Source organism: Pelobates fuscus, chromosome 7, assembly GCF_036172605.1.
Source record: "Pelobates fuscus isolate aPelFus1 chromosome 7, aPelFus1.pri, whole genome shotgun sequence".
Lineage (NCBI taxonomy): Eukaryota > Metazoa > Chordata > Amphibia > Anura > Pelobatidae > Pelobates > Pelobates fuscus.
In genome coordinates, this window is record NC_086323.1 from 198,805,052 (window position 1) to 198,949,230 (window position 144,179).

General features: G+C 45.0%; 1 protein-coding gene across 1 annotated transcript; it reads left to right on the forward strand.

Moving 5' to 3' along the window:
* Positions 1-3,284: 3,284 nt before the first annotated feature.
* Positions 3,285-79,396, forward strand: LOC134568461 (gastrula zinc finger protein XlCGF17.1-like). Its single transcript, XM_063427066.1, has 2 exons — positions 3,285-3,462; positions 78,110-79,396. Exons 1-2 carry the CDS (start codon positions 3,399-3,401, stop codon positions 79,201-79,203), a joined length of 1,158 nt encoding a protein of 385 aa, XP_063283136.1. The 5' UTR covers positions 3,285-3,398; the 3' UTR covers positions 79,204-79,396.
* The last annotated feature ends 64,783 nt before the right edge of the window (positions 79,397-144,179 follow it).

Sequence of the window (144,179 nt, forward strand, 5' to 3'; positions counted from 1 at the left end):
CGCTCAGCCGATCCCCTCTGAGTGCCTAGTACAGTCCCTGGGAACTTTTATCAGTGAGCTTTACTTGAAGGGCCCTCCCGGCCCGCTGTCTCGGTATTACGAGCCCGGAGTGTGTCTTTGCCAGGTTCAGGAGCCTTCCAGCGGAGGGACCCACAGGTTTAGTGTGGATGTGGAGCGGGCATTGTGAGGCTTGTCGGGGCTGTCTGGGTGGTCGTGAGACCCGCGCTGGGTGCTTTGCGCCATCCAAGTCTTGGCTTGCCCTTGATTCAGGGGCAGGAGTAGCTGCACTTCTCTGGATTTGCTGCGGTTCTCTGGATTTATGTGGGTTCGGATTTTCCTTGTGTTGGAACTTAGCCAGCATTGGGTTTCGGCCTGTGAGCTTGTATGCCCGCGTGGGGTCTTCTGCGCCATGGCTGGGCCCTCTGTGTTCGAGGGTGTGCGGCTGCGCCTTTGGTAAGTGTTCCTCCTGTTTGTGTCTTTTAGCCTGCTGCTCCCTAAGTGCTAATTTTCCCCAGAAGGCGTTAAATAGGTCGTTTATCCTGGTCAGCAAGTCAGGCTGTTCTCCGTGGTGCTTGAGATCGCACGTGACGTCCGCCATTTTGCTTGGCTCTGCCCGCATGTTCTGCTCGCCCAGCACTATTTTTCAATTTTTTTTTTTTTACAGGTGGGTCGCCTCTTAGAAGCGGACCGGGTTAACACCCGCCGGTCCGGGGCTGGAACGGGTAGAGTTTCAGTGGTTTCACACCCCCGCAGTAAGGGCGAGGAGAGCGGCCGTCTCTCCTCAGCTCCGTCACAAGCAGGCCGTGCTGTGCCACTTCGGGTCTCTGATCACCGAAGTCACTCGGATAAAGTATCAGGATGGTCTCCAGGGTGTCCTGGACCCAGGTTTTGCGCCCTTGTTCGTGTAGAGTCTCGATTATTTTGAGTATTCACCGGTAATCGGCTTTTAGAGCAGGAGCCCATCTATCTTGCGACTGTTCAGCTTGTTCGTTAGGCCCCGCCCCTCCCCCTCACTATTTTAAGGTTGACTGGGGTAGGTAGGGGATAGTTTTTTATTTGGGTGGGAAGAACCATAGTCACCTTGTGGGGGGGAATTTTCATTTAGGGCTCCCATCTGCCGCTCAGTGGTGGGGGCCAGGGTGGAGGACAATAGGTCCCCCCTTTATTGTTATTTAGGGCACCAACCCATGGCTCAGGGATAGGGGCTGGGAGGGAAGACAATAGGTCCCCCCCCTTATTGTTATTTAGGGCCCCCACCCGCCATGTAGGGGTGGGGGCCAGGGGGTGGACAGTAGGTCCCACCCCCACATTCTAATTTAGGACTCCCACCCACTGCTGTAGGGTGGGGAGTGGGAGGGACCATAACCCACCCCCTTATTGTTATTTAGGGCCCCACCTGCCTGACAATAGCCCCCCCACCACTGGCTGCTCACTGTTTACTAGGCATGCCCCTACTCGCAATATAGCGAGTAGGGGCAGAATTTACTTAATACTAAGTCATCTTTACTTAGTGTTCGTAAATTTGTCTGAAAGACCAATTTAGGTCTGTAACGGCTACCCAGGTTGTAGAGGGGTATCAGCCGTTGGAGACGTCCTTCTTCCCGTCAAGACGCTGTGTTGTAGTAGAGTTGCGATATCCCATCCGCTGCATCAGAATAGAGAGAAAAGCAGAGCTCTTAAAAGAGCTAGTGATTATGCTGAGCAGGTTCCCTTTCAATAACGAGACGAGGCTACGTTTTGAAGGGTGATGTAAAACTGATTTAATAACCACACAGCATCTGCTTTTATGCAGGTTTTTACAGTAATGTTACCATCCACTGGACCTGGTGGGGCACCAACAATGAAAGTACAGCAGCCAATCAGTTACAATATCACAGTAAAAGCACACCCATTAATTACAAGACATTCCTCCCCTCTGCTTAGGAGATAATTAAGTTAATCGTTGTATCAGTTCAATTATCTCCAAGCTGAAATTCTTTTCCAAATTTTTCATAACTTTAAAAATATGCCTGGGGTTTTAACAAAAGGTACATATCATAACCAATACATTCAGGGGAACAATATATCCAAAAATGGCACGAATTGGACAAGGGTTTCGGGAGTTAGTCAAAATGTGGATGTGAACGACTGTTCACATGTTTCTCTGCCCAAAATAGTTCCACAATTTCAATCTCTGCAGTCGGTCTATTTTCCCTTTGTAATATGTGTAAAATGCACAAACGGAACCGTTCGTACTTCCCATCATTGAACGCAGATAGTTCGGATGTATACGTTCACGAATTAGCGCCTTGTTCGTAGGGTTCTAGTTGAAAGCACAGAAGGTAGAAGTTCAGCGGTGTTAGTGGAAAAAGGTAGCCAAAATCAGTTCCACGCGGTCGCCGACCAAACACCGCTGAGTGCGTTCGACTAGACAAAATGCATAAACAAATGCCGACCACCCTGTTGATCCATTAGAATGTTAAGGTGCGGTTTTCCACAGGTCAACGGGGTAAATTGGTGCCACACTCCTACTCTGGGTGGTCGGTCGTTCAACATAAAATTGCACGATCAGTCCTTTCGAGGGAATGCTAAATAAAACAAATAGTCTTTGTTCACAGTTCCATGCAGCAATTATAAGGATAAAACAGTTTTTTTTGTTACAAGGTCTTTCAGCCTTTTGGTAGATAGCTCCCTAATTCCCACGGTATTAGGGAGCTATCTACTAAGCTACTGCAAGATGCAGCCGCGGCAATTAATAGGATCGGAGTTTCATTAATTCGAATGAAATTCCGATATGAACAAAGTCGCGAATTGCGTTCTAACACAAATGGAGAAACTGTTCTCATTCTGTTAGGACGCAATTTGGCAGTTTTGCCGGCGTTCTGTCTTGGTGACAGAACGTTCGGCAATACTGACAGGAAGCATGGTAGGAACAGGGAGGAAAGCTAAGAATTATGGGAAAATTTATCTGACCACCGGAAATAAAGCTCACTTTGTTCCTCCGCTGGTCATGGTGTAGGAAACTTCCACAAGGCAAGTGGAATTTGTCTTATGTTTTAAAGAAAACTAGAGCAGACTGGAAGACATGAATAACAGATCCTGACAGAGGGAGAGAAGAGGAATTGATTGGAGAAAGGTAAGTTCAGCATGACAGTGCCGCTTTAATTTCTTCTCAGTCACTGACACCTTATGGTTGTATTTCTTATCTATTAAAATCATTTTTTAATTTTTTCTAAGTATGGCAAAAAATAATTTATAGTGACTGATTTCCTTTAATTCCCAGTATATTTCTTTCAGCAGTATTTGTCAGGAGAGGTTTTACTGAAAGAAATACACGAAGCAATGCTATGAAGAAATCTTTTAATAACAGAACCAAGGACTTTAACTCTGAAAAATCAAGCATTTTCTCAGATTCCTAAATGTTCTCAAAGGCGATAGTAAACATAAACCCCAAACCTTTCTCATGTTCTGAATGTGGAAAATGTTTTGTCACTAAAGCAGGTCTTGTCCGTCATCAGAGAACTCACACAGGAGATAAACCATTCTCATGTTCTGAATGTGGAAAATGTTTTGTCACTAAAGCAGTTCTTGTCTGTCATCAGAGAACTCACACAGGAGAGAAACCGTTTTCATGTTCTGAATGTGGTAAATGTTTTGTTACAAAATCAGGGGTTGTATATCATCAAAGAACTCACACAGGAGAGAAACCGTTCTCATGTTCTGAATGTGGAAAATGTTCTGTCACTAAAGCAGATCTTGTCAGCCATCAGAGAACTCACACAGGAGAGAAACTATTCTCATGTTCTGAATGTGGAAAATGTTTTCTTAGAAAATCAGTGTTTGTAGATCATCAGAGAACTCACACAGGAGAGAAACCGTTCTCATGTTCTGAATGTGGAAAATGTTTTGGGCAACATTCACATCTTGTCAGTCATCAGAGAACACACACAGGAGAGAAACCGTTCACATGTTCTGAATGTGGAAAATGTTTTCGGCATGATTCAAATCTTGTCAGTCATCAGAGAACTCACACCGGAGAGAAACCGTTCACATGTTCTGAATGTGGAAAATGTTTTCGGCATGATTCAAATCTTGTCAGTCATCAGAGAACTCACACCGGAGAGAAACCGTTCTCATGTTCTGAATGTGGAAAATGTTTTGTCACTAAAGCAGAGCTTGTTTGTCATCAGCGAACTCACACAGGAGAGAAACCGTTCTCATGTTCTGAATGTGGAAAATGTTTTCGGCAACATTCAAATCTTGCCAGTCATCGGAGAACTCACACAGGAGAGAAACCGTTCTCATGTTCTGAATGTGGAAAATGTTTTCGGCATGATTCAAGTCTTGCCAGACATCGGAGGACTCACACAGGAGAGAAACCGTTCTCATGTTCTAAACCTAATCTTGAAAGACATCAGAGATCTCACACAGGTGATGAGTCTCTAAAATTGTATAAGGCCATGCCTTAACATAGAAATAAAATATCTTGTATTGTGAATTTTGATCATGCTGACACTGTATGTAGTAACTGTGATAGTAGCTGTCAACGTACGTATGATGAAACAAAAAAAGTGGAAACCACATCCAATAAGCATACAACCTGGAGAGTAAAAACCAGAGCTGGAATATTCTATATAAGAATAATATTGAATCTAAAATAATGAAAAAATACAAATCATAGCATAATCCAGTATTATAATGGTGAGAAATGTGGTGCTAGTAGCAAACTCACAAACAAAAGTAGAAATCAGGCCTCTCACCCCCTTGGGGTATAGTGATCTTGATAGTAGATTCAAGCAATATGAATATCTTCGAAGGAATGGATAAAAAGAACCATACATGGTGAAGTATGTAAGAAAAATACAAAATATATTTATTAGATTGCACTTACAGACATAAAGATGTTAGGAAACATATCTCCACTCCAAGTGGAACTGAACAGCAGTGTGATGGGAATTGTCAACTGGAGAGAATTCCAACTTGGGCAGCAGAAAAAAGGAGAAAATGCATAAAATATTATGCATATATATATTCAAATATATGCATAAAAAGCAAATAAAACAAATAGTCAGATATCCAACGCGTTTCGTCCAAACTTTGTATCAGGGACTTCTTCAGGGATATTATTCAAAGTTTGGACGAAACGCGTTGCCCAAGTTGGAATTCTCTCCAGTTGACAATTCCCATCACACTGCTGTTCAGTTCCACTTGGAGTGGAGATATGTTTCATAACATCTTTATGTCTGTAAGTGCAATCTAATAAATATATTTTGTATTTTTCTTACATACTTCACCATGTATGGTTCTTCTTATCCATTCCTTTGAAGATATTCATATTGCTTGAATCTACTATCAAGATCACTATACCCCAAGGGGGTGAGAGGCCTGATTTCTACTTTTGTTTGTGAGTTTGCTACTAGCACCACATTTCTCACCATTATAATACTGGATTATGCTATGATTTGTATTTTTTCATTATTTTAGATTCAATATTATTCTTATATAGAATATTCCAGCTCTGGTTTTTACTCTCCAGGTTGTATCTTAATAGTGTATGCTTATTGGATGTGGTTTCCACTTTTTTTGTTTCACTGTTTACTATTTTGGGTGTTAGTGAGGTACACCTGGGACCCTTTCAATTTAGCAGATTTATTATTCTGTTGTTAGTGTGTATACTATTGTCTTATCACTTTGATTATTAACATACATATGATGACTTTCCAGCAACCATACATTGTGATTGTATGTTCTGTCTGTTACAGAGTGAAAGGCTACTTCCCCCAACCCCATGTTAATACAGACTTCAAGCAAAGGTTATGTTTACTTCAAATTTTCTAGGGTTTTTCTTAGGGCATACAATGCAGCTGAGACCATAACTAATAAATATACTAATTTTGTGTCATATGCCAATCAGTCACTCATAATTTGGAGTCAAATGTCAACCTTCTTAAAAATATTTAATGAGCTTTAAAATATCTAATGTGTTTTAGGATTTTATATTTGTAATATTATTATTAGCATTCTTGTATTAGTTGCAAATTACATGATTTCCGACTTCTTTCATACACAGGAACTTAGAGGCCCTACCTAGACATCTAATATCAGTTGTAGAACATATGTCCATTGTATATCAATGATGAAGGCCCACTGTTATTATAACCTTCGACCCAGCATTCCAGGCAAGACTCCCATGTGTATTAAGAAATGCCTTTCTCTGAATGTATTCATTTAAATATATGTGTAAATTCTATTTAACCTCCCAAGTGTAACCATTATTATAACATATGATTTTAATAATAGATTGGACAGAATGGTGATTAAGCCACATCCCTTTTTAAACTTATTTTAAATAATCAAATAACCTTATCCTAATTAACGTAATTCTTATATGACATGTAATACCTTTTGCAGAAAGCTATTCATCACGAATACTTAACATCAAAAATGGAAATTAACTTAAGTGCATACATATTGCTGTATTGGTACAGATGTGTGCAAATATTTTATGTTATTTTGAGATGCTGTGTATTGTTTGAATAAATATACATTTTTTTTTAATACTTGAAGTTTATTTACTTTTTCAAATATTAGTCAAGATATGAGGGATACAGAAAGAAAAAAGGGGGAAGGGGGTACACGGGTTACAGTGACATGTTCATACATCAAGAGTACAACACCCAGCTGACAATACAGCATAACCATAAAACAATATGACCATATCACACTACAACAATATATCAGCATTTGGACAAGCATGAGGCATTGCGAAAGTACAGGGGTTAGTTTAGCATTGAGTACCGTCAATGGCCTAGCTTCTCACCCACTTCGAGTCAACCTTTGTATGTTCCCCCGTCTTGTCAGATAATTAGTTTTGGGGTTTCTGATATCACTCTCCCCCCTCTTAACTCTGTGAATAACTGAGTAGCTCCTCTGTACGTGTGCTATGGGTGAATCATTCTTCCTCTTTGACAATATGTCGTCTGCTGTGTTGCACATTAACGTACTCTGTCTCCAACAGTATGAGGTTGCCCGTATTTAGAGAGAAAAGAAAAAAAAAAGGAGCAAAAAGATCAGGATAACTAAGCTCAGGGAGAAGGGTGAAAAGGAAAAAGAAAGTATGATACAAAAACCTGGAAATAAGGTACAGTTTCACATCAGTGAATGGAGTCTTGTTTTGGCATCGTAGTGTCACATATAGACTACATTACGTCGTTAGGTCATTAGGTTTTTTAGGTCAGGGTCTTCACTTTAACTGGGAGAACCATTGCGGGGTTACCTCCGATGGAGTATCCGAGTTAGCATCCCCTCTTCCTCATCCCCCCCCTCTCCTCTTCCCCTATAGTCCGCTCAAGGTGGGTATCTGATCTGCCAGCTGTCCCAGATATTTGCATTTTTTTGTTGTTGGGATGGGGTAGTCACTGACATACGCTCATAGGAGTAATTGAGTTGTATCTTATCTAGTAGCATTTGCTTGGACGGACATGTCTCCGATTTCCAGTTTAGAGCTATCAGTGCTCTAGCAGCCAGCGCAATCTGGGCCAACAGCGCACGCTTAGAAAAGCTATATTGTTGGGGGAAGTCTAGCCACAGGAAGGTCTCATGTGATAGGGGCGTCTCAAGTCCCAGTTCACGGACCAGCATTTGCACAGTTTCCCACAGCGGCCTAATTTTGTGGCACCGCCACCAAATATGGAGCATAGTGCCCCTATTCCCTCCACACCTCCAGCAGACCCCTGACGCATTTGTATACATATGACTAAGCCTATCGGGGGTCAAATACCAGTGATATATTAGTTTTCTATGTGCTTCCCAGTGGGAAAAACAAGTGGTCATGCCCTTGAGGGCATTCATTCTGTCCACCCATTGGTCCGTCATCGTCTTTTGCCCTGTTTCTTTTTCCCACGCAGCCGCAAATGGGAATTGAGTCTTGTCAGAGTTGGTAAAATGTGATCTATAACAAAGTGAAAGAAGTTTGGGCTTTAGAGGTCTGTCCCATCCCGTAGCAATTAAGTTAGCAACTCCTGTTCGCTCCTCAGTCATGTCTGTTACACTGTAATCTACATAGTCCATAAGGACACTTTTCATTTGTAGATATAAGAACGTGAAGTTGGAGGGCAGATTATATTTCTGTTGTAGGTCAGCAAATGGTATTATTGAGCCACCCGAGAGAAGTTGGGATACTTTAGTTATTCCATGTGCCCTCCAACGTGTCAGGGAGAGCCACGGAGAAACTGCGGATAATGCCCCCAGGGGGCTCAGCCTGTGATACCTCCTGGTACATCTACGAGCTTTCAATAAGGCATCCCAGGTTGAGATGGATGCTAATGTGGTGGGGGATAGTGGTGGTTGCGTACCACGCAGAAATTCGGGGGTCCACATGTACTCTAGTAGGCTGTCACCCTGCATTTGTTGTTGTTCTAAGTCTATCCAGTTAAGTAAACCCCTAGGGGCATGTAAGTTGATCGCTTGTGCTAGCAATGTCGCCCTGTGGTATGTCCAGACATGTGGAATTCCCATGCCTCCCCTATCTAGCGGTCTCTGTAGGCAGCCGCCTCCTATCCTGGCTTTCTTATTTGCCCATACAAAAGCAGAGAAGAGTCTTTGTACTTTATAACAATATGATTTGGGTACATGAGTCGGAATCATTCTGAACACATATAGTAGCTTAGCCAATGACATCATCTTAATAACATTTATATGTCCTGCCCAAGACAATTTTATCCCATTCCATGACTCCAGTTCTTGTTTTATCACATTAAAGATTCTAGTGTGGTTGTGTTGGAATAGGGATTTTACCGTTTTAGTGACTCTAATTCCCAGGTATGTTACAAATTCCTCCCTCCAGTCAAACTGGAAACTCCGTTGAAGATGCCCTTTTTGCTCCTGGGGGATATTAATCGGGAGCGCTTGAGATTTGCTAGTGTTGAGTTTATAAAACGTTATCTCACAGAATTGCACTAAGAGATTAAGGAGCGCAGATAGGGAGTTCGCCGGATTCGCTAGAGTCAATATTATATCGTCAGCGAACAGAGAAAGTTTATGTTGTTGGTCACCTATCTGTACCCCCTTGATGTTAGGTTCGTCTCGTATGAGCTGAGCCAATGACTCCAAGCAAAGAACGAAAAGCAGGGGGGAAAGGGGGCAACCCTGCCTGGAGCCATTATTAATATCAAACGGAGCAGATATAAATCCTGCATTTGAGACGCAGGCCGTGGGGTGGGAGTATAATGCCATAATGGCACCTATGTACGCATCTGGGAACCCAAATCTCATTAAGACCTCCTTCATATACATCCAATTAAGCCTGTCAAAGGCCTTCTCCGCGTCCAGCGCTAGGAGAAGGCCTTCCATCCCTGTGGTGTCTAGATGATGAAGTATGTTAAGAAGATGCCTGGAGTTATCCGACCCTTGACGACCTCTAATGAAGCCAGATTGATTATAGTGGATTAGTGTAGTGAGAAATGGGGCTACCCTGTCTGCTAAAATTTTTGCATATAATTTTGTATCAATATCCAGTAGAGAAATGGGCCTAAAATTGGCACAGATGGTTGTTTTTTTCCCAGGTTTGGGTAGGGTAACTATATGTGCCCGAAGCATGTCTGTGGGGAGATTACCCTTTACTAGACCTCCATTGAAGAGTATAGTCAGGTACGGTGTCAATTGGTCACAGTAAGTCTTATAGTAGACGGCTGACAGCCCGTCTGGCCCTGGGCTTTTTGCAGCTGGTAGGGCTTGTATCTGTTCTAGTATCTCTGAATCAGTGATAGGTGCTAGGAGGTCCGACTCCACGTTCTCTGGTAAACAGGGGAGTGAAACCCTGTCCAAAAAAGCCGTAATCTAATGTTCAAGGGGACAATTGTGTGGCCATCCTTTTCTAGATTATACAATGAGCCATAGTAGTTGGCGAATTCCTGCACTATGCTATCAGGGTTCATAATTTTTTTCCCTTGCGGCGAGAGTATGTATGCTATCTTGGCTGCTGCTGCTTTTTTCCTTAGTTGAGAGGCCAACAATGCCCATGCCTTATTACCCTGTGCAAAATATCTCTGCTTCATTCTACGTAACAGGAAATTGGTTTTGGCCAGCTCCAACTCCATTAGCTCTGACTTAATAACTTTAATGGCTTGGTTTTGGTGATCAGTGGGGGAGGATTTGTTTGTAGCCGAGACTTCCATCAATTTTTTAGTAAGGTCTAGATATTTTTTCAGCCTCTGAGCTTTGGCTCTGCTGGCATGCTTAATAAGGACCCCTCTTATGTAAGCCTTATGGGCCAACCACACCGAGGCGATGCCTGATTCTTGCACTAGATTTATTTGAAAATAATTTTCTAGCTCTTGTGCAACGTCTCGACGGATCTGCGGGTCAGTCAGGTGTTCATTTAGGCGCCATGCCCCTTTCCCTTTGCAATGGTACTGGTCACTCATTGTCAGAGTAATCGGGGCATGGTCCGACCACGTAATCAACCCCATTGTGCTGTCCACTACGTTAGTGATACGGGATCTATGAATCAAAAACCGGTCGATCCGGGAATATGAGTTATGTGCCCCTTAGTGGAAGGAATAGTCACGCTCTAGGGGGTGGGTTACCCTCCAGGGATCTATGTACCCATGTTCTAAAAGAATTTGATTTATTCGTGAAGAGATCTGTTGCCGGTGGTGTCGAGTGGAGCTTGCCACCTCATGGTTTGTGGAAGTGTCTGAGTGGTGGTCGAGAATAAAGTTGGTATCACCTCCTATGATGACTTCACCAAGTCTCCAGGACTCTATTTTTTGTAGGAGTCTGTCTAGGAATCCCGGTTGGTCAGAGTGTGGGCCGTACCAATTCACCAGGGTATATGGGGCGTTATTAATATGGCATAGGATAACAAGATATCTGCCGTTGGGGTCTACATGTTTGGATACAAATTCAAAGGCCACATCTTTACTTATTATTATAGAAACTCCCCTTTTTTTCTTGGAACAGCAGGAGTGAAAGCTCGTCGGGAATGCTGGGGACTGAAAGGTTGGCCTGCTAGATTTTGCAAAATGTGTTTCCTGGAAGAAAATAACTTGAGCATGGGCTTGCTTGGCATCTCGCAGTGCGAGTCTGTGCTTGTGTGGGGAGTTGAGACCCTTAGCATTCAGAGAAAGTATTTTTAAAACCATTGTGTGATGGGATGGAAAGCTTTGTGGTAAGGTTTGTACTTTGTTATGTCTCCACACGCCTCGACCATGCCCTGGTAACCGGGGGAGAGGATTTTAAAGACCCGACCATTGTTATATGTACACTGCCCTGTCTTATATACATTACATCTGTCATTCCATTTCCGCTGTTGGTACCAATATTTCCAAAGACAAGTTACACAAGAAATAAATAATAACACATAAAAAACTAGAACTATATACATTAGCCAAGAGAACCCAGACAGCCTAGGCCGTCTAATTTTGGCTTTCTATTAACTATATGGTGATCCCATACACCATATCGGCCCGTTAAGCAGCCTGTGGGGTGTGACCAGTGTCAAGGATAACCAAAAGCACTCGTATTAAACTCCTGGCGAGCTCGCCGGCGACGGCGAATTAACCCATTATGGGGCAACTTGCCCTACATATAGATGGCCCAGTGTGCCAGAACGCAAACACCATAGGTTTATCGGATGGTGTAATTATTATTATTTATTTTTTTGTGGTATTGTAGTATTATCATTGTTACAAATCGCTATTTGTAACTGGCCCTTTAAATGAGAAAGTGCCCTGCTTCCCTGGATTGTGGAGAAGCATGTTTGCCAGCCTCCTGCCTCATGACTATGGCCCCTGGAAGATTGTGCCCCTGAAAATGTATTAACTTTAATTGGGTGTGTATGGCCCTTTAAGAACCGTCTGGGGACATATTGTGACTTTGCTGAACAATGCCCCTTTAAGACTATGTCCCCAGACCGGTAAAATAACTTGTTCCTGGCTTTCCCCCACTTGGTTCAGTAAATAGGGCTTACTGAACCAAGTACCACACAGGCAGACCACCCAGAAGCTAAAGTGTGCAGGCAATTTACCTCCCAGGCTGTAGGGTTACTGCCGGTTAATTGCACGTGGCGGCGGCCATCTTGGTTTCCTCGAATGCGGTCAGCGGTGTATGCTAAAGATTCTGTGGAACTAAAATCGGCTACACATTCTGCCGAACACCGCTGACCCTTACCTTCTCCCATACGGAACTTGCAGCTCCAGAGACTAAGTCCCGTTCGAAATGGGACTTAGTCGTTTTTTCGGCATGAAATTGACCGACCGCACAGCCCAAATCTATGGAACTGTTTTGGGCAGGAAATTGTGCTTGCGGTCGGTCATAAAGGACTTCCAGCTAACTTTTGATCCACTGGAGGGATTTGGCTGATTTTTGGAAGGATTTATGTTTGATGTATGCTGAGTCTGAATATGTAACTTTTATTGAAATTGAATGTATGGTTTTAAAGTTACAGTGTGTATGTGAAAACTGTATTTTTATTGTATGTAATAATTGGTTTAACTGTTTATCTGAGGGGAGGGAACATGTGGGCTGTACTATGCTGTTATTGGTTAATTTCATCCTCCCCCTGGGAGTGTCCTGTGTGTACCTTATCCTAATAAAAAGCAGGCTGGGTGTTCCAGTCCTCAGACCTCTTCTGACCCTCAATACGTAGCCGTGTCTCGTTATTGGAGGGAACTGCTATATCACATTGGGGATTGCTATGCTCTGCATATTCCCCTGAGCTCTTAATCACTTAGCTCTTTTAAGAGCTTGTTCCGGATACGCTCTCCTGGAGGAGAGGTCTTCCCCACACGGTCCTGGAGGACAGAAGCCGATCCAGGGTGGAAGGAAGACGGCGCGGCTCCAGTTAAGCTACGGCGGTTGTGGAGCCTGCGGTGGTTGTGGTGTCGTCTGCAGTGCTTGGAGTCCTCTGAGAGCGCTAGGAGCATCCATCAACGGAGGGTACTCGGTCGGGGTACACGGAGCTCCGTTACATTGGTGGCAGCGGTGGGATGGCGTCCTAGTGCGAGGAGAAGCAGCTCAGAGACACTGGTAACGTTTGGAGTTACAATTGAGGGCAACGCTAGCCATTGGGCAGCGCCCCTGGCTACAACAGGATGGCTTCCCTAGTGCGAGGAACAGCATCCTGGGAACACCCAGCAAAACTGGACTATTGGTATAGTCACGTACAGTTTGACGCTATGCTGAAGCGGCGGTTGGCTGTCTACGGGCCCCTCCTAACAGAGGAAATTGTACCAAGAGTGAGGAGAGAACTGGCGGAGTATCTGCAGATGGAAGCAGAATATCGGGCAGTGAGGGCAAAGTATTCCGTCCCTGCGCCCCAACAACAGCGTGAGTTACAGGGGGCCGAAGGTGCCGTCCTTCCCCCCCAGCAGCAGTGTGTCCTACAGAGAGCAGAGACAGTTGGTCCCTCTCTACAGCAACAGGACCATGGTAAGGGAGTGGAGACAGGCGGTCTCCCTCTCCAGCGGCAGTGTGTACCCCAGGGGGCCGAAGGTGCCGTCCTTCCCCCCCAGCAGCAGTGTGTCCTACAGAGAGCAGAGACAGTTGGTCCCTCTCTACAGCAACAGGACCATAGTAAGGGAGTGGAGACAGGCGGTCTCCCTCTCCAGCGGCAGTGTGTACCCCAGGGGGCCGAAGGTGCCGTCCTTCCCCCCCAGCAGCAGTGTGTCCTACAGAGAGCAGAGACAGTTGGCCCCTCTCTACAGCAACAGGACAATGGTAAGGGAGTGGAGACAGGCGGTCTCCCTCTCCAGCGGCAGCCCGTGTTTCCGGGAAAGGAGCACAGCACCCCCTCTCCCCAGCGGCAGCTTCCCCTAACAAGGGGAGACACCAATCCTCCAGACGGCGCAGATGGGACCGTGGTCTCTGTGCCTGACCTACAGGGATGCTGGACAGCCTTTCCAGATCCCCAACTACCCTCACCGGGACACCCAGAGGAGGGGGTAAGTACAAATTCCCCTCCCCCGCTAACTCCTAGCGTGGCACCAGGGTTAACAGAGGCGATGTTAACCCCTACTGACGTCCATGTTCCCTTGGCTACTGAGCCGGACTATGGTCTCAGTACCCCAGCAGACGAGCTGGCAGCTGGGCAGAGTGCAGTCGGCCTCTGCCCTACCTTTGTCCCTGATCCAGAGCCTGATGTCCTGCAGGCTACCCCAGTGGAAGAGCTGGCATCTGGGCAGAGTGCAGTCGGCCTCTGCCCTACCTTTGTCCCTGGTCCAGAGCCTGATGTCCTGCAGGCTACCCCAGCAGAAGAGCTGGCATCTGGGCAGAGTGCAGTCGGCCTCTGCCCTACCTTTGTCCCTGGTCCAGAGCCTGATGTCCTGCAGGCTACCCCAGCAGAAGAGCTGGCATCAGGGCAGAGCGCCGCTGGCCTCTGCCCTCCCACAAGTCCCCACAGCATGTTACCAGGCAATTTACCTCCCAGGCTGTAGGGTTACTGCCGGTTAATTGCACGTGGCGGCGGCCATCTTGGTTTCCTCGAATGCGGTCAGCGGTGTATGCTAAAGATTCTGTGGAACTAAAATCGGCTACACATTCTGCCGAACACCGCTGACCCTTACCTTCTCCCATACGGAACTTGCAGCTCCAGAGACTAAGTCCCGTTCGAAATGGGACTTAGTCGTTTTTTCGGCATGAAATTGACCGACCGCACAGCCCAAATCTATGGAACTGTTTTGGGCAGGAAATTGTGCTTGCGGTCGGTCATAAAGGACTTCCAGCTAACTTTTGATCCACTGGAGGGATTTGGCTGATTTTTGGAAGGATTTATGTTTGATGTATGCTGAGTCTGAATATGTAACTTTTATTGAAATTGAATGTATGGTTTTAAAGTTACAGTGTGTATGTGAAAACTGTATTTTTATTGTATGTAATAATTGGTTTAACTGTTTATTTGAGGGGAGGGAACATGTGGGCTGTACTATGCTGTTATTGGTTAATTTCATCCTCCCCCTGGGAGTGTCCTGTGTGTACCTTATCCTAATAAAAAGCAGGCTGGGTGTTCCAGTCCTCAGACCTCTTCTGACCCTCAATACGTAGCCGTGTCTCGTTATTGGAGGGAACTGCTATATCACACTGGGGATTGCTATGCTCTGCATATTCCCCTGAGCTCTTAATCACTTAGCTCTTTTAAGAGCTTGTTCCGGATACGCTCTCCTGGAGGAGAGGTCTTCCCCACACGGTCCTGGAGGACAGAAGCCGATCCAGGGTGGAAGGAAGACGGCGCGGCTCCAGTTAAGCTACGGCGGTTGTGGAGCCTGCGGTGGTTGTGGTGTCGTCTGCAGTGCTTGGAGTCCTCTGAGAGCGCTAGGAGCATCCATCAACGGAGGGTACTCGGTCGGGGTACACGGAGCTCCGTTACAATCATATTATACCGCCCTCCACAATTGACCCCTGTTCTCCCACCTTGCTCTTAACCAATTTAGGCCGGAGGGATCTTTAGGGTAGGGAGCATTTTTATGCTAAAGTAAATTAAATAATTTAATACCACATAATATAATATAATCCGCCCTGCGATACCTCTCCTGAGGCCCAATGGGATCAGGTCCAGCGTCTCATACAGCTATGGACCTTCCAGATTCATCCCTTCGCGCATGTAGGACAGTAAATTTTTATTCATCATCATTTTTTTTGGAAGTCTTTAGGGTGCCACAGCAACCTTCTGCCAGTCTCCCACGAGATGTAGGGGCGACGTCTCCTGTTCTCTGGTTGCGATCTCCTCCGGTGCCAGCTGAATATTCCATTGAGAGAGTAGTTTAAGTCCATCTTCTGGGGTGATTGCCGTTTTGTCCATGCCATTCCTATGTATAATGAGGCGGGTCGGAAACCCCCATTTGTAAAGGATTTTAGCCGCCCTTAGAGCACGTGTAATCGGACCAACGGCTCTGCGTTTTGCAAGTGTGGCTGGGGACAAGTCAGCAAACAGTTGTACGCCTTCAAATTGGCCTGTCATCCGGTTCGGGTCACGGGCTGCCTGCATGATACGTTCTTTGATTCCATGAAAGTGCACCCGCACTATGGCATCCCTCGGGACCGCCACCGGTAAGCTCTTGGGTTTAGTCATTCTGTGAGCTCTATCCAACTGCAGCTCGTGGTCTGATGCCTCTGGGAGCAAGTCATGGAAGAGCTGTGTTATGTATGCTCTCAGATCTTGGTTTCTGACTTCTTCCGAGACGCCTCGCAGTCTGATGTTATTCCTGCGGGCTCTGTCCTCTAGGTCAGTCACCTTGGTGTCCAGTTGGTGCAATTTGGTCTTGAGTTCCGAGTATGCATCAGCCAGTGTATTGTGGGCCACAATTATCTCCTCAGTTTTATCCTCGAGGTGTGCGGTGCGTTCGCCAATGGCCTGAATATCTTTTTTTTATTTCACTTGCCAGTTTCTGGAAGTCGGCCCGCATTGTAGTTTTGAGGTCGTCTAATAGACCTTTAATGCCCGGTTCCGGCGCCCTTTCAGCATTGCGGGGGGAGATGGAGGTCATATCGCTGTACTCAGAGCTAGAAGCTGGGGAAAGTGCTGCCCCGTCGCCATCTTGCGGCCTCTTGTCCGGCGTGGTCAGGGCCCCGACCTTGTTAGCTGCCGGTTTATGCCTCATTTTACGAGGCGTCTTGCTTGCCATCGTATCGCTGGGTATTCTCAGATGTTGGGTGAGTATGCCCTTCATGAATTTTGTGTGGATTCACGCTTATAGTGTTGCCGCCGTCGAAGCTCTCCTAGATTGCGACCGGCACCATTCGCATCGTAGCCATGCCCCCAATAAATATACATTTTAAGGCTGCAAGACAATTTGATTTGATTATTGGAACTCTGATGTGACAAACATCTCAGGATCAGCTAATTTCCTACATTTACTGGTGGAGAAAGCATGGGCAAGATTTAAGTCTTACTGAATAACTAAAAAGATTCTGCTGCAAGAAGATTACAAGAAGATAACTGAAGAAAAAGTCAAACTGTTCCCTGCAACGAGTGTTAGTAAACATCCATGGCGATTGAACTGTATGTAAGTGATCTGAGCGCCATTCAGTCATAATGTGCGCTCAGATCTAAGCTATCTGGGGATATGTTGAATGTACCTGTTTTATGCAATGGCTGCACAGTTAAATATTTTTATGTATTTTTTTTTTTTTGATACCATGTGGCTAATGGAATTTTGCCTCTGTCCTTGGAGATAATTGGATTACTTCACAATTATCTCCAGGATGGAAGACTCTGTGGAACTGGTTTTGGGCAGAATAGCCATGCTTCATTTGGTCAAATAGGACTTTCCCTTAACTTTTTAACCCCTGAATCGATTGCCCTGATTTTGAGTGTGTATATTTCAAGCATGCTGATTCTGAAAATGTATGTTTTATGTGAATGGCATGTATATTTTGGAAGTTATTAAGATTTTGTAAAAACAGTTTTTTCTCTGCCTGTGATAATTATATTACCCACTGTGTTCAGTAGTCATAACACAGGCAGAGGGGAGGATTTTGTGTGGGAGTGTCTGTGTGTATTGTACGGATTGATTGGTTGTATTTCAAAACCCTGTGGGCAGTACTATGTATGTGGATTCTGAATAAAAGAGGCTGTATGTGCCAGTACAGTCAGTTTTGCTTAACCTCAAAATGAAGTGTCGTCTCGTTATTGGGGGAATTGGATTGTATGCTGATTGCCAGGAGTGTAAGCGGATTGTATGCTTTTCCTATTCAGCTGTTTACAGCATTCATATGCTTCTCCGGTTCAGTGGTTGTGGTGTCTACTGCAGTGCTTGGAGTCCTCAGGAAGCGCTAGGAGCATCCTTCAACAAAGGTACCCAGTCGGGGTGCCCGTCGATCCGTTACACCTCTAAACTACTTTCAATTACTTCCTCCCTTAGACTATTGCAGTGGGCTAATTCTCCCACTCATGTAGCTGGCAATACCCTCGACCTTATTTTCTCTTAGTCATGCACAGGATCTAATATCTGCAACACTCCATTTCCTCTCTCTGATCACCAGCTCCTATTGGTTGCTCTCAATTACCCCCTCAGCCAACAACCTCGGCCTAACCCCCCTCAGCTCAGAAGGAACCTTAATGCTATTGACCTCCAGCAGCTGTCAGCTGACATTGATTCACAACTGCTATCCATCCCTTCCCTCTCCTGTCCCTCACTGGCCATATCCACATACTGTAACGGATCGCCTGGCACCCCGACTGGGTACCTCCGTTGAAGGATGCTCCTAGCGTTTCCTGAGGACTCCAAGCACTGCAACAGACACCACAACCACCGAATCAGAGAAGCAGATGAGTACTCTCAAGCATATAAATGCTGTAGACAATTGAATAGGAAACCATACGTATAGGTTTTCACTCCTAGCAGTCAAACTGGAACAGCATACAATAAATCCTCCCCCAATAATGAGACGACACTTCACTTTGAGGGTTAAGCAGGAACTCCTTGTGCTGGCACATACAGCCTCTTTTATTTACCATCCACAAAACATAATACTGCCCACAGGGTTTTGCAGAACAACCAATAAACACATTACCACACATACAATGCAAGTACAACAGCCAATCAGACACAATGGGACAGTAGAAACACACCCAGCATATTCCTTCCCTCTGCTTAGGAGATAATTGAGTCAATTACTGTATCTACTCAATTATCTCCAAGCTGAAAAGTTACACTTTTATTACATTTTTATAAGTCCCTGATTTTACATCACATACAAATAAAATTATATTTCTGTGATCAGCATAACTTGGGGAGCAACATATGTAAAAATCACATGGATCCGTCCAGGGGTTAAAAAGTTAGGTGAGGACCCTTTATTATAACTTGCCAGCATGGCATTACCTGCCAAAACCAGTTCCCACTGGTCTGGCAGTGTCCCTGGGACAATGCCCTGCTGGAGAACAATGGAGCTGGGGGAGGGGAAGAGCCTCACCTTCCCAGGGATTCAAAGAGGAAGAAAAGGTGTAAAAAAAGTTTCCATGTGTCCGTACACTGTTTTTAAAAGGACCAGCACTGTACAATAAAGGTCCATAAGCCCAAATATGGTGCCTTAAAGGGCAATCCATCCCAGGGCCATAGTCGCAGGGCAGGAGGCTAGCAAGCAGTCCCCTCCAGGAAACTGGGGCAGACTCTGGTGCAGAGTCCAGTCCGCTACAAACACTACCCTCACATCTGCCTTGAACGCTGCAGCCCCACTCCAAACATGCACCTCGAGGAGGACACGACCCCAACCTTGGCATAATAAATCAACACACTATCTTCAGAATTGCTCCCGTTGTGCTGAACGCTCCTGGAGGAAGTCCCGCACCCAGGCAGACTTTCTCCATTACAGATTCATGTTGCTTTCATACAGCGCTGCCCTTGCCGTCGCAAAACAGTCATACTTTTGCTCTCTCATTAGTTCATGCTCCCGCAATCCCAGACGTTTCTTTGACACCTTTAATTCCCTTCTCCGCCCTGCTGTGGCCACCCCCCAAACTAACCTTACAGCTGATAGCTTTGCAAGCTACTTAGAAACATAGAATGTGACGGCAGATAAGAACCATTCGGCCCATCTAGTCTGCCCAATTTTTTAAATACTTTCATTAGTCTCTGGCCTTATCTTATAGTTAGGATAGCCTTATGCCTATCCCACGCATGCTTAAACTCCTTTACTGTGTTAACCTCTACCACTTCAGCTGGAAGGCTATTCCATGCATCCACTACCCTCTCAGTAAAGTAATACTTCCTGATATTATTTTTAAACCTTTGTCCCTCTAATTTAAGACCATGTCCTCTTGTTGTGGTAGTTTTTCTTCTTTTAAATATAGTCTCCTCCTTTACTGTGTTGATTCCCTTTATGTATTTAAATGTTTCTATCATATCCCCCCTGTCTCGTCTTTCCTCCAAGCTATACATGTTAAGTTCCTTTAACCTTTCCTGGTAAGTTTTATTCTGCAATCCATGAACCAGTTTAGTAGCCCTTCTGTGAACTCTCTCTAAGGTATCAATATCCTTCTGAAGATACGGTCTCCAGTACTGCGTACAATACTCCAAGTGAGGTCTCACCAGTGTTCTGTACAATGGCATGAGCACTTCCCTCTTTCTACTGCTAATACCTCTCCCTATACAACCAAGCATTCTGCTAGCATTTCCTGCTGCTCTATTACATTGTCTGCCTACCTTTAAGTCATCAGATATAATCACCCCTAAATCCCTTTCCTCAGTTGTTAAAGTTAGGACTCTATCAAATATTCTGTACTCTGCCCTTGAGTTTTTACGTCCAAGATGCATTATCTTGCACTTATCCACATTAAATGTCAGTTGCCACAACTCTGACCATTTTTCTAGTTTACCTAGTGTGACAGACCCCTTTTGGGAGTAACAGATACCATCTCGGAGAATTGCCTGTTTTTACCTTGATTATTGTGGACTTCTCTGGATCTGTTCGGTATACGCAGCCACGTGGGGAGAACAATGGGTCGCGGCCATTTTGACCGCACGAACTAATGACCGAACACTCACGAACTTTCCACACGATGAATTTCCACCTTACCGGTAACTTACGCTCATGCTGTTCGACAGATCCAGAGTACCGAACTAGAGACACTATATCCACAAGAAAGTTTTCGTTTATATTATGTGGTTCCAGAGTAAATGGTGCAAACGTGTATCTAGTGAACGGCCCAACCGATTTAGGGGATTTTCACGTATATTGTTCCCCTAGATCTCCGTTCTCTAATACACGTAGTACATTGTATTTCCGTTGCATTTTGTGTGTGTTATTAAACTTATAAATAACTGTTAAATATTCTGCCCGGTACAGTGGGAGGGATTCCCACTGTAAATGTATTATCTCCTCTGGATACGGGGAGGAGTTGTTGTACGGCATAAAAGCCTGAGCTACAGATTAAAGATTATTCCTACTTTTGACCCTCAACACAGAGTCTCATCTCGTGCTTGGAGGGGATATTTACTATGCTGATTCGTATTCTCTGGGAACGTGTTTTGTTAAAGCTGACTTCATCTTGGGGAAAAGGACATCTTCCTAGCGGCGTAAACCCCTACTACTCCGGGGTGCCGCTACAATTGGTGGCAAAAGTGGGATACGTTGTTTCACCCCAGAAGGACAACTACCGAGAGCGATCAGGATGGAAGCCTACTACGGAAGGCTGAAACGATCTACACTGAAAGACTTTTTGGAGAGCCGTGGTCGTTCGGCTAGCAACAAAAATAAGAGAGATTTTGGCAGAATTGGTCGCATTGGACTTAGCCGAACAAAATGGCGAACTGGGTGTCGAACTAAACCCAGAACCGGAGATCGCATTGGTCCGAACCCCGGAAGACGAACGATTCGACCACGAGGTGAGGGTAAGACTGGCTCACTACGGACCAAACCCCTCACCTAGGATCGTGACACAAGTAATCGCAGCGGTCGATGCCAACCGGCGCCAGACTCCAGCCAGCGACAGTCCAATTGCTGGGACTTTCCAAACCCCCGAGGAAAAGAGGAAAGTACACTTTGCCGCTTTTAAAAGTTTTGTGGAAGCTGAGGGGGAAATTGACCAGTACTTAGCTGATTTTGAGCGTCAATGTGCCCTACATAAAGTACCCCCCGAGGAGTGGGTTAAGATTTTGTCTGGCAAATTATCCAGGCGAGCCAGTGATGCTTTCCGGGCGATTCCTGACCATGAAGTGGGAAGTTATCGCTTGGTCAAAGAAGCCCTATTGTCCCGGTATGCTGTAACTCCTGAAGCATATCGGAGACGCTTCCGGGAATCTCGAAAGCAAACCGGTGACTCCTACACCGAATGGGCCTGCCGATTACAATGCACGGCTGCCCATTGGATGGATGGGTGTCAAGCTACCACCGCAGAGGAGGTATTACAACTGTTTTTGTTGGAGCATTTTTTTGAAAAGGTGGACAAAGAGATCCGAGAGTGGATTCGGGATAGGAGACCTCTTACCCTACCCGAAGCCGCCCGTTTGGCCGACGAGTATGCGGACGCCCGCAAACCCGATCCCTCGGTCCAAAAAACAGCTCCCCTAGTAGAAAGCCGCCCCGTCAGCACTACTCCAACCACCCCTGCTAACCAACCCACCTACAACAGTTCCTCCCGCTTCACCCAGTCAAGTACCACGGACCGCCGACGGTGCCATAGGTGCCAGCAGGTGGGCCACTTGAGAGACAAATGCCCACTAGACCCAGCTCGACAAAGTTCTTGGAGGAAGCCCGCCGAGGGGAACACCCGGCCCTTTACCTCAGGGGCCCATTGCATTGAAGCCCGGCCCATGGGGGAAGAGCAATGGGAAATTTTACACGAAGCCAACCCCCTATATGCAGCTGCCGTAGACAATCGCCAGCATCACCGGCAAACAGTCCGAGTAAATGGACAAGTTGTCAGTGGATTAAGAGACACTGGGGCCACACTAACATTGATCCAACATGACCTGGTCCCAGAAAAAGAACATACGGGACAAACTGTGGCCGTTAGAGTGGCCGGGGGTGCTGTACATCGTCTCCCCACGGCCCGAGTGCATTTGGATTGGGGGGTAGGGGCCGGCCAAGTAAATGTGGGCCTGATGAAGGGGTTGCCAGCTGAAGTCCTCTTGGGAAAATGATTTGGCCCCTCTGTTATCCGCTTTTGCCCCTCAAGGCCCGGCTGGAGCTTGTCCTGTCACCACCCGTGCTCAGACCCGTGCCATTGGAATCGGTCAGCCGGTCGCGGAGACCCAGGTAAGAACTAACCCTCTGACTGTGACGTTAGGACAGACCTCCTTAGACTGGGATACCCCTGAGACTTTTGGGAGGGAGACCCGGGAAGACGTCACCCTACGAAAGTATAGGGATAAGGCTGAGAAAGGGGAACCGGGGACAGATGGGGAAAGCTACGAGTGGGTGGGGGATAGACTATACAGGATCCCTCAGGAACCCGCAGCAGGTAGAAACCCCGTCCCTCAGAAGCAACTAGTGCTACCCAAAAAGTATAGGCAAGAAATCATGAGGATCGCCCATGATGTACCACTAGCTGGCCATTTAGGAGTACGTCGCACGGCCCATAGGATTACCCAGAATTTCTTCGGGCCCGGGTTTAACCGGGACGTGCGGCAGTACTGCAGAACCTGTGACACCTGCCAACGGGTGGGTAAGAGGGGGGATCACCCTAAGGCTAAATTAATGTCGATGCCGATCATTGGGGAACCCTTCTATAGGGTCGCCGTCGACATTGTAGGCCCCATAGCTCGACCTAGTCCATCCGGTAAGAAATACATTCTTACCGTGGTGGACTATGGGACCAGGTACCCAGAGGCAGTAGCTCTGTCGAATATTGAAGCTGAAACGTTAGACGATGCGTTGGTTAAAATATTCACCAGGGTGGGGTTCCCTAAGGAAATCCTATCCGATCAGGGAACCCAGTTTACTGCCTTACTCACGCAACAGTTATGGAAAGTATGCCACATTAAACCCCTGCTCAGCTCCCCGTACCACCCCCAGACTAACGGTCTCTGTGAGCGCTTTAATGGGACCCTCAAACAAATGTTGAGGAGTCGGACCTTTACGGACGGTTGCAGAGACTGGGAGAGATTCTTACCCCACTTGTTATTTGCTTATCGGTAGGTGCCCCAAGAATCTACGGGTTTTTCCCCCTTTGAGTTGTTGTATGGGAGAAGGGTGCGAGGCCCCCTTGATCTCATTCGGGACCACTGGGAGGGGGAAACCGAACAGGAGGGGACACCTATTGTGCCATATGTCCTGGAACTTCGGGACCGCATGGAGCAACTCTCTCTATTGGTAAGAGAGAACCTCCAGGTGGCCCAGGGGCGACAGAAACGATGGTACGATAGGGGTGCCCGGCAACGACTTTTCCAAGTAGGGCAGAAGGTATTGGTGCTAAAACCGGTAAAGGACAACAAACTGCAGGCTGTGTGGCAGGGTCCTTACAAGGTTCTAGCCCAACTCTGCGACACCATCTACCTTATTGCCAGCTGTGCGGATGAAAGGATCCAACGATCCTTTCATGTGAACATGCTAAAGGAATACCAGGAAAGGCAGGAAGATATTCACGCTGTTTGTGCCCCAGCTACGGATGACCCCGAAAGTTTACCCTTGCCCGATCTGCTAGAGGGAGAGACCCACACCGACCCTATTAGTTTAGTGAAGTTGGGAGACCGATTGAACCCCACTGAGCTAGAACAAGCTAGACGGCTCTTATGGGAAAAACAGAATACCTTCTCCCAGGAACCAGGATACACCACCCTGGCCATGCATAAGGTAGAGACCCCAGGGCATGCCCCCCTCCGACAGCCCCCTTACCATATTCCTGAAGCCGTCCGGGAAGGGATGCTGAAGGAGATACGAGAAATGACCCAGCTGGGGGTCATTGAGCCATCGGACAGTCCCTGGGCCTCCCCTGTAGTCCTGGTACCCAAGAAGGACGGAACCACCAGGTTTTGCGTGGACTACAGGCGACTGAATGAAAAGACGACCACTGACGCTTACCCGATGCCCCGGGTAGACGAACTATTAGATCGCATAGCCAGGGGAAACTATCTCTCTACCATAGACCTCTGCAAAGCTTATTGGCAGATTCCCCTGGCCGAGGATGCCATCCCCAAGTCGGCATTTGTCACCCCGTTTGGCTTATACCAATTCAAGGTCATGCCATTCGGGATGAAAAATGCCCCGGCTACGTTCCAGCGGATGGTGGATAGGCTCCTCGATGGATTCCAGGAATTTGCGTGTGCATCTACAGTGAGTCTTGGGAAGAACATCTAGTGCACGTAGGGGTAGTCCTAGATAAGATTCGGGCTGCGGGCCTGACACTAAAACCGGAGAAGTGCCATTTAGGAATGGCCGAGGTACAATACTTGGGTCACCGGGTAGGGTATGGAAACCAGAGGCCGGAGCCTGCCAAGGTTGAAGCAGTGGCCAACTGGCCCACACCCAATACTAAGACCCAGGTATTGGCCTTCCTAGGGACGGCAGGGTATTATAGACGTTTTGTCCCTGATTATAGTACGATAGCCAAGCCCCTGACTGAACTGACCAAGAAGAATTTACCTAGGCAGGTCCTGTGGTCTCCCGCTTGCGAAGCCGCATTTCAATCCCTCAAACATGCACTTGTTAATGCCCATGTCTTGGCTGCCCCAGTACTTAACAAACGTTTCCTTGTCCATACAGACGCTTCCATGTATGGACTGGGGGCTGTGCTGAGCCAAGTCGGGGAAGATGGAAGAGAGCATCCGGTCGCATACCTCAGCAGAAAGTTGTTACCACGGGAAGTGAGTTATGCGGCCGTAGAGAAGGAGTGCCTGGCCCTGGTATGGGCATTGAAAAAACTAACCCCTTACCTCTATGGACAAGAATTCTCTCTGGTGACCGATCACAATCCATTGGTATGGCTTAACCGGGTCGCAGGAGACAATGGCCGGTTGCTAAGATGGAGCTTAGCCCTGCAAACGTACAATTTCACCATCAGCTACCGACCCGGTAAACTAAATGGCAACGCCGATGGGCTGTCTCGGCAGCTTGACAATTCTCCGGACAAGTGAAGTCCGGTCATCCCTAGGTTAATCCGAAAGGATCAAGCCAGGTCTGCCGGAGTGTACCACTAGGAGGGAGCCGTGTGACAGACCCCTTTTGGGAGTAACAGATACCATCTCGGAGAATTGCCTGTTTTTACCTGGATTATTGTGGACTTCTCTGGATCTGTTCGGTATACGCAGCCACGTGGGGAGAACAATGGGTCGCGGCCATTTTGACCGCACGAACTAATGACCGAACACTCACAAACTTTCCACACGATGAATTTCCACCTTACCGGTAACTTACGCTCATGCTGTTCGACAGATCCAGAGTACCGAACTAGAGACACTTTCATTTATATTATGTGGTTCCAGAGTAAATGGTGCAAACGTGTATCTAGTGAACGGCCCAACCAATTTAGGGGATTTTCACGTATATTGTTCCCCTAGATCTCCGTTCTCTAATACACGTAGTACATTGTATTTCCGTTGCATTTTGTGTGTGTTATTAAACTTATAAATAACTGTTAAATATTCTGCCCAGTACAGTGGGAGGGATTCCCACTGTAAATGTATTATCTCCTCCGGATACGGGGAGGAGTTGTTGTACGGCATAAAAGCCCGAGCTACAGATTAAAGATTATTCCTACTTTTGACCCTCAACACAGAGTCTCGTCTCGTGCTTGGAGGGGATATTTACTATGCTGATTCGTATTCTCTGGGAACGTGTTTTGTTATAGCTGACTTCATCTTGGGGGAAAGGACATCTTCCTAGCGGCGTAAACCCCTACTACTCCGGGGTGCCGCTACACCTAGATCATTAGCCATTTGGCTTATCCCTCCTGGAACATCAACCCTGTTACATATCTTAGTATCATCAGCAAAAATACATACCTTACCATTAAGACCTTCTGCAATATCACTAATAAAAATATTAAAGAGAATGGGTCCAAGTACAGATCCCTGAGGTACCCCACTGGTGACAAGCCCAAGCTTCGAATATACTTTACTACAACCCTCTGTAGCCTGTCACTCAGCCACTGCCTCACCCATTCAACAATATTGGAATCCAAACTTAAATATTGCAGTTTATTGATAAGCCTTCTATGTGCAATAGTGTCAAAAGCCTTAGTGAAATCTAGGTAAGCAATGTCTACTGCACCACCCTGATCTATAATTTTAGTTACCCAATCAAAAAAATCAATAAGATTAGTTTGGCATGATCTCCCTGAAGTAAACCCATGTTGTCTCTGATCTTGAAATCCATGTGTTTTTAGATGTTCGACAATCCTATCCTTTAACATGGTTTCCATCACTTTCCCCACTACTGAAGTAAGGCTTACTGGCCTATAGTTGCCCGACTCCTCCCTATTACCTTTCTTGTGAATGGGCACAACATTCGCCAACTTCCAATCTTCTGTCACTACTCCTGTTATCAATGATTGGTTAACCCCTCAAGGACCAAATGTCTGGAATAAAAGGGAATCATGACATGTCACACATGTCATGTGTCCTTAAGGGGTTAAATACATCTGTTAATGGTTTTGCTAGTACACCACTAAGCTATTTTAATAGCTTTGGGTGTATTCCATCAAGTCCCATTGACTTATTTGTCTTTACTTTTGACAGTTGAAATAGAACCTATTTCTCTGTAAACTCATGTGTAATAAATAACTCATTTATCCTTTTTCTTAACTGAGGTCCCTCTCCTTCATTTTCATCTGTAAATACCGAACAAAAATATTCACTTTACCGATTGAACCTCTAAGGAAACAATTCTTCCCTCCTTGCCATTCTTTTTTTCAACCACACGTAAATCATGCATTCCCTACTCTCCAGACTTTCTCCCTGGCTACTGAACAAGAGGTGGCTGCACTTCTCCATTCCTCTCGCCCCACCACTTGCCCGCTCGATCCTATCCCATCTCACCTCATCAGATCTCTCTCCCCTTGTCTTGTGCCTACCCTAACACACATCTTTAACCTTTCTGGCACTGTTCCTGCTGACCTTAAACATGCCACTGTAGTACCTATTCTGAAAAAAAACATCTCTTGACAAGCCCCCCCCCCTCTAAATATCGTCCCATATCCCTGCTCCCTTTCTCATCAAAGATTTTGGAAAGACATTTCTTCTTCCCCTCCCATAAATACTTCCGCATTCGTCATCGGAGCTCGACAGTCATATTCGGCGCACACATTCTGCATCCTTGCGCCGTGACGTTGGGATGTAATAGTAATCCCGGGAGTTACCGGCGGCCATCTTTAAAAGTCCGTCTGTAATGATGTTTGCCAGGACCTTTCGTTTGAAAGTTCTTTTAGCAGTATGCTTAACAATAGAGCATAATTTGCGCATATATTGGCATAAATTAACACATTGATATTGAAATCTTTCTCTCTATGCTAATAAATAAATAAAGATAATTTAGATACACAGATTAAAATTACATACAATACATATTAATACCATTATAACTTATATAAACTATACCTCATGAACCCCTAACTAGGAGGAAAAGGAGAGGAAAAAAGAAGAGAGGTACATTAGATCAGATTATAAAATATAATTAGTTTAAGTCAGCTTTTAAGTGACTCAAATATATGTGAGTTTGACCAATAACAAGGTGTTTTAATATTAGTTTTTTACTGTATTACCCTATGGTCTTTTATCTCATTCTTTTAGGAATATATCCTATGAAGTATTTATAATTTTCAATGTTTTAGAGTGCTCTCACCATTTTATATTTCAATAAGTAGTCAATGGCTGCTCTATTCTCAAGGATTGCCTTCTTATTTGCCTGGTTGTCCATAAGTAGCTCTTCTAGGGCCTGTGAAATGGCATTCAAACCTTTTGCAAGGGAACAGGCTATAGCATTCACTACTCGGGTATTATACAGTGCTAAGCCTGGGACTCCTACCAAGGTGTATGCTAGGGCAGAGTATTCGGCTTTAGATAAGAGAGTGATTTCAGGGTTACAATCTGAAGTAAGGGTGTTTTTAACATCTCTCCTGTCTCTCAGCAGTTTGTATAGCTGGGTGGTTTTAGTGATCAGGTCAGATTTGGAAAACATGGTCATGGTTAGGCGAGAAATTGCACAGGGACCTCCTGTAATGTTACCTGGGACATAAGCATAAGTAATATTTCCACAGGAGAAAGTCCATCCTTTAGGAAGGTAGACATTGTAGTGGTAACTCATAACTTGGTGAGTTTTGGTACAATTCATAGTGGTGCTCAGGGCTCTACAATTCGTGGTATTTTTCCACCATGTGGGGCAAAACAGGGATTCAGTATTAGGGTCTCTTGAACAATTACATGAAAAAGACCAACATAGTTCAGCTCCTGTCACATTAATTGTCTTCAGGGCTAGGGGAGGCTTGCCTACAAGTGGGTTGAAGGCATAAGAATATAGTTGTAGAGATTTATGGGGTCTATGGGTATGTAGGTACTTCCTTAACAGTGAGATGGGGGTAGGGATAACTATAAGACAAGATTCTATGGCGTTTTCAGTACTGAGGAGAGGGTTGAGGCAAAAGGAAGTTAAATTAAAAGCCTTTGCTATCTGAAACCATATATTTTCCTGCCATGCATTATTATTTTCTGGTCTCAAGTCAGAGTAGCATATCCGAACAAAGCATAAAATGGTAAAGGATAAGAACAGCTTCATGTCGGTGGATCAGTCGGAGTGACTTGTTTACAGTGACTGGCGTGTATCCACGTGGCTTTTCCTTCTAGTTTCACCGAGGTAGCCGTAGTTAAGAGCACTTGGAATGGACCGTCAACGCGTGGTTCAAGTCCTTTCCTCACATGCCTCTTTATCACCACACAATCACCAGGCTGCAGTTTGTGAGTTGCAGAATCAGAGTCTGGATCTGGAATAGAATCAAAGACTTGTTTATGCACCCTGCCTAATCTTTGGTGTAGGGCCTGAACATAGGCAGTCATACTACCATGCTGCATCTGGAGGGTTTGGGGAAAATAGAGGCCTGTCTTTGGGGCACATCCAAACAGGATCTCAAAAGGGGATAGGCCATGTCTGGAATTGGGGGTGAATCTCATAGAAAAGAGTGCTAGGGGAAGGCATTCAGTCCAGGGCTTCCCTGTGTCTTGCATTGCTTTTGCAATCTTGTTCTTTAAGGTTCCATTTGCTCTTTCTACTTTCCCACTATTCTGGGGGTGATAGGGGGTGTGGAAGGCCTGACTGATGCCTAAGGCTTTCATAATTTCTTGCATTATTTCCCCAGTGAAATGGCTACCTCTGTCACTTTCAATCACTTCAGGTACTCCATATCTACATACCAGTTCCTTCAGAAGCTTACTTGCTGTGACCTTCGTTGTGGCTTTCGACACTGGGTAGGCCTCAGGCCAACCTGAAAAGAGATCAATGCACACCAACACATATTCATACACTCCTACCTTAGGTAGTTGAATATAGTCTATCTGCAGTCTTTGAAACGGGTAAAGTGGCCTTGGTGTGTGCTTACTCTGTGTTTTAACAGCCTGTCCTGGATTGTTTCAAAGCACAAATCATGCAAGCTTGGGTGTGTTTAGCTGCTACAACAGTAAATCCAGGTGCTACCCAATGGGTGTTTACTATGCTGTTCATGTGCATCTTGGATAGATGTGTAGGCCCATGGGCAATCTGGGCCATCATGGGGTACAATACTCGTGGCAAACACAGTCTTTTACCTTTCCTCCACATTCTGTCATCAGGTTCTGCATCTTGTTTCCTCCAGAGGTCATGTTCTTCCTTGCTTGCCTGTCTTTGTAAGCTCAACAGTATATTGTAATCAACGGCGTCATCTGTAAGAACAACTTGTAGGAAGGTATTACCTGTAGAGGGATGAACTTGAATTGCTGCTTGCTTGGCAGCTTCGTCTGCTCTGTGGTTTCCTCTTGAAATTTAATCTGTGATCTTCACGTGAGCTGCCACCTTGATGATGCCTACTTGAGTGGGTAACAGGATAGCATCCATAAGTGCACTCACGGCTTCAGAATTCTTGATTGGAGTTCCTGCTGAGGTGAGAAAGTCACAAGCCCGCCATATAGGGCCAAAATCATGGGCTATACCAAAAGCATAGCGAGAGTCTGTATAAATATTAGCAGTCTTACCAGAAGCTATTTTACACGCTTCAGCGAGTGCCTTCAGCGTGCAGAGCAGTGAGGAGCAAGTGGTTCAGCTTTTATTACCTCATGTGCAGAGACTACAGCATATCCAGTGTGGAAATTACCCTTCTCATCATCATATCTGGAACCATCTACAAAAAACTCAAAATCTGCATTAGATAATGGAGAATCAATTACATGCAAAAAAACCTGCTGTTTCTTGTGCCATTAGTGCTGCACAATCATGGGGTACCTGGGCGTCAGCTAACTCATCTGGTGAAAGTGAATTTACAAAAAGATCAGAAGTACAAGTACTATCCCCACTCCCCTCTTTTAAATCCAGGGGAAGTAATGTAGAAGGATTTAACACCATACACCTGTTAAGAGTCATATTAGGTGGCATAAGCAAGGCACATTGCATTCTGAGATGCCTTGCAGTATGTATGTGTTTTTGGTTGAACTTGTGACAGTATGCTGTTGATATCATGCGGTGTGTATATGGTCACCGGATTATCTAAAACAATATCAGTGGCTTTGTCCAGGAGGGTAGTAACAGCCGCCACTGCCCTAACACATGAGGGGGCACCCCTGGCAACAGGGTCCAATCTGGTGGAGTAGTAAGCTATCAGTCTTTGTTTACCACCATGGTCCTGTGTAAGGACAAATGTAGCATAACCCGATTGCTCAGTACAGAACAGGTTAAAACTCTTTCTGTAATCTTTGAGACCCAGTGCTGGAGCTGACGTTACCAGTATCTTAAGTGTATAGAAGGCATTATCTGCCGCATGGGTTAATTTAAATGGCTTGTTTTCGTTGGCAAGCCAATCATACAGTGGTTGCATGTAGATTGCCACTGAACGTAGCCAAGGACGGCTGTAAGATACCAAACCGAGATACGTGCAAAGCTGGGCTAGGCTGCGGGGGTTTAATATTTTGAACAGCAGTCTTTCTACGTTCCGTGAGATGTTTTATGCCCTGGGAAATGCAATGTCCTAGGAAAATAACTTTTTCTACACATGCTTGCATTTTAGTTTTTGTCGCTTTACAGCCTGCTTTTGCCAGGAATTTCAGCAAGGAGAGAGTGTTTACAATACAAGATTCCATATTATCGCAACACAGGAGTAGGTCATCGATATACTGCAATAAAATGACATTATTTGGCCTCAGTGGCGTCGCTAGGGGGGGGCCATGGCCCCCCCTACATCATGCTGTGCCCTCCCTTGGGCCCCCCCAAATGCCAGCAACCTGCTGGCCATGGGTTTAAATTCTATTCCCTCGGGCTGTAACAGTCTGTGACAGCCCAAGGGAATGCAGGAGAGAGGAGCTGGAATGGTGCTGGGGGCTGTCTGTGGCCGGAGGGAGCACTGACAGGCTCCCAGGCACAGGCCCTGCCCCCAAACGAAGCCCCGCCTCCCGCACACAAGCCCCGCCCCCGCCGTTAAGCAGCAGCCCATGCTGCTGCTGGAAAGGATAGAAGATGGCTGACCCCCAGCAACAGGCTCCAGGGACAGGTAGGCTTAATGTGCGTGTGCGTGTGCGTGTGTGTGTTATTCAGGAAGTTTGTGTGTCTGTATGTATGGACTCAGCCTCCCTACCACCACCCCCACCAGCCTCAGCACCCCCACCACCCTCCCCACCACCCTCAGCCTCAGCACCCCCCACCACCCTCAGCCTCCCCACCCTCCCCAATACCCTCAGCCCCACCACCCTCAGCCTCAGCACCCCCCACCACCCTCTGCCTCCCCACCCTCCCCAATAACCTGAGCCTCCCCACCCTCCCCAATACCCTCCCTCAGCCCCACCACCCTCCCCACCAGCCTCAGCCTCAGCACCCCACACCACCCTCAGCCTCAGCACCACCCTCAGCCTCCCCACCCTCCCCACCACCCTCAGCCTCACCCCCTCACCACCCTCAGCCTCACCACCCCACCAGCCTCAGCACCCCCCACCACCCTCAGCCTCAGCACCCCCACCACCCTCAGCCTCAGCACCCCCCACCACCCTCAGCCTCAGCACCCCCCACCACCCTCAGCCTTTTAGCACCCTCAGCCTCACCACCCCCACCACCCTCAACCTCACCACCCCCACCACCTTCAACCTCACCACCCTCAGCATCACCACCTCACCACCCTCAGCATCACCACCTCACCATCCTCAGCATCACCCCCCACCCCAACCACCCGCATCACCCCCTCACCATCCTCAGCCTCCCCACCCTCCCCAATACCCTCAGCCCCACCACCCTCAGCCTCAGCACCCCCCACCACCCTCTGCCTCCCCACCCTCCCCAATAACCTGAGCCTCCCCACCCTCCCCAATACCCTCCCTCAGCCCCACCACCCTCCCCACCAGCCTCAGCACCCCACACCACCCTCAGCCTCAGCACCACCCTCAGCCTCCCCACCCTCCCCAATACCCTCAGCCCCTCCACCCTCCCCACCACCCTCAGCCTCACCCCCTCACCACCCTCAGCCTCACCACCCCACCAGCCTCAGCACCCCCCACCACCCTCAGCCTCAGCACCCCCCACCACCCTCAGCCTCAGCACCCCCACCACCCTCAGCCTCAGCACCCCCCACCACCCTCAGCCTCAGCACCCCCCACCACCCTCAGCCTTTTAGCACCCTCAGCCTCACCACCCCCACCACCCTCAACCTCACCACCCCCACCACCTTCAACCTCACCACCCTCAGCATCACCACCTCACCACCCTCAGCATCACCACCTCACCATCCTCAGCATCACCCCCACCCCAACCACCCGCATCACCCCCTCACCATCCTCAGCCTCACCCCCACCCCCTCAGCCTCACCCCCACCCCCTCAGCCTCACCCCCTCCTTCTCACATCGCCCCCTCCTTCTCACATCGCCCCCTCCTTCTCACATCACCCCCCTCCTTCTCACATCACATCACCCCCCTCACTCTCACATCAACCCCCCCTCACTCTCACATCAACCCCCTCCACTCTCGCATCAACCCCCCTCCACTCTCACATCACCCCCCCTCCACTCTCACATCACCCCCCCTCCACTCTCACATCACCCCCACTCCACTCTCACATCACCCCCACTCCACTCTCACATCACCCCCCTCCACTCTCACATCACCCCCCTCCACTCTCACATCACCCCCCTCCACTCTCACATCACCCCTCCTCCACTCTCACATCACCCCTCCTCCACTCTCACATCACCCCACCTCCACTCTCACATCGCCTATCCTCCACTCTCACATAACCCCTCCTCCACTCTCACATCACCCCCCTCCTTCTCACATCACCCCCCCTCCTTCTCACATCACCCCCCCTCCTTCTCACATCACCCCCCTTCCTTCTCACATCACCCCCGCTCACTCACACCATCACCCCGCTCTCCCTCTCACCATCACCCCCCTCACACCATCACCCGCCATACACACAACACACTTAAGTCTCAGACAAAAACGCAAACATGCTCACAGAGACATACATTCTCACACACAAGGATACTCTCTGTCAGACACACTCTCAGGCACATACACAGGTACTGTGCATCAATGTGTATATGTGACACTTTTTTGTTAGTGGGGCCTCATGTTTGAGTTACGCCTAAGGCCTCATAAAGTCTAGAGCCGCCTCTGCTCAGCAGTCTGTGTGTGTATGGACTCAGCAGTCTGTGTCTGTGTGTGTGTATGGACTCAGCAGTCTGTGTGTGTATGGACTCAGCAGTCTGTGTGTGTATGGACTCAGCAGTCTGTGTGTGTATGGACTCAGCAGTCTGTGTGTGTATGGACTCAGCAGTCTGTGTGTGTGTGTATGGACTCAGCAGTGTGTGTGTGTGTATGGACTCAGCAGTGTGTGTGTGTGTATGGACTCAGCAGTCTGTGTGTGTGTATGGACTCAGCAGTCTGTGTGTGTATGGACTCAGCAGTCTGTGTGTGTGTGTGTATGGACTCAGCAGTCTGTGTGTGTGTATGGACTCAGCAGTATGTGTGTATGGACTCAGCAGTCTGTGTGTCTGTGTGTGTATGGACTCAGCAGTCTGTGTGTGTGTGTGTGTGTGTGTGTGTGTGTACTCAGCAGTCTGTGTGTGTGTGTGTGGACTCAGCAGTCTGTGTGTGTGTGTGTGGACTCAGCAGTCTGTGTGTCTGTGTGTGTATGGACTCAGCAGTCTGTGTGTCTGTGTGTGTATGGACTCAGCAGTCTGTGTCTGTGTCTGTGTGTGTTTATGGACTCAGCAGTCTGTGTGTTTGTGTGTATGGACTCAGCAGTCTGTGTGTCTGTGTGTGTATGGACTCAGCAGTCTGTTTGTGTGTGTGTATGGACTCAGCAGTCTGTGTCTGTGTCTGTGTGTGTGTGTATGGACTCAGCAGTCTGTGTGTGTATGGACTCAGCAGTCTGTGTGTGTATGGACTCAGCAGTCTGTGTGTTTGTGTATGGACTCAGCAGTCTGTGTGTTTGTGTATGGACTCAGCAGTCTGTGTGTTTGTGTATGGACTCAGCAGTCTGTGTGTCTGTGTGTGTATGGACTCAGTAGTCTGTGTGTGTATGGACTCAGCAGTCTATGTGTGTGTGTATGGACTCAGCAGTCGGTGTGTGTATGTATGGACTCAGCAGTCTGTGTGTGTATGGACTCAGCAGTCTGTGTGTGTGTGTGTGTGTGTGTGTGTGGACTCAGCAGTCTGTGTGTGTGTGTGTGTGTGTATGGACTCAGCAGTCTGTGTGTCTGTGTGTGTATGGACTCAGCAGTCTGTGTCTGTGTGTGTTTATGGACTCAGCAGTCTGTGTGTTTGTGTGTATGGACTCAGCAGTCTGTGTGTCTGTGTGTGTATGGACTCAGCAGTCTGTGTGTCTGTGTGTGTATGGACTCAGCAGTCTGTGTGTCTGTGTGTGTATGGACTCAGCAGTCTGTTTGTGTGTGTGTATGGACTCAGCAGTCTGTGTCTGTGTGTGTGTGTATGGACTCAGCAGTCTGTGTGTGTATGGACTCAGCAGTCTGTGTGTGTATGGACTCAGCAGTCTGTGTGTTTGTGTATGGACTCAGCAGTCTGTGTGTCTGTGTGTGTATGGACTCAGTAGTCTGTGTGTGTATGGACTCAGCAGTCTATGTGTGTGTGTATGGACTCAGCAGCAGGACCGCCATCAGGGAATAACAACCATAACGGTTGTCATGGGCCCGGCGTTCCTGGGGGGCCCGAACTACTCTGGCAGTCCGAGCCCCACATTCCTTATGTGCACTTATATATAATTTTTGCTATATATATGTGCACAGATGGCCCCCTGCTACCTGTACATTGAAGAGGGGGCCCAGCAGCACACTCTTTCCTCCTTTCCAGCTGCTCTCTGTCTAACTTCCCTACACCCTGCAGCCGCCAGCGCGTTGCCATGGGTTACAGCACGCAGACCTGTCTCGCGAGATTTAGTCAGAGAGGAGCTGGAAAGGAAGACAGTGTGTGCTGCTGGGCCCCCTCTTCAATGTAACGTGGCTGGCTCGCTCCACCATGCCACCGGACCACCAGGGAATGCGATCTCCCCCCTCCCTGGCACAGTAAGAACCAGGGCGGGGGGGGGGAATTTAAATATTCACAAATAAATAAAAAAAATACTCCCCTCCCCCCTATTTTACACACACTGCATCCTTACAAGTACACACTCTGCTCTACACACACTACATTCACTAAACACACTCTGCACTACACACACACACACTACATTCACTAAACACACTCTGCCTACACACACACACTACATTCACTAAACACACTCTGCACTACACACACACTACATTCACTAAACACACTCTGCACTACACCTACTCACACTACATTCACTAAACACACTCTGCACTACACATACTCACACTACATTCACTAAACACACTCTGCACTACACCTACTCACACTACATTCACTAAACACACTCTGCACTACACATACTCACACTACATTCACTAAACACACTCTGCACTACACATACTCACACTACATTCACTAAACACACTCTGCACTCACTACAAACACTACATTCACTAAACACACTTTGCTCTACACACACACACACACACACTACATTCACTATACACACTTTGCACTACACATACACAAACACACACACACTACATTCACTAAACACACTCTACACTACACATACTCACACTACATTCACTATACACTCTCTGCACTCACTACAAACACTACATTCACTAAACACACTCTGCACTACACACACTACATTCACTAAACTCACACTACATTCACTAAACACAATCTGCACTACACACACACTACATTCACTAAACACACTTTGCACCACACACACACACACTGCATTCACTTTACACACGTTGCACTCACTACAAACACACTACATGTTCTATACACACTACATTTACTATGCACACTACATCCACTACAAAAACACACACTCTGCATTCACTATACACACCTACATTCACTACACACACACTCTGCATCTAATGCATGCATACAAACATTACACAAAACGTACAATCTGCATCCACTATACACACTGCATCCATGACACACATACCGCATCCACTACACACATTCTACATCCACTATACACACTGCATCCATGACACACATTCTACATCCACTATACACACACACACACATTCTACATCCTTGTGGGCAGCTCGGGGCTGGCCCTGGAGGCCCAGATCTTGAGCTGTGTCAGGGGCCCTAAAATTTCTGATGGCAGCCCTGCTCAGCAGTCTGTGTGTGTGTATGGACTCAGCAGTCTGTGTGTCTGCGTGTATGTCTTTGTGTCTGTGTGTGTATGGACTCAGCAGTATGTGTGTGTGTATGGACTCAGCAGTCTGTGTGTATGGACTCAGCCGTCTGTGTGTATATGGACTCGGCAGTCTGTGTGTATATGGACTCGGCAGTCTGTGTGTATATGGACTCGGCAGTCTGTGTGTATATGGACTCAGCAGTCTGTGTGTGTGTGTGTGTATGGACTCAGCAGTCTGTGTGTGTATGACCTCAGCAGTCTGTGTGTGTGTGTGTGGGTGGACTCAGCAGTCTGTGTGTGTATCTGTGTGTGTGTGTATGGACTCAGCAGTGTGTGTGTCTGTGTGTATGGACTCAGCAATCTGTATGTGTGTATGGACTCAGCAGTCTGTGTGTGTGTGTATGGACTCAGCAGTCTGTGTGTGTGTGTATGGACTCAGCAGTCTGTGTGTGTGTGTATGGACTCAGCAGTCTGTGTGTGTCTGTATCTAGGACTCAGCAGTCTGTGCGTGTATGGACTCAGCAGTCTGTGTGTCTGTCTGTGTGTATATGGACTCAGCAGTCTGTGTGTGTATGGACTCAGCAGTGTGTATGTCTGTGTGTGTGTGTGTTGGACTCAGCAGTCTGTGTGTAAGTGTAAAAATCAGCCTGTGTGCATTCAGCATCGTCTGTGTGTGTGTATTCAGAAGTTTCTCGGTGTTCGTATTTGTGTACTGTGTGTATGTACTCAGCAGTCTATCAATAATTAAAATTTTTATTCCTGTGAGTTGTTGTGTAGGAAGGGCCCCAGTGCACTGCTTTGCCTGGGGGCCCTTAACACTGTTAAGATGGTACTGCTTGTGTGTGTCAGTGAGCTTCTATTTATTGAGCATGTGTGTGTCCCTGAACATCTTTGTAGTGAGCCTTGTGTTTATACAAGTGAGTTTGTCTGTAGTAAGCCTGTGTGCGAGTCAGTTTTTTGTCTGTCAGTGAGCCTATTTGCGCATGTCAGTGAGCTTGTGTGCTCACTGTACTTTATATATATATATATATATATTGACCTGTAGGAATGGCATACATTTTTTTCCAGGGCTACTTTCCAGTTTGGCTCTGCCAGCGAGTGCGCTTTACCGCTGAATCATCTGTGTGAGCTGCCGCACACTTTAGCCCTGTTACACGCATCTGGGAGCTGCTGTTGACAGGTACTTGTAGTCTAGGCCCTGGGGAGATAGCGCAGCTAAGCGGACAAGGGCACATGTAGGAGTGTGGGGATAGATGCATGGGATTGGTTAGGAAGAGTCTGTGGGTGTGATTATGTTCTGTGTAAGACAGTGTGGGGGAGGTCTTACCTCAGTGCCACTTGGGATTCGGGCCAGCAAACAGCTTCCTGTCCTCCTGCTCCTGTTTGCCTGGGCCTGCAGATTTACACAGCCTGATGGTTGAGGCTTCTGGCTTCCCTCAGGGCTGCTGCAGCGTGGATGGTGGCCGGCACCTGTGGGAACAATTGGCAAGCATTAATAGAGGTATGGCTGCCGGTGTGGGCCCCCCCGTGGCCTACCTCCCCCTGGAGCACCCCCTGCGGTCTCCCCTGCTGCCTCCCATGCGGTCCCTGCCCCTGGGGGCCGCAGCAGCACTGTCCCCTGATCCCACTCCTCGGGCCCGGTTGCTGAGGTGGAACCCGGGCCCGAGGCATCCACAGGACCCCCCAGACACGCGGCCTGACAACTGGGGCCTTGATTTGCGGCCTTTCTGCGGCCGCGCGCGTGGCACGGCCTTCTGCCACGAGGCCTGCCACTGCCGCGCGGCCTGCCGCATCCATTGCCGCCCGGCCTGGTACTCCCAGGCCGGGGATGCGGCCTCCTACCGCCGCGCGGCCTGTTGTGTCCACAGCCGCGCGGGCCCTCACTGCAAGGCCGGGGATGCGGCCTGCTAATGCCGCGCAGCCACCTGGGGCGTCTGCCGCGCGGCACACACATGGGCCCCCTACCACACCATCCGTTGACAGGTACTTGTAGTCTAGAGATTGGGACATGGGATATATGCTCAGCTATCTGTATAATACTATAGTGCTGTTCTCTGTATAATACAGGTCGGTGTCTGTATAATATCCTGGGACAATCAGTGTTCCTTGTATAGTGCTGCTCTCTGTCTTGGGATATTATACACAAACAGCCATGTATTATACAGAGAGCAGCACTGTACAGGGAGCACTGACTGTCCCAGGATATTATACACACAGCCATGTATTATACAGAGAGCAGCACTGTACAGGGAGCGCTGAATGTCCCAATTTCTCAAATGTTGGCAACTATGGCACTATATCAAGGGAAATGTTTTTTTTTTTTAATAATCCCTGGTGGAAAATAATGAATCCTCCACCGGGAATTATAAAAAAAACACATTGTGTCGGGGGCGGGGGCTTAACATGCGGCAGGGGCGGGGTCAAACTGCGGCGAGGGCGGGGTTAAATGTGCCCCCCTACTTTTGTCCCTGGCCCACCATGTGCCCCCCTAAAAATGAATCCTAGAGACGCCACTGTTTGGCCTTTTCCACTCTTCAAGAATCTGGGCCATAGCCATGCTGTACATAGTGGGTGAGTTTTGTGCGCCCTGTGGCAATACTGTCCAAGTGTACTGCTTGTGTTTATGTGTAAATGCAAATAAAAACTGACTGTCGGGATCCAGGGGGACACTGAAAAATGCATTTGCCAAGTCAATAGCAGTAAATACCTTAGAGAAAGGTGGTATATGTGCCAACAAGGTGTGTGGGTTGGGAACATTGGGGTCAATGAGCTCAGTTACAGCATTAATTGCCCTCAAATTATGTACCATACGGTATACCACAGGTTTCCCTTTCTCTTGCTTTTTCTTAATTGGGTACAATGGTGTGCTAAAAGGGGAAGTGGTCTGGACAATTACCCCTGCTTGCAGAAATGCTTGCACAGATTGCGAAATAGCACATATATTATCAGCGTATAGATACTCGATATTATTATACAGAGCAACATGTTTATTATCAGCGTATAGATACTCTGTATTATTATACAGAGCGACATGTTTATTATCAGTGTATAGATACTCGATATTATTATACAGAGCAACATGTTTATTATCAGCGTATAGATACTCAGTATTATTATACAGAGCGACATGTTTATTATCAGCATATAGATACTCAGTATTATTATACAGAGCGACAGGTTTATTATCAGTGTATAGATACTCAGTATTATTATACAGAGCAACATGTTTATTATCAGCGTATAGATACTCAGTATTATTATACAGAGCGACATGTTTATTATCAGTGTATAGATACTCGGTATTATTATACAGAGCCACATGTTTATTATCAGCGTATAGATACTCAGTATTATTATACAGAGCGACATGTTTATTATCAGCGTATAGACACTCAATATTATTATACAGAGCGACATGTTTATTATCAGCGTATAGATACTCAGTATTATTATACAGAGCGACATGTTTATTATCAGTGTATAGATACTCAGTATTATTATACAGAGCGACATGTTTATTATCAGCGTATAGATACTCAGTATTATTATACAGAGCGACATGTTTATTATCAGCGTATAGATACTCAGTATTATTATACAGAGAGACATGTTTATTATCAGCGTATAGATACTCGGTATTATTATACGGAGCGACATGTTTATTATCAGCATATAGATACTCAGTATTATTATACAGAGCGACATGGTTATTATCAGTGTATAGATACTCAGTATTATTATACAGAGCGACATGTTTATTATCAGTGTATAGATACTCAGTATTATTATACAGAGTGACATGTTTATTATCAGCGTATAGATACTCAGTATTATTATACGGAGTGACATGTTTATTATCAGTGTATAGATACTCAGTATTATTATACAGAGCGACATGTTTATTATCAGCGTATAGATACTCAGTATTATTATACAGAGAGACATGTTTATTATCAGCGTATAGATACTCAGTATTATTATACGGAGCGACATGTTTATTATCAGCATATAGATACTCAGTATTATTATACTTAGCAACATGTTTATTATCAGCGTATAGATACTCAGTATTATTATACAGAGAGACATGTTTATTATCAGCGTATAGATACTCAGAATTATTATACAGAGAGACATGTTTATTATCAGCGTATAGATACTCAGTATTATTATACAGAGAGACATGTTTATTATCAGTGTATAGATACTCGGAAACATTATACAGAGCGACATGTTTATTATCAGCGTATAAATACTCAGTATTATTATACAGAGCGACATGTTTATTATCAGTGTATAGATACTCAGTATTATTATACAGAGCAACATGTTTATTATCAGTGTATAGATACTCGGTATTATTATACAGAGCGACATGTTTATTATCAGCGTATAAATACTCAGTATTATTATACAGAGCAACATGTTTATTATCAGCATATAGATACTCATGATTATTATACAGAGCGACATGTTTATTATCAGCATATAGATACTCAGTATTATTATACAGAGGGACATGGTTATTATCATCGTATAGATACTCGGTATCATTATACAGAGCGACATGTTTATTATCAGCGTATAGATACTCTGTATTATTATACAGAGCCACATGTTTATTATCAGCGTATAGATACTCAGCATTTTTATACATAGCTACAGTTTTATTATCAGCGTATAGATACTCGATCATTATACAGTGACATGTTTATTATCAGTGTATAGATACTCAGTATCATTATACAGTGACATGTTTATTATCAGTGTATAGATACTCAGTATTATTATACAGAGCGACATGTTTATTATCAGCGTATAGATACTCAGTATCATTATACAGAGCGTCATGTTTATTATCAGTGTAAAGATACTCAGTATCATTATACAGAGCGACATGTTTATTATCAGTGTATAGATACTCGGTTTTATTATACAGGGCGACATATTTATTATTAGTTTATAAATACTCAGAATTATTATGTGGATACTGTGGTGTATACCAGCAGTCCCCTCTAGGGGAACTTTGCACAATGCATAGTTTGTCCCTAGCCAGCTCCTGTAGTAAGTGTGCAAGGCATGCTGGGATTGGCACACCCCCTAGATTTGCTCTCTCTTCCCAGTGTGTGTATGGAGTTCGGCCATGTTGGGTGTATGTTACAGCAGGAATGTGTATATCAACAAAGGGATCGAACATAATATGTGACTTGTGATCAATAAATCCTGGCTGATTAATAGACTGTATGTTATTGTAAGTCAGCTATCATCAAACATAACAGGTACTCGGTATCATTATACAGAGTGACATGTTTATTATCAGCATATAGATACTCAGTATTATTATACAGAGCGACATGTTTATTATCAGTGTATAGATACTCGGTATTATTATACAGAGCGACATGTTTATTATCAGCGTATAGATACTCGGTATTATACAGAGCAACATGTTTATTATCAGTGTATAGATACTCAGTATTATTATACAGAGCGACATGTTTATTGTCAGTGTATAGATACTCAGTATTATTATACAGAGCGACATATGTATTATCAGCGTATAGATACTCAGTATTATTATGATACCGGAGAAACTGACGGAAGCCAAGCACAGAGAGATGGACACAGGTTTCTTCAGGAAGGAAGAGATTCTTTATTCGGTTAACCGATCGGGACTCAGAGGGACTAATGTCACCAAAATACAACAAGTTCTGAGCCCCGGACAATAGTGTAGGTTCCTTAAATAAGCATGTAACTCCTCCCATAAGTAGCTCCACCCACACATTCTCTTACCCAATCAATCGAATAAGAACTAACTTCCTGTTTGACCGCATGGCTTGCACAGCACAATGGAGGAGGGGAATACTACATCCGGTATTCTCGCACATGCTCCGTACACTACTGATCGTATCTTTGCCAAGTGCAACCAACCGACCGATACACCAGTATATGCACGTACACATGCCACGTGGTAATCTCGGCCTACTAAATTTATTTTTACCGAGATTCCACCACATTCCCCCCTTTGATGCCTCTGATATTTTCACAATTACGGATGCATCACTTAAAGGACCACTCTAGGCACCCAGACCACTTCAGCTTAATGAAGTGGTCTGGGTGCCAGGTCCTTCTAGGGTTAACCCATTTTTTCAGAAACATAGCAGTTTCAGAGAAACTGCTATGTTTGTGAATGGGTTAAGCCTTCCCCCTATGTCCTCTAGTGGCTGTCTCATTGACAGCCGCTAGAGGCGCTTGCGTGCTTCTCACTGTGATTTTCACAGTGAGAGCACGCCAGCGTCCATAGGAAAGCATTATGAATGCTTTCCTATGTGACCGGCTGAATGCGCGCGCATTCAGCCGACGGGGAGGAGAAGAGGAGGATCGGAGGAGGAGAGCAGGAGGAGATCTCTCCGCCCAGCGCTGGAAAAAGGTAAGATTTAACCCCTTTCCCCTTTCCAGAGCCGGGCGGGAGGGGGTCCCTGAGGGTGGGGGCATCCTCAGGGCACTCTAGTGCCAGGAAAACGAGTATGCTTTCCTGGCACTAGAGTGGTCCTTTAACCTTAGTTTGCATATACCTCAGGTTGCCATGAACCAGACCAGACTTTGCGACTAATGATGTGAATCCCTCAACATTCTTCTTCCTGCACTAGTTCTCCCTGATTTAGAGCCTCATATCCATATATGGCCATTATCTGTGCAGCAGCCTTTCTTTCTGCTATATTTTCTATAATGCCCTGCACAGACCTAACTACCAAAGGAACAAGACATGGTAGGAGAAGGCACAGCGTTAAGATTAGCATGACTCCACCTACCAATGCCTTAAGTCCTCCAAACTGCTCATACCAATTACCAAACCAACTACTTGGATTATACCCTTTCCATACCTGAGTAGGCACATGCGCTAGTTTAACCATATGGCTAGTAAGCTCAGCTATTGCTTGCCCTTCATCATCTATTTGAAGACAGCAATTGCTTAGGTTAAACTTCCCACATACACCTTCCTCTACTGCCAATAGATAATCCAAAGCTAATCTATTTTGGTAAACGGCTGTCCTCATCCTAGTATTATGCTTCGCTAGGAGATTGAGCGCTTGCGATGTCTCATTGGTAATTAACTCAACCACTGCCTGTAACCTTATAATGCGGTTGAGCATATATATTGGGGTTCTATATCCGAAAGTACCGTCTTCTGCCCAAGTGGCTGGCCCATAATAATCTATGATACGCTGGGGAGGCCATTCATTATCTTCCCAGGTACCTATCTCTAGGGGTCCCCTTTTCTTCCTATGATTCACATCATATACTTTAACTCCCAAAGTCTCTCCTGTTTCAATAGGCAACAAGAAGGATGGTTTGAGCATACCTAACACACATGCCCCTTCCCAGTCCTGTGGTAACTCCGAATAGGCCTTCTTACCACAGATCCAGTACAAATTTGCTGGGCTTTCCAACTAGATGTATCAGAGTATAGATACTCAGTATTATTATGCAGAGCGACATATTTATTATCAGCGTATAGATACTTAGTATTATTATACAGAGCGATACGTTTATTAGCAGTGTATAGATACTCAGTATTATTATACAGAGCGACATGTTTATTATCAGTGTATAGATACTCCGTATTATTATACAGAGCGACATGTTTGTCAGCGTATAGATACTCAGTATCATTATACAGGGAGTGCAGAATTATTAGGCAAGTTGTATTTTTGAGGATTAATTTTATTATTGAACAACAACCATGTTCTCAATGAACCCAAAAAACTCATTAATATCAAAGCTGAATATTTTTGGAAGTAGTTTTTAGTTTGTTTTTAGTTATAGCTACTTTAGGGGGATATCTGTGTGTGCAGGTGACTATTACTGTGCATAATTATTAGGCAACTTAACAAAAAACAAATATATACCCATTTCAATTATTTATTTTTACCAGTGAAACCAATATAACATCTCAACATTCACAAATATACATTTCTGACATTCAAAAACATAACAAAAACAAATCAGTGACCAATATAGCCACCTTTCTTTGCAAGGACACTCAAAAGCCTGCCATCCATGGATTCTGTCAGTGTTTTGATCTGTTCACCATCAACATTGCGTGCAGCAGCAACCACAGCCTCCCAGACACTGTTCAGAGAGGTGTACTGTTTTCCCTCCTTGTAAATCTCACATTTGATGATGGACCACAGGTTCTCAATGGGGTTCAGATCAGGTGAACAAGGAGGCCATGTCATTAGATTTTCTTCTTTTATACCCTTTCTTGCCAGCCACGCTGTGGAGTACTTGGACGCGTGTGATGGAGCATTGTCCTGCATGAAAATCATGTTTTTCTTGAAGGATGCAGACTTCTTCCTGTACCACTGCTTGAAGAAGGTGTCTTCCAGAAACTGGCAGTAGGACTGGGAGTTGAGCTTGACTCCATCCTCAACCCGAAAAGGCCCCACAAGCTCATCTTTGATGATACCAGCCCAAACCAGTACTCCACCTTGCTGGCGTCTGAGTCGGACTGGAGCTCTCTGCCCTTTACCAATCCATCCATCTGGCCCATCAAGACTCACTCTCATTTCATCAGTCCATAAAACCTTAGAAAAATCAGTCTTGAGATATTTCTTGGCCAGTCTTGACGTTTCAGCTTGTGTGTCTTGTTCAGTGGTGGTCGTCTTTCAGCCTTTCTTACCTTGGCCATGTCTCTGAGTATTGCACACCTTGTGCTTTTGGGCACTCCAGTGATGTTGCAGCTCTGAAATATGGCCAAACTGGTGGCAAGTGGCATCTTGGCAGCTGCACGCTTGACTTTTCTCAGTTCATGGGCAGTTATTTTGCGCCTTGGTTTCTCCACACGCTTCTTGCGACCCTGTTGACTATTTTGAATGAAACGCTTGATTGTTCGATGATCACGCTTCAGAAGCTTTGCAATTTTAAGAGTGCTGCATCCCTCTGCAAGATATCTCACTATTTTTGACTTTTCTGAGCCTGTCAAGTCCTTCTTTTGACCCATTTTGCCAAAGGAAAGGAAGTTGCCTAATAATTATGCACACCTGATATAGGGTGTTGATGTCATTAGACCACACCCCTTCTCATTACAGAGATGCACATCACCTAATATGCTTAATTGGTAGTAGGCTTTCGAGCCTATACAGCTTGGAGTAAGACAACATGCATAAAGAGGATGATGTGGTCAAAATACTAATTTGCCTAATAATTCTGCACTCCCTGTACAGAGCAACATGTTTTTTATCAGCGTATAGATACTCAGTATTATTATACAGAGCGATATGTTTATTATCAGCGTATAGATACTCAGTATTATTATACAGAGCGACATGTTTATTATCAGTGTATGGATACTCAGTATTATTATACAGAGCAACATGTTTATTATCAGCATATAGATACTCAGTATTATTATACAGAGCGACATGTTTATTATAAGCGTATAGATACTCAGTATTATTATACAGAGCGACATGTTTATTATCAGCGTATAGATACTTGGCATCATTATACAGAGCGACATGTCTATTATCAGCGTATAGATACTTAGTATTATTATACAGAGCGACATGTTTATTATCAGCGTATAGATACTCAGTATTATTATACAGAGCGACATGTTTATTATCAGCGTATAGATACTTGGCATCATTATACAGAGCGACATGTCTATTATCAGCGTATAGATATTCAGTATTATTATACGGAGCGACATGTTTATTGTCAGCGTATAGATACTCAGGATCTTTATACAGAGCAACATGTTTATTATCAGCGTATTGTGGTGGAATCTCTGTAAAAATACATTTAGTAGGCCGACATTACCACGTGGTATGTGTACGTGCATATACTGATCAGGGCCGGCGCATCCATAAGGCGGCACAGGCGGCCGCCTTAGGGCGCACGGGCTCTGGGGGCGCAAGATTTCAGTGACCGGCAGGAGGGAAGCTCTCCCTCCTGCCGGGCCACCATCTCGGCCCCCGGTGCTGTGTGCGGCTGTGCTGAGATCAGACGCGGCGAGGGAGCTCTAACCTCTCTGCTCTGCTCCCTCGCGCGCTGCCTGTCTGCTGATACCGCGGGAGCCGGAATATGACGTGCGGTATCAGCAGACAGGCAGCGCGCGAGGGAGCAGAGCAGAGAGGTTAGAGCTCCCTCGCCGCGTCTGATCTCAGCACAGCCGCACGCCGCCCAGCAGCCCCACTGGACCCCAGGGAAGGATTCATCATCCACACCAGCTCTCCAGGTAGGGAGGCTGGGTGGAAAATATTTATTTATAAAATAATTAGTGAGTGTATGTGTGTGAGTGTATGTGTGTGAGTGTATGTGTGTGAGTGTATGTGTGTGAGTGTATGTGTGTGAGTGTATGTGTGTGAGTGTATGTGTGTGAGTGTATGTGTGTGAGTGTATGTGTGTGAGTGTGTGTGTATGTGTCTGTGTGTGTGTGAGTGTATGTGTCTGTGTGTGAGTGTGTGTCTGTGTGTGAGTGTATGTGTCTGTGTGTGAGTGTATGTGTATGTGTCTGTGTGTGAGTGTATGTGTCTGTGTGTGAGTGTATGTGTCTGTGTGTGAGTGTATGTGTCTGTGTGGGAGTGTATGTGTCTGTGAGTGACAGAGTGTGTGTCTGTGAGTGACAGAGTGTGTGTCTGTGAGTGACAGTGTGCGTCTGTGAGTGACAGTGTGTGCGTCTGTGAGTGACAGTGTGTGCGTCTGTGAGTGACAGTGTGTGCGTCTGTGAGTGACAGCGTGTGCGTCTGTGAGTGACAGCGTGTGCGTCTGTGAGTGACAGAGTGTGTGCGTCTGTGAGTGACAGAGTGTGTGCGTCTGTGAGTGAAAGCGTGTGAGTGCGTATGTGTGTGTCTGTCAGTGTACGATGAGTGTGTTTGTCAGTGTATGAGTGTGTCTGTCAAATCAGTGAGAGTATGTTTGTCATTGAGTCTGTGTGTTACTATTAGTGTGTCTGTCAATGAGTGTCAATCAGTGTGGGTCTGTTTGTGTCAATGAATGAGTGTGTGTCAGATCAATGAGTCTGTGTCTGTCAGTGACGTCTGTGTGTTTGTCATTGAGTGTGTGACTGTCAGTGTGTACAGAGTGTAGCGGAGCGCGGTACAGGAGCTTCTGTTTCCTGTACCTGGCCAGACTGACAGGAGGTGCTCACAGAGAGAGCACTCCCTGTCAGTTCGGCCGGGTACAGAAAACTGAAGCTCCTGTACCGCGCTCCGCTCCGCTACACTCTGTACACACTGACACACCAGGAAGGGGAGTGTGACCACTAAAGGGGTGTGGGGTGCACCAAGGGACAGGGAGGGAATGGGAGAGAAACACCAAGAGACAGGGAAAAGAGGGGGTAGGGGAGAAGAACACTAAGGGACAGGGAAGGGTCCATTAATGGTCAGGGAGGGGAGAGGGGCTGGTTAAGAGGCACATAGGTGAAGATGTTTTTTTTGGGGGCGGAAAAATGCATCTTCGCCTATGTACCTAAAAATCCAAGCACCGGCCCTGATACTGATGTATCGGTCGGTTGGTTGCACGTGGCTAAGATACAATCAGTAGTGTACGGAGCATGTGCAAGGATACAGGAGGTAGTATTCCCCTCCTCCATTGTGCTGGGCAAGCCATGTGGTCAAACAGGAAGTTAGTTCTTGTTCGGTTGATTGGGTAAGAGTATGTGTGGGTGGAGCTTATTATGGGAGGAGTTACATGCCTATATAAGAGACCTACACTATTGTTCGTGGCCAAAGTGGAGGGGTCCTTATGTTGTTCTTTTGTCTACCCCTACAATTATAAAGGTGGCTGAAGTGACTCCATGGATTCATCACTCCAGGGTTATACCAGCAGCAGTAGATTCTTGGCAATCTACACCAGATCCAGAGAATCCCTGCAAGATCCGGTTAAAGCGCACAACTCAGTCGGAGTGACGAGGAGATATCGGGATTTCAAGTGTAATTAAAGAAATCAGCAAGTAAGTGTTTTGACGGCCATAATAAAGCCTGACCACTTACCCACGTGACATAGCCAGAGTGTCTTGAAGGGACCTCTGTGAAGGGAAGAGAGGGCTTGAAGGACTCCATTCCTTGCAGCCCTTACATCCTGGAAGCTGAGGTGCCATCGCACGGTCGAAGAATGAGGACAAAGATGTCAGGAGTGATGTGTTTTATAATGTATATATGTGTGTTTTTAATTATTCAGGAAGGTAGAGGTACCGACACACCTGGCTGTGAGGTTTGCATTAAGACTACAAAAACAGGTAATCATATTTCCCAGACCCTTATTTGGCATTCTCAATATGAGTGTAAAGGATATGTATCTAAGTGTAGATACTTAGGTATAGATTATAGTGTATGCCATTTAGGAGTAGGAGAACCTAAGTGTTTTAGTCCAGAGTATCAACCCCGTACAATTTGGTTGACCCTTCGGAATGGAGACTCACAGGGGACCCTAATAAATAAGACAATACTAGAAACCGTACATTCTTCGGGTGTTCTGCTATTTGATACATGTAAGGCGATATCAAGTGGTAGAAAACCGTGGAATGTATGTGGGGATCTTAAATGGGAAAGAACGTATGGGTCTAATGATAAGTATATTTGCCCCAGTAGTAAGAACAAGCATATAGATCCAAAATGCCCAAATAAGAATTATTATTATTGTCCATATTGGTCTTGTGTAGGGTGGGCAACTTGGGGACAGACAGTAGATAAGGATATGATCGTCACTAAGTTGCCTACCAAGCCATATTGTAAGTCTATGGAGTGTAACCCAGTCCATATACTTATCAATGACCCAGAACTATTCATAGATAGGGTTGGGAACTTATTTGGGTTCCAGATATATGGAACAGGTTTGGATCCTGGGACAATATTATTTATATGAATAGAGACCGATACTGTGGCAACCCAGACTCATCAGGTCTTTCATTCCTTCTATGAGGAGATGAGTGTGGAAAATAAGATCCCCCATAATGCTAAGAACCTGTTTATTGATCTAGCTGAGAGTATTGCTGGTAGTCTTAATGTGACCAACTGCTATGTGTGTGGAGGTACTAATATGGGAGACCAATGGCCCTGGGAATGTCACGCCACTCCTTAGCTGATTTGCCCTCGTGCAGTACTCATACTCACCACTGTTTCTGTTTGGCACTGTTCCTCATTTCTTTTCATTTAGCACTTCACCTGGTCCTTGTTTAGCACCTATTTAGTTTGGGTTCTCCCCTCACTCCTGGCCAGATCATTGTTTCTTGTCTCCTGTTTCCCTGGTTCCTGGTTTCCCGTGATTCTGGCTCCTGCCTCCTGGCTCCTTGATCCTGCATACTGTTCTTTGTTCCTGTGTTCTCCTGGTCTTCGTCCTGTGTCCTCCTGGTCCTTCGTTGCTGTGCCCTCCGATCCTGTGTTCTGGTTCCGTGATCTCTGCTTTATTTCCAGTGATCCTGACCCTGCAGCCTGGTTCATTTATTTTGCCTTTGGTCTTGCTTCCTGGTATATCTGCCTTGTGATCTTTGGATCTGTGTCCTACCTATTACTAGTGGTGCCTGCACAATCCTGCCTTCATACCAAAGGACTATTTAAGTATTCACTGCCAGCACTATTCATGCTTATCCTATATTGTTATATACATTTTGTTCTGTGACTTTGTATATATTTATTATGTTGTTTTGTTATCTTTTTGTACTTTGATTCTCTATAATATATTTCTTTATTTGCACTATTCATTGTGTCTTTTGCATTTATTCTTTGCTAAATTGGTTCCTACATTTAAAGGGATAGTGCTGTCTCTGGGCAGCACCCCTTCATGTCCATGACAGGGAAGCAAAGGAGGTAATGTATTCTGGTTCTGAGGCAATTGAACAGATAATATCTTCTCAAGCCGATTATCAAATGAGTGTTAGAGGTAAATCTGAGTGGCGATTAAAGACCTCCATTATAGGTTATGTTTGCATAGCAAGGAAAGGAATAATGTTTAATACATCTGTAGGAGACTTGACTTGTCTAGGGCAAAAAGCTTATGATGATAATACAAAGAATACAACTTGGTGGTCGGCTTCAAATGTCTCAGAACCACCTAACCCGTTTGCAAGTTATACCAATTTAAAGGACGTGTGGTTTGATCTATCTACTACATCAAGTTGGAAAGCCCCAGCAAATTTGTACTGGATCTGTGGTAAGAAAGCCTATTCGGAGTTACCACAGGACTGGGAAGGGGCATGTGTGTTAGGTATGCTCAAACCATCCTTCTTCTTGTTGCCTATTGAAACAGGAGAGACTTTGGGAGTTAAGGTATATGAAGAAAAGGGAACCCCTAGAGATAGGTACCTGGGAAGATAATGAATGGCCTCCCCAGCGTATTATAGATTATTATGGGCCAGCTACATGGGCAGAGGATGGTACTTTTGGATATAGAACTCCAATATATATGCTCAACCGTATTATAAGGTTACAGGCAGTGGTTGAGATAATTACCAACGAGACAACGCAAGCGCTCAATCTCCTAGCGAAACATAATACTAGGATGAGGACAGCCGTTTACCAAAATAGATTAGCTTTGGATTACCTATTGGCAGTAGAGGGAGGTGTATGTGGGAAGTTTAACCTAAGCAATTGCTGTCTTCAAATAGATGATGAAGGGCAAGCAATAGCTGAGCTTACTAGCCATATGGTTAAACTAGCGCATGTGCCTACTCAGGTATGGAAAGGGTATAATCCAAGTAGTTGGTTTGGTAACTGGTATGAGCAGTTTGGAGGACCTAAGGCATTGGTAGGTGGAGTCATGCTAATTTTGATGCTGTGTCTTCTCCTACCATGTCTTATTCCTTTGGTGGTTAGGTCTGTGCAGAGCATTATAGAAAATATAGCAGAGAGAAAGGCTGCTGCACAGATAATGGCTATATATAGGTATGAGGCTCTAAATCAGGGAGAACAAGTACAGGAAGAGGAATGTTGAGGGATTCATGTCTTTAGGGAGTCGCAAAGTCTGGTCTGGTTCATGGCAACCTGAGGTATATGCAAACTATGGTTAAATGATGCATCTGGAATTGTGAAAATATCAGAAGCATCAAAGGGGGGAATGTGGTGGAATCTCTGTAAAAATAAATTTAGTAGGCCGAGATTACCACGTGGTATGTGTACGTGCATATACTGGTGTATCGGTCGGTTGGTTGCACGTGGCAAAGATACAATCAGTAGTGTACGGAGCATGTGCAAGGATACAGGATATAGTATTCCCCTCCTCCATTGTGCTGGGCAGGCCATGTGGTCAAACAGGAAGTTAGTTCTTGTTCGATTGATTGGGTAAGAGTATGTGTGGGTGGAGCTGATTATGGGTAGAGTTACATGCCTATATAAGGAGCCTACACTATTGTTCGGGGCTCAGATCTTGTTGTATTTTGGTGACATTAGTCCCTCTGAGTCCCGGTCGGTGAATCGAATAAAGAATCTCTTCCTTCCTGAAGAAACCTGTGTCCATCTCTCTGTGCTTGGCTTCCGTCAGTTTCTCCGGTATCAATAAGATCTAACAATTTTCCATGAACCTTCAAACAAACATAATGCATCGGTTTCATTAGCTATGGACACATTCCATATGGGTAACTGGTACTTATAAGGGTTACTATTTGTCCAATTCATCCAAATGCTTTCAGTCAATGATTGATTGCATATTACATGCTGATAGAAAGGTGGAGGAGAAAGGTTCTTGAGGGAGCGTGTGTGACAAATGCTAGATGAGGGGCTAAGGCCTAATTGGGGTATTGAAGAATTGTTCATCGTGTCAGAATCCTTTTTCCAAAAACAAACAGGTTTCAAACTTGTCATTGACTTGTACTCATAATGGCATTCAAGGAACAATATCAGAGGGAGTATAACAACTCCAGAAAGCATAGCGCACAACATAATCTTGGTCTCAGGTACGTATGATCCTCTCAATCTACGATATGGTGTGAAAGCCATGATGCTTCGCTAAGGGGAACTTCTTCTGTTTCCGAGCGAGGAGTGGTGTTGTCTTCCTTGGCTCCCCTCTTTGGACACAGCTTCACTCGGGATGCGTGAATCCATATGTCATCGGAATCTGTGAGGACAGCGGTTCTGGATACAGCAATCACAGTAGCAGGTGGTCCAAAAGGGTATCCTCCTTTCTTGGTCCTGTTCAGCTGACGGATATACACCTTGTCACCGGGCTGGTATGGATGAGTAGGTTCCTGTGAAGGTAAGGGAAAACTGCGAAGAAACATTGTCATACATACCATTCGGTTTTATCAACAATTCCTGTACATATTGTTCTTGTATTAGATGTAAATCCCCAGACATTATAACAAGCGGTTTTCTGGCCCAGGGTGTGGGAAAAGGTCATCCCATTAAAATCTCAAATGGAGATAATTTAGTCACCTTGTGGGGATTCATTCTTATGTCAGCTAAAATAGCTGGTAGATATCTAGTCCAATTTACCCATGTTCCTGGGTAAATTCTGGGCTTTTCCTTAATAGTCCTATTCATCCTTTCAACTACCCCTGTACTCTATGGATGATAAGGTATATGAAACTTCCAGGTAACTTGCAAAAATGTAGCAAGTTCCTGGGCAACCCCACTTGCAAAAAACGGGCCATTATCAGAGCCAATCTGCAGAGGGCAGCCATACCTGGGAATTATTTGAGTACTTCACTACAGTCCTAGCATTTTCCCTTGATGTCACAAAGGCCTCATGCCATCTACTAAACTGATCAACTATGACCAGTAAGTATTGCTGTTTCTTACCAATTTTGGATACATGAATAAAATAAATCTGTAAGTGTGTAAAAGGAGCAGCGTTCACACGATCTTACAAAAGACTGTACATGCTGCCTGAGATTCCTAATATAAAATGAATTCATGAGGAATTTGATGGTGCTTGCTATGTGCCTGAATGATGAAAATAAAGCAACTTAAGTATGCCTATTCTCCCCTCTTTAGAGAACAGATCATTCTGATCTTTCTCTAAACCTTGTTTAAAAGTATGGCTGCAACTTCCTGTTGCCACTTTGTCAGCCAAGGCATTTCCTCTGGAAATGTCATCACTAATTATGAGGCTTAGATGGTATAGACACAGAGTCAGATGCAGAAGTAAGAATAGCATGCAAAACAGACATAAGACCAGAATTAACAGGACTATAAACAATAGACAGATTCTGGGTATTAAGAAAAATAATCTCATAACCACTTAAGCGCTGGGCTGTCGTGTTGTGTGGTGAGATTTGTCATCAGCTGAGTGACCTGGTGACTGGCATGAAGTATTGTAGGATGCCCTAGTGTGATAGTAGTAGCAGTTTCAACAGCCATTGCACATGCTATCAATGTTCTGAGACACGCCGGCATACCCTGTACTGGAGCTCAAGCTATTTTGGAAAATAATTCTATGGGACGCCTCTGCCGTCGGGCGGAAGAAAGGACACCCCTGGATGTTGCTGGTGCCCAGGGCAAGGAGGCTGAGCAGAGGATCGGAGGAGGAGCAGTGCTGGTGTCCCAGCGTCCCGGTGAGTCGCCCCCTGGGGGCAACACTGAGGGGCAGGGGGGTGTCAGGGGATCGGGGAGGACCATGACAGCGGGCTCACATGGAGGTGGTGGGGTCCAGGCGGGCAGCTCGACAAGCAAGTCAGCCCTGTCAGGGGTTAGGTCCTCAGCAGTGGATTCCGGGGAGGAAGGGAGCCAGAGGAGTGGGAGTGTGCCCCAGCCCAGCGGCAGGTCAGAGGTGCAGAGGGACTACAGCCAGGAGCGGAGTGTTGGAAGGGGAGTAAGGGAGATGGTGACCGGGAAGGACAGCGCGAGGCGGGATAGTCGGAGCCAGAGGAGGGGCCATGCAGACGGGGACCCCCGGGGGTGTGATGCGCGGGAGGCCTTCTCAGGTCGCTCCCAGGTTCAACGGCGCAGGGCAAGACCCACGAAGAGGGCAGATAGAGCCACACCAAGCAGCGGGAGGGATGGATATGGCAGTTCAGGACGATCTTCGGAGCCAGGCAGGTCCAAGGACAGGAGTAATTCGAGGAGTAGGGATAGGAGGAGGAGGTCCACCACTAGGGACGGATGGAGGAGGTACCGGCGCAGCGAGTCAGGGTCGAAAGACAGTGTTGTGTCCAGGCGCTGTGAGACTAGGAGCGACCGTGGGTCCCAGGCCAAGCGGGGGACGGGGTCTGGTCGTGACAGGACAGGAGACAGATGTGACGGACGGGTGAGGCTCAATATGAACAGACTACCCAGGTCACCTTCTCATTACAGGTCACGAAGTGTGTCGCCTACAAGATTGGATCGCAGCAGGGCGGGCAGGAAACGGCGTCCCCTGGACGCTTCGGAGCCAGTCGAGGCGGCCGAAAGGACTGTACCCCCGCGGCCATCCGAGGTCCGGGGAGTGGGTGGTGAGTTGACATCTACACCTCATTCTGGGAGTTTGTTAGGATGCTTACAATCACTTTTGGGGTCATGGTCGGGGGAGGCTGGGTCCCCTGGGCACTTCGGGAAGGTGTGGGCAGCGGATAGCGACTTGGGTGTGGGAAGGGGTCCCGTGGCGAAAACGGCGGGGGGCGCGAGAGGGGGCGCCGCGGATGCGGATACTGGGAAGGTCGACTGTGCGGGTGCTCTGGAAGACCGCGGTGATATTTCGGAGGCAGCTAGACAGAATGTACACGTGTCCTTCGCAGGACCGTTAGGCTGTCATTTGAAGGCTGAAGTTAAGGAGAGGATAGGAAAAGGGGAATTTGTCGAAATATTTTCTCTTCTTCCCTTAGAGGAGTTTTTAGATTTAAAGGAGGAAGACAAGAAGGACGCAAAAAAGGAGGAAGAGGAGAAACGGCGTAAGTATCGAAAAATACCTAAGACCTTCGGTAACTGGCTGCGTGCCTTCTCTATACTGGCGAGCGTGATCGGGGAAAAGAACCCGGAACGGTGCTCACAGCTTTTTTGCTATCTGGACGGCATTGGGGATGCATACAGGACCTACGGGGGACTCGCTTGGTGGAGGTATGATGAGCAGTTTAGGCAGCGCCTAGCGGCTAATCCGGCCATGCGGTGGGACCAGATGGACCTGCCTTTGTGGATGAGGTTGATGATGGCCCAAAAGAGTGCCCCCTTTCTCGGGACAGCCGGCGCGGGCCCTAGTGGTGGCGCGTCGGCGGGACAGAAGAAGGGGTTGTGCTGGCTCTTCAACGAGGGGCAGTGCAAGTGGGGAGCGTCCTGTAGATTCAAACATGAGTGCTCCGGCTGTGGCGGCAATCATGGCCTCTCCAGATGCTTCAAGAAAGGGAAAGCTGGCACTGGAGGGGGGGCCCTGGCGCGGCAGCCCCTGTTTCTGCGGCGGGGGGCATCTCCGGTGAAGGTAGACGCGATGTTGCCGTGGCTAAGGCAATACGCTAACCGGGAAGTAGCCAGATTTTTGTGGGACGGGTTCACGAACGGTTTCGTGATTCCGTTCCAGGACAGGGGTCCGGGTGTGCTTTGCGGGAACCTCAAATCGGTGCTGGCTCATCCGGGGGTGGTTAGGGAAAAGTTGCAGAAGGAGGTGAGTTTAGGGCGGATGGCAGGCCCGTTTGCGGCTTCGCCCATGCCGGGTTTGAGGGTGTCCCCGCTAGCGGTGGTCCCTAAGAAGGAAGTGGGCAAGTTCCGTTTGATACATCACTTATCGTACCCGGCTGGGGCGTCGGTGAATGATGATATCGACGCGACCTTGTGCTCTGTCTCCTATACATCATTTGACAATGCTGTCGAGTTGGTGCGGAGGGCGGGGCGCGGGGCATTGATGGCTAAGGTGGATGTGGAGGCGGCGTTTAGATTGCTTCCCATTCACCCGGATTGTCATCATTTACTTGGTTGCTACTTCGACGGGGAGTTTTTTGTGGATCTCTGTTTGCCTATGGGTTGCGCTATATCTTGCGCATACTTTGAAAAGTTCAGCACGTTCCTGGAGTGGGTGGTCCGGAAGGAGTCGGCCGGGGGTGCGGTGGTACACTACCTGGACGACTTCTTATGTGTCGGCCCGGCAGGGTCGGGGCGTTGTGGGCAGATACTGAAAGTGTTCCAGTGGGTAGCACATAAGTTTGGGGTGCCGTTGGCGGCAGATAAAACGGTGGGACCGGTAACGTGCCTCAGTTTCCTAGGGCTGGAAATTGACTCGGTGCGTGGGGAGTGCAGGTTGCCGCTTGACAAACTGCACGCCCTGCGGGAATCGGTGGATGCGGTGGCTAAGGCGAGGAAGGTGACGTTGAGGGGTTTGCAGTCGTTGATAGGGAGCCTTAACTTCGCTTGTCGGGTGATTCCCATGGGGAGAGTTTTTTGCCGGCTGCTGGCTCACGCAACGAGCGGGGTGCAGCGGCCGTCGCACTACGTGAGAGTTTCAGCTGAGATGAGGGCTGACTTAAAGGTGTGGGCGCGCTTTCTGCTGGATTTCAATGGTCGGGTGTTTTTCCGGGTTCCGGTGGGGTCCTCGGAGGATGTGAGACTGTTCACGGACGCTTCGGGTAGCGTAGGGTTTGGGGCCTTTTTCGCGGGGCGGTGGTGCGCGGAGGAGTGGCCGGTGGCTTGGAGGTCGAGCCCGCTGATTAGGAACCTGGCATTCCTGGAGTTCTTTCCAGTAGTGGTGGCGGTGACGCTGTGGGGTGGGGACCTTGCTAACAAGAAAGTAGTATTTTATTCGGATAATATGGCAGTGGTGCAGGCCATTAATGGCTTGTCTGCGTCCTCGTTGCCGGTTGTTCGATTGCTAAGACAGTTGGTGTTGTTATGCATGTCATTTAACATTGTGTTCAGGGCTAAGCATATTCCGGGCTTGGAAAACGTTGTGGCTGACGCGTTGTCTCGTTTTCAGTGGGATCGTTTTCGGGAGGCGGCACCGGAGGCGCAGGACTCGGGACACGCTTGCCCGGAGGAGATGTGGCAGCTCGCGACATCCTGCTTGGGGAGTACATAAAACATTCGCTGGCCCCGGGCACATGGTCTTCTTACGCTAAGGTTTGGCGGGTTTGGGATGAGACGGTGCTTCTGTTAGGCTCGGATGTCTCCGCATCTAGCCGGTTGGATGTATTGTTATGGATTCTGTGCCGTTTGTTTGCTGAGCATTCCTCCCCCTCCATGGTGGATAGGCACCTCGCGGCCCTGGCGTTTCTCTTTAAATTCAATGGTTGGGTGGATGTGACCAAACATTTCCTGGTAAGACAAGCGGTGCGGGGCTTTCGGAAAGGTAAGAAGGTTCGGGATGAGAGGAGGCCGGTTTCATTTCAGGTTTTACAAGGTTTGGTGGAGCGGTTACCGGACATATGTTTTTCGGGGCACGAGGTGGCTCTGTTTTCAACGGCGTTTGTATGGGCCTTTTTCGGGGCCTTTAGGATTGGGGAATTGGTCAGTGCAAGCAAGGCGGGTAAGGGGGGACTGAGATTGGAGGACGTAGCGGTGTGTTCGGACAGGGTGCGGATACGGTTGGCCCGTTCCAAGACGGATGTCTTTGGGAAAGGTTGTGCGGTTACACTGGGGGCGTTGCCGGGATCGGGTGTGTGCCCAGTGGCCTGCGGGGCCAGGTTCCTGGAGTTAAGGCCGGAAGTCAAGGGTTGCTTTTTAGTGCATGCGGACGGTTCAGCGCTGTCGCGCTTCCAATTTACTAAGATTTTTCGGTTGGGGCTAAAGGGGATGGGGTTAGACCCCTTACAATTCGGAACGCACTCCTTCCGCATTGGGGCGGCCACGGAAGCCGCACGGCTGGGTTTGGGGAACGAGCGGATCAAGCGTATCGGTCGTTGGGAATCGATGCGGTTTCGATCGTATGTACGCCCAGACAGGTTGGTGTGAACATAACAATATGGGGGTGCAGCTGGGCTGCTGGGGTGATACTTACTGTTGTTTTTGTCTCTCCTAGGTTGGACGGCATGGATAATTGGTCATTCTTACGTCTATTGGGCTCAGAAGAGAGCTGCAGTTCGAAAGAATGGGATACAGCTGGGCTTTCCTTTGGAGCAAGTGGAGATATACTGGTTTGGGTATCGGGGCTTCGACTGGCGGAGCGTCAGTGGGGAACTTTTTTCGCAAGGTGACGGGTCGGGCATTGCCAGACGTGGTGGTGATCCACGGCGGGGGTAATGACCTGGGTCTGGTGCCGCTGCGCGGCTTGGTAAGGCAAATGAAGCGGGATGTGGATCGGCTGCGGGACCTGGTCCCTGGCGTGACAGTGGTGTGGTCGGAGATGGTGCCTCGGTGCAGGTGGAGACACGCCAGGGACACGGCCGCGGTAGCACGATCCAGGGGAAAGATCAATAAGATCATGGCTAGTTTTGTTCGGAGAGTGGGGGGCGTAGTGGTAAGGCACAGGGAACTGGAGGAGATGTTACCTGGTTACTTTAGGTCGGACGGTGTGCACCTTTCTGATGTAGGTTGCGACTTATTCAACTTAGGCTTGCAAGAGGGGATTGCACAGGCCCTATTTATGTGTGGTGGGGGTCGCACATGAGCTTAAGGGGTCAAGTCATGTGCTGTGGCGGAAATAGGGCTTGGGTAAACTGGCTATTTGGGGGTTATGAATGTGTTATGCCAAGTTCTAGGCTGGAGTAGGACGGAAGTTAAAGTGTTTGGTAGGTTCTAGCCCGGAGGTGGCGACGAACCTAGGGGTGTAGGGGTGTCTGGGTACACCCCTGCAGGTAAACAAATGTTGGGGGCCTCTTTGGTAGGCCAGGTATTATTCGTTATGTATCAATTGTTATGTTTGTATTGTTTTGGTAGGGTCATTGTCGGGGGTATTTGGGATCGAGAGGAACGGAGTTATTACTGTTGACAATGACCCTAAATTGTTAATTTAAATAATTTTATAATTAATAAAGCTGTGGACGTTGTACTCCAACAGAATAAGCGGTGTCTGTGTTTTATTTATAATTTTGCACATGCCGAATAACGTCTGTGCACATGTCATGTAGCCCACGGAGCAACGCAGGGGGGGAGTGGGCCTTGACAGGGCCAGAAAGTTGGCAGGTGAACTGGAGTTCAGGGGGTGGGCCTAGCTAGTGTGGGGAGGAGAGGGTTAGTTTAAATAGCGGCCATTTTAGGTTGAGGCCATCTTAATCTGAGCTGCCCTTACCTGTGAATTGTCCCTCCCACCCTCCCTTTGTGTTATGTTTTGGGGTAGTTCCCGTTTGGTCACAGCGGCGGGAAATAGGGCTTGGGTAAACTGGCTATTTGGGGGTTATGAATGTGTTATGCCAAGTTCTAGGCTGGAGTAGGACGGAAGTTAAAGTGTTTGGTAGGTTCTAGCCCGGAGGTGGCGACGAACCTAGGGGTGTAGGGGTGTCTGGGTACACCCCTGCAGGTAAACAAATGTTGGGGGCCTCTTTGGTAGGCCAGGTATTATTCGTTATGTATCAATTGTTATGTTTGTATTGTTTTGGTAGGGTCATTGTCGGGGGTATTTGGGATCGAGAGGAACGGAGTTATTACTGTTGACAATGACCCTAAATTGTTAATTTAAATAATTTTATAATTAATAAAGCTGTGGACGTTGTACTCCAACAGAATAAGCGGTGTCTGTGTTTTATTTATAATTTTGCACATGCCGAATAACGTCTGTGCACATGTCATGCCAGTGGATATAGACTGCTTATTCTTCCATAATCTCAACATTTCAACTTCCACCTCATTCCACATTTTAGCACATCTTACTGAAGTACTAAGCTCATAAACAACAATTCATTTCAAACATATAACTCATACTCCGCATACAATGTCTCACAAAACAGTATATTTGTAGAAACACATAATGGGTACCCAGCAGATTTGCCAATACAGAAATCACATTTATGGGCACGCAACTACACACTCTGTCTCCCTCCTAGGAAACACGGATAGACACAATATGAAAGCAATCTTAAACTAACACCTCCAAATCTCCATTCCCATATAGCTATAACAGACCACAACTCTAACTATACTCAGCCAAAACGCTAGTATTCAACAGCTAATAAAACTGTTATTTGCTAGGTTATTTAGCTGGCATTCTTATCAGTATCACTAGACTGAGACAAACGGATTCACATATAATTTAAAACAATACAGCAACATATAAATTAAACCACTTTCCAGTTAATCTGCACACTTATCACACATTATCACAGTCACCATTTACACAGAATAAACAGTTAACAGCTGTACTCAGAACATATTTTTTATGGTATACCAATATTAGATTTATTTTAATGATTCTTATGTATACATTTTCTTAATTAACTTCATTACTTTAATCTACTATAGTATTGTATATAAAGAAAGGATCCATTTATATAGCGCGCTTATAACTCAACTATTTGTATAAAACTTCCATTAACTAATCTGAGATGATGCTGCATCAACTTAAATCTTATAGAAATTGAACAAACATCTGGACCAGATTACACAGTCTCCAAGAGCTTTAGTACAACAGGTTTGAAACCTTTGTCCATGATCTCTGATTCAGGCTATATACCACAATTTAAAAATATCGCATAATGGGAGACATAGAAGACACAAGCAGCAGTTATTGTACTGGATCATCTAAGGCATCTGTAGCAATAAAAAGGTTAGCTTACAGCACAAAATAAAGCATGTGTTGGACCGCTGAAAATGTAAATGTTGCTCTGTTATTTTCAAACAAAAATCCTATTTAGTATGGATCCTTTGCAACAAACACACAGGGCAGGGAAGATGTGCTGATTGGTGTTTCTATACAATTAATCCCATATGGGGAATTAACTTTCAAATACTAATGAAGTGTCTCTTTTTCTTGTCTCAGTATAAAATATACTGAGCTCATTATTTAAACAATTTACCACATTTACACTTATCCCACTCTCATAGAAAGTGTAGTGGGCTTATGGTATTTTTAAAGCAACAATCGTACCAGGCACACAGATCCCATGTGAAATAACATACAATAAAACTTATACTTCTATGCGACAGAAAGAATAAAGCAAAAAGATTTAAGTAGGTCTATCAGGTGAGTCATTTCTTTTTTAATATGCAGTACTGCTATCTTGCAGAAAGATAAGTCCTGCGCTCACTCCCATCACTACTGGGCAGCAGCAAGGACTACAATACACATCAGCCCCAATATATCATAAAAACCAAAGAAAAACAAGTTACCTGTGTTCTCTCCTTAGTAGGTCTATGTATTTTTAAAACCTCCATTTGTTTAAAAGTACTGCTATCTTATATATACACATATACATATACGCACACATATATACATACATACATACATATATACTTACACACACATATTGGTCACTCAGGACCTGAACTCACATTTCCCATACTGTTGACTCAGAGTGGGGACACTACTAACTTACCAAAGTGTGTCCCCAATATAGACAAACAATCACCCACAAAGAACACTTAAGACAAACAAAGGTGACCGGGAGACAGAGAAGTTTGGGTTATACTTATAGATCCATAAACCGTGCTCCTCAGAACACCTATAGTCTTAATAAACCGGAGACCTCTTATGGTCTCAAAAACCTGTATCTACCTGAGATACCCTGTATCTATCTTAGATACTAACCTGGGTTACCAAAACCCTATATATTTAGACCAAATGTCTAATAAACCGGAGACCTCTTATAGTCTCAATATAAACCGGAGTCCTTACACCTTTCCTATCTACTGAATACAGTCTTACTAAACCAAAAGGGGTCATAGACAATCAGCGTCAAAATAAGACACAAAAAGGCTACTTACCCAATGGTTTTGCTGATCCCACTTCTAGACACCAAGCTGAAAGGGTTAATGCTGTAATGGACTCAATTCCCCTCGGTTCTGGATCTCTCGGTCACCATTTAATCAACGTTGATGGAGAATCATTGTCAGCAATAAGACACGGACAACAGGATGCTTGACAAGACTCTCAATATACTTTACTGTGTAGTGAGTATTTATACAATTTTAGTTACTTGAGTCATGAGATATGCCATACAGAATATAAGATTGATTACTTCCTTAAATATTACATGTTATTCTGACAATGGAAAGATAAGATTTTTTTTTTGTGAATATTATTTTTATTATTTTCATCGTTCAGTCATAGAAAGCTTTGAGACTCGCAGGTCTCCTTAATGGATTACATTTAAAGGTAGGTTATTAGCTTCTGTTCGGGCTCGCAGGCCCACACTGTTGCCGGACTCGCAGGTCCCTTTTATCGGTTCTAATGCATTTCTGACAATACAAGCATTTGAGTGTGGTATAGTTGAGAATGACCTCCAATACCGATGTCCTTCGATGTGTATGGGCAGAAAGTAGTATGTATGTCTCTGAGGTAATTGGAGTGTAGTCCGTGCGTTGCAGTCATTAGAAAAGAGTAAAATGTGGCACCTTCTACCCCTCTCCCCTTCATCCCCCTTATATTTCAGATCTTTCCCCTTAAGCACCCGTCCCACTAGGGGACAGAATGAAGTGATGATGCAGAGGTTTGGTTGACTGGCTTGTTACCAGGGTTGTGTGTCCTGTTAGCTGGGGGTCTATGGTGCCTGTTTGAGCTTCCGTTCGGAGCCCATAGATCCCCTATAGGGGCTGGTGCGGTCAAGGGGGTTGGGGTAGATGTGCAGCTTAGGTCGTTGGGGAGGGGAGGGGGAGGTGAGTTGGGGAGGGAAGGGGGTTCGGCTGTGTCTGCTGTCTGTCGTCTCCTGTCGTCTGTAGTGTGAGTTCTGGGTTTTATCTGTCCGTGTCATGGTGCCCGTCAGTTCTGAGTCTCTGTTGGAATCCTTCTTTTGCTGTCTCAAGGATCCAATGCGTCCATATGTCCATGTAGATCGTAAGGGTCGAGTTGGCCGTCATTGTCAGTTCCTCTGTTTTCCTGAGGTCTTCCATTTGGTTAAACCAGGTTATTAGCGGGGGTGTTACGCTTTGTTTCCAGAATTGGGGAAGTGCTTGTTTGGCTACATTGAGTATTCTAATGGTTATGGATTTTTTGTACTTAGAGTGGGGAACAGTTGTGTGATGCAGGAGCATTGCTGCCGGTTCCGGGGGGGAGGTGCGTCAGAGAACTTCTTTAGGATCGTGTGTATCCATGCCCAATATGTTTTGATCTTCTCACAGTCCCACCAGATGTGTTTTATGGTCCCTTCCTCCCTTTCACATCTCCAGCATAGGTCGGAGTGTGCTGGGTCTATTTGGTGTAGGAGGTGCGGTGTCTTATACCATTGCGTTAATATTTTGTAGGCTGTCTCTTGTGTTTTACTATGCGTTGAGCAGTGGTGTGTGAGGTAGCAAATGGAGTCCCATTCCGTATCCGTGAGTGTGATGTGAAGGGCCGTCTCCCATTTTCACATGGATAGGGGTGTTTCGGGTGGGGTTTCTGTTTGCAGCATGGAGTATAGGAAGGATATTCCATGTGGGAGTGGGTCCGGGTGTGCGCTGACCACTTCTATTGTGGTCTGGCCTCTAGTGAGTGCTGAACCCTGTGGTAGTGTTCAAATGAAGTTGCTCAGTTGAGTGTATCTAAATTGGTGCATGAAATTCGGGGGTGTCTCTCCCAGTAGGTCTGCTAGTTGTTTACATATTCCTGCCTGGAGGATGTGGTGTAGGCGTGGTGTCTTGCCCGGAAGAATGCTTTTAAGGGCTCTCGGGTCTAGTCCCTGGGGGAAGTCAGTGTGACGAAACCAACCTCACCACTGGGCATTGGAGAAGTCTGCTTGCCCGCCTCCTACCTGCTGACTATGGCCCCTTGAAAATTGGTACGTTTAGAGAACTATATTTGGGCATATGGTATTTTATTGTGCGACTGCTGGCCCTTTAAGCACAGTGAATGGTATTTTATTGTACTGCTGCTGGCCCTTTAAGAACTGTCTGGGGACATATTGAGACTTTGGGTAACAATACCCTTTAAGACTATGGCCCCTGAAAAGTATGAACTTTTATTGTGTGTGTATGGCCCTTTAAGAACCGTCTGGGGACATCTTGTAACTTTGGTGAACAATGTCCCTTTAAGACTATGTCCCCAGACCTGTAAAATAACTTGTTCCTGGCTTTCTCCCACTTGGTTCAGTAAATAGGGCTTACTGAACCAAGTACCACACAGGCGGACCACCCAGAAGTTAAAGTGTGCAGGCAATTTACCTCCCAGGCTGTGAGGTTACTGCAGGTTAATTGCACGTGGCGGCGGCCATCTTTGTTCAGTCGAATGCGGTCAGCGGTGTATGCTAAAGATTCTGTGGAACTAAAATCGGCTACACATTTTACCGAACACCGCTGACCCTTACCTTCTTCCATACTGAACTTGCAGCTCCAGAGACTAAGTCCCGTTCGAAATGGGACTTAGTCGTTTTTTCGCATGAAATTGACCGGCCGCACAGCCCAAATCTATGGAACTGTTTTGGGCAGGAAAATGTGCTTGCGGTCGGTCATAAAGGGACCTCCAGCTAACTTTTGATCCACTGGGGGGATTTGGCTGATTTTTGGAAGGGTGTATGTTTAAAGTGTGCTGATTCCAAATATGTGGTTTTTGGGAAGATTGGATGTACGGTTTTAAAGTTATAGCACATGTATAAAAACTGTATTTTCCCTGGCTGTAATAATTATGTTAACTGGTTATCTGAGGGGAGGGAACTTGTGGGTTGTAACCGTTATGCTATTGGCTGTTTTACCCCGCCCCTGTGGGCGGTCTTTTATGTGTAAGATGGAAATAAAAGCAGACTGGGTGTGCTAGCACCTCAGATCATCTTGTACCTTCATGAAGTTTCGGCTCATGTTTGGGGGGATTGGAGAACTACACTCTGGGGATTGCTATAATCACTATACTCCCCAGGGTATAATCGCTGAGCTCTGCTAAGAGCTGGTTCCTGTTCCTGCGCTCTGGAATTCGGAGAGGTCCATCTACTGGAAGCTAGACCCTGGTCGTGGGTCCAGAGTGGGTAGCGTGGCGAGACCCCAACCAAGCTGCGGCGGTTCGTGGGAGTCTACAGTGATTATGGTGTCTGGTGGAGTGCTTGGAGACCTCGGAAAGCACTAGGAGCATCCGTCAGCGGAGGGTACCCGGTCGGGGTGCCAGCGGTTCCGTTACAGTGGTGGCAGCGGTGGGATGGCGTCCTAGTGCGAGGTAAAGCAGCTCAGAGACACAGTTCGTTTGGAGTTACAATTGAGGGCAACGTTCGTATTTGTACAGCGGCCCTGTTCACAACAGAATGGAGAGAGTTAGCACCTGGGCAGCGCTCACCTACGAGCAGGCGTTCCTTCGGGAAATGCGATGGCGACTGGCGTATTTTAGCAAGGATGTCCCGGACAGCGTTGTCCGGATACTTGAGGCTCACGTGGCCGAGGATCTGCAATACCAAGCAGAACGAGCGGGGTGGGGGACACCCAAGCCACAGCGGCAGTGTGAGTCCCAGAGAGCAGAAGGTGTCGTCCTTCCTCTCCAGCGGCAGTGTGTACCCAAGGGAGCAAAAGGTGCCGTCCTTCCTCCCCAGCGGCAGTGTGAGTCCCAGAGAGCAGAAGGTGTCGTCCTTCCTCTCCAGCGGCAGTGTGTACCCCAGGGAGCAGAAGGTGCCGTCCTTCCTTCTCAGGGAGCAGAAGGTGCCGTCCTTCCTCCCCAGCGGCAGTGTGTAACCCAGGGAGCAGAAGGTGCCGTCCTTCCTCCCCAGCGGCAGTGTGTGTCCCAGGGAGCAGAAGGTGTCGTCCTTCCTCCCCAGCGGCAGTGTGTACCCCAGGGAGCAGAAGGTGCCGTCCTTCCTCCCCAGCGGCAGTGTGTAACCCAGGGAGCAGAAGGTGCCGTCCTTCCTCCCCAGCGGCAGTGTGTGTCCCAGGGAGCTGAAGGTGCCCTCCTTCCTCCCCAGCGGCAGTGTGTACCCCAGGGAGCAGAAGGTGCCGTCCTTCCTCCCCAGCGACAGTGTGTACCCCAGGGAGATGAAGGGGTCGTCCTTCCTCCCCAGCGGCAGTGTTTAACCAAGGGAGCAGAAGGTGCCGTCCTTCCTCCACAGCAGCAGTGTGTACCCCAGGGAGCAGAAGGTGCCGTCCTTCCTCCCCAGCGGCAGATCATTAATGTGCAGGGAATTGGGAGCCCAGTCTCCATTCCCCAGCGGCAGAGTGTTCTATCGGGAGAGGAGCCTGTTACCCCCTCTCCCCAGCGACAGCTTAGTGTACCAGGGGGAGACTGTAAGCCCCACAACTGTGCAGATGGGACCGTGGTCTCTGCACCTACAGCACAGGGTGTAAGGACAGTCCGTCCTGTCCCCCAGCAACAAGGCTGCTTAGCCAAAGGGGAGACAGTCGGTCTCCCCCTCCAACAGCGGAACTATGTATCTAAAGGGGAGACAATCGGTCTCCAACAGCAGAGCTGCGCAGCTAAAGGGGAGACAGTCGGTCTCCAGCAACCAGGCTCCAACCAGACTACTCCCGTGGTAGTGCTGGCACCAGGGCAGAGTACCGCTGGCCTCTGCCCACTCAGCAACCCACCAAAACAGCCTACCAGTCCCCCACACAGCCGTGGTGAGGCACCTGGACCTGGACAAGTTTTTCCCTTACTCAGGTGTAAAAACCATTTATTGTGGGTGGGCTGTACTGCTGTTTCTGTTTTGTGGGTGGGCGGCTGGACTAACAAGGGAACTGACCGGCAGGAGGATTGAATGCAGAGAGTGTGTTAGTGTGTAGCGGATGCAGAGTGTGTGTTAGTGTAGTGAATGCAGAGTGTTAATGTGTAGTGGATGCAGAGAGTGTGTTAGTGTGTAGCGGATGCAGAGTGTGTGTTAGTGTAGTGAATGCAGAGTGTGTGTCAGTATAGTGTATGCAGTGAGTGTGTTAGTGTGTAGTGTATGCAGAGTGCATGTTGTATTAGTGAATGCAGTGTGTATTGTATTAGTGTATGCAGTGTGTGTGTTAGTGTATGCAGTGTGTGTGTTAGTGTATGCAGTGTGTGTGTGTGTTGTATTGGTGTATGCAGTGTGTGTTGTGTTCGTGTATGCAGTGTGTGTGTTGTGTTCGTGTATGCAGTGTGTGTGTTGTGTTAGTGTATGCAGTATGTATGTTGTGTTAGTGTATGCAGTGTGTGTGTTAGTGTATGCAGTGTGTGTTGTATTAGTGTATGCAGTGTGTGTTGTGTCAGTGTATGCAGTGTGTGTTGTGTCAGTGTATGCAGTGTATGTTGTGTTAGTGTATGCAGTGTGTGTTAGTGTATGCAGTGTGTGTTGTGTTAGTGTATGCAGTGTGTGTTGTGTTAGTGTATGCAGTGTGTGTTGTGTTAGTGTATGCAGAGTGTGTTGGTGTATGCAGAGTGTGTTGTGTTGGTGTATGCAGAGTGTGTTGTGTTGGTGTATGCAGAGTGTGTGTTGTGTCAGTGTATGCAGAGTGTGTGTTGTGTCAGTGTATGCAGAGTGTGTGTTGTGTCAGTGTATGCAGAGTGTGTGTTGTGTCAGTGTATGCAGAGTGTGTGTTGTGTTGGTGTATGCAGAGTGTGTTGTGTTGGTGTATGCAGAGTGTGTTGTGTCAGTGTATGCAGAGTGTGTGTTGTGTCAGTGTATGCAGTGTGTGTGTTAGTGTATGCAGTTTGTGTTGTATTAGTGTATGCAGTTTGTGTTGTATTAGTGTATGCAGTGTGTGTTGTGTCAGTGTATGCAGTGTGTTGTGTTAGTGTATGCATTGTGTGTTAGTGTATACATTGTGTGTTAGTGTATGCAGTGTGTGTTGTATTAGTGTATGCAGTGTGTGTTGTGTCAGTGAATGCAGAGTGTGTGTTGTGTTAGTGTATGCAGTGTGTGTTGTGTTAGTGTATGCAGTGTGTGTTGTGTTAGTGTATGCAGTGTTTGTTGTGTTAGTGTATGCAGTGTGTGTTGTGTTGGTGTATGCAGAGTGTGTTGGTGTATGCAGAGTGTGTTGGTGTATGCAGAGTGTGTGTTGTGTCAGTGTATGCAGAGTGTGTGTTGTGTTAGTGTATGCAGTATGTATGTTGTGTTAGTGTATGCAGTGTGTGTGTGTTAGTGTATGCAGTGTGTGTGTTAGTGTATGCAGTGTGTGTTGTGTCAGTGTATGCAGTGTGTGTTGTGTCAGTGTATGCAGTGTATGTTGTGTTAGTGTATGCAGTGTGTGTTGTGTCAGTGAATGCAGAGTGTGTGTTGTGTCAGTGTATGCAGAGTGTGTGTTGTGTCAGTGTATGCAGAGTGTGTGTTGTGTCAGTGTATGCAGAGTGTGTGTTGTGTCAGTGTATGCAGAGTGTGTGTTGTGTCAGTGTATGCAGAGTGTGTGTTGTGTCAGTGTGGGGGGGATGATGTTGCTTAAGTCGTGTCATAGGCTGTCCGCTTACGGAGCCAGAATGAGATTGTATCTCCTAATCAAAAGCAATATAACAGTAACGTAGAAGGAACATAAAAGGAAAATAAACATTGTAACATGTGAGTAACATAGCAGAGAGTCCCATAGGTGTGTTTAGGATCCGGTATATGCTACGGGCCTGCCCGGCCTTCAACTGGGTATTGTAGTGCATATTGCAAAGTCCTGTATGACGTGTCTTAGAAGTGGGTATCTGCTCGGTTCATGTCGGTAGGTCTGCAGCCCTCGGCAGCGTTCCTCTGGGCACAAAGGGTGTGATGTCTGCCACGTTCCACTGTGGACGGGAGTCCGTGTTGTTAACCGGCGCTGAAAGGCCCAGTGTTTGGAAGAAGTTTGGTGCTTCTGAGACCCTTGTCAGGAGGTGCATCTTACCAGCACGGTCTACCATCAGCTTGTGGGGACCCCATTTATATGGGATGGAGTTCTCTCAGAGGTGCTGCATGATGTGGTGGAATGATCTGCGCCACATGATAGTATGTCTTGATAAGTCTCTGTATAGCGTTAAGCTTGCGCCTTCGAAGGAAATCGTGGGGGTGTCTCTTGTGGCAGTCATAAGGGCCCCTCGGTCTGAGTCCCGAACTAGTTTAAGCAGCACATCCCGTGGGGCATCCTGTGGTGATTTTGCGGCCTTAGGGAGACGGAAGCAAGAGTCTATTCTGACCTGTTTCGCCTGTTTTGGGAGCAGCAGCGTGGCTATGAGCCGTCTGCAGTAATGTGATAATACTCCTGCGTTGATTGTTTCAAGTACCCCCCTTATACGCACATTCCGTGCCTTAGCTTTATCTTCCATGCCTGCTAATTGTGCTGTTAATGTATTGCACTGTTTCTGTAGGGATCCTAAGGTTGCTTTTGTAGCAGTTTGTTGCTTCTGTAGCAGATTTATTATCAGTGTATAGATACTCAGTATTATTATACAGCAACATGTTTATTATCAGCGTATAGATACTCGGTATTATTATACAGAGCGACATGATTATTATCAGCCTACGCTCAGCCGATTCCCTCTGAGTGCCTAGTACAGTCCCTGGGAACTTTTATCAGTGAGCTTTACTTGAAGGGCCCTCCCGGCCCACTGTCTCGGTATTACCAGCCCGGAGTGTGTCTTTGCCAGGTTCAGTAGCCTTCCAGTGGAGGGACCCACAGGTTTAATGTTGATGTGGAGCGGGCATTGTGAGGCTCGTCGGGGCTGTCCGGGTGGTCCTGAGACCCGCGCTGGGTGCTTTGCGCCATCCAAGTCTTGGCTTGCCCTGTATTCAGGGGGCAGGAGTAGCTGCACTTCTCTGGATTTGCTGCGGTTCTCTGGATTTAGGTGGGTTCGGATTTTCCTTGTGTTGGAACTTAGCCAGCATTGGGTTTCGGCCTGTGAGCTTGTATGCCCGCGTGGGGTCTTCTGCGCCATGGCTGGGCCCTCTGTGTTCGAGGGTGTGCGCACCCGTGAAGGGATTGTGTCGGCTGCGCCTTTGGTAAGTGTTCCTCCTGTTTGTGTCTTTTAGCCTGCTGCTCCCTAAGTGCTAATTTTCCCCAGAAGGCGTTAAATAGGTCGTTTATCCTGGTCAGCAAGTCAGGCTGTTCTCCGTGGTGCTTGAGATCGCACGTGGCGTCCGCCATTTTGCTTGGCTCTGCCCGCATGTTCTGCTCGCCCAGCACTATTTTTCGATTTTTTTACAGGTGGGTCGCCTCTTAGAAGCGGACCGTGTTAACCCCCGCCAGTCCGGGGGTGGAACGGGTAAAGTTTCAGTGGTTTCACACCCCCCCAGTAAGGGCGAGGAGAGCGGCCGTCTCTCCCCAGCTCCGTCAGAAGCAGGCCGTGCTGTGCCACTTCGGGTCTCTGATCACCGAAGACACTCGGATAATGTATCAGGATGGTCTCCAGGGTGTCTTGGACCCAGGTTTTGCGCCCTGGTTCGTGTAGAGTCTCGATTATTTTGAGTATTCACCGGTAATCGGCTTTTAGAGCACGAGCCCATCTAACTTGCGACTGTTCAGCTTGTTCGTTAGGCCCCGCCCCTCCCCCTCAATATTTTAAGGTTGGCTGGGGTAGGTAGGGGATAGTTTTTTATTTGGGTGGGAAGACTACAGGCTTGGAGAACCATAGTCACCTTGTGGGGGGGAATTTTCATTTAGGGCTCCCATCTGCCGCTCAGTGGTGGGGGCCAGGGTGGAGGACAATAGGTCCCCCCTTTATTGTTATTTAGGGCACCAACCCATGGCTCAGCGATGGGGGCGGGGAGGGAGGACAATAGGTCCCCCCCTTATTGTTATTTAGGGCCCCCACCCGCCACGTAGGGGTGGGGGCCAGGGGGTGGACAGTAGGTCCCACCCCCACATTCTAATTTAGGACCCACACCCACTGCTGTAGGGTGGGGAGTGGGGGAGGACAATAACCCACCCCCCTTATTGTTATTTAGGGCCCCACCTGCCGCTCGGGGGGAGGACAATAGCCCCCCCCACCACTGGCTGCTCACTGTTTACTAGGCATGCCCCTACTCGCAATATAGCGAGTAGGGGCAGAATTTACTTAGTATTCGTAAATTTGGCTGAAAGACCAATTTAGGTCTGTAACGGCTACCCAGATTGTAGAGGGGTATCAGCCGTTGGAGACGTCCTTCTTAACGTCAAGACGCTGTGTTGTAGTAGAGTTGCGATATCCCATCCGCTGGATCAGAATAGAGAAAAAAGCAGAGCTTTTAAAAGAGTTAGTGATTATGCTGAGCAGGTTCAATAACGAGACGAGGCTACGTTTTGAAGGCTGAAGTAAAACTGATTTAATGACCCCACAGCATCTGCTTTTATGCAGGTTTTTACAGTAATGTTACCATCCACTGGACCTGGTGGGGCACCAACAATGAAAGTACAGCAGCCAATCAGTTACAATATCACAGTAAAAGCACACCCATTAATTACAAGACATTCCTCCCCTCTGCTTAGGAGATAATTAAGTTAATCGTTGTATGAGTTCAATTATCTCCAAGCTGAAAATCTTTTCCAAATTTTTCATAACTTTAAAAATATGCCTGGGGTTTTAACAAAAGTTACATATCATAACCAATACATTCAGGGGAACAATATATCCAAAAATGGCACGAATTGGACAAGGGGTTCGGGAGTTAGTAAAAATGTGGATGTGAACGACTGTTCTCTACCCAAAATAGTTCCACAATTTCAATCTCTGCAGTCGGTCTATTTTCCCTTTGTGATATGTGTAAAATGCACAAACGGAACCGTTCGTACTTCACATCATTGAACGCAGATTGCTCGGATGTATACGTTCACGAATTAGCGCCTTGTTTGTAGGGTTCTAGTTGAAAGCACAGAAGGTAGAAGTTCAGTGGTGTTCGTGGAAAAAGGTAGCCAAAATCAGTTCCACGCGGTCGCTGATCAAACACCGCTGAGTGCGTTCAACTAGACTAAATGCATAAACAAATGCCGACCACCCTGTTGATCCATTAGAATGTTAAGGTGTTTGCAGTTTTCCACAGGTCAACGGGGTAAATTGGTGCCACACTCCTAATCTGGGTGGTCGGTCGTTCAACAGTAAATTCTGTATGCGAACAGTATAGCCAAATGCACTATCAGTCCTTTCGAGGGAATGCTAAATAAAACAAATAGTCTTTGTTCACAGTTCCATGCAGCAATTATAAGGATAAAACAGGGTTTTTTGTTACAAGGTCTTTAAGCCTTTTGGTAGATAGCTCCCTAATTCCCACGGTATTAGAGAGCTATCTACTAAGCTACTGCAAGATGCAGCCGCGGCAATTAATAGGATCGGAGTTTCATTAATTCGAATGAAATTCCGAAATGAACAAAGTCGCGAATTGCGTTCTAACACAAATGGAGAAACTGTTCTCATTCTGTTAGGATGCAATTTGGCAGTTTTGCCGGCGTTCTGTCTTGGTGACAGAACGTTCGGCAATACTGACAGGAAGCATGGTAGGAACAGGGAGGAAAGCTAAGAATTATTGGAAAATTTATCTGACCACCGGAAATAAAGCACACTTTGTTCCTCCGCTGGTCGTGGTGTTTGAAACTTCCACAAGGCAAGTGGAATTTGTCTTATGTTTTAAAGAAAACTAGAGCAGACCGGAAGACATGAATAACAGATCCTGACAGAGGGAGAGAAGAGGAATTGATTGGGGAAAGGCAAGTTCGGCATGACAGTGCCGCTTTAATTTCTTCTCAGTCACTGACACCTTATGGTTGTATTTCTTATCTATTAAAAAAAATATATTGTAATTTTTTTCTAAGTATGGCAAACAATAATTTCTAGTGACCGATTTCCTTTAATTCCCAGTATATTTCTTTCAGGAGTATTTGTCAGGAGAGATTTTACTGAAAGAAATACACAAAGCAATGCTATGAAGAAATCTTTTAATAACAGAACCAAGGACTTTAACTCTGAAAAATCAAGCATTTTCTCAGATTCCTATATGTTCTCAAAGGAGATAGTAAACAAAACCCCAAACCATTCTCATGTTCTGAAAGTGGAAGATGTTTTAGTCATAAAGAAACTCTTGCTAGACAGCAGAGAACTCACACAGGAGAGAAACCGTTCTCATGTTCTGAATGTGGAAAATGTTTTGTAACTAAAGCAGTTCTTGTCTGTCATCAGAGAACTCACACAGGAGAGAAACCGTTCTCATGTTCTGAATGTGGAAAATGTTTTGTAACTAAAGCAGTTCTTGTCTGTCATCAGAGAACTCACACAGGAGAGAAACCGTTCTCATGTTCTGAATGTGGAAAATGTTTTCAACGACATTCAAGTCTTGTCAGTCATCAGAGAACTCACACAGGAGAGAAACCATTTTCATGTTCTGAATGTGTAAAATGTTTTCGAAAACATTCAACTCTGGTCCGTCATCAGCGAACTCACACAGGAGAGAAACCGTTCTCATTTTTTTGTAAATCTCTTTTTATTGAAGATGGGAGTGAAAAAGAGAAATAATGGAAGGCGCGCAGGCCTCCATGCATAGCTTTTGCAATAGTATATTACATTTAACATGTCAAACATTTTAAGGATAGTTTAGCGCAGTATGTAACAGTATGAAGCATAGCATGGCTCAGATACTCAGACATAATGAAAAATGTATAAAGTGAGAAATTACCCAGCAGGTGAGTATGCCTTAGAATCGATGACATTGCTTTTAAACTAGAAACTTCATAGGGATATATATCTTAGTTCCCAACTAACACCTGGTGTAAGGGACATCTTCCAGTCCTCTGTGTGGTTTTTGATCAAGTTAACAAGTTAAGGAAGTCAGGAGTAGTACACATAGAACACTGTGAGTGAGCGAAGAATAACCAGGTCAAATTATACAAGTCCTCTACCAATGTGTTCGAGGAGCAGTGTCATATCTTGAGTGTGAGCCTCTAGGCTTGCGGGCCCAGAGTAGTGGTGTGTGAAGTGTCCGTATGTGTCGTCTGTGCTACTGGAGTGATCCAAGAAGGGTGCAAGCTTGGTAAGTCAGAGGATACGTGTTCAATTGAACTTGTCGGACCCGAGAGTCACAGTAAGGTATTGTGTCCTGGGTTCGGCTCGTCTTCTTTCGCGTATCTGTGGGCTGTTGTGTATATGAGATTGTAGTGACTGATGGTGTCTTTCTAAAGACTAATTTACATGTTAACTATTTCCTGGTTCTGAGGGTCAGGGATAAGTTGGGCTCGCATCTCCCCTATGTCTAACTGCGGGCGTCGTAGAATCCATATGGAGGGTGATTCGTGTGGAAGAGCAGTGTGTCGGGGATCATGAAGCTTTATGTGTATCGCGTGTCAGTTCTATTTGTGTATTCCCAGTAATCCTGGTGATCTACGGTTGATATTACTGCTCACAGGAGGTAGAGTGCGGGCATCAGGCTATGGCGTTGGTGTTTGCGTTAAATTCAGTATGATCACGATGCACTATGTGTGTTGAATGTGGTCTCCTCGGACTCTCCCCGTATCTCCCCGCTCCTGCACTCCGGAGCCCAACCAACAATGTGCAACAAGAATGGGCAGGAAAGTATGGGAGGGAAGGGTTGAAATTTGTGTAGCGATCTGTGCTATGTGGATCCTGTCCCCACCGGCACTCCCCCAGCACTCCCAGCGGCATCCCCATTTCGCCGATATTGGGATATGTATAAAAACCATGGTAGCCACATCTCCGCATGTTTGTTACTCCGGTCTGTCAGGGAAGCGTATGTCGCTTCGGCCTCTTGTATTTCCTCTACCCTACGGATCCATTCCGTCTTTGTTGGAGTTGTCGTTGTCTTCCAGTGTACCGGTATAGTAGCTTTGGCTGCATTTAAGAGATGACGAAGTATCGATTTCTTGTACAGTGAGATTGGTTGCGGTGAAACGTGGAGAAGGGCCAATTCAGCGCTCCAGTCCGGGATGTCCCCTAGGATGATCGTCAACACGTCCCTGATCATGTTCCAAAATGTGGTTATGGCGTTGCACGACCACCATATATGTACCAGGGTACCTCTGTCTGCTTGGCATCTCCAGCATGTGGGTGGTACTGATGGGAATATCCTGTGTAACAGAGTTGGCGTTCTGTACCAAAAAGAGAGCATTTTATAATTCATCTCTTGATAGTACGAGCTCATAGAGCTCTTTTGTTGCCAGATCAGGGCTTTATCCCATTGCGAGGTGGTGAAAGTTGTCCCCAGTTGCTCCTCCCATCGTCGTTTAAACGTATTGGCAGTGTTTGCGCCAGCTGTTATGAGGTGTTGATAGAGTATTGAGATTGCATGTTCAAGGGTGCTGTTTCGGTCGCAGAGGTCCTCGAACCACGTAAGGTTTCTGTGCATGCGGTCTTTGTGGGGTATTGAGTCATAGTAGTGTTTCAATTGCAGGTAACGCAAGATGGTGAGGGGAGTTCTGGGCTCACCTTCCAGGAGCGAATCCAGAGTACGTAACCCACCATCTCTCAGTACCTTATGTATGGGGACAAAGGTCCCGGGACCAGTGGTGGGCCATGTGTTAGCGGGAATTCCGCCACCCATAGCTTTGTTATGTGAAAGGGGGATCATTGGACTCGGCGTGGGTGATATGTGGTTCTGATCCCTCATTGAAATCCAGCTGTGTATCGTCTGTAGGATCGTCCCCTCCTTCTGGTGTTGTGAGACGCAAGTTCCATCACCGCCCCATATCTTCGCTTCTAGTGTAGGGCCAATAAGGCCTCTATCGAGCTCCACCCATTGCTTCCGTGGAGGCTCCGAGTGCCAGTCCAGGATGCGCTGTAGTACCGTAGCTTGGTAGTATTTTTTGAAATCTGGCAACGCCAAGCCCCCATGGCCCCTCGGCCGGCATAAGATGTCAAAGCGAAGTCTCGAACGTTCGCCACGCCAGACATATTTGGTAACAGCTGACTTTAAAGGTGAGAAGAAGCTTGCTGGTAGAGTGATGGGTATGGTCTGCATGAGGTATAAGAGTCTCGGGAGAATATTCATTTTTAGAACTGCTATCCTCCCGTGCCAGGTGACGTGTGGGTAGGACCATTTAGTCAGGTCGTCCAGAACCTTCTTAAGTAACGGCTGGTGGTTATATTTATATATATCGGCCGGGTCTGTGGGCATCCAGATGCCAAGGTACTTCATCTTGTCCTTACACCAATGAAATGCGAATTGCGAGCTCAGGGATGAGTATTCTGATGCGGTTAGTGTGATGTTCAAGGCTTCGCATTTCGAAAGGTTCAGTTTAAATCCGGAGATCTTCCCATATTGATCAAATTCAGATAGGAGACAAGGTATAGTGATCCTGGGGTTGCGTATAAAGAAGAGTAAATCATCCGCGTATGCGGCTACTTTGTGGTCCGTACCTCGCCAGTTGTATCCCTGAATATCCGGGTTCAGTCGGATCGCCTGCAGGAGTGGTTCGAGGGATATTGCGAACAGCAGGGGCGAGAGCGGGCATCCCTGTCGAGTGCCGTTATTGATCATGAAGTCAGTGGTCGTGGCTCCGTTGACCCTAAGTGTGGCGCGTGGTTTATCGTATAGTGCGGAGATCCACGTGAGGAGTTTCTGTCCGCAGCCCATTTGTCTCAGTGTTGCCATCATAAATGTCCAGTTGACACGGTCGAACGCCTTTTCTGCGTCCGTGGAGAGTAACATCAGGCGTGTGTTCGTCCGTCTTGCATGGTGCTGGATTGAGAAGAGTCGGAGGGTACTGTCTCTAGCTTCTCTTCCGGGTATGAAGCCCGTTTGGTCTGCGTGGATCAGGTCCGGGAGAAGATGTTTCAGCTTGGTCGCCAACACTTTGGTAAACAGTTTAGTGTCCACATTAAGTAAGGATATTGGTCGGTAGCTGCCGCATGACAGCGGGTCTTTTCCCGGTTTCAGTAAAACCGTTATAGTCGCCGTCATGGATTCCGTACCCAGGGTTCCCCCGTCTCCTACCGCAGCAATTGCCTTAGTCAGCCATGGCAGTAATGTACTCGAGAATTTTTTATAGTACCCGACCGAGAAGCCATCCGGGCCAGGCGCCCTACCCGTCTTAGACGATTTAAGTGCTGCCGCTAGTTCTTCCACAGTGATCGGCACGCACACAGGAGAGAAACTGTTCTCATGTTCTGAATGTGGAAAAGGTTTTGGGCAACATTCAAATCTTCTTGGACATCAGAGAACTCACACAGGAGAGAAACCGTTCTCATGTTCTGAATGTGTAAAATGTTTTCTTAGTAAAGCAGAGCTTGTCAGTCATCAGAGAACTCACACAGGAGAGAAACCATTCTCATGTTCTGAATGTGGAAAATGTTTTATCAATAAATCAAAACTTGTCCGTCATCAGCGAACTCACACAGGAGAGAAACCATTCTCATGTTCTGAATGTGGAAAATGTTTTCGGCATGATTCAAATCTTGTCAGTCATCAGAGAATTCACACAGGAGAGAAACCATTCTCATGTTCTGAATGTGGAAAATGTTTTCAACGACATTCAAGTCTTGTCAGTCATCAGAGAACTCACACAGGAGAGAAACCGTTCTCATGTTCTGAATGTGGAAAATGTTTTCAACGACATTCAAATCTTGTCAGTCATCAGAGAACTCACACAGGAGAGAAACCATTCTCATGTTCTGAATGTGGAAAATGTTTTCGGCATGATTCGAATCTTGTCAGTCATCAGAGAACTCACACAGGAGAGAAACCATTCTCATGTTCTGAATGTGGAAAATGTTTTCGGCATGATTCAAATCTTGTCAGTCATCAGAGAACTCACACAGGAAAGAAACCGTTCTCGTGTTCTGAATGTGGAAAATGTTTTGTCACAAATTCAAAGCTTGTTTGTCATCAGAGAACTCACACAGGAGAGAAACCGTTCTCATGTTCTGAATGTGGAAAATGTTTTGGGCAACATTCAAATCTTGTCCGTCATCAGAGAACACACACAGGAGAGAAACCGTTCTCATGTTCTGAATGTGGAAAATGTTTTCCAAAACATTCAACTCTTGCCAGTCATCGGAAAACTCACACAGGAGAGAAACAGTTCTCATGTTCTGAATGTGGAAAATGTTTTGTCACTAAAGCAGAGCTTGTTTGTCATCAGCGAACTCACACAGGAGAGAAACCGTTCTCATGTTCTGAATGTGGAAAATGTTTTGGGCAACATTCACATCTTGTCTGTCATCAGAGAACTCACACAGGAAAGAAACCGTTCTCATGTTCTGAATGGGGAAAATGATTTTTCGTTAAACATAATCTTGATAGACATCAGAGATCTCACACAGGTGATGTGTCTCTAAAATTGTATAAGGCATCCATGCCTTAACATAGAAATAAGATATCTTGTATTGTGAATTTTGATCATGCTGACACTGTACGTAGTAACTGTGATAGTAGCAGTCAACGTACGTATGATGAAATAAAAAAGTGGAAACGACATCCAATAAGCATACACTATTAAGATACAACCTGGAGAGTAAAAAACAGAGCTGGAATATTCTATATAAGAATAATATTGAATCTAAAATAATGAAAAATACAAATCATAGCATAATCCAGTATTATAATGGTGAGAAATGTGGTGCTAGAAATCAGGCCTCTCACCCCCTTGGGGTTTGGGTATCTTGATAGTAGATTCAAGCAATATGAATATCTTCAAAGGAATGGATAAGAAGAACCATACATGGTGAAGTATGTAAGAAAAATACAAAATATATTTATTAGATTGCACTTACAGACATAAAGATGTTAGGAAACATATCTCCACTCCAAGTGGAACTGAACAGCAGTGTGATGGGAATTGTCAACTGGAAATAATTCCAACTTGGGTGGCAGAAAAAAGGAGAAAAAATGCATAAAGTATTAAAAAGCATATAAAACAAATAGTCCGATATCCAACGTGTTTCGTCCAAACTTTGTATCAGGGACTTCTTCAGGGATATGATACAAAGTTTGGACGAAACGCGTTGCCCAAGTTGGAATTCTCTCCAGTTGACAATTCCCATCACACTGCTGTTCAGTTCCACTTGGAGTGGAGATATGTTTCCTAACATCTTTATGTCTGTAAGTTCAATATTATTCTTATATAGAATATTCCAGCTCTGGTTTTTACTCTCCAGGTTGTATCTTAATAGTGTATGCTTATTGGATGTGGTTTCTTTTTTTGTTTCACTGTTTACTATTTTGGTTGTTAGTGAGGTACACCTGGGACCCTTTCAATTTAGCAGATGTATTATTCTGTTGTTAGTGTGTATACTATTGTCTTATCACTTTGATTATTAACATACATATGATGACTTTCCAGCAACCATACATTGTGATTGTATGTTCTGTCTGTTACAGAGTGAAAGGCTACTTCCCCCAACCCCCATGTTAATACAGACTTCAAGCAAAGGTTATGTTTACTTCAAATTTTCTAGGGTTTTTCTTAGGGCATACAATGCAGCTGAGACCATAACTAATAAATATACTAATTTTGTGTCATATGCCAATCAGTCACTCATAATTTGGAGTCAAATGTCAACCTTCTTAAAAATATTTAATGGGCTTTAAAATATCTAATGTGTTTTAGGATTTTATATTTGTAATATTATTATTAGCATTCTTGTATTAGTTGCAAATTACATGATTTCCGACTTCTTTCATACACAGGAACTGAGAGGCCCTACCTAGACATCTAATATCAGTTGTAGAACATATGTCCATTGTATATCAATGATGAAGGCCCACTGTTAATATAACCTTCGACCCAGCATTCCAGGCAAGACTCCCATGTGTATTAAAAAAGGCCTTTTTCTGAATGTATTCATTTAAATATATGTGTAAATTCTATTTAACCTCCCAAGTGTAACCATTATTATAACGTATGACTTTAATAATAGAGTGGACAGAATGGTGATTAAGCCACATCCCTTTTTAAACTTATTTTAAATAATCAAATAACCTTATCCTAATTAACTGAATTCTTAGATGACATGTAATACCTTTTGCAGATAGCTATTAATCACCAATACTTAACATCAAAAATGGATATTAACTTAAGTGCATACATATTGCTGTATTGGTACAGATGTGTGCAAAGATTTTATGTTATTTTGAGATGCCGTGTATTGTTTGAATAAATATACATTTTAAGGCTGCAAGACAATTTGATTTGATTATTGGAACTCTGATGTGACAAACATCTCAGGATCAGCTAATTTGCTACATTTACTGGTGGAGAAAGCATGGGCAAGATATAAGTCTTACTGAATAACTAAAAAGATTGTGCTGCAAGAAGATAACTGAAGAAAAAGCCAAACTGTTCCCTGCAACGAGTGTTAGTAAACATCCATGGCGATTGAACTGTATGTAAGTGATCTGAGCGCCATTCAGTCATAATGTGCGCTCAGATCTAAGCTATCTGGGGATATGTTGAATGTACCTGTTTTATGCAATGGCTGCACAGTTAAATATTTTTATGTATTTTATTGTATTTTGCTACCATGTGGCTAATGCAGTTTTGCCTCTGTCCTTGGAGATAATTGGATTACTTCCCAATTATCTTCAGGATGGAAGACTCTGTGGAACTGGTTTTGGGCAGAAATGCCATGCTTCATTTGGTCAAATACAACTTTCCCTTAACTTTTTAACCCTGAATCGATTGCCCTGATTTTTGAGTGTGTATATTTCAAGCATGCTGATTCTGAAAATGTATGTTTTATGTGAATGGCATGTATATTTTGGAAGTTATTAATATTTTGTAAAAACAGTTTTTTTCTGCCTGTGATAATTATATTACCATTGTGTTCAGTAGTCATATCACAGGCAGAGGGGAGGATTTTGTGTGGGAGTGTCTGTGTGTATTGTACGGATTGATTGGTTGTATTTCAAAACCCTGTGGGCAGTAATATGTTTGTGGATTCTGAATAAAAGAGGCTGTATGTGCCAGTACAGTCAGTTCTGCTTGACCTCAAAACGAAGTGTTGTCTCGTTATTGGGGGAATTGGATTGTATGCTGATTGCCAGGAGTGTAAGCGGATTGTATGCTTTTCCTGTTCAGCTGTTTACAGCATTCATATGCGTGAGACCATTCATATGCTTCTCCGGTTCGGTGGTTGTGGTGTCTACTGCAGTGCTTGCAGTCCTCAGGAAGAGCTAGGAGCATCCTTGAACAAAGGTACCCAGTCGGGGTGCCCGTCGATCCGTTACACTTCTAAACTACTTTCAATTACTTCCTCCCTTAGACTATTGCAGTGGGCTAATTCTCCCATTAATTTAGCTGGCAATACCCTCGACCTTATTTTCTCTTATTCATGCACAGTATCTAATATCTGCAACACTCCATTTCCTCTCTCTGATCACCAGCTCCTATCATTTGCTCTCAATTACCCCCTCACCCAACAACCTTGGCCTAACCCCCCTCAGCTCAGAAGGAACCTTAACTCTATTGACCTCCAGCAGCTGTCAGCTGACATTGATTCACAACTGCTATCCATCCCTTCCCTCTCCTGTCCCTCACTGGCCATATCCACATACAACACTGTAACAGATCGCCTGGCACCCCGACTGGGTACCTCTGTTGAAGGATGCTCCTAGCGTTTCCTGAGGACTCCAAGCACTGCAACAGACACCACAACCACTGAATCAGAGAAGCTTATGAGTACTCTCAAGCATATAAATGCTGTAGACAGTTGAATAGGTTTTCACTCCTAGCAGTCAAACTGGAACAGCATACAATAAATCCTCCCCCAATAATGAGACGACACTTCACTTCGAGGGTTAAGCAGGAATGTGTTTATTGGTTTTGCAGAACAACCAATAAACACATTACCACACATACAATGCAAGTACAACAGCCAATCAGACACAATGGGACAGTAGAAACACACCCAGCATATTCCTCCCCTCTGCTTAGGAGATAATTGAGTCAATTACTGTATCTACTCAATTATCTCCAAGCTGAAAAGTTACACTTTTATTACATGTTTATATGTCCCTGAGTTTACATCACATACGAATAAAATTATATTCATGTGATCAGCATAACTTGGGGAGCAACATATGTAAAAATCACATGAATCCGTCCAGGGGTTAAAAAGTTAGGTGAGGTCCCTTTATTATCACTTGCCAGCATGGCTTTACCTGGCAAAACCAGTTCCCACTGGTCTGGCAGTGTCCCTGGGACAACGCCCTGCTGGAGAACAACGGAGCTGGGGGAGGGGAAGAGCCTCACCTTACCAGGGATTCAAAGGGGAAGAAAAGGTGTCAAAAAAGTTTGCATGTGTCCGTACACTGTTTTTAAAAGGACCAGCACTGTACAATAAAGGTCCATAAGCCCAAATATGGTGCCTTAAAGGGCAATCCATCCCAGGGCCATAGTCGCAGGGAAGGAGGCTAGCAAGCAGTCCCCTCCAGGAAACTGGGGCAGACTCTGGTGCAGAGTCCAGTCCGCTACAAACACTACCCTCACATCTGCCTTGAACGCTGCAGCCCCACTCCAAACATGCACCTCGAGGAGGACACGACCCCAACCTTGGCATAATAAATCAACACACTATCTGCAGAGTTGCTCCCGTTGTGCTGAAAGCTCCTGGAGGAAGTCCCGCACCCAGGCAGACTTTCTACATTACAGATTCATGTTGCTTTCATACAGCGCTGCCCTTGCCGTCGCAAAACAGTCATACTTTTGCTCTCTGATTAGTTCATGCTCCCGCAATCCCAGATGTTTCTTTGACACCTTTAATTCCCTTCTCCGCCCTGCTGTGGCCACCCCCCAAACTAACCTTGCAGCTGATAGCTTTGCAAGCTACTTAGAAACATAGAATGTGACGGCAGATAAGAACCATTCAGCCCATCTAGTCTGCCCAATTTTCTAAATACTTTCATTAGTCCCTGGCCTTATCTTATAGTTAGGATAGCCTTATGCCTATCCCACGCATGCTTAAACTCCTTTACTGTGTTAACCTCTACCACTTCAGCTGGAAGGCTATTCCATGCATCCACTACCCTCTCAGTAAAGTAATACTTCCTGATATTATTTTTAAACCTTTGTCCCTCTAATTTAAGACCATGTCCTCTTTTTGTGGTAGTTTTTCTTCTTTTAAATATAGTCTCCTCCTTTACTGTGTTGATTCCCTTTATGTATTTAAAAGTTTGCTATCATATCCCCCCTGTCTCGTCTTTCCTCCAAGCTATACATGTTAAGATCCTTTAACCTTTCCTGGTAAGTTTTATCCTGCAATCCATGAACCAGTTTAGTAGCCCTTCTCTGAACTCTCTCTAAGGTATCAATATCCTTCTGAAGATATGGTCTCCAGTACTGCGTACAATACTCCAAGTGAGGTCTCACCAGTGTTCTGTACAATGGCATGAGCACTTCCCTCTTTCTACTGCTAATACCTCTCCCTATACAACCAAGCATTCTGCTAGCATTTCCTGCTGCTCTATTACATTGTCTGCCTACCTTTAAGTCATCAGAAATAATCACCCCTAAATCCCTTTCCTCAGTTGTTGAGGTTAGGACTCTATCAAATATTCTGTACTCTGCCTTTGGGCTTTTACATCCAAGATGCATTATCTTGCACTTATCCACATTAAATGTCAGTTGCCACAACTCTGACCATTTTTCTAGTTTACCTAGATTATTAGCCATGTGGCTTATCCCTCCTGGAACATCAACCCTGTTACATATCTTAGTATCATCAGCAAAAAGACATACCTTACCATCAAGACCTTTTGCAATATCACTACTAAAAATATTAAAGAGAATGGGTCCAAGTACAGATCCCTGAGGTACCCCACTGGTGACAAGCCCAAGCTTCGAATATACTCCATTGACTACAACCCTCTGTTGCCTGTCACTCAGCCACTGCCTCACCCATTCAACAATATTGGAATCCAAACTTAAATATTGCAGTTTATTGATAAGCCTTATATGTGCAACAGTGTCAAAAGCCTTACTGAAATCGAGGTAAGCAATGTCTACTGCACCACCCTGATCTATAATTTTAGTTACCCAATCAAAAAAATCAATGAGATTAGTTTGGCATGATCTCCCTGAAGTAAACCCATGTTGTCTCTGATCTTGAAATCCATTTGTTTTTAGATGTTCAACAATCCTTGCCTTTAACATGGTTTCCATCACTTTCCCCACTACTGAAGTAAGGCTTACTGGCCTATAGTTGCCCGACTCCTCCCTATTACTTTTCTTGTGAATGGGCACAACATTCGCCAACTTCCAATCTTCTGGCACTACTCCTGTTATCAATGATTGGTTAACCCCTCAAGGACCAAACTTCTGGAATAAAAGGGAATCATGACATGTCACACATGTCGTGTCCTTAAGGGTTTAAATAAATCTGCAAATGGTTTTGCTAGTACACCACTAAGCTCTTTTAATAGCTTTGGGTGTATTCCATCAGGTCCCATTGACTTATTTGTCTTTACTTTTGACAGTTGAAATAGAACCTATTCATCTGTAAACTCATGTGTAATAAATAATTCATTTATCTTTTTTCTTAACTGAGGTCCCTCTCCTTCATTTTCATCTGTAAATGCCGAACAAAAATATTCACTTTACTGACAAGATTGAACAGCTAAGGAAACAATTCTTCCCTCCTTGCCATTCTTTTTTTCAACCACACGTAAATCATGCATTCCCTACTCTCCAGACTTTCTCCCTGGCTACTGAACAAGAGGTGGCTGCACTTCTCCATTCCTCTCGCCCCACCACTTGCCTGCTCAATCCTAACCCATCTCACCTCATCAGATCTCTCTCCCCTTGTCTTGTGCCTACCCTAACACACATCTTTAACCTTTCTGGCACTGTTCCTGCTGACCTTAAACATGCCACTGTAGTACCTATTCTGAAAAAAACATCTCTTGACCCGTCCCCCCCCCTCTAAATATCGTCCCATATCCCTGCTCCCTTTCTCATCAAAGCTTTTGGAAAGACTTGTCTTTACCCGTGTGTCTTGCTTCCTTAACTCCAACTCTCTCCTTGAGTCTGGCTTCTGCCCTCTCCACTCTACTGAAAATGCTATTATCAAAGTGACTAATGACCTAATCTCCGCTAAATTCAAAGGTCACTACTCCATATTCTCCTTGACCTCTCTGCTGCCTGTTGATCATGCTCTCCTCCTTCAAACTCTTTAATCGCTCGGTCTCTGTGACTCTCCTCCTATCTCTCCCAACGCTCATTCAGTGTCTCCTTTTCCAAGGATACCTCCTCCCCTCGTCCTGTCTCGGTTGGAGTTCCTTGGTCCCCTTCTATTTTCTCTTTATACTGCCTCTCTTGGTAAACTTATTGCCTCTTTTGGATTCCACTACCACCTGTACGCTGATGACACTCAGATATACCTCTCCTCCCCGGACCTCTCCCCTGCCGTCCTGCAACGTGTCACTGCTTGCCTTTCTTCCATCTCTGACTGGATGTCCTCACGCTTTCTGAAACTTAACCTCTTTAAAACTGAACTCCTTGTCTTTCCTCCTCCTAATACTGATCCTCCTCTCTCGCTCTCCCTTCAAGTAAGTGATATCCACATAAGTCCATCCCTGCAAGCGCGCTATCTTGGCGTCATACTGGACTCTGGTCTCACCTTTGAGTCTCACATCCAGTTTGTTGCCAAGTCCTGTTGGTTCCAACACAAAAACATAGCCCGCATCTGCCCCTTTCTTACGCAAGATGCTACCAAGGAGCTTGTCTGTTCTCTAGTAATTTCCCGCATGGATTACTGTAACCCTCTCCTGATTGGTCTCCCCAAAAGCCGTATTGCCCCACTGCAGTCTGTAATGAATGCTGCAGCTAGACTGATTTTCCTCTCTCGTCGGTCCTCTCACCCCTCTGCCAGTCCTTACATTGGCTCCCTGTATCCTATGGGAGTCAATTCAAAGTGCTAACCCATACATTTAAAGCACTGAACAATTCTAGCCCCTCTTATATCTCTTCACTGATCCATAGGTAGGCCCCTCCTTGTACCCTCCACTCTGCCCGTGACCACCTCCTGACCGCTGCTCGCACCCGTACGGCCAACTTGCGTTTGCAGGACCTCTCACGGGCGGCTCCTTTTCCTATGGAATAGCTTGCCTACTGCCATCAGACTCTCCCCTAGTCTTCAATCGTTTAAGAAGGGCCTTAAAACCCATCTCTTCAGGAAAGCTTTTGGCCTCCCAGAGTAATCTCTACCTTACATACCTGTCTCTTGCTCTCTTCTATCGGACAGTGCTTTGCTCTCTCCTCCAGCTCTGTTTCACTCCCACCCTATTTGATATTCCCTGTCCTAATGTTTCTAATACCCCACCTCCTATAGTCTGTAAGCTCATTTGAGCAGGGTCCTCTTCAACCTATTGTTCCTGTATGCTTTCTTGTAATTGTCCTACTAAGAATTACACCCCCCCCTCAAAATATTATAAAGCGCTACGGAATCTGTTGGCGCTATATAAATGGCAATAATAACATGGGAAATAGACCGGCCGCACAGCCTGATTTTCTGGAGCTGTTTTGGGCATGAGAATGAGCATGCGGTTGGTCAAAAGAGACTTCCGGCTAACTCCCCAACGGCTGAACGGATTTGAATGAAATTTGGATATGTTGTTCCCATAACTATGCTGTTTCTAATAATTAATTTGAATGTGATGTGTTCTTTTGGAGTTATGGTAATTGGGTAAAAGTGTGTGTTTAAACTGTACGGTTAATTATGTTATCTCTCAGGCTCTCAAGGGGAGGGGATGTGTGGGAGGTAACCAGTTGGTGACTGGTTAATTCCTAATTGTCTGTTGCTGTCTCCCTTGCATGGAAGAATTGCATAAAAGCAGAGTATGTCATTAAACCTCAGTTCTACTTCACCCTCATTTTAGAGTCCTGTCTCTTATTGGGGGAATCTGCTACAAGGGATTGCTATGCTGGTCATACTCCCTTGCTATAATCACTAAGTTCTTTTAAGAGCTTGTTCCTGTGTTACTCTCTTGGAAAAGAGGTTTACCCACTGGAGCCTGGAGCCTTGTCGTAGCTCCAGGGTGGTTAGGAGACGGCGAGACCCCAACCAAGCTGCAGCGGTTTGGGAGGTCTGTGGTGGTTATGGTGTCTGGCGGAGTGCTTGGAGCCCTCAGGAAGCGCTAGGAGCATCCTTCAACGGAGGTACCCAGTCGGGGTGCCAGGTGATCCGTTACATTCTCCAATCCCCCAAACATGAGCCAAGACTTCATGAAGGGGTAAATGAATCTCTTTAATGGGAGCCACACTTGGCCTTATATGACCATCCCCATGCAAGGGGTACGTCCACCGGGATCTTGTGGGGGACTTATTTTAGACTTCACAGATCAATAACAATAAGGTCACAAGGTACGACACTCCCATACACAGTGCACAGTCGCTCCCCTCTGCTTGGGAGATAATTGAATCATTAACTGTACTAATTCTAATCAAATTATCTCCAAGCACAGAAAAAACAAACTTTTTAAAAAAAAAAACCAAAAGCACCCTAAAAAATACATAAAACCCCACAAATGTTACATCCCCTGATAGCCCTGATCTGGGTGGCAAACATATTCAAAAATCACCCAGATCAGTTCAGGAATTAACTGGAAGTCTTATTTTTTAAAACCTTCACTCTAGCAGAAGTGCTGGCAGCCGGGCAGAGCGCCGCTGGCCTCTGCCCCCCAAGTATCCCCAGCTATTTACCTATCTACACCGGGAAGGCTGAAGGTGGTGAACCTTCACCCTACAACCTATTTATTGTGGGGGAGCTACTCTGCCAATTTTTATTTGTGGGTGGGTTGCGAGACTAACTTAGGCACTGACCGACAGAAAGTCAGGTACCTGGTTAGTCTCCCCACAAAAGAGGAGATATGTTACAAACTGCCTTTTGTAACTGGTTCTTCATTATTATAAAGGGAAAATAGACCGACCGCACAGACTAAATCTGTGGAACGGCTTTGGGCAGGGAAATATGCGAGCGGTTGGTCACATCCACCTTTTAACTAACTCCCGAACCACCGGTCCAATTCGACTCATTTTTTGATATGTTGTTTCCCTGATTGGACTGGTTATGAAAATGTAACTTGTGTTAAAATTGTATGCATAGTTTTAGAGTTACAGAAAATGTGAAAAATTATATATTTTTTTTAACTTGGAGATAATTGAGCTGATATAATGATTAACTCAATTATCTCCTAAGCAGAGGGGAGGAATGTACAGTGATTAATGGATGTGCTTCTACTGTAAATCTGTAACTGATTGGCTGCTGTATTTTCACCTTCAGTGCCCCACCAGGTCCACGTGGGTGGTAACCTTACTGTAAAACCTGCATAAACGAAGCTGCTTGTTTGGTCATTAAATCAGTTCTGCTTAACCCTTCAAAACGTAGCCTCATCTCATTATTGAAAGGGAACCTGCTCAGTTTAATCACTAGGTATTTTAACCCCTTAAGGACCAAGCTTCTGCAATAAAAGGGAATCATGACGTGTCAGACACGTCATGTGTCCTTAAGGGGTTAAGAGCTCTGAATCTCTCTCTTCTGATCCAGCGGATGGGATATCGTGACTACACTACAGCACAGCATCTTGCCGGGAAGAGGGATGTCTCCAACAGCAGATACCCCTCTACAACCTGGGTAGCCGTTCGAATCTTGTATGCATCCCCTCCCCCCACTGGAACGGCCACAGTTTGACCTGACCGTTTGTGCTCTGGGACTAGGCAACTCTAGACTAATGTGATTGTAGCGCCGGTGTCCCTTAGTCCTTCAGCGGAGTGACCCTCCAGCCATACTTTCTGCCTGTGGTGCTGGCGGTTGTCAGAAGCTGCATACACCGGGTCTGCTTCATGAAGGGGTCCTAGGTATTCCTCCATGGGGGTCTCTTGGTTCACACACAGTGCCCGGACTGGTCGGTGGGGACCAGACGAGGGGGAATTGTAACTCCTAGAGGTGCGGTTGTTGTTGAGGGGGCAGTTGGCAATGAGGTGCCCGGGTTGTTTGCACTGGTAGCAAGTAGGTCGTGGGCAGTCAGCGTGGTGGTTGTTGGGTGGTCCCATGTATCGGGTAGGTCCCGCTGGCCCAGGGGCTTGAAAATTATTTTGGGTTGTTGCTCTGTAATTATCCCTGATCTCCGTTCTGCTTACCAGTCGGGAGTTTACGGACTCTTGTAGCCAAGAATTTTGATGCTCGTCGGCCAATTTTGCTGCTTTGTTAAGGGTGCCTGGCCGCCTGTCTTTTAGGCACTCTTTCTTTCTGGTCTATTCCATCGTAAAAGTGTTCCAATAAAAACAGCTCAAGTATTTCTGAAGCCGTTACTGCCTGGCACCCATTGATCCAATGTGTGGCAACCCTTCGCATCCTGTGAGCCCATTCGGTATGTGTATCATTCAGTTTCAGTTTTTTATTCCAAAATTGTCTGCGATACGTGTCGGGGATTACAGCATAATGCCTTAGCAGTGTATCTTTGATTTCCGCATATTGGGTCACCTCCTCTGAAGTTAATGTTCGGAATGCGTCCGAGGCTTGCCCAGATAATTTTCTGTCCAGTATGGTGGGTCATTCTTCGATGGGGATCTGGTGGAGCGCACATTGCCTCTCGAAGCCTGTTAAAAATTTGTCGATCCCAGTCTCGCTCTCTAGGAAGGGCTTGAAAGCCGCATAGGGGATCTTTCGCCTCCCGGTGGTCTCTGACGGGGTGGTCGTTGTGGTTGGCCCGGGGCAATGTTGAGCGTTGATAAGGCTGAGCTTGTGGGCCCTAGACGCCCGTATATCTGCCTCTGCCTCGGCCATCAGCTGCTGCACCAGCTCTATAGAAGGGTTTGGCCCATAGAAGGGGAGTCTCCCAGATAATCCTTGTCTTTTCATCACCAGCCATCACCGGGGTCTCTGCCATGGTCCAACTCTGTTAACTCCGCAATCAGCTCCCTCCTAGGATGATTGCTGGCGGTTCCACTTCGGCTCTCCAGTAAATCCTTTAAGGTGGTGTGCTTCAATTTACCATAGGTGCTCTACATTCATTCTGGGTCTCCCCTAGGAACTCCAGGACCATCCCGCCGCTGCCACCAAATGTTACAGTTGCCTCCAGGCTGGCTGGAAGTTGGACCACTTAGATGTCCTGATTCATGGTCTTAGAGGGTGTCGCTCCGATTAGCATACAGCAATATTCCTGGAAAAGTAGATATTCCCCACTAGCTATGAGCAGAGCTAGTATAACACCTTTCCCTACACCGCCTGGCACCCTGACTGGGTAGCTCCGTTACTGCTCCTAGCGCTTCCCGAGGGCTCTAAGTGCTCCACGAGACACCACAACCACCGCAGACCACACGAACCGCCGCAGTTTGTTTGGGGACTCGCCGTCTCCTACCCACCCTGGACCTATGACAAGGATCCAGGAATCCTGTGGGTGAACCTCTCCTCCAAGAGAGTGAAACAGGAACAAGCTCTTAAAAGAGCTTAGAAGTGATTATCCAAGGGAGCATGCAGAGCATAGCAATCCCTTGTAGTGATATAGCAATTCCCCCAATAAGAGATAAGACTCTAGATTGAGGGTTAAGCAGGAACAGACTGAGCTGTGGTTTTATTGCTTCTTTTATACATGTTTTTACACAATGTTACCACCCACATGGTTTTGTAGAACAGCTAATTAAAAACGTACAATACAGTTAAACACTCCCATTCATTCCAGCAAAAATCCTCCCTTCTGCCTGTGATATAATTACTGTACACAATGGGTTAACGTAATTATCACAGGCAGGAACACTATACATTTTACACATTTACTATAACTTTAAAAATATACATACAATCTCCATATTATTAATCAGCATACTTCAAATACAAACATACCCAAAAATCATACAATTCCCTCCAGTGGTTTAAAAGTTAGTTGGAAGTTAGTCGGTCTATTTGATGCAGAAAAATGACTAAGTCCTATTGGAATGCACGAATGTGTGTTCGAATTGTCGAACGCAATTTGATTCCATCCGAAGCGTCGAAGTGGAGGAGAAGGTAAGGGTCAGCGTTGTTCATGCAAATGTGTAGTCGATTTTAGTTCCATGAATTTGCCGGCACACACCGCTGACCGCGTACGACTAAAGTAAGATGGCCGTGTTAGACTGTACGAACAGTTGTCACCCAGCGGTTGGCAATTAACTTGCGGTTAACCGCCAGCCTGGGTGGTAAATTGCCTGCACACTTCCACTTGGTCTGCCTGTGCAGTAAGTGGTTCGGTAAGCCCCATTTACCGAACCACATTAGAAAAGGACATTCACACAGCATTTTAAAGGTCTAGGGACACGGTCTAAAAGGGGCATTGTTCCCAAAAGTCGCAGTATGCCCATAGACCGTTCTTAAAGGGCCATACACTCCAGGGCCATAGTCATGAGGCAGGAGGCTGACAAGCAGGCTTCTCCATAAGCCAGGGGAACAGAGCAGTTTGGCACATAGAAAGCCAGTGGCATATGGCAGCTTGTCACAACGAGTCGAGGCTGCGAGTTGAGGGTAAAACAAACTGTTTAATGGGTACTCATGCATGGCTTTAAATACAAGTTTTCAGGCCAGAGCAACACCCCTCTGGACATGATGGTACACAGGGCAATACATTGTCACAGTCAATAGGAACAAAGAGCATTTTATAAAACACTCCCCCCTACCCTGGAGATAATTGGTCTCAACTGTTACAGTAACTCAATTACCTCCAGGTACATGAAATAACTACACTTTATTGTATACAGAAAAATAGGATAAAAATACATATCTTTTATATTATAACACTTAAATGTCACCTTCACCAATCCCCAGACAGCTTGGATCTGAGCGCACAAAATATACGAATTGCGCTCAGATCATACGAATTGTGTACTAAAGCCATGAGGATGAAACATATCTGTATGGTTATTCAACTGGTAACCCGGGTGTCCTCAGCCAGGGGATCTGGCCAGGGGTCGGTATACTCTCGGAGATACAATTTGTCGAATGTCATGTCTTTCGTGACTTATTGTTCGAACGGACGGGGCAGGCTGTATCCCAGTGGGGTTTGTGTAAACTATTGTCCGAGAATAGTGCCATGAGTTTGCTGATCAAGTCCCGTTGGGCGTTCAACGACAAAAGATGTCCGCTGCCATGTGTTTGGCATGCGAACGGCGACCCCCCTGTCGATAAGTACTTATGTTGCGGTTAACCACAGAAACCGCAGCTTCCAGGTGGTTAATTAGGGGCACACGCCAGGGGCCGGGTGGTCGGTTGTTCGGTAGTAATTTTGGCTCGTTGTTCGGTACCCCGTTCGACCTTTTATATACGAACGGTGACCACCCTGATGCCAGGTAATTAGACTGCGCTTAACCACAAACCGCAGATCCCGGGTGGTTGATTGTCGGCACACTCCTCAGGTAGGGTGGTCGTCCGTTCGTCAGTTGGTTCGGTGAACGGGGTTAATTAGGGGAACACGCCAAGGGCCGGGTGGTCAGTCCTTCGTGTATACGAAGGGTTTGTAAGGGTTGTTCAGATATAAAGTAGCAAAAAGGGGAAACAAAAGTAACTGGGTTGTAGTGGACAGAGGGGATCTCTGTAACAAAGATTATGAGTGTGTATGTCTGTGATTGTGTAACTGTAATTATGTGGGTCTATATGTCTATGAATGTATATTATTATCATTTATAAAGTGCCAACAAATTCTGCAGCGCTGTACAATGGGTGGACTAACAGACACGTATTTGTAACCAGATGAGTTAGACACACAGAAACAGAGGGATTGAGGGCCCTGCTCAATGAGCTTACATGCTAGAGGGAGTGGGGTATAGTGACACAGTAACAGAGGGATTGAGGGCCTGCTCAGTGAGCTTACATGCTAGAGGGAATGGGGTTTAGTGACACAAAGGTGAGGGTAGAGTAGAGAGGTAGATTGCTAGGATAGTATTTACTGAGGGTTTAGTGTTTTGTTTTGTTTTGATGACAGTTGCAGGAGAGGAATCAGGGTGCAGGGAGGGAAAGCTGTTCTCAGTTTAATTGATGCACTTTGCTAAAGAAGTACATTTTCAAAGATTTTTTGAGGGAGTGGAGATTGTGTGAAAGTCTAAAAGAAAGGGGAAGGGCATTTTATAGGAATTGTGCATCTCTAGAGAAGTCTTTAAGGCGAGCATCAGAGGTAGGAGTACGGACAGAGGTTAGACCTAGGTCTCCAGCAAAACGTAGGGGCCTAGACGGGACATATTTGTATATTTGTGAGGATAAGTAGGTGGGAGCAGCATTATGTAGAGATTTGTGAGCAAGTATCAGGATAAATTGAGCCCTATATCTTACGGGAAGTCAATGTAGGGACTGACAGAGGGAATATGTATGTCTGTGAGTGTGCGTATATGATTGTGTGTGCATGTAAACATGTTTAGTAGATATCTCCATAAACACTTTAATCCCACATACAGATAACAAATAAGGGATTTATCTATGAAATAAAGGAAATATGAAAATGATAAGAAAGGTTGAGGTTGATGTGGCTGAGCCGGTTAATGTAATGCCTGGTAGATAAATACGGTAAGAGGTTCCAGTCGCCCCTATTGCCGGCCTATACGGTAAATACGATATGAGAACAAGGTCAGTAATTAGTTACAGGAACATGTCCAGAAATGGATAAAAAAATCTCTGTCACTTTAATAACATCTCCTGAGTCACTACATTCATATATTGTTCAAGTAAAGCACAAACTGCCAGAAGAATAAATCACAGCAACTACAATCAATGAAAAGGTTCCCCTGCTTACTCTTGTCACTGTCACTCCAAGCTGCTAAGGAATCCCAGGATATGGGGAAAGGAAGTGATGTCACGGAGAACGATCCGTCCGGCACCATGATGGATGAGGGCAGTATGGGCAACAGGCAGCCATTAATGGATTGATTTCAGTCAGTTCAAGCACATTGTGCTGTATGAGAATTTCAATCCTTAATGTCAGTGTCCATTACCCATAATACTTCATTTGATCCATCATGGCGACACAATGCATGACGTCACTTCCACTTTCTGATTATTGGAATCTTTATTCTCCTCTCGTGATGTCATTCATTGCGAGCCGTGCAGAGCTGACTGAGTTCGGGGTTCATTGTGTTTATTGGGTTATTCTTGGATCCAGAGCAATAATATCACTGATCAGTCAATTACATTAACAGGGGGAGAGGTGGAACATGGAGAGAGAGAGATATAGAAGGAGAGGGGGGACATGGAGACAAAGGGGGAACATGGGAGGAGAGAAAGGGGAACATGGGAAGAGAGAAGGAGAGGGGCAACATGGGAAGAGAGAAGGAGAGGGGGAAACATGGAGAGAGAGAGGAGGAGAGTGGGGAACATGGAGAGAGAAGTAGAGGGGGAGCATGGAGAGAGAGAGGAGGAGAGGGGGGGCATGGAGAGGGGGGCATGGCGAGAGAGAGAAAAGGAGAGTGGGGAACATAGAGAGAGAGAAGGAGAGGGGTACATAAAGAGAGAGAAGGAGAGGGGGGACATGGAGAGAAAGGGGGAACATGGGAAGAGAGAATGAGAGGAAGAACATGGAGAGAGAGAGAGGAGGAGAGTGGGGAACATGGAGAGAGAGAAGTAGACGGGGAGCATGGAGAGAGAGAGAAGTAGACGGGGAGCATGGAGAGAGAGAAGTAGACGGGGAGCATGGAGAGAGAGAGAAGTAGACGGGGAGCATGGAGAGAGAGAAGTAGAGGGAGAGCATGGAGAGAGAGAAGTAGAGGGAGAGCATGGAGAGAGAGAAGTAGAGGGGGAGCATGGAGAGAGAGAGAAGGAGAGGGTTGACATGGAGAGACAAGGAGAGGGGGAACATGGAGAGAAGGAGAGGAGAACATGGGGAGAGAGAGAGGGAGAAGGGGAACATGGAGAGAGAAGGAGAGGGGGAACATGGAGAGAGAGGGGGAACATGGAGAGAGAGAAGGAGAGGGGGGGACATGGAGAGAGAGGGGGGAACATGGAGAGAGAGAAGGAGAGGGGGGACATGGAGAGAGAGAGAAGGAGAGGGGGGATCATGATGAGAGAGAGAGAAGGAGAGGGGGGAACCTGGAGAGGGGGAACCTGGAGAGAGAGAGGAGAAGAGGGGGAACCTGGAGAGAGAGGGGGGACATGGAGAGAGAGAGGAGGAGAGGGGGGACATGGAGAGAGAGGAGGGGAGGGGGGACATGGAGAGAGAGAGGAGGAGAGGGGGGACATGGAGAGAGAGATGAGGAGAGGGGGGGGCATGGAGAGAGAGAGGAGGAGAGGGACGACATTGAGAGAGAGAGAAGGAGTGGGGTGTAACGGCACGCCTGGTATAGAAGGGGTTAGAGACGCCAAAGATGTTCCCTTCCCGAATACGAAGTCAGCTACCGAACACTCCAAACAGCTGAACAGAACATTGTAAACCCTCCTCTCTATCCTGGAGATAATTGGGTTAAGTGCTGGAAGTAACTCAATTACCTCCAGGGATAGAGCATAACTTCCATTTTACATACACAGTAAAAATACATTAAAATCTACCATTCAAAAACTACCGAATGAAACACCCACATTTAACGTATCCCCAGATAGCTTAGATCTGAGCGCACAATATTACCGAATAGCACTCAGATCACATACATACAGTTCAATCGCCATGGAATTAAATTCTTACGCATAGTCTTTTCGTTGAAAGGCTATCTGGGGTAGCTCCGTTTGTATGATTTATGTCCCGAACGGCCCGGCATTCGTATGCACTGGTGAACAGAACGAAGGGGGACGGCGGCTTCAGCGGTGTTTGTATGAAATTGTGTCTGTTTTTAGTTCCAGAGATTTGTTGACGAACACCGCTCGCCGTTCGACTGTTTAAGATGGCCACCACGTGTTTAGCTATACGAACGACGGCCACCCAGCGTTCAATAATTAAGCTGCAGTTAACCACAGCTTATGGGTGGTAAATTGCCTCTCTCCCTCTGTAGGTGGCCTGGCTGTTCGGTGGTTTGTTCGGTAAATTCCATTTACCGAACAATATAGAAAAGCACGTACAAGCCTTTCTACCAGGAAGAACAAAGGTTTTAACAAAGGGGCCATAATCCTGAGGCAGCAGGCGAGCAACCAGGCTTCTCCAGAACCCAGTGGCAAGGTTATTTTCGCCACAACCATGATAACCAAATAAAGATTGTCTAACAAAAAGCAGGCTGTCAGGAGTGTTGCTGCGCGTTCCAATGGCAATGCTCCACAAACCGTTGCACAGGAGGACAGGAGAGCTGCAGCCAGACACATGCAGTACTTACCACCACCGGACCATCGGGGCTGGCTGTACCCCCCTCTCCTTCACCAAAGGTAAGAAGAAGGGAGGGGGATAGAGATTTTAGCGATTATAAAAGAAAAAAAATTCTAACTGCAGCGACCCCCCTTACACACAGCACTACTCCCCACACACAGCACTCCTCCCCCACACAGCACCCCCAAACACACACACAGCACCCACCCAAACACAGTACTCCACACCCGTACACACAAACACACACATGTAGTATGTGTGTGTATTCAGCAGTATGTGTGTGTATTCAGCGGACTGTATGTGTGTATTCAGCGGACCTTGTGTATTGAGAAGACTGTGTGTGTGTATTCAGCAGTCTGTATGTGTACTCAGCATTCTGTGTGGATGTATTCAGCAGTCTGTATGTATTCAGCAGTTTGTGTGTGCTACGGTTACCTCCAGGCTAGCTGGAAGCTGGATCGCTTGGATATCCTGGTTCCCGAACGTGGAGAGGGAGAGCGTCACTCGGATCAGCATACACCAGTATTCCTGTAAATGTAGAACATCCCACTAGCTATGGTAGAGCTATGATACACTGTTCCCTACACCACGAGTCAAGGCTGCGAGTTGAGGGTAAAACAAACTGGCATTAATGGCACTCATGCACGATAATTTATGCAAGTGATCAGGCCAGAGGACAGCCCCTCTGGACCTGATGGTACACTGGACAGTGCAATGTACTAACCAATTAGAGAAAAGTGCATCTGATGACAGTAAATTAGGCTGCGGTTAACCTCAAACCACAGCTCCCGGGTGGTTAATTGTCCGCACTCTCCTGGGGTAGGGTGGTCAGTTGTTCATCAAGTCTTTCAGTGGTTTAGAGATCAGCAAGGTTAACTAGCGGCACACGCCAAGGGCCGGGTGGGCAGTCATTCGTATATATGCGAATGACTGGTATAATGTGTTCGTATGAAACAAAGTATCAAAGTGAAAACAAAGTAACTGTATGTATGCGACAGAGGGGATCTCTGTAACATGGCTCCCTCCTTGTGGAACACTCTGGCAGACACTGTCTGACCCCTTTTTGGGGCAAACTAAGGCTGTCCAGAATCGAAGTTATTCCGGATTGAGGTCGGTTTGTCTGGATAATCCATCGGCGTTGCCGTTCTGCTTCTCGGGTCGGTAAGAGATGGTGAAATTAAAGGGCCGTAGGGATAAGCTCCATCACAATAGTCTGCCATTATCACCGAGACCCAGTTTAGAAACACCAATGGGTTATGGTCTGTAACCAGTGTGAACTCTTGTCCGTAGAGGTAGGGAGTCAATTTCTTTAGTGCCCACACCAGGGCCAAACACTCTTTTTCTACTGCGGCATAGCTGACATCACGTGGCAGGAGCTTTCAACTGATGTACGCCACAGGATGTTCCCCTCCGTCTTCTCCTACTGACTGAGAACTGCCCCCAGTCCGAACATGGAAGTGTCTGTATGAACGATAAAGCGTTTATTAGGGGCTGAGACAGTCAAGACAGGAGCATGGATCAGTGCATTTTTGAGAGCCTAAAAAGCGGTTTCACAGTGGGGAGACCACAGGACCTGTCTGGGAAGGTTTTTCTTCATCAAGTCCGTCAGGGGTTTGGCAATAGAACTGTAGTCAGGCACGAACCGCCTGTAATACCAAGCAGTGCCCAGGAAGGCCAGGACCTGGGTCTTGGTGCGGGGTGTGGGCCAGTTTGCGACCGCCTCTATCCTGCCTGGCTCCGGTCGCTGCTTCCCACATCCTACTCGGTGACCCAAGTACTGTACCTCCGCCATCACAAAATTACATTTCTCTGGCTTCAGGGTCAGGCCTGCTGCCTGAATCTGATCCATAAGCATTCCTACTTGAGCCAAGTGGTCCTCCCAGGACTCACTGTGGATCGCTATGTCATCCAGGTATGCACAGGCAAAGTCCTGGAAGCCATCAAGGAACCAAGCGCTGGAATGTAGCTGGGGCATTCTTCATCCCGAACGGCATAACCTTAAAGTGGTACAAGCCGAACGGGGAGATAAATGCCGACTTGGGGATAGCCTCCCTGGCCGGGGGGATCTGCCAATAACCTTTGCAGAGGTTGATGGTAGTTAGATAGTTTCCCCTGGCTATGGGATCATGTAGCTCGTTGACCCTGAGCATTGGGTAGGCGTCTGTCACGGTCTTATCATTGAGCTTCCGATAATCTACACAGAACCACAGAATCAGAGGTTTAAACTGCAATTGGATAAATACTTACAAAAACATAACATACAGGGATATAATTTCTAATTAGTGGGGTAATAGCTGCTTGATCCAAGAAGACATCTGACTGCTATTTTGGGGTCAAGAAGGATTTTTTTCCTAGTTTGTGGCAAAATTGGAAGCACTTCAGACTAGATTTTTTGCCTTCTTTTGGATCAACAGCAACAACATATGTGAGGAAGGCTGAACTTGATGGACACAAGTCTCTTTTCAGCTATGTAACTATGTAACCTGGTAGTGCCGTCTTTCTTTGGTACCAAAACTATTGGGGACGCCCAGGGACTATCGGAAGACTCAATGCCTGAGCATCTCATTGATCTCTTTTTTCATGTCGGCCCTGTTGTGGATCCAAATAATGATTTTTGTTATATTCAGAGGAAGCCCAAATTGTTGTTGCAAGTATACTTGGAGAAGCGAGAATTAGACACCAGACACGTGTTGGTATTCAAAATAAGCCTCTGACGTTTTATTCATCAGCTGGGTTTTATACATTAAAAAGTAAATGCTTACGTGCAAATACTCTTAGAACAGTAATAGCAAGGGAGTACAGATAAGACATAGGAATGAGCGTCATGTACACATAACAAATAAGTTTCAAGGTAAGAGAGAACAAGATTAGAGTAGAGACATCTTAGGTGGGGTTCTCTGCTCCCAGAACTTAGACATATATGGTCTTAAGTGTTGTTCAAGCATCAAGCATTTCTTGATTCCAAGTTAGCCAATTTTAATATATGATATCATTATATGACACCTATAAGCTTGAGCCTTGGAATCAAGATAAATTATATCACAGCCCTAACCGCTTTGGGGATATAGTAGGGGGCCTGTCTTAGGGGATGCTGACCTGGGGTGTCTACTTGGTGGGTCGCTAGGCTGGTGTAGCCGGGTTCTTGGGAAAATGTAGAGCATTTGTCTCGTAACAGTTTGCTTAACTGCTACCTCTCTACTGGGCTGAGTCTGTACTTGTTCTACTAGATCAGAGGGGGAACCCTGTTCTAGCAGGTCGGGTATGGGGAGGTTTTCGGGATCTTCATGAGTGGGGCTACATATAGCTGCCACGTCTTCCTCTCTCTCAAGATACTCCTTGAGCATGTTGACATGGAAGCTTTTCTGCAGGCTTTCATCGTGGCAGCTAGCGATTACATATGTGGTGTCCCCACACTTCTCCACCACTTGGTAGGGTCCTTCCCAGGCGGCTTGCAGCTTGTCTGCCTTAACGGGCTTGAGGACCATAACCTTCTGACCTATATGAAAACTTCTCCTCCATGCCCCCCGTCATACCATACTTTCTGGCGCCTCTGGACCGCCTGGAGGTTGGCCTGGACCGACCGGGCCAACTGCTCCATATAGTCCCGAAGTTCCAGCATGTATGGCACGATGGGGACTCCGACATTCTCCGTCTCTCCCTCCCAGTGCTCCCGGATCAAGTTCAGGGGTCCCCACCCGGGGCGGGGATGACGACGTGACATCACGCAGGGTACGTAGCGTGGCGTGCACGCCGCCGTACTGAGCCGAGCTGGCGTCCCATGAGAGAAAGAAGGAGTCGCTACCTGCTACCTGCCTGATTATGCGACTGTCTATTTCCACGAGTGTGCTGGACGGATCCACACGCTAGTTTTTGCTTCAAACCCTCTAAGCTACCTCTGTACCATCTCAGGTGAAACGATCCTTGATATTGCCGTGATTGAAGGCATACACCCAGAAAGGAGCTATGCAACGCTCTTGGAATTGATGTGGGTAGATCGAAAGTATATACCTGGAAAGGAGGTGAGCACTAGAGCAGCAGCCTGTGTAAATTCATATTACTAGACAAAAAGGCACTTAAAAGAAAAGTTTGCTTAATATTTAGTTCCATATGAGGTAAAATTGAAGCAGCTGCAACGGTAAAGGACAGTTAAAAAAAAAAAAAAAAGGAGTTTCAAGAAAAAGGGAGAAGGAGTAAAGAATGAAAGAAAGGATAAGAAAAGGATAAAAGAAGGGGGAAAAAGAAAAAAAAAGAGAAAAGAAAAGAAAAGTATAATAAAAATCTCCGCCCAATAATTTGCCCTGTAGGTAATGAAGATAATTAAGGGGAGAAGTTGTAAATAAAAAGAAAAAGGAATGAATTTATTATCTCTTTAAAAGAGGCAAATACCAGAAAGGTCTAATAGGGCTTTTCTGCTAAACGAAGCTCCCAAATAAAATACGTCTTAGAAAATAGAGGCAAAACGACTAGAAAAATGGCAACAAGGAAAACAGCTGATCAAAGGCAAGATTTGAAACCTCTCCCAAAGAAAGACCGGGAAAAAAAAGATAAACTGGAAAAGAGACTATCACATACAGCAGACAGCTTTCTGCTGTCATAGAATGGCCTCTGCCCCATGGTTTGAGAGCTATTCAGCGTTTTCTAGGCTTTTCTAACTATTATTAAGGGTTTTTCTTCCATTGTGGCGCCTATAACCCGTATGACAAAAAAGGATGGCAATACTCGTGTCTGGTCTACTGAGGAACTTCAGGCCTTTGAATTCCTTAAAAAGACGTTCGCCTCTGCCCCTATTTTACAACATCCTGTTCCCTCTCTACCTTATATTCTGGAAGTTGATGCTTCGGATATTGGTGTGGGTGCTGTTTTGTCCCAAAGGGAGTCGCCTGACAAGCCTCTGCATCCTTGTGGCTTCTTCTCCAGACAAATGTCCAAGGCTGAGAGGAATTATGATGTGGGCAATCGTAAACTACTTGCTATTATTTTAGCACTTAAAGAATGGAGACATCTGTTAGAGGGGACGAAAGATCCCATTCTCATGTTTACGGATCACAAGAACTTATCCTACCTTGGTTAAGCAAAAAGATTGTCTTCTAGGCAGGCTAGGTGGTCCCTGTTTTTGTCCCATTTCAATTATATTATCACCTATAGGCCTGGTGATTGCAACACTAAAGCAGATGCTCTGTCAAGACAGTTCGAAACTGCTGACAAACAGGAAATTGATGCTACTCCTTTCATTCCCCCAGACAGGATAATAGCTACTACTATGTTGTCTATCTCTTCATCTCTCTTGTAGACCATACAGGCTTAACAAAGCATGGCACCTAGCGGGAGACCTGCTGATGAACTGTTTGTTGATATTCCCGAGAGACGGGATATTTTGTCATTGTATCATGACACTAAGACTGCTGGATATCCTGGAATTTCAAAAACTGTGTCAGCAGTTTCTAGATATTTTTGGTGGGATTCCTTGCGCAAGGATGTCACTGACTATATCGGTGCTTGTTCTACTTGTGCCTGTATGAAGTCTTCTCGTAGAGTTCCTTGCGGGCTGTTGCACCCATTGCCCATTCCTGAGAGGCCTTTGTCTAATCTATCTATAGATTTTATTGTTGAATTACCCCCTTCGAATCGTAACACAGTTATCCTCATGATAGTGGATCGGTTCTCTAACATGGCTCACTTTGTCTCTCTTGCCAAGTTGCCCACGTCTAGGGAATTGGCCTTAATCTTTGCTAGGGAGGTGTTTTGCTTACATGGCATTCCCGTATCTATTGTGTCCGATAGGGGTATCCAATTTATTGTTGTATTTTGTTGAGAAATGGGTATTTCTCTCTCATTTTCTTCCACTTACCACCCCCAATCTAATGGAGCTGCTGAACGTGCCAATCAGTCTCTGGAGCAGTACCTTCGTTGTTTCGTGTCCCACCATCAGAACAATTGGGCTGACCTTCCTTGGGCTGAGTTTGCTCGGAATAACACTACTCATGATTCTTCCGGTAAAAGCCCTTTTTACAGTGTCTATGGCCAGCATCCCGTTGTTCTTCCGGCTGCATTCTCCTCACAGGACATGCCAGTTCTGGATGAGCATTTGGCTGGTTTGCGTAATACTTGGGAGCAGGTTCAACGTTCTTTGGTGGATTCCGCTGCTCGCCAGAAAGCTCAGGCTGACAAGCATCGCAGAGCGGCTCCCTCTTATGTTGTGGGGGACAGAGTTTTGCTTTCCACGCAAAATATTCGCCTTCGGGTACCTTCTATGAAGTTGGCTCCAAGCTTTATTGGTCCTTATCGTATTTTACATAAGGTTAATCCTGTTTCTTATGCCTTGGGTCTTCCTAGGAACCTGTGTATCCCTAACATTTTTCACACTTCTTTGTTGAAGCCTTACATACGCAATCGCTATACCCGGCATACTCCTCCTCCTCCTCCTGTTTCTGTGGAGGGTCATGAGGAATTTGAAGTTGCTGCTATTCTCGACTCTCGTTTCCTCAGAGATCGACTCCAATACTTGGTACATTGGAAAGGCTATGGGCATGAGGAGCGCAGTTGGATTTCCGCTGATGTTATCCACGCTCCTCGCCTTGTGCGTTCTTTCCATTACCGATTTCCTGCTAGGCCTGGCCCTTCCCTCCCGGTGAGCGGGTCTTCGGGGGGGGGGGGGTACTGTAGCGACACTCACTTTATCCAAGGGCCGGTCGAGGCCCTCCGCGCGCGGCAAGCTCAGAACACCAATGACGAAGGGTGCGCCGCGCGTCTCTAACACACACTTAAAGAGTAAGCGAGAGCCGAAAAATAAGACGGTCTCTCATTGGCCCCTGTCTGTCCACATTCCCCATACTCTCACATTCTGGAGGCGTGTATCTAACAAGAACCAATCAAGAATAAGGTGAAGGTATTTAATCTTACCTCTCCCTTAACTCCCTGCCCTATCGTGGTTTCTGCTACAGTTCCCTTAAGTGCTTGTTGTATTCAGTTGTGTTTCTACGTTCTTGACCTCGGCTTTGTTTCTGACTTTGTTATTCTCTAGATCCCTATCTGTTCTGTTTGCCAGTTCATTGTTTACAGTGTACCAGACCTTGGCTAGTCCTCGTTTACGCTGCCTCTTAGTTCCCTTGACCTCGGATTGTTCTTGACTCTGTATTTCTTCCCTATACGTCGAGTCCGGACACTCTAAGGTCCGGTAGACGTATTTCTCCTCTGTGTTGTCCATTGTAAGTTAAATCCTGCATGTTGGGGTATATTATCGTTACACAAACTAGGAAGAAACTTATAAAACAAGTTCACAAGAATATAGATTATGGACTCTGGATTTTGGAGAAATGTTATATGAGGATAAAAAAGCGGAATGGTTAAAATTATATCGGTAAATTCTCAGGGCCTAAATTCTCCTAATAAGAGAGCGATTTTGTTCGATTATATTAGGAGAGAAAAAGCTCAAATTATTTTCTTACAGGAGACGCATTGGAAAAGAGAAGATAATCTAAGATTTGTCCCACAAAGGTTCTCAATAGTAGTATCTGCCTCATTAAAGAAGCAGAGGAAGAGAGGGGTAGCTATTATGACAAGTGAGGATTTAGATGCTAAAATATTTTATCAAGAAATAGATGAGGAAGCTATATAATATTATAATTAATATAATATTAAAATCCAAACAGAAGTCTACACTCTAGTTAATGTCTATGCGCCTAATAATCCTTCTAATAAGTATTTCTACGATCTTTTAGATAAAGTTGAAAAAATAAAACAGGGTAAACTACTTCTAACATGGGATTTTAATCGAATACTGGATGCTAATTTAGATAGAAAAACATTAAACACCGTTGGGCCAAATAAAGCAGCAATCTCACAGGCAGTTCAATTTCAAAAGATACTTAGGAAATACGGATTAATGGATACATGGCGTGTGTTCCACCCAGAGGAGAGGGATTTCACATACTTCTCCAGAACTTACTTCTCATATTCAAGAATTGACTTATTTTTGGGCAATGATGGTCTGGCCAATTGTACTAAAACAGTTCTTATAGATGAAGTTACATGGTCCGACCACAATGCTATAATTCTGGAGTTGGACATAGAGAATAATAGTGCTAGAAGAACAAACTGGAGATTAAATGACAATATCCTTTCTACTAAAGAAAATAGAGAATATATTGAGGAGATGACAGAAAGGTTTTTTCAGGAGAATGAGGGTTCAGAAGTTTCACTTCCAGTAGTATGGAATGCATACAAGTGCGTTATAAGAGGCTATCTAATTAAATTGGGTACAATTGATAAAAAAAGGAAGGGGAAATCCTTGATGGATCTCTATGTAGATTATTATAAACTATCTAATGAAAATAAAGCCTCACCAACTCAGGAGATAAGTAAAAAAATATTATATTAACGCAAAATAGTATAAATGAATTATTATTTGAGGAGAAAAAGAGAAATTTACAATCATTAAAGATGCTTACAAATAAATTGAAAAATAAAAAACAATTGAGGAGGATTCATAAAATTGAGACAGAAAAGGAAATGCTACTGTGCCCTAAGAAAATTGGGTCAGCCTTTAATGACTATTACAGTCGATTATATAATTTAGAATCTGTAGGACAACAACTTCCTTCATCAGAATATTTAAAAAATAAAAAAATGCCAAAAATAACTAGAGAACAACTTACGGAGATAAATAAACCAATAACTTCCGATGATATTAAAGTAGCAATAAATAAGCTACAGATAAGTAAAGCCCCTGGCCCAGATGGTTACTCAAATACATTTAATAAGATATTTAGAGATACTCTCTCTGTGCGTCTCGCCAGGATATTTAACGGGATAGTGGAAAATCGCACATTTCCTAAAGAGATGCTTTGAGCAAATATTGTCCCAATCTTGAAACCGGACAAAGATCCAGCCAAATTGGCGAATTATCGTCCAATATCTCTTCTTAATGGAGACATAAAGATTTATGCCTCGATTTTAGCAGACCACTTAAAAATCTGTATTCTCACTCTGATACATCAAGATCAGGACGGATTTATTCCTGGCAGAGCAGCTTCGGGTGGCCTTAGAAGGATACTGGATGTTCATGATGTTGCGACAAGGAAGAATGTTTCCCTTCTGACCCTGTTATTGGATGCTGAGAAAGCGTTTGACAGGGTCAGATGGGATTTTCTGGGGAACGCACTGAAGTCGTATGGCATTGTGGGATCAGTCTATGATGCCATTATGGTATTATACACTATGCCTTCCGCTAGGACAATAGGTCCAGGAATAGAGGCAGACTGGTTTAGTATCAAGAATGGTACTAGACAGGGCTGCCCTTTGTCCCCGTTACTTTATGTTTTAACTATTGAGCTTTTGACAGAAGACATAAGGCTTAACAATGTAGAACATAAGATCAATCTATACGCTGATGATGTTATGCTTATGATGCAGAATCCCAGATCCTCGCTGCCGGAATTGATAAATACACTAGCACAGTATAGTGTATACTCTAATTATAAATTAAATACCAATAAGACTACAATAATGACAACAAGTTTATCTAGTGAAGAAAAGCATTTTATTAAAATGTCTTACGACTTTGTCTGGGTAAATGATACTACTATGTTTCTTGGTATCAAAATATCAAGAAACAGAAAAAAAGTCATAGAGGTCAATTTTCTTCCTCTTATAAAAAATACAAATAAGATCTCAAAAGAATGGGTTGGTAGAGAGATTTCTTGGATAGGATGTATAAACACCATCCGGGCATATATTTTGCCCAAATGGAATTATCTTTTTAGAATATTACCAATACAAGTGACAATTCCCTGGTTAAAAATTATACAGTCAGCTTTCTCAAAATTTATCCGGAAGGGGAAAAAAACGAGAATACGCTTACAGCTACTATCTAAGAAAAGAAAAGATGGGGGTCTCACTGCCCCATATATAATAGAATATCATAATGCCTGTATGTTGGCACATGCTGTTAACAACTTAAGTATAGATCAAAAAGACCAAGCTTGGTACCAATTAGAGCAATCATTTGTAGAGACAAACAGTCTGTCTGCCCTATTTTGGACAAGTAGGAAGCAGGAAAATAAGAACAATCCAGTACACCCAGAAAATTCGATTATTATTGATAACATTTTGAGATATTGGAGTAAAATTAAGAAAAATTTCAAAATAGAATACAGACTGTTTCCATTTCTACCCATAGAGGTGATTAAGGGGAATGTTGAGGATATTAATATCAGTGGATGGACACACAAGGGAATTATGAATATACAAGATATTATAGACAGAAAGGAAATTAAGCCATTTAACCAGTTACAATCAGAATTTGGGATTGATAGTAAGGAGATATTTACATATTTAAGAATTAAATTCTATTTGGCGAAATTCTTGGATTTCCAACTTAATAAAAACATTAGCAATCTTAAAAAGATTTTGGAAACTCATAGAACTAAAGGTCACATTACTAGATGTTATGAGCTCTTAAAGGATTCTCAGAAGCTTTTTGTCTGGAAATCTAAGATTAAGTGGGAAAAAGACCTACATATTGTAATCCCTGGGCAAGACATGACAAGTGCGATAGTTAAGGTCAATAAATCGGTACATTGTTGGAATATAGTAGAGAATTTTTATAAACAGATGGTATTTGGATCCAGAAAAACTGGCCAAAATGTATAAAGATCAGAATTATACGTGCTGGCGATGTGATGGTGGGAAAGGAGATTATCTCCATATATGGTGGCCTTGTAAATTTTTAAGTAAAATATGGAAGTTTTTATACCAACATTTTTATAATATTTGCCAGATATATATATACCTCTCACACCACAGAGCTTTTTGTTACATCAGGGATGGCCCTCTATGCCTACTGAGAAAAGCATGTTGATAACACATATTTTAATGGCAACCAAGATAGTTTTGGCCAGATACTGGAAAAGTAACAAAGTGCCAGACTGGATTGAAATTAAAAAACAAGCAATATATCAATGTAAAATGGAAATTGGAATAATTTAAGGAAACTCTGTTGGTTTGAGGAAATCCAGTACTTGGGAAAAAATAGTGGACAAGTTCATCACTAATAATGACAGCTTATAATATAGAAGGTCTGTGATGCCACCGATGTGTGTTTGATCCTGGAGAGAAATTAGCAAAGATGTATCCATCAGTGTAGCAAAGCTATAATTTGATAGAATAATGATAGCTCCTCGGGATGATATGTGTGTATGGTATGAATCTTGCTTTTAATGATTCCTCTATTTTGTTACTTATGTTATCCATAGATATGGTTATCCTACACTGGGGTATTTTGACAATGCTATTTATGGATATCTATGTGTGTAGGTATTTAAAGATATAGATGCACTGATTGCATTAATGTTTTTTCTTCTTTTTTAGTAATTTGTTCTAATGGTAACATACCTATTTGTATATCAAAATTGTTTATAGAGGTACTGTATGTATTTTGATAACTGTAAAATGAAAAAAAAAATTGAAGAAATAAAATATATATATATATATATATAAAAAAAAAGTTATGGGGTCCTCTAACCTTTGCGTCCATAGAGCAGCTCGAATGGAGAGAACCCTGTCGTTTCCTGGGGCACCTCCCGGTAAGCGAACAGGTAGTGCGGAAGGCATCGCTCCCAGCCTCTATATTCCTGGGTGAAAGTTTTCAACATCTGTTTTAGGGTTCCATTGAACTTCTCACAGAGACAGACATGCCATAGCTGCTGCGTGAGTTCAGTCATAAATTGGGTGCCCCTGTCGGATAGGATTTCCCTCGGGAATCCTACCCGAGAAAACACCTGAACTAACGCATTAGCTACGGTGTCTGCTTGGATGTTAGGTAGGGCTACTGCCTCTGGGTAACGAGACGCATAGTCCACCACGGTAAGGATATACCTCTTCCCAGATGGACTGGGGGTGGCTAGTGGTCCCACTAGGTCGATGGTGACCCGGCTAAACGACTCCTCTATAATAGGCATATTCACTAGTAGACAATCACACAAAAATAAATTCATTGCATAAGCAAAATCTATTAGTCCTGAGAACAAAGGCAAATGCCTAGAAATCAAATGTTGACATACATTTATAATGTTGTCATCCAACCAGTTATTTTTTTCAATATCCCATTTATCACGGTAAGTGAGTGAAATATTATTTATAGTCACCCATTTATCTAATGGAGTTAAGTCAACCACTCTTGCAAAAGGATCTTCACTACTTTCCCAAACCTCTTGTTTTTGCATGTCTGCTTTGGACCCAAATCTTTGTGATCCGAGCGTTTTAGGCCTTCCATATGCTCTTATTGGTAAAGGCTGCAGATTTTTCGAAAGTTTGGATTTCTGTGGAGACTCAAACAGAGGGAGTCCATGGTCTACAGATATTTTTAGTTTTGCGCCTTGGAGCAGATCTTTGATTGAGGAATCCAATTCCCCAAGATAGTCTTCATCCTTGATTAAATACACAGAATCCAAGAGACGCTTTAAATTCTGTGTACAGCTACGCAGTAATGTAACTCTTTTTGTTCTCCTGCATGGTGGAAGTGGAGGTGGAGTAAGAATATCAAGGTGCAATAAGGTAGGGCTATTAAAATCTGACATTTTTGTTTCTAGCTTGTGCTCAAAATACAATAAAAAGCATTCTAAATCCAAAGAGAACATAGGATTACTAGAATATGATGAATGGAGCTTTTCCCATCCCCATCCATCCACAAATTTAAAAATGCAACACATGTGCTTACAAGGTAAGAAATGTTTTTTCCAGTCCTCACATGTGCATCTTGGTACATTTCCTGAAAAATTAACAGTATATTCTTGAGATTTTTGTGACTCGCTTTTTACTGTAAACAGTCCTACTGTGTAGTTGACATTGGTGATATCAGCCTCCATAAGAGAGCTTGACATTCTATACATCACGTGAGAAATAAACTCTCTTGGACGATTTTTAAAAAATGCAGGAACATCTTCTTTATATCGCCGATACAGTTCAGAACTTTGTGAATTCATTTGCACATATCTGAAAAATAGTTTTAAAAATGTAAATATCAAATTCAACCATGTTTACTACAGGCGTGTATTATATGCATTCATTAATATTTTTCTACATTATATAACATACAATGATCTTTGTGGGATAAGTGTTCTTCAGCATAAACATCTTCCTTGCCTGTATACTCAATCTTGTTAAAGCCTTCCCTACATCTTCCAATTGAATAATGTACCTTTTACTACAAGCATCAGATAAAGTGATATTATATTAACACAGGTCACTACCTCTGTGCAATTTTACATTTATTTCCTGTGTGCCAATGACCAGAACGTAATATGTACCCTGCTGTATGTACCTAGTACTAGCTATCTTTTTTAATTTGACAATGTATAATGATGACATTTAAAAAAAATAAAGTATCATATGTATGTTTAAATAAATATATTAATAAACTTTGCAATATCTGACATCCATTGTCACCCAATATCTGGATCCGAGGCTTATTAGCGAATCTCTATTAAAAAAAATGTGATCATAAGGTGAAATAGAATATAAGGTGAGGTAACTTTAATAGCATTTCCTCAGAAAAATAACTTTTATTATATTTGAGTAAATACGATATATACATTTATAGTGTTATACGCCTAATAAGGGTACACACAGACATAGGTGTGACAGATAGTGACTTGGGATTAACTATACAGCAGCTTCCACACATTAGCTAATAACACCCTTTTTCACAACTCAGGTACTGGCAGTAAAAAATGAGATTTTAACATAATCTTAAAGTGAAGGACACAAACATTTTTATAAACAGTTACTGTAGAGAAAAAAAGTCATATATTGCATAACCTAAATTGAAATCAAATGCATAGGTAATGGTCTTGATCCATGCATTTGCTTTGTCTACATTCACAGTAGGAACAATATTTAGTTAACAGGGCAACTTTACACTATAATTGTAGTTGCATTTATTAGTTCACATAAAATGATTTTCAATAGCTTAACTTACTTTTTGTAGGCATTTGGGAAAAAATTACAATGAAGAACTGTTATCAACTCTCCAAGGGTGCAGTTCTTATAGCCCTCCAGATATGTATGCTTCAGTACTTCATTCTGCCTCTCCAGTCCATTGTTGGTATGGATGCCAACATGTAATTCTCCAGTTCGATAAGCATGTGCCCACTTCTATAATATGAAAAAGGTAAAAAATAAATAAAAAAATGTATACTTCCAAAATAATAAAATAAAAGTGCAGTCTTTCTTTAATTGATAATGTAAAAATAGGGTGGTGGTGTATAAAACTCTTGACTCCACACACAGACAACATACAATATGTTCAAATGGCATTCTTTGACAAAAACTTTGATATTACCTTTATTTCTGGTAACCATTTGTTTGAAAACCATTGTCTCAATGCGTCACTTTTGTGCCATATGTGTGATTCAGTAAGTGCACAAAGTGCCTTCTGGTGGTCTTCAAAGCTAGCTGCTAAGGCAACTTTCCGAAGCATACTTAGCACATGTCGCCGACTCTCATATACACCGTGGTCCTTTTTGGTAACCCACTCGGTCCAGGCTTTCTCTCGATGAAAGTCGCAAAGAAAAATCTGTGTGTCTAAAATGTAAGATTTTAATTAGAACTGGAGTGTGGATAGATTTTTTCTCATCTTGCATTTCAAGAGTAATAATAACAGCATGTAAACCAGTAACATTTGTGGGTAAAGGGTGAGTATTGAATAATATACATCACAGTAATTTGTAGGTAATTTTCTATTTTCACACATGAACTTGTAAAAGTTAATCTTAATGCACACCAAAATATTTAAAACTGTAAAGTTGCAATTGCACTCAAATTTTATGATTGTCTAAAAAGAAAAAATGAAATGATTGATCTACATGCTTTCAAGTAACATCCAAAAATTTGTATAATACTAAAGAATTTTATCAGTCATAAATTATATTTGCGACAGAGATTTTGTACCATTGAACAGATCTTTGCACGTTAGTGATATTTTAGATTTTCTTTACTTGAACCTATAAAATATAATATAGCTACCTTTGAAGGTTTTGGAGATGGCATTTATCTCTTCCATACAAAAATCAACCAAAAAGCAACTTGGTTTCCACCCTGGATTCCATGTTTTGAACATTTCCAATGCCTCTTGAATTGATGTAGCAGTCTCCTGTTGAATCACAAAGGCACCAACTACAACATAGCATACATTTGTACGAACACAAAGGAAAAAAAGGTGGAAGTGCGTAACGAGTTGTTCGGTATGTAGCATCCAAGAGCGTTATTTGGTTACCGTAAAGTTTTAGCAATCTTTGCTGCCAATGTGTTTGGTAACAAAACAGAAAGTTTTGCGGATGCACAGTGTTATCCTCACAGGTGCTCAACCTGCAAAAGACATTAATTTCTGGATACAGTTCCTTCCAGGAATTTACCAAGTGCAGGATATTTTCCTGGTCTACTGTCGAGCTTCTGCCCTCGCGCCTGGATTTAAACATTAGGTTGGCAATATCTTTCCTGGTCGGGCTACAAAAGCATTAGTGTGTCTTAGAATGTCATTCACTTTCCTGACACCACTCCTGTACAAATCAATTATTTTATGTTGTACTCTTACATCCACCTTCTCTCGGACATTTACCAACTGTAAAAAAAAAAAAATACAAGTTAAAAATTACAGTTAAATTGAATATCTATCCTAAATGCACAACTCTGTGTGGAGCAGCATGTCCCTTATTCTATCCAGACTGTACTCAAAGTACTCCTCTTTGATCTGTCATAGCATCACATACATTTTTTTATTTCAAGGTTAGCAAAGTAATATAAAAATTATATCACACATTTCTATATTTTCTTGAGAATCAGAAATAGGATTAATAGGCTGTTTGTTTGATTTTGTAGAACCATTGTTTCCTTTGACTTGACAGATTTGGATTTGCTAATGCCAATCAGAATTGTTGGATCATATGAATTGTGCAGTTAGTTGGTTAGTAAGCATTTTGTTGGCGCTATATGAATAATAACAATAACAATAATAATAATAATAATAATAACCCCTTAAGGACGCAGCTTCAAAAACTGGACTTACCCTTAAGGACACAAGCATTTTTTGCATTTTTTGCTGTTTGTGTTCAACCTCTGTTTGCATTTTTCTTATTTATTACACCAACACATGTTATATATCGTTTTTTAAAGGACAAAAAGGGCTTTAATCTGATGTGACATATACATATATAAATTCTTATTTATTATTAAAAAAATCCAAAAAAATGAAAAAAAAAATGAAATAAATTTTTTTTTCACAGTTTAGGCAATAATAACGTGTGTATAATAAGTGCAGCTTAAGGAAAGTAATTTAAAAAATATTCAATTAGTTGTTCTGATTTTCAGATTACATAATATGTCGAGGATTTCAGCTTATTTTGAAAGTTACAGGTCACAAAATACAAGGAGTAAAAACTTTTTTTAATGTGGAGCAATTTTAGAATTTGTCATGTTTGTCTTGTAAGCTTAATAGCCATCACAGAAAGCAAAATTGCTGCACAAAAGTATATATTTATATAAAGCACACATCACAGGCTATTTACCAAAGGGTATTCTGACACTTTTTACGTAGCCATTTCGCTGCCAATCTCTGCTAAATCGTGTAGTAAAATTGTGTTTTTTTCAGATTTCTAACATACACACATAAAATAAGGATTTTTAATGTGTATTTCATAAAGTTGATATATACTACTGCTGTAGAAAACCCCATATTGTTTTCAGCCATATCAACAGAGTAAAATGATACCCCCAATCTATGTCCTTGCCACTATCCTGTGAAGTTATAGTGCCATAAGAGACCAGACCATTTCAGTTTTCACAGTGATCATTTTGATAGATGAATTTGATGGAGCAAGTCTAATTTTGGGGCATTGTAGCAGTTTAACCGTTGAATTTATCCCTCAATGAAAGTAGACACTACAGTGTATCTCATATGGTATATATTGTGCCTTAGCGTGATGCCATTTTTTCACCAGTTTATGTCAAACTTTGTGGTAAAATATTTTTTTTTGAATTTTTTACATACACATTACATTTTTGGGGGTCATTTTTCAAGTCTGGTATGTGCCACTGTGATCAAAACCCCATAATTATGCTCAGCAAACTCTTCTGAATAAAACAATACCCCCAATGTATGTCTTTGACACTATCCTGTGAAGCTACAGTGCCTTAAACGAGTCCTGACCATTACAGTTTTTACAATTAGAATTTTGATAAATGAATTTGGTGTGTCTATATCACATTTTAGGGCATTGTAGCAGTTTGACAGTTAAAATTACTCCATAAATGCATACCATTTGTGAAAGTAGACACCACGGGCTATGTCATATGGTATATTTTGAGCTTTATTATACAGTTATGTTAGCACCAATTACTTTCAAATGTTATCATATTGTTTTATTTTTGCATTTTTATACACACATGTTGTATTTTAGCAGTTACTTTTGGAAACTTGATATATGTTACTGTAAATTAAATCACAAAATTATTCTCAGCTATATTTCCTGAGTACAAAATTACCCCCTTTGTACACCTTAGCCAGGTGTTTGTGAAAAAATACAGGGCTAAAATCATACCCGGCCCATTACAGTTTTTTTTAAATGGCAAATTGACGAATGGTCATTGTTTCATTTTGGGGCATTTTAGTCGCTCTTATATTTAAATAACGCCACCAATGCATACCATTTACAAAAGTGGACAACATGTCACTTTATTGAAGTGAAATTTTGTTACCATTTTGTTTCAAAGTTTGTGGTATTCATTTTTATTTTAACATTTTTACATACACATAGTATTTCTGATGATTATTTTTTAAATATCCTGTTTCCCACTATCATAAAATTATCTTAGCTGTACTCAGCAACATCTTCTAAGTACAAATATACCCCATATGCATATCTTTGGATAGTAGCGATCTTAATATTAATCTAAATCTCTAATCCCAAACCAAGCCCTAATTCTAAACCAAATCCTAATCCTAAATCTAACCCTCAATCTAATAATAAACCATTACCACAATCCTAACCCATAACGTAATCCCATGTGTAACCCTAATTATAACCTTAATCCAAATCTCAATCCTACCTTTAGCAATAGTGTTAAAATGATTCCCCCTGCTGGTGTCAGCCGAGGAATTCCCTTGCTATATTCAGCAAGGGATGCCCGTGCTGACCCTAATCCTAATCTGAACCATAATCTGAATCCTAATCTGAAACATAATCCCAATACTACAATTAATTATAAACCTAATCTCAAACATAAACTTAATAATAAACCCAGTAATAAACCTGATAATAAATCTAGTACTTATGCTAAACCGAATAATAATCCTTAATTGTAATCCTTAATTTAATCTTAATCCCAAAGGTTTCCCTCTACTAATATCAGTTCTGATATTAGTAAAGGGATTTTAAACTAAAACACAGTGGCATGTTGCTGCTATCTACTGGCTATTTTCAGTATTGCAGTCTCCCATCTCTTACATTGAAGACATTATTCCCAATGCAATGCGATCTGTGCTGGGCAACTAAAAATGCCCAGCACTGATCAGAATGGCATTTGGGCATAGAGGGTGATCCTCCAGGGTTTGTTCAGACCCTGGGGGTCTCCCAAGCACCAGATCACATGAGAGAAGGTGTTCTTTGTGGATTTAAATGGCTACATGCAGTGCTAACTTTCAGCACTGCATGCAGCTCATCAAAAAGTCTGGGGCCACTAAAAATGGCCCCAACTGACAGAGGGGACCCCCAGGTTTCTAATGATACCTGGGTTTCCTAGTGTGAGCAGGGATTTAACCCTGCTCACACTACATTGCTGTCTATGGGGATTTAAATCCCCATTAAAAGAGCTGCTTGCCGACCTCACTTTGAGCTCTGCATACAGCTCATCAAAAAACCTGGGGCCACTAAAATTGGCCCCAGCTGACAGAGGGGACACCCAGGTTTCTAATGATACCTGGGTTTCCTAGTGTGAGCAGGGATTTAACCCTGCTCACACTGCATTATGCTCTATGGGGATTTAAATCCCCATTTAAACAGCTGCATGCCGATCTCACTTTGAGCTCTGCATGCAGCTCATCAAAAAACCTGGGGCCACTAAAAATGGCCCCAGCTGACAGAGGGGACACCCAGGTTTCTAATGATACCTGGGTTTCCTAGTGTGAGCAGGGATTTAACCCTGCTCACACTGCATTGTGCTCTATGGGGATTTAAATCCCCATTTAAACAGCTGCATGCCGATCTCACTTTGAGCTCTGCATGCAGCTCAGCTGTCAGTCTGTGGACATTAAAAATGACCCCAACTGACAGAGGGGAGACCCAGGTTTCTAATGATACCTGGGTTTCCTGGTGTGAGCAGGGATTTAACCCTGCTTACACCACAATCTAGATATAGGCATTTAAATGCCTATTTAAGCAGATACATGCCGCGCTGACTTCCAGCACTGCATGTAACTCATCAAAAAGGCTGGGGTCACTAAAAATGTCCCCAGCTGATAGAGGGGAGCCCCAGGTTTCCATTGATACCTGGAACTCCCTTGTGTTAGCAGGGATTTAACCCTGATCACACCAAATTGTAATAGTGGGGATTTAAATCCCCATTTAAATGCTTGTTTGCAGCGCTCACTTTGAGCTCTGCAAACAGAGCATCAGTCAGTCTGGGGACACTAATTCTGGCCCCAGGTGAGAGAGGGGAGCCCCAGGAATCAAATGATACCTGGGGCTCATAGTTACCAGCAAGGTAATAGACCCTGCTGGAAAAATACTGCATGACGGAAATGTTCCGTCATGCGTCCTTAAGGGTAGGACCAGCATGACGGAAAATTTCCGTCATGCGTCCTTAAGGGGTTAATAATAATAAATATTCATGTTGATGTATGCATTTCTATTTATAATGGGATATATTTTAAGGTTGCATATTTTTCAATTTCAAATTCAGGCGGGCCCTCACAATTCATATTCTTAAAGGATAAGTTAAGTCTGTATTTGTTTTTTAACCCTTGCTTCCTAAAAGTATAGGAAGATTTGAAAGTTGTTTTTTTTATAAAAATTTCAAATATATAATGTGCATTCTTTAGATATTACCTCCCCAGAAGTTGCATGATTATTGTGGTCAGACAATTGTGGAAATATTGTTATATATCCATGAACCACTTTCAATTGCTCAGTATCTTGCAGAAGTGCCTTTCGAAGTTTCTTTGATGCCGTTTTTTTCCTTTTCTCAGTATAACTTTTAATCTGAAAAATGCAATATTAAAAAAAAATAATAATAATAAATAAATTCAATACTACAAGTAGAACACACTTTAAAGTAATAACTTTTTAACGTACAGATTAGTGAATGTTTATCAAGCTCTAAGGCGCAGGATAGTCAAATAGATTTAGCCATGAGATTAGGGGCATGCATTATATTGCAAAAACATACACCCCTCTGACAGTGAATGCATGCACTCACTATGGCATAATGGTTTGAATTTTTGTTAGAGACATAAAATAAATAGTTAAAGTATCTAACTTCATAACAGCATGAATTCATAAACCTACCCAATTATAGGCCTGGATTATTACAGCCCCATTCTATTAGAGCTGATTGAAAGTAGTTCCCTTGTGGCCTCCTTGACATGGCTGCTGTGGAGTTCATTCTTTATCTTCATAGGCTGATTGCACCTGTGACAATGCCATTAAAGAGTTGGGGGCCTGCAAGTATGCCGTTAAAGGGTGGGAGAGCAATGAGGGTGCCATTGGGGGGGAAGTGGAGGCTAGGCAAGAATGTGGTTGAGGCGTAAGGGGAGTCTGCAACCTAGTGGGGTTAAGATGAAGGCAAAGATGAATGGGAGGGAGAAACAAAGACCGGTACATCCTTCACCAGTTTCCTTCTGTGAAGCCCCATTTACACTTCTTCATCACATTCATGCTGCCCTTCCTAGAGTGCATTATGAAACAGAATGTGAACCATAAAATGTACACTTTCTTTCGATTTTCCTAAATGTAGGGATTATAAACAGAAGAATAATACATATACACACACACACACCAATCTCCCAATTGGGAATGGGGCTGCCCTCACTGTCTTCTGGTAAAGTATATCTATATTTAAATCAAAGGTTCAGTGTGATCGAAGTTTCAGTCCCCTACCGGGACTTTTATCAGGATCCTGATGAATGTCCCGGTAGGGGACTGAAACGTCAATCACACTGAACCTTTGATTTAAATATAGATATACTTTACCAGAAGACAGTGAGGACAGCCCCATTCCCTATTGTTTTGTATACAAATTGGTGCCTTTGGTACTGGCACCCGGCAATAATTTAAAATTGTGGAGCCTGTGTGCAAGGACAAAACCTATTTTTTTTTTTTAGATATTTCTTTTGATTTTGGTATATTAGCTTTCAACGAAAATATACAACCAAATTATAAAAATGTGTATGTACAATTATCTCAAAGTCTGGAAACTGTATTATGTGAGATATGTTAATTTTTGCAGGACATCCCATTTTTTTGGTATCCTGTATCAGACGTCTTCTTTTAACAAAACTATGGTCTTCTCCCTATCAGTAAGATTTGTAAAAAATAAAATAAAATAGGTTAAAACATTTCAGAGGATATGGAAGGAAAGTGATCATCACTTTGAATAATCAAGTCCAGTTAATAGGTAGTGGCTTTAAGTTCTTTTGACAGTTGCTTTGAAAGTGATATGGTAACGCTGCTCTTTTGAAAAAATTGATTATTATTGACAAAGCAAATCATTTTTGTAAATGTAACATTTGGCTATACTTAAAGGAACTCTATAGTGCAAAACCCACCATTTAGGTGGCTAGCCCTCCATTAACCCACTTAAATGGTAATAAAATGTACCCTAGTTGCAGCGCCGCGCTTACCCCGCTCTTATGTGTCTCCTTGCGGACATCAGATTTTATGATTTCAGCCAATTCAATGTTTTCACAAAAGGAAAGGATTGGATTGGCTAAAATTGGAAAGGAGGCAGAAAAGGGGCGGGACCAAACACTAGCATGGCCAATCAGCACCTCCTCATAGAGATGCATTGAATGAATGCATCTGTATGAGGAAAGTTCAGAATTGAGATGCTGAATGGCAGTGTGTGCATCACTGCCACAGGAAGCACCTCCAATGGCCATCCGAGGAGTGGCCACTGGAGGCGTCCCTAGGAGGTAATGTAAACACTGCCTTTTCTCTTAAAAGGAAGTGTTTACATGAAAAAGAATGAAGAAAATGATTACACTCACAAGAACAATTACATTAAAGGATCACTATAGGGTCAGGAACACAAACATGTATTCCTGACCCTATAGTGTTAAAACCACCATCTAGCTACCCTGAGCCCCTCACGCCTCCATAAATATAGCAACATCTTACTTGTATTCAAGCCTGAAGCTGTAGATCTGCATGCTGTTTGCCTCAAAAAAAAAAAAAAAAAAGCAGCCTGCTGACATAATCAAAAGTGGTAGCCTGATCCAATCACAACGCTTCCCCATAGGATTGGCTGAGACTGACAAAGAGGCAGATCAGGGGCAGAGCCAGCACAATTCAAACACAGCCCTGGCCAATCAGCATCTCCTCATAGAGTTGAATTGAATCAATGAATCTCTATAAGGAAAGTTCAGTGTCTGCATGCAGAGGGAGGAGATACTGAATGTTTGGATGCATTTTAGGCAGCCATGACCCAGGAAGGATCTCTAACAGCCATCTGAGGAGTGGCCAGTGAAGTTATCACTAGGATGTAATGTAAACACTGCATTTTCTCTGAAAAGACAGTGTTTACAGCAAAAAGCCCGAAGGTAATGATTCTATTCACCAGAACAAATACAATAAGCTGTAGTTGTTCTGGTGACTATACTGTCCCTTTAAGCTTAGGTTGTTCTGGTAACTATAGTGCCCATTTAATATTCTCCGCACCATTATAAAATTATAACTATTGAAAACCAATCATTGCTCATGTTTTAGGATAATGAAGTCTTTTCAGTTGGTACCGCAGTTAATCCTAGCAATAATATTTAACATTGTTACATGCATATTGCAGGGTCTATAAAAACATTAAATGTCATAAAAATTTAAGTTACGTTTAATTGAAAGATTGCATTATTTGTTGGCATTTTAACTAGAAATGTTTAAATGAAAGAAAACAAAATGATTTTATCGAGCCCTCTTTGCTCCATATAAAACAACCAGGAGGCAATCTTCTGTCAGATGGGTCAGACCTTCCTTCATCTGACTCAAGAATCTTAACAATATGTCTGCCGCCTGGTAGAGCTATAAAGAGCGAAGAGTGCTCAGTAAGCTACTTTATTTATATTATTCCATTAAAGCATTTCTATTTAAAATGCCTACACTTGAGGCAGTCTTTCAGTTAAGCCCAACCTAATTTATGTCGACAGTTGTCCTTTAAAAGTGTTTTTTTACAATTGACTGATTACAGGAATCACACAATAATAAAAAAAGAACGTACGTAAATGAAATCGTTGATTGTCAGAGCACATGTTGGTGTTCACCTAAACTGAAGTAGACAACGTTCACTCCCAGTGGCAGCAAAAAAAAAAAAACTCTCCTATTGTTGAAGAGAGCTAAAAACATGCTTCATCAAATATTTTTCAGAGAGTATGAGAATCTTAGTACCAATTAACTGATGTAAAAAAAAAAAAAAAAAAGATAAAGGGAGTGCTTAGATAGAATCTTTTAACTTTTAGAATGATCACGGAATCAGGATTTTACATTTTTTGGAAGCGTCCTTGAATTAAATAAAATTTGTGACAACATGACTTAACTGTAGATTTCTTTACCAAACTTATGCTAATCAAATATTTAATTTTCAGTTAACCAGATCTTGATAGTTAATTCACAGTTGACCTGAAAATACCTGTTTTAGATCTGTTTGTTCAGCATATTTCCTTTTTTTTTTGAAAATCCAGTATCTTTCCCTAAATGACACTGAAGAACTTTGGTTCAGACTATTACGTAAGGAAACACAATGGTGGTATATCACACTTGTCTTTCCATCGAAATCGTGACTTTGGAGTTACCTGAAACTCTATAAATAAATAACCACATATATGTTTTATGTTTGTTTTGTTTTTTAAATCAGTATATTCATAAAAAGATTTAATTTCAATTGAAAAATATGCTATAGAGAAACTAAAACTATTTAGTTAGGCAGAAGCACACTTCTGTCTTATTAAAACATCTTTTGAACACTTAGGGCTTATTCAGTTGCAACTGAGGAAAGCTCAGCCAAATGGTCTTCAGTCAGATTGAAAAGGGTTTTTAGAGTTTAGATCATTGTTCAAATCAAAGTATTCACAGATTATAATTTTTTTGTACCTGGCAACCTAATTTATAATTTCCCATTATTTCAAAGAGCAAAAGATAATGCATCTTGGACGTAAAAACCCAAGGACAGAGTACAGAACAAGGCAGTAAGGCAGTGGCTGAGTGACAGGCAACAGAGGGTTGTAGTCAATGGAGTATATTCGAAGCTTGGGCTTGTCACCAGTGGGGTACCTCAGGGATCTGTACTTGGACCCATTCTCTTTAATATTTGTATTAGTGATATTGCGGAAGGTCTTGATGGTAAGGTATTGTAGCGGAGAGCTGATTTCTCGCAGCTATTCTCCACTTAAGATCCTAGGGAGGCTCAGGAACAAGTCATTAGTAAATCCACAGCAGAGTTTCCAGCAGGTAAAAAGGTACAGCAATATCCCCACAGCACTCCCAATAACTGGACGACACACAGTTTCAGGAGTAGAACTCACAATCGTTTATTCCAGGGTTTCTTATAAAGCCTGCTCCCATGCAAGGGAGGGATTCACATTAATTAGGACAGTAACCAATACAGTGCTTGTTACCTCCCACACCTCTCCTCCCCTCAGAGTGACTCATAATCCCCTTAACTTGCACAGTAATTTACCCCAAACCTGGATGTACCCCTAAACCACCACATAACATTAATATTAGGGTACCGCTAGGTAGCCCTGATCTGGGTGACTATTATATCCAAAATTCACCCAGATCGGACCAGTGGTTCGGTAGTTACGTGGAGGTGAAGTTTGACCGACCGCACACGAGTTGGTATCCGAAAAGGGTTCCATAAGTTTGGGCCCTGCGGTCGGTCTCCGTTCGGCAGTTAAAACATACACTTATAATTGCCATCCATACTTCCATCCGCCTAGATATTGGTTCCCTCATTCGGTACTTTGTTTCTACCGAATGGGGATTCGTTAGGACTCTCTGTTCGGCAGTTACGGAGCTCTGGAGGTCTCAGCGGTGTTCGGTTGTTTGAGTGTCCGATTTGAGTTCCAGACACTCGACGACCAAACACCGCTGAGATTTTCATGCGTAAGATGGCCGCCGCCACGTGTACGCATGCCGAATGGCGGCCACCCAGATACAATCCTAACGAGCTTGTTAACTTGCGGTTTTAGAAAGTATGCAAACCTTAATTGCTAACACACTTCTCTCTGGGGTGGTCCTTCAGTTCGGTAGTTTCCATATGCATATGGTACGGATGGAAACTACCGAATAGCATACAATTCACACAGAAAATATACGAATAGGAAAATTAACACAGGCAAAATATACCGAATACAGTCACACAGGCAGGTTACAGGACAGGCTTACTGCATTCCGCTACACTGCTCCCCCTTGCCCACAAGCCGGCATACACAGTCTGATCCCATACGGATCGGCTTGGGGATGACCGGGGTGCTCACGGATCATTTCTCCAGATCAGTTTGTCATGACAACCCGTCAGCGTTTCCATTTTGCTTACCCGGGCGGTACTGAATGTTAAAGTCAAAAGGCTGCAGCGCCAAACTCCAGCGCAGCAGCCTGGCATTGTCCCCAGCCACCCGGTTCAGCCAGACTAACGGGTTGTGATCCGTGAGCAGGGAAAAAGCCTGTCCATATAAATAGGGTTGCAATTTCTTCAAGGCCCACACCACAGCCAGGCATTCCTTCTCGATGGCGGCGTAGCTCACTTCCCGGGGTAAAAGTTTGCGACTGATGTAAGCCACGGGGTGTTCTCCGCCATCGGCCCCGACTTGGCTCAGTACTGCCCCCAATCCAAACATAGAAGCGTCTGTGTGAACAAGAAAACGTTTAGTTGGATTGGGAGCTGCCAAGACAGGGGCATTAACAAGTGCATCTTTCAGGTGTTGGAATGCCTGCTCACACTCCGGGGTCCAGGTTACTTGGCGGGGAAGGTTTTTACGGGTCACGTCAGTGAGGGGTTTGGCCAGGGCACTATAATTGGGGACAAACTTCCGGTAGTACCCTGCTGTCCCTAGGAAGGCTAACACCTGGGTTTTAGTCTTCGGGGTAGGCCACTGTGCTACCGCCTCTACTTTGGCTGGTTCCGGCTTTTGTTTACCACAGCCCACTCTGTGGCCCAGGTACTGTACCTCAGCCATCCCAATGCTACATTTAGCTGGTTTTAAGGTTAAACCAGCCTCCCTGATCCTGTCTAGAACCGCTCCTATATGGGCCAAGTGCTCCTGCCAGGTATCGCTAAATATGGCAATATCATCGAGATATGCGCAGGTATAGTCTTGGAACCCATCTAGGAGGCGGTCCACCATCCGCTGGAAGGTAGCCGGCGCGTTTTTCATCCCAAACGGCATGACCTTGAATTGGTACAGGCCGAATGGGGTGACAAAGGCGGACTTAGGGATGGCGTCCGGGGCCAAGGGAATCTGCCAATACCCTTTACACAAATCAATAGTGGTAAGGTATTGACCCCTGGCCATCCGGTCCAGTAACTCATCTATCCTAGGCATCGGGTATGCGTCGGATACTGTCATCTCATTCAATCTCCTGTAGTCCACGCAAAAGCGGGTCGTGCCGTCCCGTTTTGGTACGAGGACCACTGGAGAAGCCCAGGGGCTATCCGAGGGTTCAATTACTCCTAACTGAATCATCTCCTCAATCTCTTAGCGCATATTCTCCCGTACCGCTTCAGGGATGCGGTACGGGGGCTGGCGCATGGGGAGTTGTCCTGGGGTTTCTACTCGGTGGGTAGCCAGAGGGGTGTATCCAGGTACATTAGAAAAGGTCTCCTGCTTTTCATGCAGTAGTTGTTGTACCTCGATACTCTCCTGTGGGCTCAACCGATCCCCCAATACAACTGTTCCTAAATCCCCCAGCCAGCTGTCCGTCTTCCAACAGATCGGGGAGGGGTAGGCTGTCGCCTTCTTCAGAGGTGGGTGCGCAGATAGCTGTCACCTCCTCTGAACGTTCCTGGTAGGGCTTCATCATGTTCACATGGATCATGCGTCGCCCTCCAGTTCCTGCGCAGTGGCCAATTATATAAGTGGTGTCACATCGTTGTTCTACCACTTTATAAGGGCCTTGCCAGGCAGCCTGTAGCTTATCATGTCGGACAGGTTTTAAAATTAAAACTTTCTGCCCGACCTGAAAGCTACGGTCCCTGGCGCCCCTATCGTACCAGGTACGCTGACGCGTCTGAGCCGCCTGTAGGTTTTCCTTCACCGTCTTCGTGAGGGCTTCCAGGCGATCTCGGAGGGCCAACACATATGGTACAATAGGGGTGCCGTCGGCGCTACGGTCTCCCTCCCAATGTTCTCTAATTAAGTCTAGGGGCCCCCTTACCCTCCTCCCGAATAGCAGTTCAAAGGGGGAGAATCCCGTAGATTCTTGCGGCACCTCCCTGTAAGCAAACAGTAGGTGCGGCAGGAATTTTTCCCAGTCTCGGTGGGTCTCTGTGAAGGTTCGGAGCATCTGTTTTAAGGTGCCATTGAACCGTTCGCAGAGCCCATTAGTCTGGGGGTGGTAGGGAGCACTAATTATGGGCTTAACTTTACAAAACTTCCAGAGCTGTTGGGTGACTTCTGCCGTGAACTGAGTGCCCTGATCCGAGATGATCTCCCTGGGTAACCCCATCTGGGAGAAAATCTGCATCAGCGCCTCAGCCACCGTCTCTACATGTATGTTGGTTAGGGCTACCGCCTAGGGGTAGCGAGTGGCGTAGTCCACTACTGTCAAGATGTACCGTTTGCCCGATGGGCTAGGCTTCCGGAGGGGGCCTACAATATCTACTGCGACCCTATGAAAGGGTTCTTCGATTATGGGTAGTGGGTGCAGCTTAACCTTACGCCTATCCCCCCTCTTTCCTACCCTCTGGCACGTATCGCAGGTATTACAATATCTGTGCACCTCCTGGCTAATCCCTGGCCAGAAGAAACTTTGGGTCAGCCGATATCTGGTACGACTGACCCCCAAATGTCCGGATAGCGGAATATCGTGCGCTATCCGGAGTAATTCGGTTCGGTACCTCTGAGGTACTACAAGCTGCCTTGCAGCAATGGGGTCTGAACCAGCTACCTGTTTATTCGTCTCTTGGTACAATAACTGTCTGTCCCACACAAATCTTTCCCCCTCCGCCCCGGTTGGTTAGAGGTGACCTTGTCTCGGTATACTTGTAGGGTAGGGTCAGTGATCACCTCGGATACAAACTCGTCAGGAGGGGCCCAAGGGATACAGTCTAGGGAAGGGGAGGAATCTCTTACCTGGACCTCCGGCAGTGCGTTGTTGTTCTGGGTGCGGGCCTGTTGCCTGGTGACTACTGGGTGCGCTTCCTCAGTAGTTTGGGGCTCAAATGCGGAGGTGAGTTTGCCCAGATCATTCCCCAGGACCACCTCAGCAGGTAATTGCGGCATTAATCCCACTTCCACATTCCCAAACCCCGCACCCCAATGTAAGTGTACCCTGGCTGTGTCTAGCCGATACACGGCTCCCCCTGCCACCCTGACAGCCACAGTCAGGTAGCCCTGATCTGGGTGACTATTATATCCAAAATTCACCCAGATCGGACCAGTGGTTCGGTAGTTACGTGGAGGTGAAGTTTGACTGGATATTTGTATGAAATGGATAAGTGCATGGTATTTTTAATAGAGATCAGATAATTTCTTTTGTATTATATTGAAAGCATTTTGCAGACCCAGAAGAGAATAAATAATATAATAATTATAAAAGGAACCATACTATGGGAAGAGGTCACCCTATTAACTCGCTAAGGGGTTAAACTCATTTTGATAAGCATATAAAATTGAGTTTTTGTGGTTAGACTTTTGATACTCAATTTGAACTCAATTGAAGTATTACAACCATATCCTTGCAGGTATAGGAAACGGCTGCAATATGATTTTAATATTTGCAATATATTAGTGTTTTCAATGTATTCTGACAATGGAAAAGTACCTAACCGCATGTCTGCATTAATCCTATGACCCAGACTGTCAGTATTGCAAACCCTATATGAAGACTCTGCTTTCATTGTTTATGTATACACCCCTAGACAACCGTGCTATACATACACAATTTAAATATACAATAAATCTTCAAAAGATTATTAATATTATATCTGTGTGGTACACAAAGAAGTGTACACAAAGAGGGGGGTGTGAGTTAGGTAATCTCGACCTGCATATGGAATATGCTTCATGAGAAAGATACAGCAGGTTGTTTTGATATAAAGAAAGAGGGAAAAGTATGTTGTATCTGTCACAAAGGATTGTGATCTTAAGCAGGCGAGACAAGGACATTTGTGAGGTGATAGGAGATTGAATCAGAAAAGTTTTAGAGGTAGAGGATTTGATCTAACTTTCTAACTTTTGGGTCTAACTTTTGTGGAGGTGGTAACTTCAGCACTGTTTTAATTGTGGATAGCAGGGGTTCTCCCAGTCAAGCAGGCCCCACTGGTACTCCTGGTATTGCTGGTGCCCCTGGCTTTCCTGGTGCCTGTGGTGCTCCTGGACCTCAAGGCCCCGGAGGTTCCCCTGGACCTAAGGGTAACAATGGAGAACCTGGTGCTAAGGGAGAACCACCCTGGCAGGTTCCTCAATACCGACCACAGCTTCCAACCTATACGCACACCCAACAACCTCAGCCTAATACACAGATGGTTCATGTTCTTAATGTTTTATATATAGATAAAACAGTATTAATGCTGGCTCTTAGGGAAAGTACAAGCTGAAGTTAAGATGTAGACATTGTTTGCATAGGCTGCACAATGTAAAATAACTAAAATAAAATAGGATAATAATAAGTATGCTTAGTCAATTTGTAATGTGGTATCATAGAGGCATCTGCAATAAAATAAGTGAGTTTCCAAGACCTGACAAGTGAGGGCAACTTAATATAACATATGTCTACAGTTTGCTGCCCCTTCCTTATCAGAGGCCACTTGCAACCTTAGCAAAGCAAGACAACTCTGTCTTAAACAAAGCACTTTAGAATACTAGTCATTCATTTTGTTTCTCCTATTTCATTCCTAGTTGTTCTGAAAAAATAAATATTGTTTAAGTGGGATAACTGTATGGAGGTTCCACCATGTATTAAACATGATCACACACATACAGAACTGGTGGCTTTTTGGACATCGGGATCTATAAAAGGTTTCGGTTTCAAAAGATGTTATCAGGGTCCACAAAATTTCTGACAGAATTCAGCATTCCAATTCTATTAAAGTAATTAATTGGGATGATCAAATCAAGGTTTAAAGTTTAAGAACAGTATTTTATTGGGAATTATTTCAATATGTATATGTTAGTGTTTTAATACTCATCCTGTCCAACAAATGAGTGCTTCTCTCACCCATACAAAGGCATTCTAAAGGGAAATTATGTATTAAAATTGTATAAAGGACAATGCAATGAAATATAAGCAACACAGAGAGAAGTACAAGTTACACTAGTTAAGGGTTTAACTTTAGTCTCTAATTTGAGTTTAGCCTCGATAATTAATTTATTGATGTCATACTGATCCTTGTGTTTGTATGATTATGGAGACCATACTGGAGTATTTGTGCCGCCTGATATTTGGGACTACACACCAATCTCTCTGGCTGACCTACCTGCCTGCCTACCTACCTTTTTTGCAATTAAATCTGTTTGGTCAAAACCCATGCTGGCTGAAGAAACTGAGATGCTTACTTAATGAGGACATAAACTAACTTGGAAAGTCCTGAAGGTGAAGTGCTGTCTAATGCCGCTATTTCTGTATTACCCTTTCAACAATTGGGGTGTTGCACAGAGCATCGTGGTGAACATTGTGATAGAATTTATTTTGATTCCAAGGCTCAAGCTTATAGGTGTCATATAATGATATCCTATATTAAAATTGGCTAACTTGGAATTAGGAAATGCTTGATGCTTGAACAACACCATATATGTCTATGTCCCGGGAGCAGAGGACCCCCACCTAAGATGTCTCTACTCTAATCTTTTTGTTCTCTCTTACCTTGAAACGTATTTGTTATGTGTACATGACGCTCATCCCTATGTCTTATCTGTACTCCCTTACTATTACTGTTCTAAGAGTATTAGCACGTAAGCACTTACTTTTTAATGTATAAAACCCAGCTGATGAATAAAAAACGTCAGAGGCTTATTTTGAATACCAACAGGTGTCTGGTGTCTAATTCTCACTTCTCCAAGTGCACTTGTAACAACAATTTGGGTTTCCTTTGAATATAACAAAGATCAACATTCTGATCCACAACAATTTGGTGCCGTGACCCCGGGATCAGACAAATCCAGTTCATCCGGACCCAGAAGGGTTGACTCGGAGCCCAGACGGTTAATCAGCTGCAGCGGGTGAGAAAAAGCTTTTATTTTTCTACCTATAAATGATTTAGACTCTCTGGTGCTCTTTGAGACCCCGGTCCGGGTGGGTAAGGATTTTAAAAACGTCTGATCTAAAGAACTTGTTTTCTGTGGTATTATGGTTATATTCAGGTGGAGGTTGTGTTATGTCTTGTGAAAGGAATCTTGAGATAGTGGAATATAACTGTGGGTTGTAAGTTATTTTTTACTGTTTGCCTTGTCATTGTTTTATAATTTGAGTTAGAATCCTCCAAGGGCAGATCTCCTGATCTGTGTTTAGAATAACGGAGACAACACTGTGAAAATTCCACTGCATTGGTCATAAGTGTTTAAATACACTGTTATTGTACAGTTAGTCTTGTGTAAGGAAGTAATTAACCCTTACAAGTTTTAAGATGGGTAGCTCTGAAAGTACCCAAGGGGGATTTACGGCTTTGACTATTGTCAAGCATCACAAAGGACAAGGAGCAATTAAGAATGTTAAGAGGTTACTTAAAGGACCACTCTAGGCACCCAGACCACTTCAGCTTAATGAAGTGGTCTGGGTGCCAGGTCCAGCTAGGGTTAACTAATTGTTTTATAAACATAGCAGTTTCAGAGAAACTGCTATGTTTATCAATTAGTTAAGCCTTCCCCCTAATCCTCTAGTGGCTGTCTCACTGACAGCCGCTAGAGGCGCTTGCGTGATTCTCACTGTGAAAATCACAGTGAGAGCACGCAAGCGTCCATAGGAAAGCATTATGAATGCTTTCCTATGTGACCGGCTGAATGCGCGCGCAGCTCTTGCCGCGCGTGCGCATTCAGCCGACGGGGAGGAACGGAGGCGGAGAGGAGGAGGAGAGCTCCCCGCCCAGCGCTGGAAAAAGGTACGTTTTACCCCTTTTCCCCTTTCCAGAGCCGGGCGGGAGGGGGTCCCTGAGGGTGGGGGCACCCTCAGGGCACTCTAGTGCCAGGAAAACGAGTATGCTTTCCTGGCACTAGAGTGGTCCTTTAAGAAAGCTGGCATGCCCTCAGAGGGCACTCTAGACCCACATATATGGAGTGAATTTATGGCAAATTACAGAGGTTGGTTAGGAGATAATAACTTAGTAGAAGTTGCACAAAAATGGCACGATACTGCTGTTGAATTAACTAAATGTGATTGTAGAGAAACCACCAGGAAAGGTGTACCATATTATCAATGTTTTGGACCTCTAGGGTCCCAGAGTAGGCAGGATCATGGGAAAAATCTTGTAAACCCACCCCTTTACCAGGATAATGCAGGGACTCCTTTGGTCCCTAAAGGCCAGGCGCTTTTCCTTTTACGGAAATCAAAACCTCTCTTTCCAGTAATATTATGCAGTGGGACTTCATATGGTCCCCTAGCAGTCCCTGTAAGACCTATGGGTTCATTAGAGCAGGCAGATAGTCCAGACTTAAAGGAACCCCTAGTTGCCCCCATAGACACCCCAGTGGGGTCATTAGCTCAGCAATTTTCTACTCCAATGATCAGGGCCGCCATCAGAAATTTTGGGGCCCCTAACACAGCTCAAGGTCTGGGCCCCCCTTCAAGCCCGCCCAGAAGGCCCGCCTCCAAATCCCGCCCACAGGAATACACACACACTAACATATACAAATACTGAAACAGACATACACACATGCATAGGGAGATACTGACACACACACACACACATATACATGCAGACATACATACTGACAAACATACATATACATACACATACTGCATACTGATATATACATACATACATACACACACACTGGCATACATACATACACACACTGTGGCATACACACACACACACACACTGTGGCATACACACACACACACACACTGGCATACACACACTGGCATACACACACTGGCATACACACATACATACACTGGCATACATACATACACACACTGGCATACATACATACACACACTGGCATACATACACTGGCATACATACATACATACACTGGCATATATACACTGGCACACTGGCATACACACATACATACACTGCCACACTGGCATACACACATACATACACTGCCATACACTGGCATACACACATACATACACTGGCACACTGGCATACATACACTGGCACACACACACACTGGCACACTGGCATACACACATACATACACTGGCATACACACATACATACACTGGCCTACACACATACATACACTGGCATACAAACATACATACACTGGCACGCTGGCATACATACACTGGCATACAAACATACATACACTGGCACACTGGCATACATACACTGGCATACATACATACACTGGCATACACACATACATACACTGGCACACTGGCATACACACATACATACACTGCCATACACTGGCATACACACATACATACACTGGAACACTGGCATACATACACTGGCACACTGGCATACATACATTGGCACACTGGCATACGCACATACATACACTGGCACACTGGCATACACACATACATACACTGACCTACACACATACATACACTGGCACACTGGCATACACACATACATACACTGGCACACTGGCATACATACACTGGCATGCATACATACATACACTGGCATACACACATACATACACTGGCATACACTGGCATACACACATACATACACTGGCACACTGGCATACACACATACATACACTGGCACACTGGCATACATACACTGGCATACATACACTGGCATACATACACTGGCATGCATACATACATACACTGGCATACACACATACATACACTGGCATACACTGGCATACACACATACATACACTGGCACACTGGCATACATACATACATACACTGGCATACATACACACACCTCATTTTCAGCCACTCTCCTCTATTCCTTACCATTTCGTCGCAGGAGGGTGGCTGGGGATGATGTGCGTTGGCTGCCTCTCCTCGCGGCCTTTCTCTTCTCCTTCCCCCGCGCGGAGTAAACAGGGAGGAAGTGACCGGACGTCACTCCCTCCCAGCAGCACTTGCTTTCCGGCTGCATTTTCTTTTTAAAGGGGCCCGGTCGCGCTATTACAGCGCTGACCGGGCCCCTGAAGATAATAGGGCCCATTGGGTGGCCTTAAATGCTTGGGCCACCTGATGGGCCCCAAGATGCAGATGCACCGGCGGCAGTTAAGCTAATACACGTGGGGCCCGGGCCGCCGGGCCCCCCAGGGCCGCCGGGCCCGTGACAATTGTCACGGTTGTCATGCCCTGATGGCGGCCCTGCCAATGATACCCAAAGTTGAGAGTGTATACCATGAGAACAGAGAGCCTAGCTCAAGTATCCAATACTGGGAAGAATATAAGCCCTGGACACCCAGTGAGCAACTTGCAATAATACAGCAGCTGGCAGATGTTGAAAAGGCCCCCTTAGCTCTAGTTCAGTCTCTATCCACAATTCCAGCTACTTACCAGTGTACTTGGATGGATTTAAAACAGATTGTGGCACTAAAAGCTGGCCCCATTTTGGCTAGAATAATTGCTAAATATACTGATGCCCATGAAGATAACCTCAGAAAAAGCAACATGCAAACAGATAAATGGTTTAGAACCAAGTCTGCATCTGGAGCATGCTATGTCACTGCAATAAGACAATGGGCTAAGGTAAAGACAGAGGAACTAGCCCATAAATTAGGAGATATATTACAAGGGAAAGATGAACCTGTAGAAACATTTTTCACCAGACTACAGATGGCTTGGGAGGCATTGGGTTACACAGATATTGAAAGCACTTCAACCAGACTGCTTATTAACTGCTTCATGGATGGTATCCACATACCCATAAGGACTGGTCTCCAAAATGCTAGACCTGAGTGGAGAGGTTTAACCTAATGATACCGGAGAAACTGACGGAAGCAAAGCACAGAGAGATGGACACAGGTTTCTTCAGGAAGGAAGAGATTCTTTATTGGATCACCGATCGGGACTCAGAGGGACTAATGTCACCAAAATACAGCAAGTTCTGAGCCCCTGACAATAGTGCAGGCTCCTTATATAGGCACATAACTCCTCCCATATTAAGCTCCACCCGCACATTCTCTTGACCAATCAATACAAATAAGAATTAACTTCCTGCTTGACCGCATGGCTTGTCCAGCACAATGGAGGAGGGGAATACTACATCCTGTATTCTTGCACATGCTCCGTACACTACTGATCGTATCTTGCCTCGTGCAACCAACTGATCGATACGTCAGCATATGCACGTACACATGCCACGTGGTAATCTCGGCCTACTAAATTTATTTTTACCGAGTGTAACGGACCGTTTCAGCATAAAAGGGGAAAAATCAGTTTAGGCGATAATCCCCTTTTCTCAGAAAGGCACAGCTACTGCAGAACATCAAAACTCATGAACTAGATACAGGCGAATGCATCAAACTCCCGAACTGCATACCAGGGAATTAGATAGCACTCCAAGCTGGAACCTCACGAATAGCTGCTAGCAGATGAATAGGAAAAGCAGACATCAGCTTACACTCCTTAGCAATCAATCTCCAACAGCATACAGTGAATCCCCCCAAGAACGAGACAAGGCTCCGTGTTGAAGGTCAAGCAGTGGTCTGTTTATTCAGGGCTACCTGCCCCTGTATTTATGCAGGTCTCCCACCTGGTGGACACTCCCCTAGGGGACCAGATGGAAGACTGAAACAGCAGACAGACATGTATCATTTTCGTACACACAGCCACAATACTTTCCCACCATGCATCTTGGTTTCCTCCTCCCTGCCCTGGAGATAATTAATGAAGTAATTCAATTATCTCCTAAGACAAAGGCCAGACTCCATTATGCACATGGTGACACAGAAACAGACTATCACTTTAAAATACATACAGACACATTTTATACATAAAACACAGACATGTAACATATCCCCAGATAGCTCAGGTCTGGGTGCACATTATTAGGTGAATGGCACCCAGATCACACAAATACATTTTAATTGCCATGGAGCTAAAGTCTTTAATTATACGAACAGGCTCCATGGCAGGCTATCTGGGTTACTACAGTTCACATAAAACATAAACTACCGAATTTCCCTGCATTCACCAAATTCATACGAATGAGAACCAGGGGCTGGAGGTTCAGCGGTGCCTGCACGGAAAAGTGTCCGATTTTGGTGCATGAAAGCCGGGCAGAAAAGTGCTGGCTGCCCGGGGAGCTCCAGAACAGCGCCACCTAGCGGCCGCTAAGTGTAACAGCGGCCACACAGTTAACAGGCAATTAACCGCAGCTTCAGGGAGGTAAATTGGCAGCACACTCCAGCTTCTGGGTGGCCAATTAACAACGCCGGCCGGCTTCCCACGGCTCTGGGGAGGTTGGTGAACGGCTGTTTAGGTGACATCTACCGAACTGCTGTGCAGAAAGGGAGAAATAAATCCTTCTGCACAGTAAAATTAACCCTTTAGCTGCCGGTCCATAATCCAAAGGCAGCAGGCGGGCAACCAGGCTCCTCCAATACAATGTGGCGAGATTGGTTTCGTCACATCTCTCCCCCTTTCCAAAAAGACTAACAGGGTACCTGACCTCCTGCCGGTCAGTGCCCTTGTTAGTCCAGCAACCCACCCACAAAGCAGAAAAAACAGTACAGCCCACCCACAATAAATGGTTACTACACCTGGGTAAGGGAGAATCTTGTCCATGTCCAGGTGCCTCACCACGGCTGTGTGGGGGACCGGTAAGCTGCCTTGGTGGGTTGCTGAGTGGGCAGAGACCAGCGGTACTCTGTCCTGGTGCCAGCACTACCCCCGGAGTAGTCTGGTTGGAGGCTGGTTGCTGGAGACGGGCTGTCTCCCCCTTAGTTGCATAGCTCTGTCGTGGGGGGGTAGGACCGACCATCCCTACCCCCTGTGTGGTAAGTGCAGAGACCACGGTCCCATCTGCACTGGTGGGGGGTTTACAGTCTCCCCCTGGTACATTAAGCTGCCGCTGGGGAGAGGGGGTAACAAGCTCCTCTCCCGATAGAACACTCTGCCCATTAATGATCCGCCGCTGGGGAGAGGTGGTAACAAGCTCCTCTCCCATACATATTCCTAGTCTTTGCGGAGGGAGACCGACTGTCTCTCCTCCCAATACAGAGTCCTGCCGCTGGGGAAAGGAGACAGGGCTCTCTATTCCCTGCTGGATACTCTGCCGCTGGAGAATGGAGACTGGGCTCCCAATTCCCGAAAACTCACGCTGCCGCTGGGGAGGGAGGACGCTGCTCTCCTCTCCCTGTATTCCACATTGCCCTCCTGGCATATCACTCTGCTGCTGGGGGGCAGGAACAACTACCTCTGCCCCCTGTAACTCAGCCTGCCGCTGGGGAGGGAGGCCACTGCTCTCCTCTCCCTGCACTTCACATTGCCCTCCTGGCATATCACTCTGCTGCTGGGGGGCAGGAACAACTACCTCTGCCCCGTGTAACTCAGCCTGCCGCTGGGGAGGGAGGACGCTGCTCTCCTCTCCCTGCACTTCACATTGCCCTCCTGGCATATCACTCTGCTGCTGGGGGGCAGGAACAACTACCTCTGCCCCCTGTAACTCAGCCTGCCGCTGGGGAGGGAGGACGCTGCTCTCCTCTCCCTGCACTTCACATTGCCCTCCTGGCATATCACTCTGCTGCTGGGGGGCAGGAACAACTACCTCTGCCCCCTGTAACTCAGCCTGCCGCTGGGGAGGGAGGATACTGCTCTCCTCTCCCTGCACTTTACACTGCCGCTGGGGAATGGAGACTGGGCTCCCAATTCCCTGCAGGCTCGGTGGAGAGACCTCGGTCCCATCTCCACTGGCCACCTGGGGTTCTTCCCAGTAAAATTGTACAATATCTTCCCAGCTGAAGGGGTCTGGATCTGGGTCTGCGCTTCCCTGTTGAGCCTTCTCACTGGAGTGGAACAGATTTTGGTAGTCCTGTTCCAGCTCCATCTCTCGGGTTACTAGGTGGACCAGGTCTTGCTCAATTTCATGAGTGTCGTCCCAGTCATACCTGCTCTCCCTCCACTCAAAGAGATCACTGAACCGGGCTTGTGTGGGGCTCCCAAATTCAGGCTCCGAGAAAGACTCCCATAACAAGCCAGGACCATCAAACTCCTCTCCCTCTGGCTTGTCATGCTCGGCTGTCCAGGGCAGGTGCTGTGCAACATACCACCAAAGCGCCTGGTAGGCATCCTCCAGCCACGTCTCCTGCCATACCCGGAGCTCCAATTCTTTTACCCATTCCTCCCTGGGCTGCTCTCCCAGGAAGGGCATCCGCAGGGCTAGTCGCTCCTGCAAACGCTGATCTTCCTTGGGAAGTCTCTCACCTCGTTGGTATTCCACAATGTCCAGTGCCTGGTACCAGATGCCTTTCCTTAATGCCTCCCGGTCATCCATGTCACCCTCATCGTACTCCACTGCTGGTTCCATGCTGTTGCTTTTAGGGTCGCTGTACTGGGACATGCGTTGCCCTCAAATTGTAAAAATCCAAAGCAATGGTGTTCTGTAGCTGTCCTTCTGGCTGTAGGAACGATCCCGCCGCTTGCCACCAATTGTAACGGACCGTTTCAGCATAAAAGGGGAAAAATCAGTTTAGGCGATAATCCCCTTTTCTCAGAAAGGCACAGCTACTGCAGAACATCAAAACTCATGAACTAGATACAGGCGAATGCATCAAACTCCCGAACTGCATACCAGGGAATTAGATAGCACTCCAAGCTGGAACCTCACGAATAGCTGCTAGCAGATGAATAGGAAAAGCAGACATCAGCTTACACTCCTTAGCAATCAATCTCCAACAGCATACAGTGAATCCCCCCAAGAACGAGACAAGGCTCCGTGTTGAAGGTCAAGCAGTGGTCTGTTTATTCAGGGCTACCTGCCCCTGTATTTATGCAGGTCTCCCACCTGGTGGACACTCCCCTAGGGGACCAGATGGAAGACTGAAACAGCAGACAGACATGTATCATTTTCGTACACACAGCCACAATACTTTCCCACCATGCATCTTGGTTTCCTCCTCCCTGCCCTGGAGATAATTAATGAAGTAATTCAATTATCTCCTAAGACAAAGGCCAGACTCCATTATGCACATGGTGACACAGAAACAGACTATCACTTTAAAATACATACAGACACATTTTATACATAAAACACAGACATGTAACATATCCCCAGATAGCTCAGGTCTGGGTGCACATTATTAGGTGAATGGCACCCAGATCACACAAATACATTTTAATTGCCATGGAGCTAAAGTCTTTAATTATACGAACAGGCTCCATGGCAGGCTATCTGGGTTACTACAGTTCACATAAAACATAAACTACCGAATTTCCCTGCATTCACCAAATTCATACGAATGAGAACCAGGGGCTGGAGGTTCAGCGGTGCCTGCACGGAAAAGTGTCCGATTTTGGTGCATGAAAGCCGGGCAGAAAAGTGCTGGCTGCCCGGGGAGCTCCAGAACAGCGCCACCTAGCGGCCGCTAAGTGTAACAGCGGCCACACAGTTAACAGGCAATTAACCGCAGCTTCAGGGAGGTAAATTGGCAGCACACTCCAGCTTCTGGGTGGCCAATTAACAACGCCGGCCGGCTTCCCACGGCTCTGGGGAGGTTGGTGAACGGCTGTTTGTTCGGTAGGTGACATCTACCGAACTGCTGTGCAGAAAGGGAGAAATAAATCCTTCTGCACAGTAAAATTAACCCTTTAGCTGCCGGTCCATAATCCAAAGGCAGCAGGCGGGCAACCAGGCTCCTCCAATACAATGTGGCGAGATTGGTTTCGTCACACCGAGATTCCACCACATTCCCCCCTTTGATGCCTCTTGATATTTCACAATTACTTGAGGCATCACTTAACCTTGGTTTGCATACACCGCAAGTTACCTTGAATCAGACCAGACTTATCTTATGATGTGAATCTTCAACACTCATCTTCCTGCATTGGTTCTCCCTGATCTAGAGCCTTATATTTATAAATTGACATTATCTGTGCAGCAGCCTTCCTCTCTGCTATATTTTCTATCAGGCTTTGCACAGACCTAACTACTAAGGGTATAAGACATGGCAGGAGTAGACACAACATTAAAATCAGTAGGACTCCACCTACCACTGCCTTAAGCCCTCCAAACCACTCATACCAGCTACCAAACCAACTACTTGGATTGTACCCTTTCCATACCTGAGTAGGCACATGCGCTAGTTTAACCATATGGCTAGTAAGCTCAGCTATTGCTTGCCCTTCGTCATCTATTTGAAGACAGCAATTGCTCAGGTTAAACTTCCCACATACACCTCCCTCTACTGCCAAAAGGTAATCCAACGCTAATCTATTTTGGTATACTGCTGTCCTCATCCTGGTATTGTGCTTCGCTAGAAGATTGAGCGCTTGTGATGTCTCGTTAGTAATGATCTCAACCACTGCCTGTAATCTTATAATACGGTTGAGCATATAAATAGGGGTTCTATAACCAAAGGTACCATCCTCTGCCCATGTGGCTGGCCCATAATAATCTATAATACGCTGGGGAGGCCATTCATTATCTTCCCAGGTACCTATCTCTATGGGTCCCCTTTTCTTCCTATGATTCACATCATACACTTTAACACCTAAAGTCTCACCTGTTTCAATAGGTAACAAGAAGAAGGATGGTTTGAGCATACCCAACACACATGCCCCTTCCCAGTCCTGTGGCAGCTCCGAATAGGCTTTCTTACCACAGATCCAGTACAAATTTGCTGGGGCTCTCCAGTTAGATGTGATGGATAAATCAAACCACACATCCTTTAAATTGGCGTATCTAGCAAACGGGTTAGATGGTTCTGAGACATTTGAAGCCGACCACCAAGTTGTATTCTTTGTATCATCAGCATAAGCTTTTTGCCCTAGACAAGTTAATTCTCCTACAGAAGTATTATACATCATTCCTTTCCTTGCTATGCAAACATAACCTATGATGGAGGTCTTTAATCTCCACTCAGATTTACCTCTAACACTCATATGATAATCGGCTTGTGTAGATATTAATTGGTCAACTGCCTCAGAACCGGACATTACCTCCTTTGCTTCCCAAGGCCATTGGTCTCCCATGTTAGTACCTCCACACACATAGCAGTTGGTAACATTAAGACTACCGGCAATACTTTCAGCTAAATCAATAAACAGGTTTTTAGCATTATGGGGGATCTTATTATCTATGCTCATCTCTTCATAGAAGGAATGATATACTTGATGAGTTTGGGAGGTTACCGTATCAGTCTCTATCCCTATAAACAATATTGTCCCAGGATCTAAACCCGTCCCATATATTTGAAACCCAAATAAATTACCATATTTATCTAAGAACTTGTCGGGGTTATTTATAAGTATATGGATTGGATTGCACTCCATAGACTTACAGTATGGATTGGTAGGCAACTTAGTCACAATCATGTCCTTGTCTGCTGTCTGTCCCCAAGTTGCCCACCCCACACAAGACCAATATGGGCAAAAGTTATAATCTCTATTTGGGCATCTAGGACTCACATACTTATTTTTATTACTGGGACAAATATATTTATCATTAGACCCATACGTTCTCTCGGATCTAAGATCCCCACATACATTCCATGGCTTTCTACCACTTGATATCGCCTTACACGCATCAAATAGCAGAACACCTGAAGAATATACGGATTCTAATACCGTCTTATTAATTAGGGTCCCCTGAGGATCTCCATTCCTGAGAGTCAACCACATTGTACGGGGTTGATACTCTGGACTGAAGCACTTAGGTTCTCCTACTTCTAAATGGCACACACTATATTCTATATTTAGGTATCTACATCTTGATACATCTCCTTTACACTCGTATTGCGAATGCCAAATTAGGGTCTGTGATATATGGTTACCTGTTCTTGTAGTCTTAATGCATACCTCACAGCTAGGAGTGTCGGTACCTCTACCTTCCTGAATATAAAAATACACTTGAATAAACATTATTATAAGCACATCTTTCGTCGTCATCCTCAGTCTTCGTCCGTGCGAAGGCACCTCAGCTTCCAGGATGTAAGGGCTGCAGGGAATGGAGTTCTGCTCGTCTTCACAGGGGTCCCTTCGAGACTTTCCTGGCTTTTAAATCACACGTTGGTGAGCGGACAGGCTTTATTATGGCCGTCTAAACACTCACTTTACCAAATCTCTGAAACAATAAAATTTGTAATCCACAAGGTTCCTCGTCACTCCGACTGAGTCGTGCGCTTTAACCGGATCTTGCAGGGATTCTCTGGATCTGCTGTAGCTTGCCAAGAATCGACTGCTGCTGGTTTAACCCTGGAGTGATGAATCCACGGAGTCACTTCAGCCACTTTTATCGCTGTAGGGGTAGACAAAAGAACAACATAAGGACGTCTCCACTTGGGCCCTAACGGTACATTATTCCACTCTTTAATCCACACTTGATCTCCTGGGTGGTAACTATGAACTGGGGGATAAATATTCACAGGTAATCTATCTTGTACCCATTTCTGTACCTCCTCCATAGTCTTACCCAACTCTACAACCTGCTGCCGGGTAATTCCTTCTCCCAACTGACTCAAATCCCCCCTTAAGTTACCAAGTACGGGAGGTGGTCGCCCATACATGATTTCAAAAGGAGAGAGGCCCATCCTTCTGGTAGGTGTACTGCGGATTCGCAATAGAGCTATGGGCAAGAGAACGTTCCACTTAAGTTGGGTTTCCTGACACATTTTAGCCAACTGATTCTTAATAGTTCTATTCATTCTCTCTACCTTACCAGAACTCTGGGGTCTATATGCCGTATGAAGCCTCCACTTTATACCAAGCATATGAGTCAGTTGTTGTAGGCACTGATGAACAAAAGCTGGACCATTGTCCGATCCTATAGAGCAGGGTAGTCCATATCGGGGTATTATTTCTCGTAGCAGGAATCTCACAACTTCTCCTGCTTTCTCTGTACGAGTAGGACATGCTTCTACCCAGCCTGAATAGGTACACACAACTACCAGCAGGTAACGATGGCCACCCGATTTAGGCATTACTGTATAGTCAATTTGTAAATCGGACATGGGGAGTCCCCCCATAAACTGGACTCCTGGTGGCTTTACTGGTCCTTGTCTTGCATTATTTTTAGCACACGTTACACATCTTCGTACAATGGCCTGAGTCAAGTTGGACAATCTTGGTATGTAGAAATGTTTTCTGAGAGATTCTTCTGTGCTGTCTCTCCCAGAATGTGTCCCGTTGTGATAGTTCTGGACAATTTCTACCGCTAGTGATGCTGGAATGACTATTCTTCCATCTTCTAACTGATACCATTTGTTCTCCAAATACTTTCCAGGTTCAGTCTTTAACCACTCCTCTTCTTGAGCTGTATAAACTGGAGTCCATTGAGACAGTGGAGTTGGTATAAGAGCAGCTATATGCCCCACATACTCCTGTCTTCCCGATTCAGCGGCACGCTTAGCTGCACTATCTGCCATCCGATTTCCTTTGATCACATCACCATCTCCTCTCAGATGCGCTCGACAATGAATAATACCGACTTCTTTCGGCTCCCACACTGCTTCCAATAGTTGTAGGATTTCAGCTGCATACTTGATTTCTTTGCCTTCTGAATTCAGTAGTCCTCTTTCTTTATACAAAGCTCCGTGGGCATGAGTGGTTAAAAACGCATACTTGGAGTCCGTGTAGATGTTCACTCTTAAACCTTCAGCCAATTGTAACGCTCGTGTCAGTGCTATCAATTCTGCCTTTTGTGCTGATGTTCCTTTTTCCAGTGGCCGAGCTTCTATCACCTTGTCTATCGTTGTTACTGCATATCCTGCATAGCGGATCCCTTCTTTCACATAACTACTGCCGTCGGTGTAATATTGAACATCGGGGTTCTGGATGGGAAAATCACGAAGATCTGGTCTACTTGAAAATACTTCATCCATCACTTCCAAACAATCATGTTGACTTTCAGTAGGTTGTGGCAAAAGGGTAGCTGGATTTAAGGTGTTTACAGTCTCTAAATGCACTCTTGGGTTTTCACACAACATTGCTTGATACTTGGTCATACGGCTGTTACTAAACCAATGATTTCCTTTGTAATCCAACAACGTCTGTACTGCATGTGGAACTCGTACATAAAGTTCTTGACCCAGAGTGAGTTTATCGGCTTCAGCTACTAGCAGGGCGGCTGCAGCTACGGCTCTTAGACAAGGTGGAAGTCCGCTGGCCACTGCATCCAATTGCTTAGACATTTAGGCGACAGGTCTTTGCCATGATCCCAAGTACTGTGTCAATACTCCCACAGCCATTCTTCTTTGCTCATGTACATACAGGTAGAATGGTCGTGTGTGATCAGGTAGACCTAATGCTGGGGCACTCATCAAAGCCTTCTTCACATCTTCAAATGCCGTTTGCTGTTCTTGAGTCCATAAGAAGGGGTCGTGCTCTGTACCTTTGATAGCTGCATACAGAGGTTTTGCCAGTATCGCGTAGCTGGGAATCCATATCCTACAGAAGCCTGCTGCCCCCAAGAATTCTCGCACTTGTCTTCTATTCTTGGGTATCGGTATTTGGCACACAGCTTCTTTTCTCTCTGGCCCCATAATTCTTTGACCTTCAGAGATATGGAATCCCAGATATTTGACAGTTGGCAAGCACAACTGAGCCTTCTTTCTGGACACCTTGTATCCTGCCTTCCAGAGAATGTGTAGTAGATCGTGCGTTGCTTGCTGACATATTTCCTTTGTAACTGCTGCTATCAACAAGTCATCTACATATTGTAACAATACACACTCTCCTGGGATAGACTCGAAATCCAGTAGATCTTGACTTAGAGCTGAACCAAATAGGGTAGGTGAATTTTTAAACCCTTGGGGCAGTCTTGTCCAAGTCATTTGGCGTTTTGAGCCCGTCACAGCGTTTTCCCATTGGAAAGCGAAGATACATTGGCTTTCTGCGGCAATTCGGAGGCAAAAGAAGGCATCTTTGAGGTCTAAGACTGTAAAATAAGTTGCCCCGCCCGGAATTAAAGCAAGCAGGTTATATGGATTGGGCACAACTGGATGTATACTAACAACCGCATCATTGACTGCTCTCAAGTCCTGCACAGGTCGATACTCATCTGTACCGGGCTTTTGAACAGGCAGCAATGGGGTGTTCCAGGGGGAAGTACAGAATTTTAGGATACCATACCGTATGAACTTATCCAGATAAGATTGGATGTTCTTCTTAGCCTTCTGCGGGATGTGATATTGTCTTAGGCTCACTGGATAAACCCCAAGTTTTAGTTCGATTTTAATAGGTGGAATATTGCGGGCCAGTCCTGGTGGGTTGTTCTCTGCCCAAACTCCTGGTATGTTGAATAAGGATTCATCACTCCTAGGATTTTTGCAAGTCAACGCTGTATAAAGTCGCCACTCTTCTTCCTTTGGTACGGATAATGTCATAATACCTGAAGGTCCATTAAACTTTAGAGATGTTGTTCCATTTGGTAGGAACGTAATCTGCGCTTGTAATTTGGATAGCATATCACGTCCCAGCAATTGGACTGGACATTCAGGCATATAAAGGAATTGATGTTTTACTACGTGGCCTCCCAATGTACAGAGTCGACTTTTAAGAACCGGTTTTTCAGCACTTCTTCCAGTTGCTCCTATTACAGTAATAGTTCTTCCAGATGGAAGAGCAACTAGATTAGTCACCACCGAATGTTCAGCACCAGTGTCGATCATGAACGCACTCCGTTTTCTCCCTATTGATACATCGACCATAGGCTCCGCTCGACCAAGGGGGATGGAGCCCGGTCGGTATCAATAGTCCTCCATGACCGTGTCAGCCAATCCTACAAAGTCCCTACCTTCTCTATCGCGGGACCTTTGCGCTGCTGGAAAATACCTATCTTCCCGAACACTTCCTCTGTTCCCATTGCTCCCTCTATTACCATTACTCCCTCCGGGGCCTCCTCTACCTCTCGCTCTGCCTCTAAAGTTTCCGTAACCTGCCCTGGGTTGGTCTCTCTCGTACTGCTCTCTTTGCGGACACTCGTTCCTCCAATGCCCTTCTTCCTTGCAATACGCGCACTGATTCCTACTCAAAGGCTCCCTATTCCATCTACTATCGCCTCTATCTGGGCCCCGTCTATCTACGCCTGCGATCGCTACCGCTAGCATATCTGCCTTTTTACGCATCTTGCGCTCTTCCTCTTTCTTACTTTCTGTTTCCCTATTCATGTATACCTTATTCGCTACCTCCATTAATTGGGTAATAGACATACCTGCAAACCCTTCTAATTTCTGTAGCTTGCGCTTAATATCTCCGTAAGCTTGGCTGACAAAGGTGGAGTTCACCATTCGGGAGTTATCAGCGTCTTCCGGTTTAAAGGGGGTATACAAGCGGTATGCCTCCAATAATCGGTCATAAA

Excerpts from the sequence above, each read along its gene's own strand:
- LOC134568461 (XM_063427066.1), top strand. The coding sequence starts at position 3,399 with ATGTTCTCAAAGGCGATAGTAAACATAAACCCCAAACCTTTCTCATGT. Across the intron at positions 3,463-78,109 it reads ATGTTCTGAATGTGGAAAAT|GTTTTGGGCAACATTCAAAT; the intron begins GTTTTGTCACTA and ends AATGTGGAAAAG.